This window comes from Arachis ipaensis, chromosome B3 (assembly GCF_059453495.1).
Source record: "Arachis ipaensis isolate K30076 ecotype BB chromosome B3, ASM5945349v1, whole genome shotgun sequence".
Lineage (NCBI taxonomy): Eukaryota > Viridiplantae > Streptophyta > Magnoliopsida > Fabales > Fabaceae > Arachis > Arachis ipaensis.
In genome coordinates this window covers 94,642,338-94,786,516 of record NC_142438.1, presented here as the reverse complement: position 1 = coordinate 94,786,516, position 144,179 = coordinate 94,642,338, and the positions used below count along the sequence as shown (strand labels likewise).

The 144,179-nt window shown below is 38.7% G+C and overlaps 7 non-coding genes across 7 annotated transcripts; 3 read left to right on the top strand and 4 right to left on the bottom strand.

Moving 5' to 3' along the window:
* Positions 1 to 18,726: 18,726 nt before the first annotated feature.
* Positions 18,727 to 18,834, bottom strand: LOC148571633 (small nucleolar RNA R71). Its single transcript, XR_015908845.1, has one exon. It is a non-coding gene; the product is annotated as a small nucleolar RNA R71 (small nucleolar RNA).
* A 15,623-nt stretch (positions 18,835 to 34,457) lies between these two features.
* Positions 34,458 to 34,565, bottom strand: LOC148571632 (small nucleolar RNA R71). Its single transcript, XR_015907790.1, has one exon. It is a non-coding gene; the product is annotated as a small nucleolar RNA R71 (small nucleolar RNA).
* A 7,784-nt stretch (positions 34,566 to 42,349) lies between these two features.
* Positions 42,350 to 42,457, top strand: LOC148571631 (small nucleolar RNA R71). Its single transcript, XR_015908603.1, has one exon. It is a non-coding gene; the product is annotated as a small nucleolar RNA R71 (small nucleolar RNA).
* A 9,444-nt stretch (positions 42,458 to 51,901) lies between these two features.
* Positions 51,902 to 52,005, bottom strand: LOC148571630 (small nucleolar RNA R71). The gene has a single exon (XR_015880275.1). It is a non-coding gene; the product is annotated as a small nucleolar RNA R71 (small nucleolar RNA).
* A 24,598-nt stretch (positions 52,006 to 76,603) lies between these two features.
* Positions 76,604 to 76,710, top strand: LOC148571629 (small nucleolar RNA R71). The gene has a single exon (XR_015908287.1). It is a non-coding gene; the product is annotated as a small nucleolar RNA R71 (small nucleolar RNA).
* A 6,064-nt stretch (positions 76,711 to 82,774) lies between these two features.
* LOC148571628 (small nucleolar RNA R71) lies at positions 82,775 to 82,882 on the bottom strand. The gene has a single exon (XR_015908338.1). It is a non-coding gene; the product is annotated as a small nucleolar RNA R71 (small nucleolar RNA).
* A 23,674-nt stretch (positions 82,883 to 106,556) lies between these two features.
* On the top strand, positions 106,557 to 106,660 carry LOC148571627 (small nucleolar RNA R71). The gene has a single exon (XR_015908401.1). It is a non-coding gene; the product is annotated as a small nucleolar RNA R71 (small nucleolar RNA).
* The last annotated feature ends 37,519 nt before the right edge of the window (positions 106,661 to 144,179 follow it).

Here is a 144,179-nt window from a genome sequence, read left to right as displayed (position 1 = left end):
TTATGTACTTCATCTAGGACTTCTTCCGTCTTAGAAGTCGGGACGCACTTCAGCAATGGTGTCGATATTCCCCTTCTATAGAGGATATTTTTCACCATTGTATAATTTTGTGCTTCCCTTTGGATCTTTTTGGCCTCTTTTTGCTCCTTAGGTAAGATGTCAAATTTTAAATATTCGACTAAGGGAGCCATCCATCCAAGGTCTAGGCTGGAAACTTCTAAGGCGTCTTGTCTAATTTTATTCTTCACAACTGAGGGCTCTTGGAGAGTTTCTTGAATCAGGATTTTATTGTTTCCTCCTGGCTTGGTACTTACTAACTTGGAAAGAGTGTTCTGCTCTGCTATTAAGCTCCCGAGGTATATGTCAGACCTCGGTTTTTGGGAAGCGCTTGAGATGTTCCTTAGTTTTTTCTAAGTACCTTTTCATATTTGGATCTTTAGCCTGATAGTCTCCATTGATTTGAGAAGTTACTACTTGAAAGTCACTGAAGACTACTACTTTGGTCGCGCCGACTTCTTCAACTAGCTTCAGCCCGGCAATTAAGGCTTCATATTCTGTATGATTATTGGAGGCTGAGAACTCAAACTTCAGAGAGACCTCTATTTGAGTTCCTTCCTGATTGGCCAATATGATTCCCGCACCACTTTCGACTTTATTGGATGAACCGTTGGTGCACGAAATTGTGATCATACTTTTCACAACTCTGCACAACTAACCAGCAAGTGCACTGGGTCGTCCAAGTAATACCTTACGTGAGTAAGGGTCGATCCCACGGAGATTGTCGGCTTGAAGCAAGCTATGGTCATCTTGTAAATCTTAGTCAGGCAGATTCAAATGGTTATGAGGTTTTGATAATTAAAAGATAAATAAAATATAAAATAAAATAAAGATACTTATGTAATTCATTGGTGGGAATTTCAGATAAGCGTTTGGAGATGCTTTGTTGCTTCTGAACCTCTGCTTTCCTATTGCCTTCTTCCAATCACACGTGCTCCCATCCATGGCAAGCTGTATGATCCTTTTGGATAAAAAATATCAGGTATGGTTTCTGCACGGCTAATCAACTGTCAGATTTCTCGTCTCGGATGAAAAATACCAGGTACAGCTACCGCACGGCTAATCATCTATCGATTCTCACTAGCGTCAGAATAAGATCTCTCTATCCTTTTGCACACTGTCACTGCGCCCAACATTCGCAAGTTTGAAGCTCATCATAGTCATTGATAAACAACTATTTTATGGTTTATCTTGTGTGTAAAACCTATGCACAATTACTCAAGAGGGGGGGTGAATTGAGTATTGCAACAACAATGAATCTTTTTGCGAAAGTTAAAGACAATATACAAAAGTGTTATTGTACTAGTATTTTTCCAAGAGCTTAACTCAATTGCTAAGCATTTATAAGGAGCTTTTACTTTCCAATAGACACCAACTCAATTAAATTGATCAAGCTTTTCACCAATCGGACTTAAGCTATTTCTTAAGTACTTACGAAGCTACTTTTCAATCACAATTTATTTGCTCAAAGGTAAAAGACAATAATATAGAAGAGATGAGTTTGGAGAGATGCAAACGCTATTTAGAGTGGTTCGGCACAATCCTTGTCCTACGTCCACTTTCTTTCTCAATCGCTATTGAGAAGTTCCACTATTGCCAAGCTTCAAGGTGCTCGCGCAAAACCTTTTACAATCCGAGTCCTTAGTTTCTAACACCTCACGGTATATGATCACCACTCGTATACTAACCCACTCCACTTAGAGACTCCTTCTCTAAGATTTGCCTTGAGTACTTAGTATACTTCTTTGGTATCCTCACCGACTATAGTGTTTATAACTCTTGACTCAACCTTGGAGATCACACTCCAATTTACAAAGTGTTACAAGAAAACAATTCTCAAAGACTTGTTGAGATGAAATGAGTACTCTCTAGAAGAGTGTATGATTACAAGTTTAGTACTATTGAACCAATTGATATTGCTCTCTCAAATTGTGTATTATAACACCTTAAAAATGTGTAGAATGAAAGAATATGAACAAGATAGTTTGCAAATACTCACTTGTGTGAAATAAGGCTTTAATCCATCTATTTATAGACTTCCCAAACCTTAGAAACGTTTGGGAGTTAATGGGATGGAGCCGTTTTGTTAAAACTAGCCGTTTTTTATGTTTTTGAATCATTTGCATCGATGCATAACACTTTGCATCGATGCAAATGTGTCTTTGAAGCTGAAATTTGAATTTTCAGCTAGGTTGCATCGATGCAAACATCTTTGCATCGATGCAACAAGTCGTTGCATGCTTTGCATCGATGCAAGATGAGTGTGCATCGATGCAAACCTTAAAGAATGGCTTAAAATCACTTCAAACTACTTAGGATTGATCTCAAACTTGTTGGAGTCAATTCCTATGCTTTTGTACCTTTGAAAACAAGTTTTTAAACCATTTGGCTAGCATCGAATTGCAAGATGTGCATCAAAACATTTTGTGAGTGTGTGTTGAGAGATTTAGCAATTGGTTCTTAACAAGAAGTTACCTAAGTCCTAAGACACTATACTTGTCTTCAAATGTTGTGGACTTGAGTTTCTTGTTGTTGTTGTGTTGCTTTCAACTCTTCATTCCTCAACGTTGAATGTTGGTTGATCTTTCAATATGCTTGTTCATTCAAGTTGTTTGTTGGTTTGTCTTTCATGTCGTTTGTTGGTTTGTCATTCATCAAAACCTATGAATACAAACTTCGCATACAAGCAACATGATTTACAATTTCCCCCTTTTTGATAATGATAAACCAATTTTGAGGATATGCATTTATAAATGATTTTGAAAGCAACAATAATGCACTTTGTTTTATAGAAAGCTTTGGAGAAGACTTCACAAAAAAATTTTTGCAGGAGTTCCCCCTAAATATGTGCATTTGTTCCCTTAATGGGCGTTTATCAAAGAAAACAATTTAGATATCAAAGTTTTTGCTTAGCGGAAGTCTTTTTGAAAACATTGTTTCGCAAACTTATTTCTTCTTTTCAAATCCTTAAACTTCTTCTTTTTCAAAAGTTTAAAATTTCAAATATCCTCAAACTTCTCTTCCCCCTTTTGACATTATCAAAAAGAAAGGATTTTGAAATGTGTCATAGAAGCATGCATAAAACAATGAAAATAGATATTTCCCCCTTTCAAAAAGAATTTGATTTCCTCTTTTTTATATATAAAACAAGCATGCATAATTCCCCCTAAATAAGTGAAATATATTAAAGCATGCTCATTAACTTAAAATAGGGGTACCAAGCCTATTTTGAGTTATTCACCAAATAAGCATACAAGCATTAATCATTAAACAAAATTATGAAGAGCATATCAAAATATTAAAACCATAATAGAAATCCTTAGCTTACTAGGAGTTAGTTTAACAATTCATATAATGAAATAAACATAAAGCAATAAAAAGTGACTTGATGAAGAGGAGACAATCAATCTTTGTCTTCATCATCATCAGTGTCCTCTTCATATGGTAGGTGGATCCCGAAATGCTCATATAAGTCATCAATACGACGATCCAAGCGACCCGTGCGACGATCTACACGAGACACACGACGATTAAGTGCTTCAAGTTGCCTACCATGCTCTACGTCAATCCTTTGGATGTTTTGGTTGATGGATTGTAATTCTCTCATTATATCAACCAAGGAGGGTGGTTCTTGAGCTTGAGGTGCTTGTGGAGGAGCTTCCTCTTGAGGACCTTGTTCATCAACATTTCTTCTTCCCATTTTGTTGAGAATATGAGTGTTGATACAAGATTGAGGTGGTACTTCCTTGGTAATCTCATTTGATACATCAATACCAACATAATCAAAGACTTTAGACCATAGGCAAAGGAATCCTAATCCACCATTCCTATCCTTCATCTTGAGCCTAACCATATGTTGTATTATAAAGTATGGCCAATTAATCTTAATTCCATTCATCATAGCCCACATGACAATCAAATCTTCATCATTTACATTCGCATGCCCGGATATTCTAGGTTGCAATACATAGGTGACTAGATATAACAAAGTTCTATGTTCCGCACTCATTGAATTGCAACTAATTTTGGAATGAGCTCCTTGTACAAGATTGAACAAATGCATGGCATTGTCCTTTGAATAACCCCATTCATCAATTGGGGTTTTACCACCTTGAAACAAGTCACCTTGATTTGGCAGCTCCCAAATGGTGGCTAACTCATCACCATCTAGCCTATAATCCTTTCTTCCTATCTTGAAGAATAATGTGAAACTTGATTCATCTTCCTCATCAATCTCAATCATGAGTGTACTATAGGCTATGGCAACTAAATCCGGATAAAATTTACTCTTAATTTGAACAAAATCCATGAGACCTTGATGAACTAGAATAGCCTTAAGAGTATCAAAGTTATGAATGACAAGAAGGGTCGGATCCAAATACCTCAGAGGAATTTCCTTTCTTCCGGCGAGCCTTGCCTCATAGAATTGAAGATCTTCATTAGAAGCAAAGTACCTTGCCAAAGGATGATTATTTGGAGGTGGAACCACACTTGAAGAACCTTTTGACTTCTTGACGGTTCTCTTGATTCTAGGCATTGTGGATGATTTTGTTTTATGGGTTTTGTAGAGGAGAATGTGGGGACTTCAAATATGTAATTTGTTTGTAGTGGGTATCTAAGTTTTGTGAGTTGTATGAAGCTATATGTGAGCTTGTTTTGGAGGTAATGGAGGTTTGGAGGTGGAGATATGAGTTGTGAGGTTGAAGATGATGAAAAAGTGGGGTTTTGTTGCACAAAAATGCCAAATTTACGTGTTTTTATGCAATTTGGTCTTGTTTGCATCGATGCAATGGGCTTTGCATCGATGCACATAGCACGTCGTGTGCTTTGCATCGATGCAAAGCTTGGTTGCATCGATGCAACATGCATCATTTTGCCCAAAATCACCAAATTTTCATCCTTTGGTGGTTCTTTCTTCAATCCTTTGAGTTCCATCATGTATATACTCATTTAAACTATTATAAACTTCAATTTGTTGATCCTCCATTGTTTATAATCTTCAAATTCTTTAATCTACCTCAAAATTAATCACTCATTCATCAACTCATAAACCTACAAAACAATGGCTAATTGGATATCTCCAATGCTTAAGTTAGTAAGAGATAAAATAGCAATATAAATACAATGAATTCAAACAAATCATATTAGATTAGAATCCAAGATACCAAGTTCATTTCGGATGTTAAAAAAACTTTCTTTACATAAAGGTTTAGTGAAGATGTCCGCTAGTTGTTTACTAGTTTCGACAAATTCAATAACCACATCACCCTTTTCAACATGGTCTCTTATGAAGTGATGTCTAATCTCAATATGCTTGGTTCTTGAATGTTGAACCGGATTCTTGGTTAAATTTATTGCACTAGTATTATCACATTTGATAGGAATGTGATCAAGCATGAGTCCATAGTCCACAAGTTGTTGTTTCATCCATAAAATTTGGGCGCAACAACTACCGGCGGCTACATACTCGGCTTCGGCGGTAGATAAGGCTACACTTACTTGTTTCTTGCTATGCCATGAAACAAGAGAGTTTCCTAGCAAGTGACAAGTGCCGCTAGTGCTTTTCCTATCCAATTTGCAACCGGCAAAATCGGAATCGGAATAACCAATCAAATCACAAGTGGATCCTTTCGGATACCACAATCCAACATTTAATGTTCCTAGGAGATACTTCATAATCCTTTTCACCGCACATAAGTGAGATTCCTTAGGATTAGTTTGGTATCTCGCACACATGCATACACTAAACATGATATCTGGCCTACTTGCCGTTAGATAAAGCAATGATCCTATCATGCCTCTATACTTCTTTACATCTATGTTTTTACCTTGTTCATCTTTGTCAAGGTAGCAAGTAATGCTCATTGGTGTGTCCATTGCCTTAGCATTGTCCATTCCAAATCTTTTGAGCAATTCCTTGCAATATTTGGTTTGGCCAACGAAAGTTCCTTCTTTTCCTTGTTTGATTTGAAGACCAAGGAAGAAGTTGAGTTCGCCCATCATGGACATTTCAAATTCACTTTGCATGAGGTTTGAGAAAAACTTGCAAAGTGATTCGTTAGTTGAACCAAATATTATGTCATCGACGTAAACTTGTACCAAAAGGATATTTTTGTTTTCAATCATGATAAATAAAGTTGTATCAACCTTCCCTCTTCTAAAACCCTTTTCTATTAAAAACTTGCTCAAACGTTCATACCAAGCTCTTGGAGCTTGTTTAAGACCATAAAGAGCTTTCTTGAGTTTAAAAACATGATTAGGATTTTCATAATCCTCAAAACCGGGAGGTTGTTCAACATATACTTCTTCTTGAATGAAACCATTAAGAAAGGCACTCTTAACATCCATTTGATAAAGTTTGAAGTTATAAGAGGATGCAAAAGCAAGTAACATCCTAATAGCTTCTAATCTAGCTACGGGAGCATAAGTTTCGTCATAATCAATGCCTTCCTCTTGATTATAACCTTTAGCTACTAATCTAGCTTTGTTTCTAACAATTGTACCATTTTCATCGAGTTTATTTCTAAAAACCCATTTTGTTCCGACAATTGTTTGATTACTTGGTTTAGGCACCAATTCCCAAACGTCATTTCGTTTGAATTGGTTAAGCTCCTCTTGCATTGCCATAACCCAATGTTCATCATCAATTGCGGACTCAATGGTAGATGGTTCAATTTGAGAAACAAAAGCACTATATGTAAATAAATTTCTAAAAGAGGATCGAGTTGTTACCCCTTTCGAAACATTACCAATGACGTTGTCTAGAGGATGATCCTTTGAAGTACGCCAGTCCTTTGGAAGTGCATTTATTTGTGCTTGTGATGGTACAATTTCTTCAACTTGAACATTATCCTTTGTTGTAGATGCTTTATTTAAATCTTTTTCTTTGTCTTCACCATTCAAATTTAGTGAATCAAAGTTTTCTACATTTTCATCAAAATCTTTTCTAGCATAACAACGGTTAGTTTCATCAAAAGCGACATGAATACTTTCTTCCATAGTCATGATGCGTTTATTATATACTCTAAAAGCTTTGCTAGTTAAAGAGTAGCCTAAGAAGATTCCTTCATCAGCCTTAGCATCAAATTTGCCTAAGTTATCTTTTCCATTATTTAGAATAAAGCATTTACAGCCAAAGACGTGAAGGTGGGAAATATTTGGCTTTCTTCCTTTGTACAATTCGTACGGTGTTTTCTTAAGAATAGGTCGAATGATAATCCTATTCATAACATAACACGCGGTACTAACCGCATCCGCCCAAAAGTACTTAGGAATATTAGCCTCATTGAGCATAGTTCTCGCCATTTCTTCTAAATGACGATTTTTCCTTTCAACCACACCATTTTGTTGTGGTGTTCTAGGAGAGGAAAAATTATGCTCAATGCCATTTTCTTCACAAAAAGTTTCAAAAAGATTGTTTTCAAATTCTCCACCATGATCACTTCTAATAGATGATATATGCAAATTCTTTTCATTTTGAATAACTTTGGCTAATCTTTTGAATGCTCGAAATGCATCACTCTTGTTTGCTAGAAACAAGGTCCATGTAAATCGAGAGTAATCATCAACAATAACTAAAGCATAGTAATTGCCACCAAAGCTCATAGTCCTGGAAGGACCAAATAAATCCATGTGCAAAAGTTGTAATGGCCTTGTTGTCGAAACAATGTTTTTAGATTTAAAAGAGGCCTTTACTTGTTTTCCCTTTTGACATGCGTCGCAAAGGATGTCTTTTTCAAAACGTAGCTTTGGTAAGCCAATTACTAACTCTTTAGAGACCAACTTGCTAAGATGGTCCATGTTAGCATGAGCTACTCTACGATGCCATAACCAAGTTTCATCATTTTTACTAACAAGGCATTTCACATCATTTGAGGAAACTTCATCTATATTAATCATGTATACATTGTCAACACGGTGTCCAATTAGCACAATTTCATTAGTGTCTTGCCTTTTTATCAAACAACATTTTGAGTCAAAGGTAACTAAGTTTCCTTTTCTCACAAAGTTGGCTAACACTAATGAGATTATGTTTGAGACCTTTGACAAGTATAACATTATCTATGGAGGTAGAAGAGTTTTTACCAACTTTTCCAACGCCGATTACTTTGCCGGTGTTGTTGTCTCCATAGATCACATTTCCTCCGTTTGTAGGCTCTATTGCGGTGAACTTTGATTCATCGCCGGTCATGTGTTTGGAGCATCCACTATCAACATACCAATTTGTATCCTTAGCTCCAACACGTACCTACAAAACAATTAAAATTGGGATTTAGGTACCCAAGTGAATTTGGGTCCTTGATGGTTAGTATGAGCATAATGCCCATAAGGTGCCCATCTCGTATCTTGACTACGAAAGTTTATATGTTTAATTCTAGTAAAGCATACGGGTGCTATATGACCTACTTTATTGCAATAATGACATATGACATTTGGATTATGCATCCTATGCATGTTTCTAAATGGTTGCCTAGGTTGTTTCCTAAATGCAACATCTTTTGATCTATATGCATTGTGATTATAATTTCTAAATGAAGCATGTTGAGGAGGATGTTTAAAGGCTTCATTCCTTTTAGGCATGCTTGCCTTTTGGGCTTGCGGTTGCCTAATAGGAGTTTTAGTATTTTTAAATTTTCCTTTTTCAAAACCTAAACCTTCCTTATTATGAACATGCTTTTGATTTTTCAACATTTTATCTAAGTTCTTTGAAGATTCATTGAACTTAGCTAAAGTGTTCTTAAGATTTGTAATTTCATTTTCATGCATTTTACAAGATTTGTATGGATCACTACTTGTGCTACACTTATCTTTTCCAAGATTGATATTCTCATTTTTCAACATCTCATTTTGTTTTAAAAGATCCATATTCTTTTTCTTTAGGAGAGAATAATCTTGGGTAAGTTTTGTGTACACCTCAAGTAAGGCATCATATTCATCTTGTAAATTAAAAGAAGTGGAGTTGTCATTACTAACCTTTTCTTCGCTTGCCATTAAGCAAAGATTTGCAACCTCGTCGTCATCGGAGTCAGATTCATCCTCGTTCTCCCATGATATGTATGCTTTCTCCTTCTTCTTAAATTTCTTGTTTTTGTCCTCCTTTTGAAGTTTTGGACAATTGGGTTTAATGTGTCCAACTTCTCCACACTCATAGCATTTTGGTACCTTTGTTTTGCTCTTGAAGTTTTTCTTCATTGCAAACTTATTGAATCTTTTTAATAAGAGTGCAAATTCTTCATCTCCTTCTTCTTCATTATCATCACTCTCTTCTTGTAGTGATGTTGTTTTAAGGGCGAGACTTTTCTTCTTGCTTTCTTCACCTTTTTGTCTATTTAGCATAGTCATCTCATAGGTGAGAAGATTACCTCGTAGTTGATCAAATGTAAGTTGATCATAGAGCCTTCCTTCCACAATGGCGTTCACTTTGGAGTTCCATTTTGGTGTAAGGCTTGTAAGCACCTTGGTCACAATTTGTTTATCATTGTATTTTGTGCCAAGCATGCTTAGGTTGTTGAAGATCTTGGAGAGTCTTTCAAGAGCTTCTTCAATGCTCTCTTCATCTTTCATTTTAAAATTTTCCCATTCATGAACCAACATAAATACCTTTGATTCTTTAACGTGGTCGGTTCCTTCGTAAGTGATTTGGAGTTTATCCCAAATCTCTTTAGCGGTTTCACATGTAGAGATCTTCATATAATCATGCTCGTTAAGTGCACAATGAATGAAGTTGATGGCTTTATCATTCATTGCCACTTTCTTCCAATCATCGTCATTATATTCACTTTCTCCTTTCGGTACTTGCTTTAAGACGGAGACTTCTCCTTCTTTAGCGCTTGTTGTCTTTGTTGGAATGTGATTTCCATTCTCAATCACTTTCCAAATTCTCACATCTTGAGAACGGATCCAAATTCTCATCTTATTTTTCCAATAAGAGTAATTTGTTCCGCTAAAAAGAGGAGGTCTAGCGGTTGAGTTACCTTCACTAGTGTTGTTGTTGTTAAAGCTTGTGCTTGCCATGATCTTTTCCCTTAAACGGTTAAGTCTTTCAAAGGGTTAAGCTCTGATGCCACTTGTAAAACCTATGCACAATTACTCAAGAGGGGGGGTGAATTGAGTATTGCAACAACAATGAATCTTTTTGCGAAAGTTAAAGACAATATACAAAAGTGTTATTGTACTAGTATTTTTCCAAGAGCTTAACTCAATTGCTAAGCATTTATAAGGAGCTTTTACTTTCCAATAGACACCAACTCAATTAAATTGATCAAGCTTTTCACCAATCGGACTTAAGCTATTTCTTAAGTACTTACGAAGCTACTTTTCAATCACAATTTATTTGCTCAAAGGTAAAAGACAATAATATAGAAGAGATGAGTTTGGAGAGATGCAAACGCTATTTAGAGTGGTTCGGCACAATCCTTGTCCTACGTCCACTTTCTTTCTCAATCGCTATTGAGAAGTTCCACTATTGCCAAGCTTCAAGGTGCTCGCGCAAAACCTTTTACAATTCGAGTCCTTAGTTTCTAACACCTCACGGTATATGATCACCACTCGTATACTAACCCACTCCACTTAGAGACTCCTTCTCTAAGATTTGCCTTGAGTACTTAGTATACTTCTTTGGTATCCTCACCGACTATAGTGTTTATAACTCTTGACTCAACCTTGGAGATCACACTCCAATTTACAAAGTGTTACAAGAAAACAATTCTCAAAGAATTGTTGAGATGAAATGAGTACTCTCTAGAAGAGTGTATGATTACAAGTTTAGTACTATTGAACCAATTGATATTGCTCTCTCAAATTGTGTATTATAACACCTTAAAAATGTGTAGAATGAAAGAATATGAACAAGATAGTTTGCAAATACTCACTTGTGTGAAATAAGGCTTTAATCCATCTATTTATAGACTTCCCAAACCTTAGAAACGTTTGGGAGTTAATGGGATGGAGCCGTTTTGTTAAAACTAGCCGTTTTTTATGTTTTTGAATCATTTGCATCGATGCATAACACTTTGCATCGATGCAAATGTGTCTTTGAAGCTGAAATTTGAATTTTCAGCTAGGTTGCATCGATGCAAACATCTTTGCATCGATGCAACAAGTCGTTGCATGCTTTGCATCGATGCAAGATGAGTGTGCATCGATGCAAACCTTAAAGAATGGCTTAAAATCACTTCAAACTACTTAGGATTGATCTCAAACTTGTTGGAGTCAATTCCTATGCTTTTGTACCTTTGAAAACAAGTTTTTAAACCATTTGGCTAGCATCGAATTGCAAGATGTGCATCAAAACATTTTGTGAGTGTGTGTTGAGAGATTTAGCAATTGGTTCTTAACAAGAAGTTACCTAAGTCCTAAGACACTATACTTGTCTTCAAATGTTGTGGACTTGAGTTTCTTGTTGTTGTTGTGTTGCTTTCAACTCTTCATTCCTCAACGTTGAATGTTGGTTGATCTTTCAATATGCTTGTTCATTCAAGTTGTTTGTTGGTTTGTCTTTCATGTCGTTTGTTGGTTTGTCATTCATCAAAACCTATGAATACAAACTTCGCATACAAGCAACATGATTTACATTGTGCTCAATTGAGTGGTTTTTATCAATTCTTTACCCACTTATTCATATGATTTGCATGATTTTATGTTTTCCTTCCTGATTTTGTGTTATGATTGAAAACATGCTTCTTTGGCCTTATATTTGCTAATATTAATCCTCTCTTATTATCATTCGATGCCGTGATATGTGCGTTAAGTGATTTCAGGGATTACAGGATAGGAATGGCTTAGAGGATGGAAAGGAAGCATGCAAAAGTGGAAGGAATACAAGAAGCTGAAGGAACTGCAAAAGCTGTCCAACCTGACCTCCTAATACTAAATTGACCATAACTTGAGCTACAGAGGTCCAAATGAGGCGGTTCCAGTTGCGTTGGAAAGCTAACATCTAGGGCTTTGCAAAGATATATAATTTTTCATAGCTTCCCTGAAGATAGGCGACTTGCACGCATAGATCACACGGATGCGTGACCTGGAAAAAATGCAATCCGCGCGAACGCGTGGACGACGCGTACGTGTGGCTCTGCAGCGACCTGTACGTACCAGAAATCGATGGGGAAAATTTATGGGCTGTTTTTGACCCAGCTTTTGGCCCAGAAAACACATATTAGAGGCTATAAAGTGGGAAAATGCATTCATTCATTACACACAACATTCATTATTCACAATTTTAGGTTTTAGATGTAGTTTTAGAGATAGAGAGGCTCTCTCCTCTCTCTTAGGATTTAGGATTAGGATTTCTCTTAGATTTTAGGATTAGGATTCCTTCGTTTTCTCCAATTCTAGGTTCAATGTTCCTTTAATTTATGTTTCTCTTCTACTTTTATTTACTCTAATGCTTTTACTTGTTAATTACTTATGTTGCCAAATTGGCTTATGAACCTTCCCATGTTAGATTTGAATTTATGTTTAAATGCAATTTGAGGTATTTCAGATTTATGATTGCTTTCTTCTATTTATTATATAAATAATTTAGATTTTCCCCCTTTGCTTTGGTTGAGTAATTGGTGACACTTGAGCTATCAAACTCAGCTGTTGATTGAAAATTGGAATTTGCTGATTGATTTGGATTCCTCTAAAGCTAGTCTTTCCATAGGAGTTGACTAGGACTTGAGGAATCAAATTGATTAGTCCACTTGACTTTCCTTTATTTAGTAAAGGTTAACTAAGTGGGAGCAATAAACAATTCTCATCACACCTGATAAGGATAACTAGGATGGGATTTTCAGTTCTCATACCTTGCCAAGAGTTTTCTTAACTATTAATTTATTTTTCTTGTCATTTAATTTACTTGTTCTTTAACTCAAAAACCCCCCCAAAAATATACTTTTTCTCATAACCTATAATAAATCATACTTCCCTGCAATTCCTTGAGAGACGACCCGAGGTTTAAATACTTCGGTAATAAATTTTATTGTGTTTTGTTACTTATGACAACCAAACTTTTGTGCAAAAGGATTCTTTGTTGGTTTAGAAACTATACTTACAACGCGATTATTTTTATAAAATTCTTTACTAGCAAGAATCCAATCGTCAAAATGGCACCGTTGCCGGGGAATTGCAAACGTGTGCCTTATTATTGGTTACTATAAATATTTTATTTTGCTTGTTTATTTATTTTTATTTTTGTTTTTAATTTTTATTAGTTACTATGAGTTATCACCCCCGTCACTTTGAGTTTGGTTCTAATGTTGTTGAAAGGAATGGAAGCTATAACAGGAACATGCATCAATGTCGAAACAATCAAAGATGGAAGGAGCCACGAGGATCTGATCAACCCTTTTGGCAACAACACCTTCCAAGGTACCATGGACAACGACCATCTTACAATGCATGCCAAGACAATAGTTATGGTGGACCTTTTCGTGACAACCAACCTCCACCAATTTACTATGGTCAAGAGCCATTCCAAGGTGCGTACCAAGATGATAGATATGGTGGCCCCCTTGTAGTTACCAGCAAGCTCCATCATATGCCAATGAACCACCTCCTCAACATAGCTTTGAACCACCATACTCACAAGCCACCTATAACCATTCACCACCATATGACCCTAACCCTTATCCACCTCAATTCCAATCCAATTACCCCCAAGAACCACCACTTCCATATGCACCATGTCCATATCCATCGACCCAAGAATCACAGGCTCGCCTCAAGGAAACAGTTGATCAATTTCATGCAACCCTTCATCAACTGGAATAAGCAATAAATCAATTAGCTTCCCGACGTTCAGACACTCAAGGAACCCCCATGGCTTCATGTGGAGAATCTAATGAAGAATGTAGCATGAAGGAGACACTAGAAATTCCGGTGGATAGTAAGGAGCATGACTTTGTAGTGGAACAAGTGGAGGAAGCCGAAATTATTGAAGAGGAAGAAGTGGTCAAAGACTTAGGAGATGCGGAACGTCCATGAGAAAGCCCAGTCATAGAACCCCCTTCTAAGGAGTTTGAATTTGATGTTGAGGAGGGTGTACAACCTCCAAGGCATATCATGGTTGAAGACTTTGAAGGGGATGATCAAGAGATTGATTCAATCATTGATGAATTCTTATCTACATTTGAATCCTCTCCCATTGGACTTGACATGGAGATTAAAGAAGAAGAAGCACAACCTCCCATGCCCTTGGTGAACAATGAAAAAGAGATCGAATTGGAAGAAAGCTACCAAGAAGAAGAGGTTGAAATTGAAGAAGCTTGCAAGGAGATGGAAGTTGTCAAGGAAGAGCTCAAGGGAATGGAGCTAGAAATCACCTTGCCAAGGTTGTTGGAGACCTCTCCCCCAAAGCCATCACTATCCATCCCTACATTAAAATGGGTAAATCTCTCATCTCTAAGCTTAATTAGCTCACTTGAATATGCTTTGCTTGAGACAGATGGGCAACTTAGAGCTCTTTGTGGCTATAAGAGTAAGAGGGAGATAGTTAGTGGTAAGAATTGTCATGCAAGGTTGATGAGCAGATAATTTATACGCTTTTTGGCATTGTTTTTACATAGTTTTTAGTATGATTTAGTTAGTTTTTAATATATTTTTATTAGTTTTTAAATAAAAATCACATTTCTAGACTTTACTATGAGTTTGTAAGTTTTTCTGTGATTTCAGGTAATTTCTGGCTGAAATTAAGGGACTTGAGCAAAAATCTTATTCAGAGGCTGAAGAAGGACTACAGATGCTGTTGGATTCTGACCTCCATGCACTCGAAGTGGATTTTTTGGAGCTACAGAAACCCAATTGGCGCGTTCTCAATTGCGTTGGAAAGTAGACATCAAGGTCTTTCCAGAAATATATAATAGTCCATACTTTGCCTGAGTTTAGATGACTCAAACTGGCGTTTAACGCCAGCTTTCTGCCCTATTCTGGCGTTAAACGCCAGAAACAAGTTGCAAAGCAGAGTTAAATGCCAGAAACAAGTTACAAACTGGTGTTTAACTCCAAGGAAGACCTCTACACGTGAAAGCTTCAATGCTCAGCCCAAGCACACACCAAGTGGGCCCAGAAGTGGATTTCTGCATCATTTACTTATCTCTGTAAACTCTAGTAACTAGTTTAGTATAAATAGGACCTTTTACTATTGTATTTACATCTTTGGATCATCTTTTGATCTTTTGATCATCCTTTAGAGAGCTTCATTTCATATTTGGGGAGGTTGGCCATTCGGCCATGCCTAGACCTTCATCGCTTATGTATTTTCAACGGTAGAGTTTCTACACACTATAGATTAAGGTGTGGAGCTCTGCTGTTCCTCATGAATTAATGCAAAGTACTATTGTTTTTCTATTCAACTCAAGCCTATTTCTTCTCTAAGATATTCATTCATAAACAAGAACATGATGAATGTGATGATTATGTGACGCTCATCACCATTCTCACCTAAGAACGCGTGCCTAACAACCACTTCCGTTCTACATGCAAACAAGCTTGAATGTGTATCTCTTGGGTTTCTAATCTAAGATTAAGAACTTCGTGGTATAGGCTAGAATTATTGGTGGCCATTCTTGAGATCCGGAAAGTTTAAACCTTGTCTGTGGTATTCCGAGTATGATCTGGGAAGGGATGACTGTGACGAGCTTCAAACTCGCGAGTGTTGGGCGTAGTGACAGACGCAAAAGGATCACTGGATCCTATTCCAACATGATCGAGAACCGACAGATGATTAGCCGTGCGGTGACAGTGCATTTGGACCATTTTTACTGAGAGGACGGAAAGTAGCCATTGACAACGGTGATGCCTAGCATACAGCTTGCCATAGAAAGGAGTATGAATGATTGGATGAAAGCAGTAGTAAAGCAGAGGTTCAGAAGGAACAAAAGCAACTCCATACGCTTGTCTGAAATTCTCACCAATGAATTACATAAGTATTTCTATCCTATTTTATATTTTAATTATCAAATCTCCATAACCATTTGAATCCACCTGACTGAGTTTTCCAAGGTGACCATAGCTTGCTTCAAGCCGACAATCTCCGTGGGATCGACCCTTACTCACGTAAGGTTTATTACTTGGACGACCCAGTGCACTTGCTGGTTAGTTGTATCAAAATTGTGAAAAAGAATTTAAGATTGCAAACGTGCGTGCTAAGTTTTTGGCGCCATTGATGGGGAATGAACAATCACGATTTCGTGCACCAATTTTTTGGCGCCGTTGCCGGGGATTGTTCCAGTTTGGACAACTGACAGTTCATCTTGTTGCTCAGATTAGGTAATTTTATTTTAATTTTTGTTTTTATTATTTTTATTTTTGAAAAAAAAATTATTCGATTTTCTTCAGAATTTTTAAGAATGAATTCTAGAGTTTCATGAGATATGTTGAATCCTGGCTGGCTGTTAAGCCATGTCTAATCTTTTGGACCGAGGTTTCAACTATCCTGAGAAGAGCTTCTTTGTCTTTCTCAGCAATTTAGCTATTGTATGTAATGATCTGCTAAAGCTTGGCTGGCCATTGGCCATGTCTAGTGTTTTGGACCGGAGCTTTCACTGAAAGCTTGGCTGGCTAGTAAGCCATGTCTAATTCCTGGACCGGAGTTTTAGACTAACATTGCATGATTCCTGGAATTTTCATTAAGAATTTTGAAATCCTTATTTTTCTTTTTCAAAATAATTTTCGAAAAGTACAAAAAAAATTTTTACAAAATCATAAGAACCAAAAATATTTTGTGTTTCTTGTTTGAGTCTAGCATCAAGTTTTAAGTTTGGTGTCCATTGCATGTTTGTAATTTTTTCTTAATTTTCGAAAATTCATCATATGTTCTTCATGATCTTCAAGTTGTTGTTGATGATCTTCTTTGTTTGATCTTTGCATTTTCTTGTTGTGCATCTTTTCTTGTTTTTCATATGCATTTTCAATTTGTTAGTGTCTAAACATTGAAAATTTCTAAGTTTGGTGTCTTGCATGTGTTTCTTTTCTTAAAAATTTTTAAAAACATGTTCTTGATGTTCATCTTGACATTCAAAGTGTTCTTGGTGTTCATCTTGACGTTCAAAGTGTTCTTGCATGCATTTATTGTTTTGATCTTAAATTTTTATGTTTTGTTTCATTTTTGCTGTTTAAAGAGAAAAACAACAAAATGATATATTTTTTTCTCTCTCTTCATAAAAATTCAAAAATAAAAAAAATATCTTTCCCTTATTCTTCTCATAAATTTCAAAAATTTTGAATTGATTTAGTCAAAAAGTTTTAAAATTTAGTTGTTTCTTATTAGTCAAGTCAAAATTTTCAATTTAAAAATCCTATCTTTTCAAAACTTTTTAAAAAAATCAAATCTTTTTCAATTTTCTTCTTAATATTTTCGAAAATTTCAAAATGATTTTCAAAAATCTTTTTCTTATTTTTGTTTCATATTTTCGAATTCATTGCTAACTTTTAATATTTTGATTCAAAAATCTCAAGTTGTTACTTGCCTATTAAGAAAGGTTCATTCTTTAAATTTTAAAATCCTATCTTTTAGTTTCTTGTTAGTCAAGTAATCAACTTTAATTTTCAAAAATAAAATCTTTTTAATTTCTGTTTTAAATCTTTTTCAAATTAAATTTCAATCATATCTTTTTCAATTTCAATCATATCTTTTTCAAAATCAATTTCAAAATCTTTTCTAACTTCTTACCCTTTCAAATTTGATTTTCAAATCTTTTTCAATTAACCACTTAACTTTTTGTTTGATTTTAAAAGTTTACTATTTCAATCATATCTTTTTCAAAACCACCTAACTACTTTTCTCTCTCTTATTTTCGAAAATCACTAACCTCTTTTTCAAAAAATTTCTTTTCATTAACTAATTGTTTTAAATTTTAATTTAATTTTATTTTCCTCCTTAAATTTCGAATTCTAATTAATAGTCAAAATAAAAATAATAAATCTTTTTATTTTATTTTATTTTTAATTTTCGAATTCTTCCCCCTCTCATCTCTTTCTATTTATTTATTTATCTACTAACACTTCTCTTCTACTCATAATTCGAACCCCCTCTTCTCCCCTGTGTTCGAATTTTTTTTCTCTTCTCTTCTTCTACTCACAAAAGGGAATCTCTATACCGTGACATAGAGGATTCCATATTTTCTTTTCTGTTCTCTTCTTTTTCATATGAGCAGGAACAAGGATAAGAACATTCTTGTTGAAGCTAAGCCTGAACCTGAAAGGACTCTGAAGAGGAAGCTAAGGGAAGTTAAAGCACAACTCTCTGGAGAAAGCCTGACAGAAATTTTCGAAAAAGAAGGAGACATGGCCGAAAATAATAACAATGGTGGAGATGCAAGGAAGATGCTTGGTGACTTTATTGCACCATCTTCTAACTTCTATGGAAGAAGCATCTCACTTCCTGTGATTGGAGCAAACAATTTTGAGCTTAAGCCTCAATTAGTTTCTCTAATGCAGCAGAATTGCAAGTTTCATGGACTTCCAATGGAAGATCCTCATCAGTTTTTAGCTGAATTCTTGCAAATTTGTGACACTGTGAAGACCAATGAAGTTGATCCCGAGGTCTACAGGCTGATGCTTTTCCCTTTTGATGTAAGAGACAGAGCTAGAACATGGTTGGATTCACAACCTAAGGATAGCCTAAACTCTTGGGATAAGCTGGTCAGTGCTTTCCTGGCCAAATTCTTTCCTCCTCAAAAGATGAGCAAGCTTAGAGTGGAAATCCAAACCTTCAGACAGAAGGAAGGAGAATCCCTCTATGAAGCTTGGGAAAGATATAAGCAACTGATCAAAAGGTGTCCTACTGACATGCTTCCAGAATGGAGCATCATAAGTATATTCTATGATGGTCTATCTGAGTTGTCAAAAATGTCATTGGACCATTCTGCAGGAGGATCTCTTCACGTGAAAACCCCTGTAGAAGCTCAGGAACTCATTGAAATGGTTGCAAATAACCAGTTCATATACACCTCTGAGAGGAATCCTGTGAACAATGGGACGCCTCAGAAGAAGGGATTTCTTGAAATTGATACTCTGAATGCCATATTAGCTCAGAACAAAATATTGACTCAGTAAGTCAATATGATTTCTCAGAGCTGAATGGATTGCAAGCTGCATCTAACAGTACTAAAGAAGCATCTTCTGAAGAAGAAGCTTATGATCCTGAGAACTCTGTAATGGCAGAGGTGAATTACATGGGAGAACCCTATGGAAACACCTATAATCCTTCATGGAGAAATCATCCAAATTTCTCATGGAAGGACCAATAGAAGCCTCAACAAGGCTTCAATAATAATGGTGGAAGAAATAGGTTTAGCAATAGCAAGCCTTTTCCATCATCTTCTTAGAAACAAACAGAGAATTCTGAACAGAGCCATTCTGGCCTGGCAACCATAGTCTCTGATCTATCCAATACCACACTAAGTTTCATGAATGAAACAAGGTCCTCCATTAGAAATTTGGAGGCACAGGTGGGTCAGCTGAGTAAGAAGATTACTGAAACTCCTCCCAGTACTCTCCCAAGCAATACAGAAGAAAATCCCGAGAGTGCAAGGCCATAACCTTACTTGGCGTGGCCGAATGCCCAGAGGAGGAGGAGGACGTGAATCCCAGTGAGGAAGACCTCTTGGGACGTCCTCTGAATAGAAAGGAATTCCCATTTGAGTAACCAAAGGAATCTGAGGCTTATACAGAGACCATAGAGATTCCATTGAACTTCCTTCTGCCATTCATGAGCTCTGATGAATATTCTTCCTCTGAAGAGGATGAAGACATCACTGAAGAGCAAGTTGCTAAATATCTAGGAGCAATCATGAAGTTGAATGCCAGTTTATTTGGTAATGAGACTTGGGAGGATGAACCCCCCCTTGTTCACCAATGAACTGAGTACATTAATGAGGCAAACTTTACCTCAGAAGAAATCGGATCCCGAAAAGTTCTTCATACCTTGTACCATAGGCACCATGACCTTTGAGAAGGCTCTATGTGACCTTGGGTCAGGGATAAATCTCATGCCACTCTCTGTAATGGAGAAACTGGGAATCTTTGAGGTACAAGCTGCAAGAATCTCATTAGAGATGGCAGACAAATCAATGAAAAAGGCTTATGAACTAGTAGAGGACGTGCTAGTGAAGGTTGAAGGCCTTTACATCCCTGCTGATTTCATAATCCTAGACACTGAGAAGGATGAGGATGAATCCATCATCCTTGGCAGACCCTGCCTAGCCACAAAAAAAGCTGTGATTGATGTTGACAGAGGAGAGTTGGTCCTTCAGTTGAATGAGGACTACCTTGTATTTAAGACTCAAGGTTCTCCTTCTGTAACCATGGAGAGAAAGCATGAGAAGCTTCTCTCAATACAGAGTCAAACAAAATCCCCACATTCAAACTCTAAGTTTGGTGTTGGGAGGCCACAACCAAACTCTAAGTTTGGTGTTGAGAGGCCACAACCAAACTCTAAGTTTGGTGTTGAGGGGCCCCAACATTGCTCTGATTTTCTATGAGGCTCAATGAGAGCTCACTGTCAAGCTATTGACATTAAAGAAGTGCTTATTGGGAGGCAACCCAATGTTATTTAATTATATCTATTTATTTTCCATTGCTATTTTATGTTTTCTTTAGGTTGATGATCATGTGAAGTCACAAAAACTACTGAAAAATCAAAAACATAATGAAAAATAGCATTAAAAATAGCTCACCCTGGAGGAAGAGCTTACTGGCATTTAAACGCTAGTAAGAAGCATCAAAGTGGCGTTAAACGCCAGAAACAAGTACCAGACTGGTGTTTAACGCCAGAACAGAGCATGGAATTGGCGTTTAACGCCAAAAATGGGAGAAAAGCTGGCGTTAAACGCCAGAAACAAGCAGCAAGCTGGCGTTTAATGCCAGACATGCATTCTAAGGGCATTTTACACGCCTAAATAGAGCAGGGATGCTAAGTCCTTGACCCCTCTGGATCTGTGGACCCCACAGGATCCCCACCTCTTCTTCTCTCCTCTTCACATCTTTTCATAACACTCTTCCCCAAATACCCTTCACCAATCACCTCCATACCTCTTCCCCATAAACCCCACCTACCTCCAAAATTCAAATTCTTTTCCCTCCCAAACCCAACCCTAATGGCCGAAACCTACCCTTCCCCCCACCCCTATATAAACCCCTCAACACCACTCCACTTTCACACATTACATCCACCACTTCTCCCCCTTGGCCGGATACACCTTCTCCCTCCATCTCCTCTATTTTCTTCCTCTTCTACTACTTTCTTTCTTCTTTTGCTCGGGAACGAGCAAACCTTTTAAGTTTGGTGTGGTAAAAGCATTGCTTTTTATTTTTCCATAACCATTAATGGCACCTAAGGCCAGAGAAACCTCAAGAGAGAGGAAAGGGAAGGCAATTGCTTCCACCTCTGAGTCATGGGAGATGGAGAGATTCATCTCAAAGGTCCATCAAGACCACTTCTATGAAGTTGTGGCCAAGAAAAAGGTGATCCCTGAGGTTCCTTTTAAGCTCAAAAAGAGCGAGTATCCGGAGATCCGACAAGAGATTAGAAGAAAAAGATGGGAAGTACTCTCCAATCCTATTCAACAAGTCGGAATCTTAATGGTTCAAGAGTTCTATGCAAACGCATGGATCACTAGGAACCATGATCAAAGTATGAACCCGAATCCAAAGAATTGGCTTACAATGGTTCAGGGAAAATACTTAGATTTCAGTCCGGAAAATGTAAGGTTGGCATTCAACTTGCCAATGATGCAAGAAAACGCACGCCCCTACACTAGAAGGGTCAACTTTGATCAAAGGTTGGACCAAGTCCTCATGGACATATGTATAGAAGGAGCTCAATGAAAAGTTGACTCAAGAGGCAAACCGGTTCAATTGAGAAGACCGCACCTTAAGCCTATAGCTAGAGGATGGTTGGAGTTCATCCAACGCTCTATCATTTCTACTAGCAACCGATCCAAAGTAACTGTGGATCGGGCCATCATGATCCATAGTATCATGATTGGGGAGGAAGTGGAAGTTCATGAGATTATACCTCAAGAACTTTACAAAGTGGCTGACAAGTCCTCCACTTTAGCAAGGTTAGCCTTTCCTCACCTCATTTGCCACCTCTGTAATTTGGCTGGGATTGACATAGAGGGAGATATCCTCATTGATGAGGACAAGCCCATCACTAAGAAAAGGATGGAGCAAACAAGAGATCATGGACCTCAACAAGAGCATGAGGAAATTCCTCACCATGAAATCCCTGAGATACCTCAAGGGATGCACTTTCCTCCACAGAACTATTGGGAGCAAATCAACACCTCCCTAAGAGAATTAAGTTCCAACATGGGACAACTAAGGATGGAACACCAAGAGCACTCTATCATTCTCCATGAGATTAAAGAAGATCAAAGAGCTATGAGGGAGGAGCAACAATGACAAGGAAGAGACATAGAGGAGCTCAAGAACACCATTGGTTCTTCAAGAGGAAGAAGACGCCACCCTCACTAAGGTGGACCCGTTCCTTAAACTCCTTGTTCTTAGTTTTCTGTTTTTCATTTACTATGCTCTATGTTTATTTATGTTTATGTCTTTATTACATGATCACTAGTGTCTAAGTGTCTATGTCTTAAAGCTTTGAATGTCCTATGAATCCATCACCTTTCTTAAATGAAAAATGTTTTAATTACAAAAGAACAAGAAGTACATGAATTTTGAATTCATCCTTGAAATTAGTTTAATTATTTTTGATGTGGTGACAATACTTTTTGTTTTCTGAATGAATGCTTGAACAGTACATATGTCTTTTGAATTTGTTGTTTATGAATGTTAAAATTGTTGGCTCTTTAAGAATAATGAAAAAGGAGAAATATTATTTGATAATCTGAAAAATCATATAATTGATCCTTGAAGAAAGAAAAAGCAGTGAATAACAAGGCTTGCGAAAAAAAAAAGAAAGAAAGAAAGAAAAAAAAGAAAAGCAAGCAGAAAAAGCAAATAGCCCTTAAAACCAAAAGGCAAGGGTAATAAAAAGGATCCAAGGCTTTGAGCATTAATGGATAGGAGGGCCCAAAGGAATAAAGTCCTGGCCTAAGCGGCTAAACCAAGCTGTCCCTAACCATGTGCTTGTGGCGTGAAGGTGTCAAGCCAAAAGCTTGAGACTGAGCGGTTAAAGTCGAGGTCCAAAGCAAAAAAAAAAAAAGAGTGTGCTTAAGAACCTTGGACACCTCTAATTGGGGACTCTAGCAAAGCTGAGTCACAATCTGAAAAGGTTCACCCAGTTATGTGTCTGTGGCATTTATGTATCCGGTGGTAATGCTGGAAAACAAAGTGCTTAGGGCCACGGCCAAGACTCATAAAGTAGTTGCGTTCAAGAATCAACATACTGAACTAGGAGAATCAATAACACTATCTGAATTCTGAGTTCCTATAGATGCTAATCATTCTGAACTTCAAGGGATAAAGTGAGATGCCAAAACTGTTCAGAGGCAAAAAGCTACTAGTCCCGCTCATTTAATTGGAGCTAAGTTTCATTGATATTTTGGAGTTTATAGTATATTCTCTTATTTTTATCCTATTTGATTTTCAGTTGCTTGGGGACAAGCAACAATTTAAGTTTGGTGTTGTGATGAGCGGATAATTTATACGCTTTTTGGCATTATTTTTACATAGTTTTTAGTATGATTTAGTTAGTTTTTAATATATTTTTATTAGTTTTTAAATAAAAATCACATTTCTGGACTTTACTATGAGTTTGTGTATTTTTCTGTGATTTCAGGTAATTTCTGGCTGAAATTGAGGGACTTGAGCAAAAATCTGATTCAGTGGTTGAAGAAGGACTGCAGATGCTGTTGGATTCTGACCTCCCTGCACTCGAAGTGGATTTTTTGGAGCTACAGAAACCCAATTGGCACGCTCTTAATTGCGTTGGAAAGTAGACATCCAGGACTTTCCAGAAATATATAATAGTCTATACTTTGCCCGAGTTTAGACGATGCAAACTGGCGTTTAATGCCAGCTTTCTGCCCTATTCTGGCGTTAAATGCCAGAAACAAGTTGCAAAGCAGAGTTAAATGCCAGAAACAAGTTACAAACTGACGTTTAACTCCAAGGAAGACCTCTACACGTGAAAGCTTCAATTCTCAGCCCAAGCACACACCAAGTGGGCCCGGAAGTGGATTTCAGCATCATTTACTTATCTCTGTAAACCCTAGTAACTAGTTTAGTATAAATAGGACTTTTTACTATTGTATTTACATCTTTGGATCATCTTTTGATCTTTTAATCATCCTTTAGAGAGCTTCATTTCATATTTTGGGAGGCTGGCCATTCGGCCATGCCTAGACCTTCATCACTTATGTATTTTCAACGGTAGAGTTTCTACACACCATATATTAAGGTGTGGAGCTCTGCTGTTCCTCATGAATTAATGCAAAGTACTATTGTTTTTCTATTCAACTCAAGCCTATTTCTTCTCTAAGATATTCATTCTCACACAAGAACATGATGAATGTGATGATTATGTGACGCTCATCACCATTCTCACCTATGAACGCGTGCCTGACAACCACTTCCGTTCTACATGCAAACAAGCTTGAATGTGTATCTCTTGGGTTTCTAATCTAAGATTAAAACCTTCGTGGTATAGGCTAGAATTATTGGCGGCCATTCTTGAGATCCGGAAAGTCTAAACCTTGTCTGTGGTATTCCGAGTAGGATCTGGGAAGGGATGACTGTGATGAGCTTCAAACTCGTGAGTGTTGGGCGTAGTGACAGACGCAAAAGGATCACTAGATCCTATTCCAACGTGATCGAAAATCGACAGATGATTAGCCATGCGGTGGCAGCGCATTTGAACCATTTTCACTGAGAGGATGGGAAGTAGCCATTGACAACGGTGATGCCCAGCATACAGGTTGCCATGGAAAGGAGTATGAATGATTGGATGAAAGCAGTAGGAAAGCAGAGGTTCAGAAGGAACAAAAGCAACTCCATACGCTTGTCTGAAATTCTCACCAATGAATTACATAAGTATTTCTATCCTATTTTATATTTTAATTATATTTTAATTATCAAATCACTATAACCATTTGAATCCGCCTGACTGAGATTTACAAGGTGACCATAGCTTACTTCAAGCCGACAATCTCCGTGGGATCGACCCTTACTCACGTAAGGTTTATTACTTGGACGACCCAGTGCAGTTGCTGGTTAGTTGTATCGAAATTGTGAAAAAGAATTTAAGATTGCAAACGTGCGTGCTAAGTTTTTGGCGCCGTTGATGGGGAATTAACAATCACGATTTCGTGCACCAAAGGTTCAATATGGTTGCATGCTCCAAATTGAAGTATAAGGGTTGGTATAATTCTCAATTGAATGGGTCTACGAAATTGTTTGGATGTCTCGGTAAGAATTCCGACTGTTAACCACCCAAGTAGAAAAATGATGATCAACAAGAAGACGGGTGCAAAAGCAAGGTTTGGGACCCCGGAATTCATTCTGGCAATCAACACTCTTGGGGCCTTGTCACTTGCTTAATCTTGCTTGAAGGCTCTTTGCGCCTAGTTTGGGATCCCGGAGGCCATTGGAATTACAAACATTGGTGGGAATTCCTGGATGAGTCCAAGCACAAACCACCATAACAAGGGATTCACCAAATGTCCAACTTAAGGACTTTAAGTAAAAGTGCTAGGTGGGAGACAACCCACCATGGTATATTCTTTCCTTTTTGTTCTTAGTTTTATTTTATTTTATTTTCATTCATTTTCATTCATAATTTCTGCATAGTCATCTGCATACTGCATAAAAAAAAAATTTCACACGCGACGCGCAAGCGTCGCTGATGCGTCTGCGTCAAAGGTGCTTTCGAAACTTGAAGAAAAGAAGCAGAGAGTCACACGAAAGCATGGCTGGAGGTGTGCCTTAGGCACAAGCATGCCCACGCGTAAGCGTCAATGACACATCCGCGTCATTTGAAAAATAGCCTCCCACGTGTGCGCATCGCCCATGCGCACGCGTGACCCTGCGAATTCAACGTAAATGGGTATATGGCAGAGAGTTATGATGGAGTGGGGCTGGAATGGTGCTGGAAGCACAAGCCCTATCACGTGACCGCATGCCCCATGCGTCCGCCTCATTTTTCAAAAGATGGCCATTCACGCAACCGCGTCACCCATGCGAACGCGTCACCCTAAATTTTGGCATTATGCAAACGAAACAGAAAGTTGTGCGTACGCGAGGCTGATCTCGCGCCAATGGCACAGTTCATTTTACGCGAACGCGTGACCCACGCGTCCGCGTCACTTAAAAATCGCGCCACCCAGGCGAACGCACGCTCCACGCATCTAGGTCGCCTACGCCGCACAGTTTATCCAGATTAGTGCCAGATATCTTATCTTTTCTTCCCCAATCCTAATTTTACTTCTCCCTTCTTATTTCTTTCTTCTTCCTTCTTTCTTCTTTATTCTTTCTCAATTTTTTTTTTACTTTCTCCCCCCTTCTTTTTCACATTCATTAGCAAGGTTCTTTTATTTTCTTCTTCCTTTTTTTTTACCTCTTCATTATTATTTTTATTTATGTTTTCCTCTTCTTTTTCTTTTTACTTTCATTATCTATGTTTTCTTTTTCTTTCTTTTTCTTTTTACATTATTTTACTTGGTGTTAGAAATCTAATTGGGTGATTATTTTCTTCTATAATTGCTAGTGGATTATTAAGGAGTTGTTTGACAATTATCAATAATTATTTTTGGGTTGTTTGCATGTTCAACTTTAATACTTTCCCTAACATATTTTACATGCATACCAAGTGTTTGTGAAAAGCCCGTATGGCACTCCAAACTCTTAACTTTTCTATTCTTCTACACTATTGCCTGTTTTTCACAAAACTATTCCAATATTTTATTAATTAAATATAATTTTCAATACAAAAATTATTACTAGTTTGTTACGAGTGATAATATATTTTAGCTTTTAATGCTTGATCTATGCTACTCATGCCTTTGCCAGCATGCCAATAAACATCTTGCATTTAATTGCCTCAATTTATCATGCTATATTTCCATTGATGTCCTAATTGCATGGAGTCGTGACCATGTGTTAACGACATTCTTCTTTACCTTGGCATGATTATCACTCGTACTGCCCTCTTCCTTGCTCTATCCCTTTGAATTCATGTCCCTTTCTCTTCTCCCTTTTCAGGATGGCCACCAGGAAAGGTGCAGAGAGAGCCTCTGACAAGACACCAGCAAGGAGAGGAACCAAGAGACCTCCAGCTAAGGCGCCTCCATCTACAAGCGTCAGTTGGAGCAACCCATCCACCTACACATCTTAGCATGCACCGAGGACGGTGCAATCTTTAAGTGTGGGGAGGTCGATACCGACTTCCAGGGGTTAGTTACTTCCTTTTTCAAACACCAATGTTAATTTGTTAATTGTTGCATTTGCATATTTGTTTGCATGTTTGATTAATTTTGTGCATATTCTACCACTGCTTGGTTGAAGTAACGAATTTTTTTTTTCAAGAAACTTTTTATAGTATTTCACTAATTTAAATTAAAATTTTTGTGTTAAAACTTGTTTGAAGATTGTAAATTGGAACATAGTTTATACCTAAGAACACACAAACTGTGAGACTTGAGCTTAATTACATGGTTACATTATTTAACCATAATATTTTATTCTTGTGTGTTTTCTTCTCTATAATTGCAGACTTTACTTTGTTCTATTCTATATGTCTACTATTTAGTGTATTTACATGCATATGATTGAGGCCATTAATTGATTATTAACTCACTTATCCCAAATAGCCTACCCTTCAACTTACCTTTGTTAGCCACTTTGAGCTTTTTAAATCCCATTGTTCTATATTTTACCACATTACTAGCCTTAAGCAGAAAAACAAGTAATACCCCAAATTGAATCTTTGGTTAGTTTAAGATAGAAATTGTATATCAATTAAGTATGGGAAACTGTGGGAACATTGGATTAATAAGGGAATGTGTCATGATAAAATGTTGGAAATTTGGGCACCTACTTATGTGAAACTAAGAAAAATTATAAATCTATGTACATTGATAAGCTATGTTTATTTTTACTGCATAAAAAAAATCCAAAAATATTCAAATAAATAAGTAATTAAATAAGGAGACAAAATTACCCCAATGTTAAGTTAATGAAAAACCAATGCATATGTGATAAAATTAAAAGAAAGGTTGATGCATGAGTATGGGATGCAAAAAAAGTGAGAATTTTGGGTAGCTAGGCATGATTTTAGAAGTACATAGAGTGTGGGTATAGGTGAAGAGCTTAGGTTAATTAAAGATTCATACTATAGCTCACTTAGCCATATATATATACCCTCACCTTTACCTTAGCCCCATTACAACCTTGAAAAGACCTTATGATGTTTGCATTGGTATACTAAATTTTTGTTGATTGGTTAGATGAAAAACAAAGTTTAGAAAGCCTGACTAGAGAAGAGTAGAGTGATCAACCCAAGACACTTGAGCGATTAGAGTGCATATACACTACCAGTGAGGGTTCAATGCTTGATTCTATGTTCCCTGCTTTCATGAGCTGTCTTCTTACAAGTTTACTTGTCTTTTATTGTATAATTTGAATTAGTGGAATTTGATTTATGCTTGTCTTGAAGAGCTTATTTACTTTTAACCAAGTAGGTAGAAACATCTTAGCATGTAGCTGCACTCATATAGATAGGTTGCATTTCATACATTCTACCATTCCTCTTCACTCCTTTATAGCTTCTCTTAAGCTTAGCATGAGGACATGCTAATGTTTAAGTGTGGGGATGTTGATAAACCACTATTTTATGGTTTATCTTGTGCTCAATTGAGTGGTTTTTATCAATTCTTTACACACTTATTCATATGATTTGCATGATTTTACGTTTTCCTTCCTGATTTTGGGCTATGATTGAAAACATGCTTCTTTGGCCTTATATTTGCTAATATTAATCCTCTCTTATTACCATTCGATGCCGTGATATGTGCGTTAAGTGATTTCAGGGATTACAGGGCAGGAATGGCTTAGAGGATGGAAAGGAAGCATGCAAAAGTGAAAGAAATACAAGAAACTGAAGGAACTGTGTCCAACCTGACCTCCTGGTACTAAATTGACCATAACTTGAGCTAAAAAGATCCAAATGAGGCGGTTCCAATTGCGTTGGAAAGATAACATCTAGGGCTTTGCAACGATATATAATTTTTCATAGCTTCTCCAAAGATAGGTGACTCGCATGCATGGATCATGCGGACGCATGACCTGGAAAAAATGCAATCCGCGCGTACGCGTGGCTCTGCAACGACCTGTACATACCAAAAATCGATGGGGGCGATTTCTGGGCTATTTTTGACCCAGCTTTTGGCCCAAAAAACACATATTAGAGGCTACAAAGTGGGGAAATGCATTCATTCATTACACACAACATTCATTATTCACAATTTTAGGTTTTAGATGTAGTTTTAGAGAGAGAGAGAGAGGCTCTCTCCTCTCTCTTAGGATTTAGGATTAGGATTTCTCTTATAGTTTAGGATTAGGATTCCTTTGTTTTCTCCAATTCCAGGTTCAATGTTCCTTTAATTTATGTTTCTCTTCTACTTTTATTTACTCTAATGCTTTTACTTGTTAATTACTTATGTTGCCAAATTGGCTTATGAACCTTCCCATGTTAGATTTGAATTTATGTTTAAATGCAATTTGAGGTATTTCAGATTTATGATTGCTTTCTTCTATTTATAATATAAATAATTTAGATTTTTCCCCCTTTGCTTTGGTCGAGTAATTGGTGACACTTGAGTTATCAAACTCAGCTATTGATTGAAAATTAGAATTTGCTGATTGATTTGGATTCCTCTAAAGCTAGTCTTTCCATAGAAGTTGACTAGGACTTGAGGAATCAAATTGATTAGTCCACTTGACTTTCCTTTATTTAGTAAGGGTTAACTAAGTGGGAGCAATAAACAATTCTCATCACACCTGATAAGGATAACTAGGATGGGATTTCTAGTTCTCATACCTTGCCAAGAGTTTTCTTAACTATTAATTTATTTTTCTTGTCATTTAATTTACTTGTTCTTTAATTCAAAAACCCCCCAAAAATACACTTTTTCTCATTACCAATAATAAATCATACCTCCCTGTAATTCCTTGAGAGACGACCCGAGGTTTAAATACTTCAGTTATAAATTTTATTGGGTTTTGTTACTTGTGACAACCAAACTTTTGTACGAAAGAATTCTCTGTTGGTTTAGAAACTATACTTACAATGCAATTATTTTTATAAAATTCTTTACTAGCAAGAATCCAATCCTCAGTCATCCCTTCCCAGATCCTACTCGGAATACCACAGACAAGGTTTAGACTTTTCGGATCTCGGGAATGCTGCCAATTGGTTCTAGCCTATACCACGAAGATCCTAATCTCACGGACTCGGTCCGTGGATTAGAGACCTGATGAGCGGATAATTTATACGCTTTTTAGCATTGTTTTTAGTATGTTTTTAGTATATTTTAGTTAGTTTTTATTATGTTTTTATTAGTTTTTAAATAAAAATCACATTTCTGGACTTTACTATGAGTTTGTGTATTTTTCTGTGATTTCAGATATTTTCTGGCTGAAATTGAGGGACCTGAGCAAAAATCTAATTCAGAGCCTGAAAAAGGACTACAGATGATGTTGGATTCTGACCTCCTTGCACTCGAAGTGGATTTTCTGGAGCTATAGAAGCCCAATTGGCACGCTCTTAATTGTGTTGGAAAGTAGACATCCTGGGCTTTCCAGAAATATATAATAGTTTACACTTTGCCTGAGATTTGATGGCCCAAACCGGCGTTCCAATTCAGCATAGAAATTTTGGCGTCAAAATGCCAGAACTGGCATAAAAGCTGGAGTTAAACACCCAAACAGGCATAAAAGCTGGCGTTTAACTCCAAGAAAAGTCTCTACACATGAAATCTGCAATGCTCAACCCAAGCACACACCAAGTGGGCCCGGAAGTGGATTTCTGCATTAATTACTTATTTTTGTAACCCTAGGCTACTAGTTATCTATAAATAGGACCTTTTACTATTGTATTTTCACTTTTGGACGTTTAGTCCTTAGACCTTTGAGGCTGGCCATTCGGCCATGCTTAGACTATTTTCACTTATGTATTTTCAATGGTGGAGTTTCTACACACCATAGATTAAGGTGTGGAGCTCTGCTGTTCCTCATGAATTAATGCAAAGTACTATTATTTTTCTATTCAATTCAAGCCTATTTCTGTTCTAAGATATACACTCATTCTTCAACTTGATGAATGTGATGATCCGTGACACTCATCATCATTTTCACCTATGAACGCGTGCCTGACAACCACTTCGTTCTACATGCAAACAAGCTTGAATGTGTATCTCTTGGGGTTCTAATCTAAGATTAAAACCTTCGTGGTATAGGCTAGAATCAATTGGCGGCCATTCCTGAGATCTGGAAAGTCTAAACCTTGTCTGTGGTATTCCGAGTAGGATCAGAGAAGGGATGACTGTGACGAGCTTCAAACTTGCGAGTGTTGGGGTAGTGACAGACGCAAAAGGATCAATGGATCCTATTCCAACATGATCGAGAACCAACAGCTGATTAGCCGTGCGGTGACAGCGCATTTGGAACATTTTCACTGAGAGGATGGGAGGTAGCCATTGACAACGGAGAAACCCAACATACAGCTTGCCATGGAAAGGAGTATGAATGATTGGAAGAAGGCAATAGGAAAGCAGAGGTTCAGAAGGAGCAAAGCATCTCCATACGCTTATCTAAAATTCCTACCAATGAATTGCATAAATATCTCTATCTTTATTTTATGTTTTATTCATATTTTAATTATCAATTCTCCATAACCATTTGAATCCGCCTGACTGAGATTTACAAGATGACCATAGCTTGCTTCAAGCTGACAATCTCCGTGGGATCGACCCTTACTCACGTAAAGTTTATTACTTGGATGACCCAGTGCACTTGCTGGTTACTTGTGTGGAGTTTTGACAAAGAGCTTAGATTACAATTGTGTGTACCAAGATGTTGGCGCCATTGATGATCACAATTTCGTGCACCAAGTTTTTGGCGCCGTTGCCAGGGATTGTTTGAGTTTGGACAACTGACGGTTCATCTTATTGCTCAGATTAGGTAATTTTAATTTATGTTTAAGCTTTCTACTTTTTTAATTTTCGAAAAAAAATTTCAAAAATAAAAAAATATTTCTATTCTGTTCTTCAGAGTTTTTAAGAATGAATTCTAGAGTTTCATGATGATCTGTTGAAGTTTGGCTGGCTGAAAAGCCATGTCTAATCTTTTAGACTGAGGTTTCAACTTGTCATCACAAGGGCTTGTTGATTTCTATCAATCTTGCTATTGAACGTAACGATTTGCTAAAGCTTGGCTGGCCATTGGCCATGTCTAGTGTTTTGGACCGAAGCTTTCACTGAAAGCTTGGCTGGCTAGTAGGCCATGTCTAATTCCTGGACCGGAGTTTTAGACTAACATTGCATGATTCCTGGAATTCTCATTAAAAATTTTGAATTCCTTACTTTCTCTTCTTCCAATTAATTTTCGAAAAAAATTACAAAAAAATTTTTAAAATCTTAAAATCAAAAATATTTTATGTTTCTTGTTTGAGTTTAGCATCTAATTTTAAGTTTGGTGTCAATTGCATGTCTTCATTCTTTTAATTTTTGAAAATTACATGCATTATGTTCTTCATTGATCTTCAAGTTGTTCTTGATGATTTCCTTGCTCTGATCTTTAAATTCTCTTGTTTTGTGTCTTTTGTTGTTTCTCATATGCATTTTTCAAATTGTTATAGTCCTTAGTATACAAACTTCTAAGTTTGGTGTCTTACATGCATTGTTGATTTAATCTTAGTTTTTCATGATTAGTTGCATTCTGATTATTTCTCATCATTAAAAATTCAAAAAAAAATTTTAAATTTGTGTCTTTTCAAGTCAATAATACAGAGAATTGAAGATTCAGAACATGCAGCAGAGGAATTACAGAGAAAAAGCTGGGCGTTCAAAACGCCGAGTGAAGAAGGAAAACTGGCGTTTAAACGCCAGCCAGGGTGCCTGGCTGGGCATTAAACGCCCAAAAAGGTAGCATTTTGGGCGTTAAACGCCAGAATAGATGCCATTCTGGGCGTTTAACGCCAGGAGGACACACTAAAGGGAAGATTTTGTTTTTAATTCAAATCTTTTTCAAATATTCATAATTTTTCAAAATCAAATCTTTTTCAAATCATATCTCCTCAATCATATCTTTTCAAAATCAATTTCTTTCCATTTTTAAATTATTATTATTTTCGAAAATCCTTGCTACAATTAATGATTTAATTCAAAATTTTCAAGTTGTTACTTGCCTATTAAGAAAGGATCAAATTTTAATTCTAGAATCATATCTTTTAATTTCCTGTTAGTCAAGTAATCAACTTTAATTTTAAAAATTTCTCTTTTTAATTTGATTCTCAATCATATCTTCTCAATCATATCTTTTCAATCACATCTTTTTTCAAAATTAATTTTCAATTATCTCTTTTTGATTTCTAATTTCAAAATCTTTTCCAAAAATCACTTAATTTCTTTCCCAATCTTAGTTTTCAAAAATCATTTACCAAATTGTCAAAAGTTCTTTCAATTATTTCAAAATCTTTTTATTTTAATTTCGAAAATTCTTTCCCTCTTCCCAAATCCTTCTATTTAAAGGAGTAACACTTATCCATTATCAGCAATTCAAACTCTGTCCCTCTTGATAAGTTCGAATTCTCTCTTGTCTACCTCATCCTTCTATTTTTATTTTCCTCTGACACCTCAAGGAATCTCTATACTGTGACATAGAGGATTCTATATTTTCTCCTCCTCTTTTTTCATATGAGCAGGAGCAAGGACAAGGGCATTCTTGTTGAAGTTGATCTTGAACCTGAAAGGACCTTGAAGAGAAAACTAAAAGAAGCTAAAGTACAACTCTCTATAGAGGACCTAACAGAAACTTTCAAACAAGAAGAAGTCATGGCAGCCGAAAACAACAACAATGTCAACAACGCAAGGAAGGTGCTTGGTGACTTTACTGCACCTACTCCCGACTTCTATGGGAGAAGCATCTCAATCCCTGCCATTGGAGCAAACAACTTTGAGCTTAAGCCTCAATTAGTTTCTCTGATGCAACAGAATTACAAGTTTCATGGACTTCCATTGGAAGATCCTCATCAGTTCTTAGCTGAGTTCTTGCAAATCTGTGACACTGTCAAGACCAATGGGGTTGATCCCGAGGTCTACAAGCTTATGCTCTTTCTCTTTGCTGTAAGAGACAGAGCTAGAACATGGTTGGATTCACAACCTAAAGAAAGCCTGAACTCTTAGGAAAAGCTAGTCAATGCCTTCTTGGCAAAGTTCTTTCCACCTCAAAAATTGAGCAAGCTTAGAGTGGAAGTCCAAACCTTCAGACAGAAGGAAGGTGAATCCCTCTATGAAGCTTGGGAAAGATACAAGCAATTAATCAGAAGGTGTCCTTCTGATATGCTTTCAGAATGGAGCATCATAGGTATCTTCTATGATGGTCTGTCTGAACTGTCCAAGATGTCATTGGACAACTCTGCTGGAGAATCTCTTCATCTGAAGAAGACGCCTGCAGAAGCTCAGAAACTCATTGAAATGGTTGCAAATAACCAATTCATGTACACCTCTGAAAGGAATCCTGTGAATAATGGGACAAGTCAGAAGAAAGGAGTTCTTGAGATTGATACTCTGAATGCCATATTGGCTCAGAACAAAATATTGACTCAGCAAGTCAATATGATTTCTCAGAGTCTGTCTGGAATGCAAGCAGCAATAGTCAGTACCAAAGAAGCTTCATCTGAAGAAGAAGCTTATGATCCTGAGAACCCAGCAATGGAAGAGGTGAATTACATGGGAGAATCCTATGGAAACACCTAAAATCCTTCATGGAGAAATCATCCAAACCTCTCATGGAAGGATCAACAGAGGCTTCAACAAGGCTTCAACAACAATAATGGTGGAAGAAATAGGTTTAGCAATGGCAAACCTTTTCCATCATCTTCTCAGCAACAAACAGAGAATTCTAAGCAGAACCACTCTGAATTAGCAACTGTAGTCTCTGATTTAATTAAAACCACTCAAAGTTTCATGACTGAAACAAGGTCCTCCATTAGAAATTTGGAGAAACAAGTGGTTCAGCTAAGTAAGAAAGTTACTGAACTCCCTCCTAGTACTCTTCCAAGCAATACAGAAGAGAATCCAAAAGGAGAGTGCAAGGCCATCAACATAACCCACACGGCCAAACCTGGAGAGGAGGAAGAGGCAGTGATCTCCACTGAGGAAGACCTCAATAGACGTCCATTGGCCTCCAAGGAGTTCCCTAATGAGGAACCATGGGAATCTGAGGCTCACACTGAGACCATAGAGATTCCATTGAATTTACTTTTGCCATTCATGAGTTCTGATGAGTATTCTTCCTCTGAAGAGGATGAAGATGTTACTGAAGAACAAGTTGCTAAGTACCTTGGAGCAATCATGAAGCTAAATGCCAAGCTATTTGGTAATGAGACTTGGGAGGATGAACCCCCTTTGCTCACCAAAGAACTGGATGACTTGATGGTGCAAGAAATTGTGATCATCAATGGCGCCATCAACATGGTACGCTCAATTGTAATCTCAACTTTTTATCACAACTTCGCACAACTAACCAGCAAATGCACTGGGTCATCCAAGTAATAAACCTTACGCGAGTAAGGGTCGATCCCACGGAGATTGTTGGTATGAAGCAAGCTATGGTCATCTTGTAAACCTCAGTCGGGCGGATATAGAATGGTTATGGAGTTTTCGAATATTAATAATAAAATAGGGATAGAAATACTTATGTAAATCCTTGGTGAGAATTTCGGATAAATGCATGGAGATGCTTTCGTCCCTCTAAACCTCTGCTTTTCCTGCTGTCTTCATCCAATCAGTCTTACTCCTTTCTATGGCTGGCTTTATGTAAGGACATCACCGTTGTCAATGGCTACTTTTGATCCTCTCTGGAAAATGGTCCGATGCACTGTCACTGCATGGCTAATCGTCTGGAGGCGTCACCCTTGCCAATGGCTGCATCCTATCCTCTTGTGAAAATAGTCCAAATGCTCTGTCACAGCACGGCTAATCATCTGAGGTTCTCAATCATACTGGAATAGGATTCACTCTCCTTTTGCGTCTGTCACTACGCCCAGTACTCGCGAGTTTGAAGCTCGTCACAGTCATTCAATCCCAAAGTCCTACTCGGAATACCACAGACAAGGTTTAGACTTTCCGGACTCTCATGAATGCCACCATCAATCTAGCTTACACCACGAAGATTCTGATTAAGAGATCCAAGAGATACTCATTCAATCTGAGGTAGAACGGAAGTGGTTGTCAGGCACGCGTTCATAGGGAATGATGATGATTGTCACGTTCATCACATTCAGGTTGAAGTGCGAATGAATATCTTAGAAGCGGAACAAGTTGAATTGAATAGAAAACAGTAGTACTTTGCATTAATCTTTGAGGAACAGCAGAGCTCCACACCTTAATCTATGGAGTGCAGAAACTCTACCGTTGAAAATACATAAGTGAAAGGTCCAGGCATGGCGGAATGGCCACCCCCCAAACGTGATCCATAGGATCAAAATATAATCCAAAGATGATCCAAAGATGTCTAATACAATAGTAAAAAGTCCTATTTATAATAAACTAGCTACTAGGGTTTACAGAAGTAAGTAATTGATGCATAAATCCACTTCCGGGGCCCACTTGGTGTGTGCTTGGGCTGAGCTTGAATGTTACACGTGCAGAGGCTCTTTCTGGAGTTGAACGCCAGGTTGTAACGTATTTCTGGCGTTCAACTCTGGTTTGTGACTTGTTTCTGGCGTTTAACTCCAGACAGCAGCGTAGAACTGGCGTTCAACACCCTTTTACGTCATCTAAACTCGTTCAAAGTATGGAATATTATACATTTCTGGAAAGCCCTGGATGTATACTTTCAAACGCAATTGGAAGCGCGCCATTTTGAGTTCTGTAGCTCCAGAAAATCAACTTTGAGTGCAGGGAGGTCAGAATCCAACAGCATCAGCAGTCCTTCTTCAACCTCTGAATCTGATTTTTGCTCAAGTCCCTCAATTTTAGCCAGAAAATACCTGAAATCATAGAAAAACACACAAAATCATAGTAAAGTCCAGAAATGTGAATTTAGCATAAAAACTAACAAAAACATCCCTAAAAGTAACTAGATTCTACTAAAAACATACTAAAAACAATGCCAAAAAGTGTATAAATTATCCGCTCATCACAACACCAAACTTAAATTGTTGCTTGTCCCCAAGCAACTGAAAATCAAATAGGATAAAAAGAAGAGAATATACTATAAATTCCAAACTATTAATGAAACATAGCTCCAATCAGATGAGCGGGACTTGTAGCTTTTTGCCTCTTGAATAGTTTTGGCATCTCACTTTATCCATTGAAGTTCAGAATGATTGGCTTCTATAGGAACTCAGAGTTCAGATAGTGTTATTGATTCTCCTAGTTCAGTATGATGATTCTTGAACACAGCTATTTTATGAGTCTTGGCCGTGGCCCTAAGCACTTTGTTTTCCAGTATTACCACCGGATACATAAATGTCACAGACACATAATTTGGTGAAACTTTTCAGATTGTGACTCAGCTTTGCTAAAGTCCCTAATTAGAGGTGTCCAGGGTTCTTAAGCACACTCTTCTTTTGCTTTGGACCTTGACTTTAACCGCTTAGTCTCAAGTTTTCACTTGACACCTTCACGCCACAAGCACATAGTTAGGGACAGCTTGGTTTAGCCGCTTAGACCAGGATTTTATTCCTTTAGACCCTCCTATCCACTTATGCTCAAAGCCTTGGGATCCTTTTTATTTGCCCTTGCCTTTTGGTTTTAAGGGTTATTGGCTTTTTGCTCTTGCCTCTTGGTTTTAAGAGCTTTTGGCTTTTTCTACTTGCTTTTTCTTTTTCTTTCTATTTTTTTTCACCTATTTTTTTTTCTGCAAGCTTTGTTCTTTGCTACTTTTTCTTGCTTCAAGAATCATTTTTTATGATTTTTCAGATTATCAAATAACATGTCTCCTTATCATCATTCTTTCAAGAGCCAACATATTTAACATTCTTTAAACAACAACTTCAAAAGACATATGCACTATTCAAGCATTCATTCAGAAGACAAGAAGCATTGTTACCACATCAATATAATTAAACTAAGTTCAAGGATAAATTCGAAACTCATGTACTTCTTGTTCTTTTGAATTAAAACAGTTTTCATTTAAGAGAGGTGATGGATTCATAGGACATTCATAACTTTAAGACAAAGTTACTAAATACTAATGATCATGTAATGAAGACACAAACATGGATAAGCACTTAACATAGAGAAAATGAAAAATAGAGAAAGTAAGAACAAGGAATGAGTCCACCTTAGTGATGGTGGCGTTTCCTTCTTGAGGAACCAATGATATCCTTGAGCTCTTCTATGTCTCTTCCTTGTCTTTGTTGCTCCTCCCTCATTGCTTTTTGATCTTCTCTTATTTCATGAAGGATGATGGAGTGCTCTTGATGTTCCACCCTTAATTGTCCCATGTTGGAACTTAATTCTCCTAGGGAGGTGTTGATTTGCTCCCAATAGTTTTGTGGAGGAAAATGCATTTGAGGCATCTCCGGGATCTCATGGTGATGAGCTTCCTGCACCTCTTGAGCTCCATGAATGGGCTCTCTTGCTTGCTCCATCCTTTTCTTAGTGATGGGCTTCTCTTCCTCAATGGGAATGTCTCCTTCTATGAAAGCTCCAGCTGAGTAACATAGATGGCAAATAAGATGAGGAAAAGCTATCCTTGCCATGGGGGAGGACTTTTCGGCTATTTTGTAGAGTTCAAGGGAGATGACTTCATGAACTTCTACTTCCTCTCCAATCATGATGCTATGAATCATGATGGCCCGATCCACAGTAACTTCGGATCGGTTGCTAGTGGGGATGATGGAGCGTTGTATGAACTCTAACCATCCTCTAGCTACAGGCTTGAGGTCCAGTCTTCTTAGTTGAACCGGCTTGCCTTTGGAGTCAATCTTCCATTGAGCTCCTTCCACACATATGTCCATGAGAACTTGGTCCAACCTTTGATTAAAGTTGACCCTTCTAGTTTAGGGGCGTGCATCTCCTTGCATCATAGGCAAGTTAAACGCCAACCTCACATTTTCCGGGCTAAAATCTAAGTATTTCCCCCGAACCATGGTGAGATAATTCTTTGGGTCTGGGTTCTTACTTTGATCATGGTTCCTAGTGATCCATGCATTGGCATAGAACTCTTGAACCATTAGGATGCCGACTTGTTGGATGGGTTTTGTTAGAACTTCCCAACCTCTTCTTTGGATTTCATGTCGGATCTCCGGATACTCATTCTTCTTGAGCTTGAAAGGGACCTCGGGGATCACCTTCTTCTTGGCCACAACATCATAGAAGTGGTCTTGATGAGCTTTGGAGATGAATCTTTCCATCTCCCATGACTCGGAGGTGGAAGCTTTTGTCTTCCCTTTCCCTTTTCTAGAGGATTCTCCGGTCTTGGGTGCCATCAATAGTAATGGAAAAACAAAAAGCTTATGCTTTTACCACACCAAACTTAGAAAATTGCTTGCCCTCGAGCAAGAAAAGAAAGAGTAGATGAAGAAGAAGAAGAAATAGAGGAGAGGGAGAAGGGGTTGTGTTTCGGCCAAGAAGAGAAGAGACTGTTGTGTTGTGTGAAAATGAAAAAGCATGGAGGGCTTTATATAGGGAAGGGAGGGAGGGTAAGGTTCGGCCATAAGGGTGGGTTTTGGGTGGGAAATTGATTTTGAATTTTGAAAGTAGGTGGAGTTTATGAGGTAGGTTTATGGGGAAGAGTGGATGGATGTGAGTGGTGAAGTGGTGATAGGGAAGAGAGATTGAGGTGATTGGTGAAGAGTTTTGGGGAAGAGTGTTTATGGGATTATGTGAAAGAGGGGTGAGAAGAAGTGAGTGGAGGTAGGTGGGGATCCTGTGGGGTCCACAGATCCTGAGGTGATCCTGTGGGGTCCACAGATCCTGAGGTGTTCAAGGATTTACAACCTTGCACCAAATTAGGCATGCAAAATGCCCTTGCACAAAACTCTGGGCGTTCAGCGCTAGATTGGTGCTTGTTTTGGGCGTTAAACGCCCATTTGTTGCCCATTTCTGGCGTTGAACGCCAGAACCATGCTTGTTCTGGGCGTTCAGCGCCAGCTCTTCTCCAGGGTGCAATTCTGGCGTTCAAACGCCCAGATGCTGCCCATTTTGGGCGTTCAGCGCCAGAACCATGCTCTGTTCTGGCGTTGAACGCCAGCCAGATGCTTCTTACTGGCGTTTAAACACCAGTAAAGTCTTCCTCCAGGGTGTGATTTTTCTTCTGCTGTTTTTGATTCCATTTTCAATTTTTATATTTATTTTGTGACTCCACATGATCATGAACCTAATAAAACATGAAAGAACAAGAAAAATAGAATTAGATAAAAATTGGGTTGCCTCCCAACAAGCACTTCTTTAATGTCAATAGCTTGACAGTGGGCTCTCATGGAGCCTCACAGATGTTCAGAGCATTGTTGAGACTCCCCAAAACCAAACTTAGAGTTTGGATATGGGAGTTTAACACCAAACTTAGAGTTTGGTTATGGCCTCCCAACACCAAACTTAAAGTTTGACTGTGGGGGCTCTGGTTGACTCTGCAGTGAGAGAAGCTTTTTATGCTTCCTCTCCATTGGTACAGAGAGAGATCCTTGGGTTTTAAACACAAGGTTATCCTCATTTAATTGAAGGATCAATTCTCCTCTGTCCACATCAATCACAGCTCTTGCTGTGGCTAGTAAGGGTCTTCCAAGGATGATGAATTCATCCTCATCCTTCCCGGTATCTAGGACTATGAAATCAGCAGGGATGTAAAGGCCTTCAACCTTTACTAACACGTCCTCTACTTGTCCATAAGCCTGTTTTCTTGAATTGTCTGCCATCTCTAATGAGATTTTAGTGGCTTGAACCCCATAGATTCCCAGTTTCTCTATTACAGAGAGGGGCATGAGGTTTATCCCTGAACCAAGGTCACACAGAGCCTTCTCAAAGGTCATGGTGCCTATGGTACAAGGTATTAAGAACTTTCCAGGATCCTATTTCTTCTGAGGCAGTTTCAGTTGATCCAGATCACTTAGTTCATTGGTGAACAAGTGAGGTTCATGTTCCCAAGTCTCAATACCAAATAATTTGGCATTCAGCTTCATGATTGCACCAAGAAACTTGGCAGCTTGCTCTTCAGTAACATCCTCATTCTCTTCAGAAGAGAAATACTCATCAGAGCTCATGAATGGCATAAGGAGGTTTAATGGAATCTCTATGGTCTCTAGATGAGTCTCAGATTCCTTTGGTTCCTCAAAGGGAAGCTCCTTATTGATCACTGGACGTCCTAGGAGGTCTTCCTCCTTGGGATTCACGTCCTCTCCTTCCTTCACAGGTTCGGCCATGGTGATTAATTCAATGGCCTTGCACTCTCCTTTTGGATTTTCTTCTGTATTGCTTGGGAGAGTACTAGGAGGGATTTCAGTGATCCTTTTACTCAGCTGGCCCACTTGTGCCTCCAAATTTCTAATGGATGACCTTGTTTCATTCATGAAACTCACAGTGGCCTTAGATAGATCAGAGACTAAGTTTTCTAAATTAGAGGTATTTTGTTCGGAGTTCTCTGTCTGTTGCTGAGTGGATGATGGAAAAGGTTTACTATTGTTAAACCTATTTCTTCCACCATTATTAAAGCCTTGTTGAGGCTTTTGATCCTTCCATGAGAAATTTGGATGATTTCTCCATGATGGGTTATAGGTGTTTCCATAAGGTTCATCCATATAATTTACCTCTGCTATTGTAGGGTTTTCAGGATCATAAGCTTCTTCTTCAGAAGATGCCTCTTGAGTACTGTTGGATGCGGCTTGCATTCCATTCAGACTCTGAGAAATCATATTGACTTGCTGAGTCAAAATTTTGTTCTGAGCCAATATGGCATTCAGAGTATCAATTTCAAGAACTCCCTTCTTCATAGGCGTCCCATTACTCACAGGATTCCTCTCAGAAGTGTACATGAACTGGTTATTAACAACCATGTCAATGAGTTCTTGAGCTTTTACAGGCATTTTCTTTAGGTGAATGGATCCACCTGCAGAAGTATCCAATGACATCTTAGCCAATTCAGATAGACCATCATAGAATATATCCAGGATGGTCCATTCTGAAAGCATGTCAGAAGGACACTTTTTGGTCAGTTGCTTGTATCTTTCCCAAGCTTCATAGAGGGATTCACCTTCTTTCTGTCTGAAGGTTTGAACATCCACTCTAAGCTTGCTCAGATTTTGAGGAGGAAAGAACTTGGCTAAGAAAGCCATGACCAGCTTGTCCCAAGAGTTCAGGCTATCTCTGGGTTGAGAGTCCAACCACACTCTAGCTCTGTCTCTTACAGGAAAAGGGAAAAGCATGAGCCTGTAGACTTCAGGATCTACTCCATTAGTCTTAACAGTATCACATATCTGCAAGAATTCAGTTAAGAACTGAAAAGGATCTTCAGATGAAAGTCCATGAAACTTGCAGTTCTACTTCATCAGAGAAACTAATTGAGGTTTCAGCTCAAAGTTGTTTGCTCAAATGGCAGGAATGGAGATGCTTCTTCCATGTAAATTGGAATTAGGTGCAGTAAAGTCACCAAGCATTCTCCTTGCATTATTGTTGTTGGGTTCGGCTGCCATCTCCTTTACTTGTTCGAAATTTTCAATAAGGTTGTCTCTGGATTGTTGTAATTTAGCTTCTCTTAGTTTCCTCTTCAGAGTCCTTTCAGGTTCTGAATTAGCTTCAATAAGAATGCCTTTTTCTTTGTTCCTGCTCATAAGAAAGAGAAGATAACAAGAAAAGAAGAGGAATCCTCTATGTCACAGTAAAGAGGTTCCTTATTGTTAGTAGAAGAAGAAAAGGAATAGGGGTGAAGAAGAATGAAGAATCCAAACACAAGGGTAAGGATAGGAGCAGTGATGTGAGATGAAGAGAAGTGTTAGTAGATGAATAAATAATTAGAAGGAGTTGAGGAAGAAGGATTTTCGAAAATTATTTTTGAAAAAGGGTTAGTGATTTTCGAAAATAGTTTTTTTGAAAAAAGGTTAGTTTTTGAAAATTAAAATCAAAAATTAAAATACTTAGTTAATTAAAAAGAAATTTTGAAAAAGAGGGAAGATATTTTCGAAAATTAGAGAGAGAGAGTTAGTTAGGTAGTTTTGAAAAAGATAAGAAACAAACAAAAAGTTAGTTAGTTAGTTGAAACAAATTTTGAAAAGATAAGAAGTTAGGAAGTTAGAAAAGATATTTTGAAATCAAATTTTTGAAAAAGATAAGATAAGCGGATATTTTTGAAAAGATATGATTGAAATTAGTTTTGAAAAAGATTTGTTTTTTAAGATCACAATTAATGACTTGATTCACAAGAAATCACAGGATATGATTCTAGAACTTAAAGTTTGAATCTTTCTTAACAAGCAAGTAACAAACTTGAAATTTTTGAATCAAAATATTAATTGGTGATATTATTTTCGAAAATTAAGAGATAAAGATAAGAAAAAGGTTTTTGAAAAAATATTTTTATAATTTTCGAAAATAAATAAGAAAAAAATGAAAAAGACTTGATTTTTGAAAAAGATTTTTAAAAAAAGATGAGATTTTTAAATTGAAAATTTGATTTGACTCATAAAAACAACTAGATTTTAAAAATTTTTGAAAAAGTCAAATCTAATTTTCGAATTTATGAGAGAGAAAAAGGGAAAGATATTTTTTTTTTGAATTTTTTTATGATGAGAGAGAGAAACAAGAAAAATGATGCAATGCATGAAAGTTATGGATCAAAACAATGAACGCATGCAAGAATGCTATGAATGTCAAGATGAACACCAAGAACACTATGAAGATCATGATGAACATCAAGAACATATTTTTGAAAATTTTTATATGCAAAGAAAACATGCAAGACACCAAACTTAGAAATCTTTCATGTTTAGACACTATGAATGCAAAAATGCACATGAAAAACATGAAAAGATGCAAAATAAGAAAACATCAAGATCAAACAAGAAGACTTACCAAGAACAACTTGAAGATCATGAAGAACACCATGAATGCATGAATTTTTCAAAAAATGCAAGATGAACATCCAATTGACACCAAACTTTAAATCTGACTCAAGACTCAAACAAGAAATACAAAATTTTTTTTTATTTTTATGATTTTATGATTTTTTTTTTGTATTTTCTTTTAATTTTTCGAAAATCATTTTGAAAAAGAAAAATAAGGATTCCAAAATTTTTAATATGAAATCCAGGAATCTTATGCTCTTTAGTCTAAAGCTCCAATCAAAGGGTCAGGCATGGCTTAATAGCCAGCCAAGCTTTAGTATGTAACTCAGACATGACATGCCTGACATTCCCTACCCAGAAGGATTAGACATGGCTTTACAGCCAGCCAGGCTTCAACATGCTTCATGAAACACTAGAATTCATTCTTAAAAATTCTGAAGAAAAATATATTTTTGAAAACATTTTTATTTTAAAATTTTTTTCGAAAACAAAGGAGAAATTTTTGAAAGATATTTTTTTAAAAAAAAATTTGAAAATAAAACAAAAAGAAAATTACCTAATCTGAGCAACAATATGAACCGTCAGTTGTCCAAACTCGAACAATCCCCGACAACAGCGCCAAAAACTTGGTGCAAGAAATTGTGATCATCAATGGCGCCATCAACATGGTACGCTCAATTATAATCTCAACTTTTTATCACAACTTCGCACAACTAACCAGCAAGTGCACTGGGTCGTCCAAGTAATAAACCTTACGCGAGTAAGGGTCGATCCCACAGAGATTGCTGGTATGAAGCAAGCTATAGTCATCTTGTAAATCTCAGTCAGGCGGATATAGAATGGTTATGGAGTTTTCGAATATTAATAATAAAATAGGGATAGAAATACTTATGTAAATCCTTGGTGAGAATTTCGGATAAATGCATGGAGATGCTTTCGTCCCTCTAAACCTCTGCTTTTCCTGCTGTCTTCATCCAATCAGTCTTACTCCTTTCTATGGCTGGCTTTATGTAAGGACATCACCGTTGTCAATGGCTACTTTTGATCCTCTCTGGAAAATGGTCCGATGCGCTGTCACTGCATGGCTAATCGTCTGGAGGCGTCACCCTTGCCAATGGCTGCATCCTATCCTCTTGTGAAAATGGTCCAAATGCTCTATCACAGCACGACTAATCATCTGAGGTTCTCGATCATACTGGAACAGGATTCACCCTCCTTTTGCGTCTGTCACTACGCCCAGTACTCGCGAGTTTGAAGCTCGTCACAGTCATTCAATCCCAGAGTCCTACTCGGAATACCACAGACAAGGTATAGACTTTCCAGACTCTCATGAATGCCGCCATCAATCTAGCTTACACCACGAAGATTCTGATTAAGAGATCCAAGAGATACTCATTCAATCTGAGGTAGAACGGAAGTGGTTGTCAAGCACGTGTTCATAGGGAATGATGATGATTGTCACATTCATCACATTCAGGTTGAAGTGCGAATGAATATCTTAGAAGCGGAACAAGTTGAATTGAATAGAAAACAGTAGTACTTTGCATTAATCTTTGAGGAACAGTAGAGCTCCACACCTTAATCTATGGAGTGCAGAAACTCTACCGTTGAAAATACATAAGTCAAAAGGTCCAGGCATGGCCGAATGGCCACCCCCCAAACGTGATCAATAGGATCAAAATATAATCCAAAGATGATCCAAAGATGTCTAATACAATAGTAAAAAGTCCTATTTATAATAAACTAGCTACTAGGGTTTACAGAAGTAAGTAATTGATGCATAAATCCACTTCTGGGGCCCACTTGGTGTGTGCTTGGGCTGAGCTTGAATGTTACACGTGCAGAGGCTCTTTCTGGAGTTGAACGCCAGGTTGTAACCTATTTCTGGCGTTCAACTCTGGTTTGTGACTTGTTTCTGGCGTTTAACTCCAGATAGCAGCGTAGAACTGGCGTTCAACGCCCTTTTACGTCGTCTAAACTCGTTCAAAGTATTGACTATTATATATTGCTGGAAAGCCCTGGATGTCTACTTTCCAACGCAATTGAAAGCGCGCCATTTTGAGTTCTGTAGCTCCAGAAAATCAACTTTGAGTGCAGGGAGGTCAGAATCCAACAGCATCAGCAGTCCTTCTTCAACCTCTGAATCTGATTTTTGCTCAAGTCCCTCAATTTCAGCCAGAAAATACCTGAAATCATAGAAAAATACACAAACTCATAGTAAAGTCCAGAAATGTGAATTTAGCATAAAAACTAATAAAAACATCCCTAAAAGTAACTAGATTCTACTAAAAACATACTAAAAACAATGCCAAAAGCGTATAAATTATCCGCTCATCTCTTGACTAGGCAGAAATTACCTCTGAAGAGACAAGATCCTGGAAAGTTCTCAATACCTTATACCATAGGCACCATAACCTTTGAGAAGGCTCTGTGTGACCTTGGGTCAAGCATAAACCTCATGCCTCTCTCTGTAATGGAGAAGCTAGGGATCCTTGAGGTACAAGCTGCAAGAATCTCACTAGAGATGGCAGACAATTCAAGGAAACAGGCTTATGGACTTGTAGAGGATGTCTTGGTAAAGGTTGAAGACCACTACATCCCTGCTGATTTCATAATCCTAGATACTGGGAAGTGTATGGATGAATTCATCATCCTTGGTAGACCCTTCCTAGCCACAGTAAAAGCTGTGATTGATGATGACAGAGGAGAATTGGTCCTTCAAGTAAATGAGGACTCCCTTGTGTTTAAAGCTCAAGGATCTCCCTCTATAACCATGGAGAAGAAGCATAAAAAGCTTCTCTCAATATAGAGTCAAACAAAATCTCCACATTCAAACTCTAATTTTGGTATTGGGAGGCCACAACCAAACTCTAAGTTTGGTGTTAAGAGGCCATCATCATGCTCTGAGTATCTGTGAGGCTCCATGAGAGCCCACTGTCAAGCTACTGACATTAAAGAAGCGCTTGTTGGGAGGCAACCCAATTTTACTTATCTATGTTAAATTTCTATTTTCCATTGTTATTTTATGTTTTCTGTAGGTTGATGATCATGTGAAGTCATAAAAACAATTAAAAAAGCAAAAAACAAACTGAAAAACAGAATGAAAAATAGCACACCCTGGAGGAGAAGCCTACTGGCGTTTAAACGCCAGTAAGGGCAGCAGAATGGGCGTTAAACGCCCAGTCTGGCACCATTCTGGGCGTTTAACGCCAGAAATGGGCACCAAACTGGCGTTTAACGCCAGAAAAAGGTAAGAAGCTGGCGTTAAAAGCCAGAAATGGGCAGCAACCTGACATTTAATGCCAGGATTGGCAGCAAAGGGCGTTTTGCAAGCCTAATTGGTGCAGGGATGAGAAATCCTTGACACCTCAGGATCTGTGGACCCCACAGGATCCCCACCAACCTCAACTCACTCTCTCTCTTCTTCACATCTTTTCATAATACTCTTCCCCAAATACCCTTCACCAATCACCTCAATACCTCTTCCCCCAAAACCCCTCACCTATCAAATCCTACCCTTTTCTCCATAAACCCTTTACCAATCCACATCCATCCATCATAAACCCCACCTACCTCACCATTCAAATTCAAACCACTTTCCCTCCCAAACTCACCCATACATGGCCGAACCTTACCCTCTCCCCACTCATATATAAAATGGTGCACGAATTGTGAATCACACTTTTCACAACACGTACCACTTACCAGCAAGTGCACTGGGTCGTCCAAGTAATACCTTACGTGAGTAAGGGTCGAATCCCACGGAGATTGTTGGTTTGAAGCAATCTATGGTTATCTTGTAAATCTTAGTCAGGAAGTCAGTTATGTTTATCAGTTGAATTGCGAATAACCAAGAGAGCATAAATTAAAGGTTACTTGTTATGCAGTAATGGAGAATATGTTGGAGTTTTGGAGATGCTTTGTCTTCTGAATCTCTGCTTTCCTCTGTCTTCTGATTCACGCATGCACGTCCTCCCATGGCAAGCTGTATGTAGGGGGTCACCATCGTCAATGGCTACATCCCATCCTCTCAGTGAAGAATATGCTCACATGCTCTGTCACAGCACGACTAATCATCTGTCGGTTCTCGATCATACTGGAATAGGATTCTTCATCCTTTTGCGTCTGTCACTAACGCCCAGCACTCACGAGTTTGAAGCTCGTCACAGTCATTCGATCATTGAATCCTACTCGGAATACCACAGACAAGGTTTAGACTTTCCGGATTCTCATGAATGCTGCCATCAGTTCTAGCTTATACCACGAAGATTCTAATTAAGAGATCTAAGAGATACTCATTCAATCGGATATAGAACGGAGGTGGTTGTCAGGCACACGTTCATGGGTTGAGGAAGGTGATGAGTGTCACGGATCATCACCTTCATCACAGTTAAGTGCGAATGAACATCTTAGGTAGGAACAAGCGTGTTTGAATGAAAAACAGAAATACTTGCATTAATTCATTGAGACACAGCAGAGCCCCTTGATGCCAAGGCATCTTAGGCTAGTTTCACTAGCATTTTTTTGATAGTTTTAGTTGTTTTATGCATTTTCTTGAGCTTAAAGTAACCAAGAATGGTTAAAAGAATAACAAAGCAATGAACCATCCAAACAGTATGATTTTGATGCAAATTCCATGAGTTTTAGTTATATTACTTGAATGCTATGAATGGAAGATTTCTCATGAAATTTTGCAAGACTTTGATGCAATTGTTTGGATGATTTCAGGGAAGAAGAGGCTAGGCAAGGAAGCAACAAAGTCAATAAAGGAAGCTTGAATATCACATGTGGAGTTTAAGTTCCAGTTTAAGCCTAAACTGGAGCTTAAACGCCAGAATCATGAAGGCTAAGAAATGCTGAAACTGAAGTTTAACCTCCAGTTTAACCTTAAACTGGAGGTTAAACGCCAGAATGAGAATGCCACTCAGGAAGCATTTCCACGTTTAACCTCCAGTTTAACCTTAAACTGGAGGTTAAACGCCAGAAATGGGAAGTGCACCAGGGAGCCATTTCCACGTTTAAGCTCCAATTTAACCTTAAACTGGAGCTTAAACGTGTTCGACCAAGTTTTCTCCTCCAGGGTTGCTTTCTCCATTTCCACGTTTAAGCTCCAGTTTAACCTTAAACTGGAGCTTAAACGTGTTCGACACCTCCAGGGCTACCTTTCTCAGCTTCCACGTTTAAGCTCCAGTTTAACCTTAAACTGGAGCTTAAACGTGTTCGACCTCCAGGATGGCTTTCTCTATTTCCACGTTTAAGCTCCAGTTTAACCTTAAACTGGAGCTTAAACGTGTTCGACCTCCAGGGCTGCCTTTTCTATCTCCACGTTTAAGCTTCAGTTTAACCTTAAACTGAAGCTTAAACGTGTTCGACTAAGTTACCCTCCAGGGCTGCCTTCTTCCATTTCCACGTTTAAGCTTCAGTTTAACCTTAAACTGAAGCTTAAACGTGCTTCCACAAAAGGCATCACTGGAAGTGTCTGGCGTTTAAGCTACAGTTTAAGCTTAAACTGCAACTTAAACGCCACTCTTGGAAAAGGTTTCTGGGCCAAAAATATTGCGGTTTAAGTTAGTATTTGAGCACAAACATTAACTTAAACTTACTCTGGTATGAAACCCAATTGAATATCATGGTTTATGGGATTGGGCCTGAAGGATTGATGAGTCTGAAATTTCAATTTATTGAGTCATGTGTCATTATTTGATTATCACTAAGTTGGCTCAATGAATGTTACAGAATTTGGATCAACAGCCTCATCAAGATTATGGATCATAAACCCAAGGCAAAAGGAAAGCAGGGAGAGGCCTCAAAGCCCAAGAAACACAACAGAAGCTCAATATAGAAAGTGTATAAATAGGATAGAATTAAGTTAGAGAGGACTTTTACCTTTTCTTTTGGCTAGTTTTCATATCTTTGTAATTGAATTCAGAGCTATGACTCACTAAACCCCCTTTCATTGGGTTAGGGAGCTCTATTGTAATTCAATGAATCAATAATAGTTTATCTTCTTCTTCAATCTTTTCTCTTGAATTTTGTTAGAAAGCTTCTCGATCTAATTCCATTGGGTAGTTGTCTTGGGAAAGAAACTACCCATAATTGGAATCCTTCGGAACCTTGGGAAAGGAATGGAGGATTCATGCTAGAGAAGCTTTCTCACAGTGAATTGGATTGGGGTTTGGATGGATATTGTGACATGTAATCCTACCAAATTGTGGTTCATGAAACTGTGTGGTATAATCAGTGATCGAGCATCATCTCTTCTTATGAACATTTAAACCAAGGGATTGGGAATTTGTTCGTTTTTAGAGAGAATTGGTGAGCCAAGGGATTGGGATCCAATCATATAAGATTGCCAAGCAAAATTCAATGAACGCATTGGTTGAGGAAGAGATAAACATGTTTTGATTCGGAGATCTCAATATCTCCTATAACCCAATGAATTCCCCATTTCTGATTTCCACTTTCTCTTTACATTCTGCAATTAAATTCATGCAATCACCCCCATTCCCTTTTAATTTCAGCAATTTAGCTTCTGCTCTTTACTTCATGCAATTTAAGATTCCGCCATTTAAATTTCTTGTCATTTACGTTTCCCGCCAATTTTACATTCCGCAATTCTCATCTAAATCTTGATTCCGCTCAACTAGAACACACTTCTAATCCGAATTGCTCACTCAACCAATCCTTGTGGGATTCGACCTCACTCTATTGTGAGTTTTTACTTGACGATAACCGGTGCACTTGCCGGAAGGAATTTTGCCGATCGTGCAATTTCCTAAATCGTAGCATAACTAGTTTATGCGCATCAAGTTTATGGCGCCGTTGCCGGGGAATTGGTTTTCGATTGACAATTCTCAAATTGGAAGTTAACTAGATTGAGCATTTTTTTTGTTTTGATTAATTCAGTACACGTTACTTGTTGAATTTTAATTTCTGCACTCTGTTACATGCTTTCTTTCTTTATGCCTTTAAATTCAAGCAACTAACTCACTGACTCACTAACTGTTTGAATTAATTCCTCAACTGCTCTAACCATACTCTTCCATTAACCAAGAGTATTTCACTTGTTTGTTGCCTGTGCTGTGTTCTTGTATGACAGGTAGGAGAGGAGAGACATCAACTCCTCCATATACCGAACCAGAGAGGACCCTTCATAGACTGAGAAGGGAAGCAAGAGGGAAGAGAGTACTGGGAGAAGAGGAATCTGAAGGAGAATCTGAGGACAATTTTGAGGAAGCTTTAGATCTCAACATGGATAGAGAAGTTCACAACCATGAGAGAGCTGATGGAAACAATGCCATTCCTGAGAGGAGGGTTCTTAGTTCATACATAAACCCAACCTCTGGGAATTGTGGTAGCAGCATCCAGAAACCACCCATTCAGGCCAACAATTTTGAGCTCAAACCACAGCTAATATCACTTGTGGAGAATCATTGTTCATTTGGTGGAAGTGCTAATGAAGACCCAAACCAACATCTCACAAAATTTCTGAGAATTTGCGACACTGTGAAGTCCAATGGAGTCTAGGAAGATGCATATAAACTGCTTTTGTTCCCATTTTCACTTAGGGACAAGGCAGCTAAGTGGCTGGAATCATTCCCAAGGGGGAGCCTAACAACCTGGGATGAGGTGGAAAGCAAGTTTCTGGCACGTTTCTACCCCCCACAAAAGGTCAATAGGCTTCGATCTGAGGTTCAGACGTTTAGACAACAAGATGGTGAAACTCTCTACGAGGCATGGGAGAGATTCAAGGATTTGACAAGGAAATGCCCACCAGACATGTTCCATGACTGGGTACAATTGCATATTTTCTATGATGGACTGTCTTATGAATCAAGGAAGGCTGTAGACCATTCATCAGGAGGTTCATTGAACAGGAAAAAGACTGTGGAAGAAGCCATTGAAGTGATTGAGACAGTGGCTGAGAATGAGTACTACTATGCATCAGAGAGACACAACACTAAGGGAGTCATGGAGCTGAACCATGTTGATACAATTCTAGCCCAAAACAAGGTGTTTGCCAAGCAACTAGCAGAGCTCACCAGGAAATTAGAAACAAAACAAGTGGCTGCAATACACACACAAGAGCAAGAGGAAGAAAGCACTGAAGGAGGTGATTGGGAAGAGGCCAATTATGTAGGAAATCAACAAAGGCAACCATATGATCCACATTCCAACACTTACAACCCAGGCTGGAAAAACCACCCAAACTTTGGGTGGGGAAACCAGCAAAACCAACATAACGAGTCCACATACCAAAACTCCAACCAAAGATCATACCAAGCCACACAAAACACTTACTCTCAACCACCATATCATAGCCAAAATAATCAACCTGCTCAACCTAATCCGAACCAACAATTTCAAGATCAATTAAACAGGATAGAAGGAATGCTTGCAACCATGAGTCAACACATAACCGAATTGAAAGCTTTTAAGGAAGAAGTGAATTCTAACCTGCAAAACCAAGGAGCTGCCATCCAGAAGCTAGAAAATCAAATTGCGTATTTGTCTAAGCAAACCCCTGGGACAAGCGGTTCTCATGCTGCCAAGGCTATTGCAAGGGAAGAATGTAAGGCCATAACCCTCAGAAGCGGAAAGAATCTAAAGGAGATCTCAAAGGAAACCACAGAGGATGAAGCAAAGGAAAATGTGAGAGATAAGGAACAAGGACAATCTTTTACATCGTCTGCAACAAAAGAAAAAGAAAAAGAGGTCCTGAAGCCTTATACACCTAAAGCACCATATCCTCAACGTTTGATGAAAAGTGAAAAGGATGGCCAATTCTCCAGGTTCTTGGAGATTTTCAAGAAGCTTCAAATCAACATTCTGTTTGCTGAGGCAATAGAGCAAATGCCACTCTATGCAAAATTCTTAAAGGAATTAATGACCAAGAAAAGAAGCTGGAGAAACGAGGAAACTGTGTTGTTAACTGAAGAATGCAGTGCCATCATCCAGCACAAATTGCCTCAGAAATTGAAGGATCCAGGCAGTTTCCAAATCCCCTGCATCATAGGAGAAGTCATGGTGGAGAAGGCCTTGTGTGACTTAGGGGCCAGTATCAATTTGATGTCTCTAACAATGATGAGAAGAATGAAGATTGAGGAAGCCAAACCAACAAGAATGGCCCTCCAATTGGCAGATCGAACTTTTAAATTCCCTCATGGGATAGTTGAGGATTTGTTGGTGAAGGTGGGAGATTTTATATTTCCTGCTGATTTTGTGGTGTTAGATATGGAGGAAGAAGCCAAAGCTTCAATAATTCTGGGAAGACCCTTCCTGGCTACTGCTGGAGCCATCATAGATGTACAAAAGGGTGAACTCACTCTTAGACTACATGATGAGAAATTGGTGTTTAACGTATTCAAGGCAATGAGCTATCCATCAGAATCACTAAGGGAATGCATGAGGGTGGATGTAGTGGACATTGCAGTACAAGAAACCTTTGAGGAAACAACAAAGGAAGTGGCAGAGGAGGAGTTCACCAAGGACATAGAAGTTAGTGACATCAAGGCTGCTGAAACAACCATGCCAAACATGCTAGAGATAGTGAAAGAAGAGAAGGAAGCACCAAAACCTGAGCTCAAAGCATTGCCCCCTAATCTCAAGTATGCATACTTGGGTAGTGATGAGAGTCATCCTGTTATCATTAGCTCTGCCCTGAGTCAAGAACAGGAAGAAGAATTGATCAAGGTGCTACAAACTCATCAAGATGCCATTGGATGGACCCTAGCTGATTTGAAGGGGATAAGTTCATCCATATGCATGCATAAAATCTTGTTAGAAGAGGATGCTAGACCCTCCATCCAAGCTCAGAGAAGATTGAATCCCGTCATGAAAGAAGTGGTACAAAAGGAGGTCATGAAGTTATGGCAGGCAGGGGTAATCTACCCCATTTCTGATAGCCCATGGGTTAGTCCCATCCATGTAGTTCCCAAGAAAGGTGGCATAACTGTGGTGCCAAATGAGAGGAACGAACTCATACCCACAAGAACTGTCACTGGGTGGAGGATGTGCATAGACTACAGGAAGCTCAATGAAGCCACCAGAAAGGATCATTTCCCACTCCCATTCATGGATCAGATGCTTGAAAGGCTTGCAGGACATGCTTACTATTGCTTTTTGGATGGATACTCAGGCTATAATCAGATAGTAGTTGATCCTAGAGATCAAGAGAAAACATCATTTGTTTGTCCATATGGAGTTTTTGCTTATAGACGCATGCCCTTTGGATTGTGCAATGCACCTGCCACTTTCCAAAGATGCATGCTGTCCATCTTTTCGGACATGATTGAAAAATTTATTGAGGTCTTCATGGATGATTTTTCTGTGTTTGGAGATTCTTTTCCTAGCTGCCTACACCACCTTGCCTTGGTGCTTAAGAGGTGCCAAGAGACTAACCTAGTATTAAACTGGGAAAAATGTCATTTCATGGTTACAGAAGGAATAGTCCTTGGCCACAAAATCTCTAATAGAGGCATTGAGGTGGACAGAGCTAAGGTGGAAATCATTGAAAAACTACCTCCACCAAGTAATGTCAAGGCAGTTAGGAGTTTTTTGGGACACGCTGGTTTTTACAGAAGGTTTATTAGAGACTTTTCCAAAATAGCCAAACCTTTGAGTAACTTGCTTGTCTCTGATACACCCTTTGTATTTGATAAAAATTGCATGCTAGCCTATGAACTTTTAAAGCAAAAACTTTCCTCTGCACCTATCATTGCCCCACCTGATTGGAACTTACCTTTTGAACTGATGTGTGATGCATCAGACCTTGCTATTGGGGCAGTGTTAGGACAAAGGAAAGACAATTTGGTACATGTGATTTATTATGCCAGTAAAGTCTTGAATGCTAACCAAAGGAATTACACAACCACTGAAAAAGAACTCTTGGCAATAGTCTTTGCATTTGACAAATTTAGATCCTATCTCATTGGATCTAAAGTCATTGTCTTCACCGATCATTCAGCTTTAAAATACTTACTTGCTAAACAAGAATCCAAACCAAGACTTATTAGATGGGTTCTTTTGTTGCAGGAATTTGACATTGAAATCAAAGACAAGAAGGGTGTAGAGAACAAGGTGGCAGACCATTTATCAAGGATACCATGTGAAGAAGGAAGCGCAAAAAGCACACATATAAATGAGTGCTTTCCTGATGAACAACTCATGGTAATTCACAAAGCACCCTGGTTTGCAGACATAGCAAACTTCAAGGCCACTGGGAGTTTGCCGTTGCAATTTAACAAGCATCAAAGGAAGAAATTGGTAAATGATGCCAAATACTTCATCTGGGACGAACCATACTTGTTCAAAAAATGTTCCGATGGCATACTCAGAAGATGCATATCAGAGGAAGAAGGAAAGGAAGTCTTATGGGACTGCCATGGCTCCACTTATGGAGGACATTTTGCAGGAGAAAGAACAGCAGCTAAGGTGTTGCAGTGTGGTTTTTATTGGCCCACTATCTTCAAAGATGCAAAGGAACTAGTGAAGCACTGCCATGAATGCCAGAAAGCGGGGAACCTGCCAAGAAGAAATGAAATGCCACAAAAATTCATTCTGGAACTTGAATTGTTTGATGTATGGGGGATAGATTTCATGGGACCCTTTCCCTCCTAATACTCAAATAATTACATTCTTGTGGCAGTAGACTATGTCTCCAAATGGGTTGAAGCAATAGCAACTCCAACCAATGATAATAAGGTAGTCATGAACTTCCTCAGAAAACACATTTTTTGCCGTTTTGGGGTTCCAAGAGCAATCATCAGTGATGGAGGAAGCCACTTCTGCAACAAACCATTAGAGGCATTGCTTCTAAAATATGGAGTCAAACACAAGGTAGCCACACCATACCATCCACAAACAAGTGGGCAAGCCGAAATATCTAACAGAGAACTCAAAAGGATCCTGGAAAAGACTGTGGGAACTTCAAGGAAGGACTGGTCGATTAAGCTAGATGATGCTCTTTGGGCATATAGGACAGCTTTCAAAACACCAATTGGAATGTCTCCTTACCAACTAGTATACGGAAAAGCTTGCCATTTGCCACTGGAGTTGGAGCACAAGGCATACTGGGCCTTGAAACTTTTGAACTTGGACAGCAAAGCTGCTGGAGAAAGAAGGATGTTGCAAATTCAAGAGTTGGAAGAGTTCAGAGCTGAAGCTTATGAGAATGCCAAAATTTACAAAGAAAGAGCAAAGAAGAAGCATGACAGCAACATAGCCCCAAGGAAATTTGAAGAAGGACAAAAAGTATTGCTCTACAATTCTAGGCTGAAGCTATTTCCAGGGAAGCTAAAATCAAGGTGGTCTGGACCATTCCTTGTCACCAAGGTCTCCAAATATGGACAAGTAGAAATCATGGAAGAAAAGTCACAACGAACCTTCATTGTGAACGGTCAAAGACTTACCCTTTTGCTGTTTCTTTTATTTGTTTCAATAAAAAGGGTGAAGTAGTTTCTGTGCATTGCAAAGAATTAAGTTTGGTGTTTCACACCAAACAATGAATTCGTGGATCAATAATTCAAAGGGGAATGTGTGACTCTAAGTTTGGTGTTCCACCATAAAGATCAACTGAACACAACAACCTTTGAATTATATGAAAGGAACAACCATTCTAAGCAGTCACAGAAATGCTTAAAACCCTTAGCAGCAACTTCATTCCAAAGAGAACTCAAGGATTCAAAGAACAGAGAAGTAAGTGGGAGACTAAGTTTGGTGTTCACACACCAACTTAAGACTCAGATACTTACCCACACATAGTTGAGCTAACCACTCAAGTGCTTGAGAAGCAAGCAACTTCATCACTCTTTGCAGGAAAGGAAACAAGGATCTTAAAACATGAAGCAACAATTAGGAGAAGAAGGAGAAATCAAAGTGTTTCCTGGCAACAAAGAGAAAACAAGGAATTTCACAAGGTGGTATTGTTCCTTGATGATTCTTTAAAAAGGGCAAACAAAAGCATGCTTGTTCTGGTTTAAACTGTAAATGTTGAATCTTTCTGGAATGTGAAGTTTTTAGTATATTTGTCTGTTTATTGCTTTGAATAAAGTGAATGCCTAGATGTTTGGATATAACTTCACCTTCTTAAACAAGTGCTTGCCATGCTTGTTCTGTTTCCAAAAATAAAAGAAAAGTTTGAACAAAAGTAACTTGGCTCAATTAGTGACAAATCAAGTAGAATTAAGTGGTGGTATGCATGCTTGATTGTTTAGTCAGATCACTGGAAATAGAGTGTAGAATTATCATTTTTTATGTAGAAATTGAAAACTGTCTATGGATCTTGATGAATAAATGTCTTTGGCCATGAAAAAGAAAGAAAAAGAAGAAGAAAAAGCCACTGAAAAAGGGCAACCAAAAAGCAAAAAAAAAAATTGAGAAAATAAGCTAGGCACCAATGGTTTGAACTTCTGAGACAAATGCCTGTGGTGTTTATGTATTAAGGATATGCTTGGATGAATAGGTTCTGAGGAGTGTTTCAACACTTGGTAACTTGGGTTAACTAACCCGGGATTATCAACCAAAAGTCCATTATCAAGAGCAACCTAAATACAAAACATTTAGTCACACAAAGAGGTGCTGGGCACCAATGTCTCAAGAAGAAATGTGAACTAAAATGCCTGAAGTGGATATGTGTAGTGCACTGATAAGAAAAAGAAAATGCCAAAGGCTGGTGCAACACATGACACTAAGCAAACAAGGAGCAAAGAAGCTCTAAGAAAAAGAAAAGAAAAACAAAGAAGAGAAAAGTGCCAAGGACATAAGAGTAACAAGAGGCCATAGCAGTGTTTGATGGATGCAATGAAAAAGTGATAATCTTACCTGATAAGAATGAAAAAGTGATGCTGCAACTTTCTGCATAAAACCCTTCTGATGAACTTAAAATGCTTGCTAATATAGCCAATGTAATTGCTTTCTGTTTCATACTTTCTTCTCAAATAACTCAGGACTTGCTTAGGGACAAGCAAGTATTAAGTTTGGTGTTGTGATGCCAAGGCATCTTAGGCTAGTTTCACTAGCATTTTTTTGATAGTTTTAGTTGTTTTATGCATTTTCTTGAGCTTAAAGTAACCAAGAATGGTTAAAAGAATAACAAAGCAATGAACCATCCAAACAGTATGATTTTGATGCAAATTCCATGAGTTTTAGTTATATTACTTGAATGCTATGAATGGAAGATTTCTCATGAAATTTTGCAAGACTTTGATGCAATTGTTTGGATGATTTCAGGGAAGAAGAGGCTAGGCAAGGAAGCAACAAAGTCAATAAAGGAAGCTTGAATATCACATGTGGAGTTTAAGTTCCAGTTTAAGCCTAAACTGGAGCTTAAACGCCAGAATCATGAAGGCTAAGAAATGCTGAAACTGAAGTTTAACCTCCAGTTTAACCTTAAACTGGAGGTTAAACGCCAGAATGAGAATGCCACTCAGGAAGCATTTCCACGTTTAACCTCCAGTTTAACCTTAAACTGGAGGTTAAACGCCAGAAATAGGAAGTGCACCAGGGAGCCATTTCCACGTTTAAGCTCCAGTTTAACCTTAAACTGGAGCTTAAACGTGTTCGACCAAGTTTTCTCCTCCAGGGTTGCTTTCTCCATTTCCACGTTTAAGCTCCAGTTTAACCTTAAACTGGAGCTTAAACGTGTTCGACACCTCCAGGGCTACCTTTCTCAGCTTCCACGTTTAAGCTCCAGTTTAACCTTAAACTGGAGCTTAAACGTGTTCGACCTCCAGGATGGCTTTCTCTATTTCCACGTTTAAGCTCCAGTTTAACCTTAAACTGGAGCTTAAACGTGTTCGACCTCCAGGGCTGCCTTTTCTATCTCCACGTTTAAGCTTCAGTTTAACCTTAAACTAAAGCTTAAACGTGTTCGACTAAGTTACCCTCCAGGGCTGCCTTCTTCCATTTCCACGTTTAAGCTTCAGTTTAACCTTAAACTGAAGCTTAAACGTGCTTCCACAAAAGGCATCACTGGAAGTGTCTGGCGTTTAAGCTACAGTTTAAGCTTAAACTGCAACTTAAATGCCACTCTTGGAAAAGGTTTCTGGGCCAAAAATATTGCGGTTTAAGTTAGTATTTGAGCACAAACATTAACTTAAACTTACTCTGGTATGAAACCCAATTGAATATCATGGTTTATGGGATTGGGCCTGAAGGATTGATGAGTCTGAAATTTCAATTTATTGAGTCATGTGTCATTATTTGATTATCACTAAGTTGGCTCAATGAATGTTACAGAATTTGGATCAACAGCCTCATCAAGATTATGGATCATAAACCCAAGGCAAAAGGAAAGCAGGGAGAGGCCTCAAAGCCCAAGAAACACAACAGAAGCTCAATATAGAAAGTGTATAAATAGGATAGAATTAAGTTAGAGAGGACTTTTACCTTTTCTTTTGGCTAGTTTTCATATCTTTGTAATTGAATTCAGAGCTATGACTCACTAAACCCCCTTTCATTGGGTTAGGGAGCTCTATTGTAATTCAATGAATCAATAATAGTTTATCTTCTTCTTCAATCTTTTCTCTTGAATTTTGTTAGAAAGCTTCTCGATCTAATTCCATTGGGTAGTTGTCTTGGGAAAGAAACTACCCATAATTGGAATCCTTCAGAACCTTGGGAAAGGAATGGAGGATTCATGCTAGAGAAGCTTTCTCACAGTGAATTGGATTGGGGTTTGGATGGATATTGTGACATGTAATCCTACCAAATTGTGGTTCATGAAACTGTGTGGTATAATCAGTGATCGAGCATCATCTCTTCTTATGAACATTTAAACCAAGGGATTGGGAATTTGTTCGTTTTTAGAGAGAATTGGTGAGCCAAGGGATTGGGATCCAATCATATAAGATTGCCAAGCAAAATTCAATGAACGCATTGGTTGAGGAAGAGATAAACATGTTTTGATTCGGAGATCTCAATATCTCCTATAACCCAATGAATTCCCCATTTCTGATTTCCACTTTCTCTTTACATTCTGCAATTAAATTCATGCAATCACCCCCATTCCCTTTTAATTTCAGCAATTTAGCTTCTGCTCTTTACTTCATGCAATTTAAGATTCTGCCATTTAAATTTCTTGTCATTTACGTTTCCCGCCAATTTTACATTCCGCAATTCTCATCTAAATCTTGATTCCGCTCAACTAGAACACACTTCTAATCCGAATTGCTCACTCAACCAATCCTTGTGGGATTCGACCTCACTCTATTGTGAGTTTTTACTTGACGATAACCGGTGCACTTGCCGGAAGGAATTTTGCCGATCGTGCAATTTCCTAAATCGTAGCATAACTAGTTTATGCGCATCACCCCTCACCCCCAACAATGGAGTTTAGAGTCTCATGCCGTCAAAGAGTACAAAGTTCAGATCTAAAAATGTCATGAGATCCAAAATAAGTCTCTAAAAGTTGTTTAAATACTAAACTAGTAGCCTAGGTTTACAGAAAATGAGTAAACTATAGCAGATGGTATAGAGATCCACTTCTGGGGCCCACTTGGTGTGTTCTGGGGCTGAGATTTAAGTAATTCACGTGCATAAGGCCATTTTGGGCGTTCAACGCCAGGTTTGGATCCATTTCTGGCGTTGAACTCCAACTTTTAATCCTTTTCTGGCGCTGGACGCCAGAATTGGGCAGAGAACTGGCATTGAACGCCAGTTTACGTCATCTATCCTTGAGCAAAGTATGGAATATTATATATTTCTGGAAAGCCCTGGATGTCTACTTTCCAACGCAATTGGAAGCACGCCATTTCGAGTTCTGTAGCTCCAGAAAATCCACTTTGAGTTCAGGGAGGTCAGAATCCAACAGCATCAGCAGTCCTTTTTCAGCCTGAATCAGATTTTTGCTCAGCTCCCTCAATTTCAGCCAGAAAAATACCTGAAATTACAGAAAAACACACAACTCATAGTAAAGTCCAGAAATATGAATTTTTCCTAAAAACTAATGAAAATAAACTAAAAACTAACTAAAATATACTAAAAACTATATGAAATTAACCCCAAAAAGCGTATAAAATATCTGCTCATCATAAACCCATCTTCACCCCTTCATTTTCACACATCTTAAACACTACTTCTCCCCCTTGGACGAAACACTAACCCCATTCCATCTCCTCTATTTCCTCTTCCTCTACTCTCTTCCTTCTTCTTTTGCTCGAGGACGAGCAAACCTTCTAAGCTTGGTGTGGTAAAAGTGTTGCTTTTTGTTTTTCCATAACCATTTATGGCACCTAAGGCCGGAGAAACCTCTAGAAAGAGGAAAGGGAAGGCAAAAGCTTCCAACTCCGAGTCATGAGAGATGGAGAGATTCATCTCAAGGGTGCATCAAGACCACTTCTATGAAGTTGTGGCCAAGAGGATGGTGATCCCCGAGGTCCCTTTCAAGCTCAAAAAGGGTGAATACCCGGAGATCCGACATGAGATTCGAAGAAGAGGTTGGGAAGTTCTCACCAACCCCATTCAACAAGTCAGAATCTTAATGGTTCAAGAGTTCCATGCCAATGCATGGATCACCAAGAACCATGATCAAAGTGTGAACCCGGACCCAAAGAATTGGCTTACAATGGTTCGGGAGAAATACTTAGATTTCAGTCCGAAAAATGTAAGGTTGGCATTCAACTTGCCCATGATGCAAGGAGATGCACGCCCCTACACTAGAAGGGTCAACTTTGATCAAAGGTTGGACCAAGTCCTCATAAACATTTGTGAAGAGGACGCTCAATAGAAGAAAGATTCAAGAGGGAAACTGGTTCAACTAAGAAGGCATGACCTCAAGCCCGTGGCTAGGGGATGGTTGGAGTTCATCCAACACTCAATCATTCCCACTAGCAACCGGTCTGAAGTTACTATAGACCAGGCTATCATGATCCATAGCATCATGATTGGAGAGGAAGTAGAAGTTCATGAGGTTATATCCCTAGAACTCTACAAGGTGGCAGACAATTCCTCTACTTTGTCAAGGTTAGCCTTCCCTCATCTCATTTGTCACCTTTGCAATTCAGCTGGAATTGGCATAGAGGAAGACATCCTCATTGATGAGGACAAGCCCATCACTAAGAAAAGGATGGAGCAAACAAGAGATCCCACTCATGGACAAGAGCATGAGAAAATTCCTCATCATGAAATCCCTGAGATGCCTCAAGTGATGCATTTTCCTCCACAAAATTATTGGGAGCAATTTAACACCTCCCTAGGAGAATTAAGTTCCAATATGGGACAACTAAGGGTGGAGCACCAAGAGCATTCTATCCTCCTTCATGAAATTAGAGAAGATCAAAGAATCATGAGAGAGGAGAAACAAAGGCAAGGAAGAGACATTGAGGAGCTCAAGCACTCCATAAGATCTTCAAGAGGAAGAACAAGCCGCCATCACTAAGGTGGACCCATTCTTTAATTTCCTTGTTCTCTATTTTTCTGTTTTTCGAAAATTATGCTTTAGGGTTATCTATTTTTGTGTCTTTATTACATGATCATTAGTGTCTTAGTGTCTATGTCTTAAAGTTATGAATGTCCTATGAATCCATCACCTTTCTTAAATGAAAAATGTTTTTAATTGCAAAAGAACAAGAAGCACATGAATTTTGAATTTTAAAACAGTTTAATTATTTTGATGTGGTGGCAATAAATTTTGTTTTCTGAATGAATGCTTGAATAGTGCATATTTTTGAATTTGTTGTTTATGAATGTTAAAATTGTTGGCTCTTGAAATAATGATGAAAAAGGAGAAATGTTATTGATGATCTGAAAAATCATAAAATTGATTCTTGAAGCAAGAAAAAGTAGTGAAAAGCTTGCAAAAAAAAAATAAATGTGAAAAAAAAGAAAGAAAAAGAAAAAAGCAAGCAGAAAAAGCCAATAGCCCTTTAAACCAAAAGGCAAGGGTGAAATAAAAAGGATCCAAGGCTTTGAGCATCAGTGGATAGGAGGGCCCACAGGAATAAAATCCTGGCCTAAGCGGCTGAACCAAGCTGTCCCAAACCATGTGCTTGTGGCGTAAAGCTGTCAAGTGAAAACTTGAGATTGAGCGGTTAAAGTCATGGTCCAAAGCAAAAAGAGTGTGCTTAAGAGCTCTAGACACTTCTAATTGGGGACTCTAGCAAAGCTGAGTAACAATCTAAAAAGGTTCACCCAGTTATGTGTCTGTGGCATTTATGTATCCGGTGGTAATACTGGAAAACAAAATGCTTAGGGTGACAGCCAAGACTCATAAATTAACTGTGTTCAAAAATCAACATACTGAACTAGGAGAATCAATGGCACTATCTGAATTCTGAGTTCCTATAGAAGCCAATCACTCTGAACTTCAAGGGATAAAGTGAGATGCCAAAACTGTTCAGAAGCAAAAAGCTAATAGCCTGCTCATATAATCAAGACTGATCTTCATAGATATTTTTGAAATTCATTGTATATTCTATTTTTTTTATCCTATTTGATTTTTAGTTGCTTAGGGACAAGCAACAATTTAAGTTTGGTGTTGTGATGAGCGAATAATTTATACGCTTTTTGGCATTATTTTTAGTATGTTTTTAGTATATTTTAGTTAGTTTTTATTATGTTTTTATTAGTTTTTAAATAAAAATCATATTTCTGGACTTTACTATGAGTTTGTGTGTTTTTCTGTGATTTCAGGTATTTTTTGGCTGAAATTGAGGGACCTGAGCAAAAATCTAATTCAGAGGCTGAAAAAAGACTGCAGATGCTGTTGGATTCTGACTTCCCTGCACTCGAAGTGAATTTTCTGGAGCTACAGAAGCTCAATTGGTGCAATCTCAATTGCGTTGGAAAGTAGACATCCTGTGCTTTCCAGCAATATATAATAGTCCATACTTTGTCCGAGATTTGATGGTCCAAATCGGCGTTCCAAGTCAGCATAGAAATTCTAACGTCAAAACGCCAGAACTGGCATAAAAGCTGGGTTTAACGCCCAAACTGGCATAAAAGCTGGAGTTTCACTCCAAGAAAAGTCTCTACACATGAAAGCTGCAATGCTCATCCCAAGAACACATCAAGTGGGTCCGGAAGTGGATTTCTGCATTAATTACTTATTTCTGTAACCCTAGGCTACTATTTATTTATAAATAGGACCTTTTACTATTGTATTTTCACTTTTGGACGTTTAGTCCTTAGACCTTTGAGGCTGGCCATTCGGCCATGCTTAGACTATTTTCACTTATGTATTTTCAACAGTGGAGTTTCTACACACCATAGATTAAGGTGTGGAGCTCTGCTGTTCCTCATGAATTAATGCAAAGTACTATTGTTTTTCTATTCAATTCAAGCCTATTTCTGTTCTAAGATATACACTCGTTCTTCAACTTGATGAATGTGATGATCCGTGACACTCATCATCATTCTCACCTATGAACGCGTGCCTGACAATCACTTCGTTCTACATGCAAACAAGCTTGAATGTGTATCTCTTGGGTTTTTAATCTAAGATTAAAACCTTCGTGGTATAGGCTAGAATCAATTGGCGGCCATTCCTGAGATCCAGAAAGTCTAAACCTTATCTGTGGTATTCTGAGTAGGATCAGGGAAGGGATGACTGTGACGAGCTTCAAACTCGCGAGTGTTGGGCGTAGTGATAGACGCAAAAAGGATCAATGGATCCTATTCCAACATGATTGAGAACCAACAGCTGATTAGCCGTGCGGTGACAGCACATTTGGAACATTTTCACTGAGAGAACGGGAGGTAGCCATTGACAACGGTGAAACCTAACATACAGCTTGCCATGGAAAGGAGTATGAATGATTGGAAGAAGGCAATAGGAAAGCAGAGGTTCAGAAGGAACAAAGCATCTCCATACGCTTATCTGAAATTCCTACCAATGAATTGCATAAGTATCTCTATCTTTATTTTATATTTTATTCATATTTTAATTATCAATTCTCCATAACCATTTGAATCTGCCTGACTGAGATTTACAAGATGACCATAGCTTGCTTCAAGCCGACAATCTCCGTGGGATCAACCCTTACTTACGTAAGGTTTATTACTTGGACGACCCAGTGCACTTGCTGGTTAGTTGTGCGGAGTTGTGACAAAGAGCTGAGATTACAATTGTGCGTACCAAGATGTTGGCGCCATTGATGATCACAATTTCGTGCACCAAGACCCAAGAGAATATACTCCGGCTGTCATCCAATGACTACGTTGAACATCATGTAGATTGCTTTGTGGTTGTCAGGCACGCGGATCTTGGCTAAGCGAGTAACGAAGATAGTGGGTGATTGTCACGGGTCACCCCTTCATTCTGACTTAACTGAATTAAGTACGAGAGTATATCTTGGAGAAGAAGTAAGCGTGAATTGAAAGAGAAACAATAGTACTTGCATTAACTCATGAAGAACAGCAGAGCTCCGCACCTTAATATATGAGGTGTAGAAACTCCACCATAGAAAATACATAAGAGAAAAAGGTCTAGGCATGGCCGAATGGCCAGCCTCTCCAAATGTGAAAAATGTCATAAGCCCTCATCAAGTATGCGAATACAATAGTAATAAGTGCTATTTATACTAAACTAGTTACTAGGGATTACCAAAAATAAGTAACTAAGTGCAGATAGTGCAGAAATCTACTTCCGGGGCCCACTTGGTGTGTGCTTGGTCTGAGCTTTGAAGCTTTCACGTGCATAGGCCATTCTTGGAGTTAAACGCCAGCTTGGGTGCCAGTTTGGGCGTTTAACTCCAGTTCTGGTGCCAGTTCCGGCATTTTACTCCAGAAAAGGGGTCTCTAGGCGTTTGGACGCCAGTTTGGGCCATCAAATCTCGGGCAAAGTATTGACTCTTATATATTGCTGGAAAGCCCAAGATGTCTAATTTCCAACACAATTGAGAGCTCTTCAATTGGGCTTTTGTAGCTCCAGAAAATCCACTTCGAGTGTAGGAGGGTCAGAATCCAACAGCATCTGTAGTCCTTTCTCAGCCTCTGAATCAGACTTTTGCTTAGATCCCTCAATTTCAGCCAGAAAATACCTGAAATTACAGAAAAACACACAAACTCATAGTAAAGTCCAAAAATGTGATTTTTGCATAAAAACTAATAAAAATATATAAAAAGTAACTAAAACATACTAAAAACTATGTAAAAACAATGCCAAAAAAGGTATAAATTATTCGCTCATCACAACACCAAACTTAAATTGTTGCTTGTCCCCAAGCAACTAAAAACAAAATAGGATAAAAAGAAGAGAAAATACAATAAATTCCAAAATTATCAATGAAGATTAGTTTTGATTAGATGAGCGGGGCTAGTAGCTTTTTGCCTGTGAACAGTTTTGGCATCTCACTTTATCCTTTGAATGATTGGCATCGATAGGAACTCAAAATTCAGATAGTGTTATTGATTTTCTTAGTTCAGTATGTTGATTCTTGAACACAACTACTTTATGAGTCTTGATCGTGACCCTAAGCATTTTGTTTTCCAGTATTACCACCGGATACATAAATGCCACAGACACATAACTAGGTGAACCTTTTCAGATTGTGACTCAGCTTTGCTAGAGTCCCCAGTTAGAGGTGTCCAGAGCTCTTAAGCACACTCTTTTTGCTTTGGACCACGATTTTAACCGCTCAGTCTCAAGCTTTTCACTTGACACCTTCACGCCACAAGCACATGGTTATGGACAGCTTGATTTAGCCGCTTAGGCCAGGATTTTATTCCTTTGGGCCCTCCTATCCATTAATGCTCAAAACCTTGGATCCTTTTTAGCCTTGCCTTTTGGTTTAAAGGGTTATTGGCTTTTTCTTGCTTGCTTTTTCTTTTTTCTTTCTTTTTTTTTTATTTTTCGCCTTTTCTTTTCGCAAGCTTTGTATTTTTCACTGCTTTTTCTTGCTTCCAGAATCAATCTTATGATTTTTCAGATTATGAATAACATTTCTCTTTTTTCATTATTCTTTCAAGAGCCAACAATTTTAACATTCATAAACTTCACTATAAAAAATATGCACTGTTTAAGCATTCATTTAGAAAACAAAAAGTATTGCCACCACATCAAAATAATTAAACTATTTTCAAGATAGAATTCAAAATTCATGTACTTCTTTTTCTTTTTTCAGAAAATATTTTTCATTTAAGAAAGGTGAAGGATTCATAGGACATTCATAGCTTTAAGACATATAGACTAGACACTAATGATCATGTAATAAAGACACAAACATAGACAAAACATAAAGCATAGAAACCGAAAAACAGAAAAATAAGAACAAGAAAATTAAAGAACGGGTCCACCTTAGTGACGGCGGCTAGTTCTTCCTCTTGAAGATCCTATGGAGTGCTTGAGCTCCTCTATGTCTCTTCCTTGCCTTTGTTGCTCCTCTCTCATGGCTTTTTGGTCCTCTCTGATTTCATTGAGGATAATGGAGTGCTCTTGGTGCTCCATCCTTAGTTGCCCCATGTTGGAACTCAATTCTCCTAAAGAAGTGTTGAGTTGCTCCCAATAGTTATGTGGAGGAAAATACATCCCTTGAGGTATCTCAGAGATTTCATGATGAGGAACTTCCTCATGCTCTTGTTGAGGTCTATGAGTGGGCTCTCTTGTTTGCTCCATCCTCTTTTTAGTGATGGGTTTGTCCTCTTCAATGAGGATGTCTTCCTCTATGACAATTCCAGCCGAATTGCATAGGTTACAGATGAGATGAGGGAAGGCTAACCTTGCCAAAGTGGAGGGCTTGTCTGCTACCTTGTAGGGTTCTAGAGGTATGATCTCATGAACTTCTACTTCCTCTCCATTCATGATACTATGGATCATGATAGCCCGGTCTATTGTAACTTCAGACTGGTTGCTAGTAGGAATGATAGAGCGTTGGATGAACTCCAACTATCCTCTAGCCACAGGCTTGAGGTCAAGCCTTCTTAGTTGAACCGGCTTGCCTTTGGAATCTCTCTTCCATTGAGCTCCTTCCACACAGATGTCCATGAGGACTTGGTCCAACCTTTGATCAAAGTTGACCCTTCTAGTGAAAGGGTGAGGATCTCCTTACATTATTGGCAAGTTGAATACCAACCTCACATTTTTCAGACTAAAATCTAAGTAATTCCCCCGAACCATTGTGAGCCAATTCTTTGGGTTCGGGTTCATACTTTGATCATGGTTCTTAGTGATCCATGCATTAGCATAGAACTCTTGAACCATTAATATTCTGACTTGTTGGATGGGGTTAGTGAGAGCTTCCCAACCTCTTCTTTGAACCTCACGTCGGATCTCCAGATATTCACTCTTTTTGAGCATGAAGGGGACCTCGGGGATCACCTTTTTCTTGGCCACAACTTCATAGAAGTGGTCTTGATGGACCTTTGAGATGAATCTCTCCATCTCCCATGACTCGGAGGTGGAAACAATTCCCTTCCCTTTCCTCTTTCTAGAGGTTTCTCCGGCCTTAGGTTCCATTAATGGTTATGGAAAAACAAAAAGAAGAGATTTTTCCTACACCAAACTTAAAAGGTTTGCTCGTCCTCGAGCAAAAGAAGAAAGAAAGGAGGAGAAGAAGAAGAAGAAATGAAGGAGATGGAGGGGAGTAGTGGATTCGGCCAAGGGGGGTTGAAGTGTTTATAATGTGTGAAATTGAAGGTGGTAAGGAGGGGTATTTATCGGGTAAGAGAGAGAGGGAAGTCGTGTATGAAGGGGTTGGGTTTGAGAGGAAAATGTTTTTAATTTAAATGGTGAGGTAGTGGGGTTTTATGATGGATGGATGGATGTGAGTGGTGAAGAGATTATGGAGAAGAGGGTAAGATTTGATAGGTGAATGATATTTGGGGAAGAGGTATTGATGTGATTGGTCAAGGGTTGATAAACCATTATTTTATGGTTTATATTGTGTTTAATTGTGTGGTTTTATCAAATCTTTACCCACTTATTCATATGATTAGCATGTATTTACAACTTCTTCCCAAAATTACTCCATGGTTGAAAACTTGCTTCCTAGAGACTTTTAATTATGTATTTTAATTCTCCTTTATTCCATTCGATGCTGTGATCCCTGTGTTAAGTGTTTTAGGCTTTATAGGGCATGAATGACTTGGAAATTGGAGAGGAGGCATGCAAAAATGGAAGGAACACAAGAAATTAAGGGGATGACCAGCGAGAAGCGACGCGGACGCATGGCTCACGCGACCGCGTGGAATGGAGAAATCGTAGTGACGCGCTCGCGTGCCTGACGTGAACGCATGGATTGGAAACTGCACGAGTGACGCGAATGCGTGAATGACGCGCACGCGTGACAAGGCAAAACGCTGGATGATGCGAACGCGTGGATGACGCGATCGCGTGATGTGTGCGATCTGCAGAATTTGCAGAATTCGCTGGGGGCGATTTTAGGTCATGTTTTGACCCAGTTTTTGGCCCAAAAAAGCATATTAGAGCCAGGGAACATGCAGAGACCAGGGAGGAGATTCATTCCGCATAATTTTTAGTTTTAGATCTGACTTTACTCCTCCTCTAGGTTTTCTCTCTACACATTCATAGTTCTTAGGATTTTGTTTTTATTGCTTTTTGGATTGGGATATTGAGAAGAGTTATTACCTCCGCCAAGACTTCATCATTCTAGTTTATTTTTCTTACTTGTCACTTACTCTTTTATATCCTTAATTTATTCAGAATTACTATTGGATTATTTTTTGAATTTAATAATACAAGAACTATTTTTATTTTTTTATTAGTCTTTTTGATTATTATTTATCATGTCTTCCTTTATTTCCCTTTCTTATTTTGTGAAGTTTACATTTATAATGAGCAAATAGTTTTCTAACTTGATTCGGAGTTGATTGAAAGGAGAACCTTGAGTTGGAATGCTCAAGAGTGAAATTGTAATTGGGTTTATTGTTGGATGGCTCTCTAGTCACTGACACTAATTCTTTCCAAGGGAGAGGTTTAGAACTTGTGAATAGAAGTAGATGGTATGCAAAATCGTGATCGTTCATTCCTTGGTAACGGCGCTAAAAACTTAATACGCACGTTCATAATCTTAATTCTTTATCAAAACTTCGCACAACTAACCAGCATGTGCACTGGGTCGTCCAAGTAATAAACCTTACGTGAGTAAGGGTCGATCCCACGGAGATTGTCGGCTTGAAGCAAGCTATGGTCACCTTGTAAATCTCAGTCAGGCGGATTCAAATGGTTATAGAGTTTTAATAATTAAAAGATAAATAAAACGTAAAATAAAGATAGAGATACTTATGTAATTCATTGGTGAGAATTTCAGATAAGCGTATGGAGATGCTCTTGTTCCTTCTGAACCTCTGCTTTCCTACTGCTTTCATCTAATCCTTCATACTCCTTTCTATGGCAAGCTTTATGTAGGGCATCACCGTTATCAATGGCTACGTCCCGTCCTCTCAGTGAAAATGGTCCAAAATGCGCTGTCACCGTACGGCTAATCATCTGTTGGTTCTCGATCCTGCTGGAATAGGATTCAGTAATCCTTTTGCGTCTGTCACTACGCCCAGCACTCGCGAGTTTAAAGCTCGTCACAGCTATCCCTTCCCAGATCCTACTCGGAATACCACAGACAAGGTTTAGACTTTCTGGACCTCAAGAATGGCCGCCAATAATTCTAGCCTATACCACGAAGACTCTGATCTCACGATCAGAAGGCTAAGAGATACACATTCAAGCTTGTTTTCATGTAGAACGGAAGTGTTTGTCAGGCACGCATTCATAAGTGAGAATGATGATGAGCGTCACATAATCATCACATTCATTATGTTCTTGTGTGCGAATGAATATCTTAGAGAAGAAATAGGCTTGAATTGAATAGAAAAACAATATTACTTTGCATTAATTCATGAGGAATAACAGAGCTCCACACCATAATCTATGGTGTGTAAAAACTCTACCGTTGAAAATACATAAGTGATAATGGTCCAGGCATGGCCGAATGGCCAGCCCCCATAAAGGTCTAAGATAGCATAAGACTCCTCAAAGATATAGTAAAAAGTCCTATTTATACTAAACTAATTACTAGGGTTTATAGAAATGAGTAAATGATGCAGAAATCCACTTCCGGGCCCACTTGGTGTGTGCTTGGGCTGAGCATTGAAGCTTTCACGTGTAGAGGTCTTCTTTGGAGTTAAACGCCAGTTTGTAACCTGTTTCTGGCGTTTAACTCTGCTTTACAACTTGTTTCTGGCGTTTAACTCCAGAATAGGGCAGAAAGCTGGCGTTGAACGCCAGTTTCCGTCGTCTAAACTCAGACAAAGTATGGACTATTATATATTGCTGGAAAGTCCTGGATGTCTACTTTCCAACGCAATTAAGAGCGAGCCATTTGGACTTTTGTAGCTCCAGAAAATTCACTTTGAATGTAGGGAGGTCAGAATCCAACAGCATCTGCAGTCCTTCTTTTTCCTCTGAATCTGATTTTTGCTCAAGTCCCTCAATTTCACCCAGAAAATACTTGAAATCACAGAAAAATACACAAACTCATAGTTTAGTCCAGAAATGTGAATTTTATTTAAAAACTAATAAAAATATACTAAAAACTAACTAAATCATACTAAAAACTATGTAAAAACAATGCCAAAAGGCGTATAAATTATCTGCTCATCACAACACCAAACTTAAATTGTTGCTTGTCCCCAAGCAACTGAAAATCAAATAGGATAAAAAGAAGAGAATATACTATAAATTCCAAAATATCAATGAAACTTAGCTCCAATCAGATGAGCGGGACTAGTAGCTTTTTGCCTCTTGAATAGTTTTGGCATCTCACTTTATCCATTGAAGTTCAGAATGATTGGCATCTATAGGAACTTAGATTTTAGATAGTGTTATTGATTCTCCTAGTTCAGTATGTTGATTCTTGAACACAGCTACTTTATGAGTTTTGGCCGTGGCCCTAAGCACTTTGTTTTCCAGTATTACCACCGGATACATAAATGCCACAGACACATAACTGGGTGAACCTTTTCAGATTGTGACTCAGCTTTGTTAAAGTCCCCAATTAGAGGTGTCCAGGGTTCTTAATCACACTCTTTTTTTTTTTGCTTTGGACCTTGACTTTAACCACTCAGTCTCAAGTTTTCACTTGACACCTTCACGCCACAAGCACATGGTTAGGGACAGCTTGGTTTAGCCGCTTAGGCCAGGATTTTATTCCTTTAGGCCCTCCTATCCACTGATGTTCAAAGCCTTGGATCCTTTTTATTACCCTTGCCTTTTAGTTTTAAGGGCTATTGGCTTTTTGCTCTTGCCTTTTGGTTTAAAGAGCTTTTGGCTTTTTCTGCTAGCTTTTTCTCTTTTTTTTTCTCTTTTTTTCGCCATTTTTCTTTTCTTCTTCTTTTTTTTCTCTGAAAGCTTTGTTCTTCACTCCTTTTTCTTGCTTCAAGAATCAATTATATGATTTTTTAGATTATCAATAATATTTCTCCTTTTTCATCATTCTTTCAAGAGCCAACATATTTAACATTCATAAACCACAATATCAAAAGACATATGCACTGTTCAAGCATTCATTCATAAAACAAAAAGTATTGTCACCACATCTAAATAATTAAACTAGTTTCAAGGATGAATTCGAAACCATGTACTTCTTGTTCTTTTGTTTTTAGAATAGTTTTCAATTAAGAGAGGTGATGGATTCATAGGACATTCATAGCTTCAAGACATAGACACTTAAACACTAATGATCATGTAATAAAGACACAAACATAAATAAACATGAAGCATAGTAAACGAAAAACGGGAAAATAAGGACAAGGAGATTAAGGAACGGGTCCACCTTAGTGAGGGTGGCGTCTTCCTCTTCTTGAAGAACCAATGGTGCTCTTGAGCTCTTCTATGTCTCTTCCTTGTCTTTGTTGCTCCTCCCTCATAGCTATTTGATCTTCTCTAATCTCATGGAGAATGATGGAGTGCTCTTGGTGTTCCATCCTTAGTTGTCCCATGTTGGAACTTAATTCTCCTAGAGAGGTGTTGATTTGCTCCCAATAGTTTTGTGGAGGGAAGTGCATCCCTTGAGGCATCTCAGGGATTTCATGGTGAGGAATTTCCTCATGCTCTTGTTGAGGTCCATGATCTCTTGTTTGCTCCATCCTTTTCTTAGTGATGGGCTTGTCCTCATCAATGAGGATATCTCCCTCTATGTCAATTCCAGCCGAATTGCAGAGGTGGCAAATGAGGTGAGGAAAGGCTAACCTTGCCAAAGTAGAGGACTTGTCAACCACCTTGTAGAGTTCTTGAGGTATAATCTCATGTACTTCCACTTCCTCCCCAATCATGATACTATGGATCATGATGGCCCGGTCTATAGTAACTTCAGACCGGTTGCTAGTAGGAATAATTGAGCGTTGAATGAACTCCAACCATCCTCTAGCTACAGGCTTAAGGTCCAGTCTTCTCAATTGAACCGGCTTGCCTCTTGAGTCAACTTTCCATTGAGCTCCTTCCACACATATGTTCATGAGGACTTGGTCCAACCTTTGATCAAAGTTGACCCTTCTAGTGTAGGGGCGTGCGTTTTCTTGCATCATTGGCAAGTTGAACGCCAACCTTACATTTTCTGGACTGAAATCTAAGTAATTCCCCCGAACCATTGTAAGCTAATTCTTTGGATTCGGGTTCACACTTTGATCATGGTTCCTAGTGATCCATGCGTTTGCATAGAACTCTTGAACCATTAAGATCCCGACTTGTTGAATGGGGTTGGTGAGAACTTTCCAACCTCTTCTTCGGATCTCATGTCAGATCTCTGGATACTCATTCTTTTTGAGCTTGAAAGGAACCTCAGGGATCACTTTCTTCTTGGCCACAACTTCATAGAAGTGGTCTTGATGGATCTTTGAGATGAATCTCTCCATCTCCCATGACTCAGAGGTGGAAGCAATTGCCTTTCCTTTCTTCTTTCTTGTGGTTTCTCTGGCCTTAGATGCCATTAATGGTTATGGAAAAACAAAAAGCAATGCTTTTACCACACCAAACTTAAAATGTTTTCTCGTCCCCGAGCAAAAGAAGAAAGAAAGAAGGAGAGGAAGAAGAAAAATGGAGGAGAGGGAGAGAGGTTTGTATTCGGCCAAGGGGAAGAAGAGAGGGTTGTGTTGTGTGAAAATGAAGAAGAAATGAGGGGTTTATATAGGAGTGGGGGGGGTTAAGGGTTCGGCCATTAGGGTTGGGTTTGGAAGGGAAAAGAATTTGAATTTTGGAGGTAGGTGGGGTTTATGGGGAAGAGTGGAGGGATGTGAGTGGTTAAGAGGTGATAGAGAAGAGTGATTGAGGTGATTGGTGAAGGGTATTTGGGGAAGAGGGGAGAAGAGGAGAGAAGAAGAGGTGGGGTAGGTGAGGATCCTGTGGGGTCAAGGACTTAACATCCCTGCTCCAATTAGGCGTGCAAAACGCCAGACTGCTGCCTATTTTTGGCGTTAAACGCCCAAATATAGCCTGTTTCTGGCGTTTAACACCACTTCCATGCTCTGTTCTGGCGTTAAACGCCAGTCTGGTGCTTGTTTCTGGCGTTTAATGCCAGTTTGATGCTTCTTACTGGCATTTAAATGCCAGTAAGCTCTTCTTCCAGGGTGAGCTATTTTTAATGCTGTTTTTCATTCTATTTTTGATTTTTTAGTAGTTTTTGTGACTCTACATGATCATCAACCTAAAAAAACATAAAATAATAATAGAAAATAAATAGATATAATTAAATAATATTGGGTTGCCTCCGAACAAGCGCTTCTTTATTGTCAATAGCTTGACAGTGAGTTCTCATGGAGCCTCACAGATGTTCAGAGCATTGTTGGAACCTCCCAACACCAAACTTAGAGTTTGAATGTGGGGGTTCAACACCAAACTTAGAGTTTGGTTGTGGCCTACCAACACCAAACTTAAAGTTTGACTGTGGGGGCTTTGGTTGACTCTGCAGTGAGAGAAGCTTTTCATGCTTCCTCTCCATGGTTACAGAAGGAGATCCTTGAGTTTTAAACATAAGGTTGTCCTTATTCAGTTGAAGGACCAATTCTCCTCTGTCCACATCAATCACAGCTCTTGCTGTGGCTAGGAAGGGTCTTTCAAGGATGATGGATTCATCCTCTTCCTTCCCAGTGTCTAGGATTATGAAGTCAGCAGGGATGTAAAGGCATTCAACCTTTACTAGCACGTCCTCTACTAGTCCATAAGCCTATTTTCTTGAGTTGTCTGCCATCTCTAATGAGATTCTGGCAGCTTGCACCTCAAAGATCCCAATTTTTTCCATTACAGAGAGTGGCATTAAGTTTATTCCTGACCCCAGGTCACACAGAGCCTTCTCAAAGGTCATGGTGCCTATGTTGCAGGGAATTAGGAATTTACCAGGATCCTGTTTCTTTTGAGGTAATTTATGCCTATCCAATGCATTTAGTTCATTGGTGAGCAAGGGAGGTTCATCTTCCCAAGTCTCATTACCAACTAATTTGGCATTCAGCTTCATGATTGCATCAAGGTATTTAGCAACTTGCTCTTCAGTAATGTCTTCATCCTCTTCAGAGGAGGAATACTCATCAGAGCTCATGAAGGGCAAAAGGAGGTTCAATGGAATCTCTATGGTCTCTAGATAAGCCTCAGATTCCTTTGGTTACTCAAAGGGAAACTCCTTATTGGTCACTGAGCATCCCAGGAGGTCTTCCTCACTAGGATTCATGCCCTCCTCCTCCTCTTTGGGTTCGGCCACACCAAGCAAGGTAATGGCCTTGCACTCTCTTTTTGTATTCTCTTTTGTATTGCTTGGGAGAGTACTAGGAGGGGTTTCAATGACTCTTTTACTCAGCTGGTCCACTTGTGCCTCCAAATTTCTAATGGAGGACTTTGTTTCATTCATGAAACTTAAAGTGGCCTTAGATAGATCAGAGGCTATATTTGCTAAGCTAGATGGATTCTGCTCAGAATTCTCTGTCTGTTGCTGAGTGGATGATGGAAAAGGCTTGCTATTGCTAAACCTGTTTCTTCCACCATTATTAAAGCCTTGTTGGGGCTTTTTTTGATCCTTCCATGAGAAATTTGGATGATTTCTCCATGAAGGATTATAGGTATTTCCATAGGGTTCTCCCGTGTAATTCACCTCTGCTATTGCAGGGTTCTCAGGATCATAAGCTTCTTCTTCAGAAGATGCCTCTTAAGTATTGTTGGATGTAGTTTGCAATCCTTTCAGACTCTGAGAAATCAATATTTTATTCTGAGCCAATATGGTATTCAGAGTATCAATTTCAAGAACTCCCTTCCACTTAGGCGTCCCATTACTCACAGGATTCCTTTCAGAAGTGTACATGAACTGGTTATTTGTAACCATGTCAATGAGTTCTTGATCTTCTGCAGGCGTTTTCTTTAGGTGAATGGATCCACCTGCAGAATGGTCCAATGACATCTTAGATAGTTCAGACAGACCATCATAGAATATATCCAGGATGGTCCATTCTGAAAGCATGTCAGAAGGACACTTTTTGGTCAGTTGCTTGTATCTCTCCCAAGCTTCATAGAGGGATTCACCTTCTTTCTGTTTGAAGGTTTGAACATCCACTCTAATCTTGCTAAGCTTTTGAGGAGGAAATAACTTGGCTAAGAAAGCTGTGACCAGCTTATCCCAAGAGTTCAGGCTATCCTTAGGTTGAGAGTCCAACCATATTCTAGCTCTGTCTCTTACAGCAAACGGGAAAAGCATAAGCCTGTAGACCTCGGAGTCAACCCCATTGGTCTTAACAGTATCACATATCTGCAAGAATTCAGTTAAGAACTGAAAGGATCTTCTGATGGAAGTCCATGAAACTTGCAAATCTGTTGCATCAGAGAAACTAATTGAGGCTTTAGCTCAAAATTGTTTGCTCCAATCGCAGGAAGTGAGATGCTTCTTCCATAGAAGTTAGAAGATGGTGCAATAAAGTCACCAAGCATCTTCTTTGCATCTCCACCATTGTTATTATTTTCGGCCATGTCTCCTTCTTTTTCGAAAATTTCTATCAGGTTTTCTCCAGAGAGTTGTGCTTTAGCTTCCCTTACCTTCCTCTTCAGAGTCCTTTCAAGTTCAGGGTCAGCTTCAACAAGAATGTTCTTATCCTTGTTCCTGCTCATATGAAAAAGAAGAGAACAGAAAAGAAAATATGGAATCTTCTATGTCACAGTATAGAGATTCCTTTATGTGAGTAGAAAAAGAGGAGAATAGAAGAAGGAAAAGAGAAAGATTCGAAAATTAATTAAAATAAAATAAAAAATATTTTTGTTTTTATTTTAAATATTAATTAGAATTTAAAAATTAAAAAAAGAAAAATAAAATTAGATTAAAATTTCAAACAATTAGTTAATTAAAAAAATTTTGAAAAAGGGAGAAGTTAGAAAAGATTTTGAAAATGGATTTTTGAAAAAGATATGATTGAAATGATTGAAATTATTTTGAAAAAGATTTGATTGAGAAGATATGATTGCAATTTATTTAAAAAAAAGATATGATTGAAAAGATATGATTGAGGAAGAAATTAAAAATATTTGATTTTGAAAAAGATTTTGAAATTAGCAATAAAAAAGATATGATTGAAAATTAAAAAGATATGATTTTGAAAATTAAAGTTGATTACTTGACTAACAAGAAACAAAAAGATATGATTTTAAAATTTAAAGATTGAACCTTTCTTAATAGGCAAGTAACAACTTGAAATTTTTGAATCTAAAAATTAAATGTTAGTGAGATTTTCGAAAATATGAAGTAAGAATAGGAAAAAGATTTTGAAAATCAATTTTTTTTAATTTCAAAAATATATAAAAATAAAATAAATAAAAAATATTTGATTTTTGAAAGAGATTTGAAAAGATAGAATTTTGAAATTGAAATTTATGAGTAAAACAAGGAAAGATATATTTTTTATTTTTGAATTTTTAATGATGAGAGAGAAAAATACTAAATTGAAACAAAACATAAAAATTATGAATCAAAACAACTAATGCATGCAAGAACACTTTGAATGTCAAGATGAACACCAAAAACACTTTGAAGATCAAGATAAACATCAAGACTTATTTTTTAAAATTTTTAAGAAAAGAAAAACATGAAAGACATCAAACTTAGAAATTTTCAAACTTTAGACACTAACAAATTGAAAATACATATGAAAAACAAGAAAAGACACAAAACAAGAAAAATTAAAGATCAAACATAGAAAATCATCAAGAACAACTTGAAGATCATGAAGAACACATGCATGAATTTTCAAAAACTTTTAAGAAAAATTAAAAAGATGCAATTGACACCAAACTTACAAATTGACACTAGACTCAAACAAGAAACATAAAATTTTTGGTTTTTATGATTTTATAAGAATTTTTTTTTTCGAAAATTATTTTGGGAAAAACAAAAAAGAAGAAAAAAAATTTTGTATTATTTTCGAAAATAAGAAATAAAAAGCTTAAAAATAAAATAAAATTACCTAATCTGAGCAACAAGATGAACCGTCAGTTGTCCAAACTCGAACAATCTCCGACAACGGCGCCAAAAACTTGGTATGGAAAATCGTGATCGTTCATTCCTTGGTAACGACGCTAAAAACTTAATACGCACGTCCATAATCTTAATTCTTTGTCACAACTTCACACAACTAACCAGCAAGTGCACTGGGTCGTCCAAGTAATAAACCTTACGTGAGTAAGGGTCGATCCCACGGAGATTGACAACTTGAAGCAAGCTATGGTCACCTTGTAAATCTCAGTCAGGAGGATTCAAATGGTTATAGAGTTTTAATAATTAAAAGATAAATAAAACGTAAAATAAAGATAGAGATACTTATGTAATTCATTGGTGAGAATTTCAGATAAGCGTATGGAGATGCTCTTGTTCCTTCTGAACCTCTGCTTTTCTACTGCTTTCATCCAATCCTTCATACTCCTTTCTATGGCAAGCTTTATGTAGGGCATCACCATTATCAATGGCTACGTCCCGTCCTCTCAATGAAAATGGTCCAAAATGCGCTGTCACTGCACGGCTAATCATCTGTCGGTTCTCGATCCTGCTGGAATAGGATTCAGTAATCCTTTTGCGTCTGTCACTACGCCTAGCACTCGCGAGTTTGAAGCTCGTCACAGCCATCCCTTCCCAGATCCTACTCGGAATACCACAGACAAGGTTTAGACTTTCCGGACCTCAAGAATGGCTGCCAATAATTCTAGCCTATACCACGAAGACTCTGATCTCACGATCAGAAGGCTAAGAGATACACATTCAAGCTTGTTTTCATATAGAACGGAAGTGTTTGTCAGGCACGCGTTCATAAGTGAGAATGATGATGAGTGTCACATAATCATCACATTCATCATGTTCTTGTGTGTGAATGAATATCTTAGAGAAGAAATAGGCTTGAATTGAATAGAAAAACAATAGTACTTTGCATTAATTCATGAGGAACAGCAGAGCTCCACACCTTAATCTATAGTGTGTAGAAACTCTACCGTTGAAAATACATAAGTGATAATGGTCCAGTCATGGCCGAATGGCCAGCCCCCATAAAGGTCTAAGATAGCATAAGACTCCTCAAAGATATAGTAAAAAGTCCTATTTATACTAAACTAATTACTAGGGTTTACATAAATGAGTAAATGATGCAGAAATCCACTTCCGGGCCAACTTGGTGTGTGCTTGGGCTGAGCATTGAAGCTTTCACATGTAGAGGTCTTCTTTGGAGTTAAACACCAGTTTATAACCTGTTTCTGGCGTTTAACTCTGCTTTGCAACCTGTTTCTGGCGTTTAACTCCAAAATAGGGCAGAAAGCTGGCATTGAACGCTAGTTTGCGTCATCTAAACTCGAGCAAAGTATGGACTATTATATATTTCTGGAAAGCTCTGAATGTCTACTTTCCAACGTAATTGAGATCGAGCCATTTGGACTCTTGTAGCTCCAGAAAATCTACTTTGAGTGCAGGGAGGTTAGAATCCAACAGCATCTGCAGTCCTTCTTTTTCCTCTGAATTTGATTTTTGCTCAAGTCCCTTGATGCCAAGGCATCTTAGACTAGTTTCACTAGCATTTTTATGTTAGTTTTAGTTGTTTTATGCATTTTCTTGAGCTTAAAGTAACCAAGAATGGTTAAATGAATAACAAAGCAATGAACCATCCAAACAGTATGATTTTGATGCAAATTCCATGAGTTTTTAGTTATATTACTTGAACGCTATGAATGGAAGATTTCTCATGAAATTTTGCAAGACTTTGATGCAGTTGTTTGGATGATTTCAGGGAAGAAGAGGCTAGGCAAGGAAGCAACAAAATCAATAAAGGAAGCTTGAATATCACATGTGGAGTTTAAGTTCCAGTTTAAGCTTAAACTGGAACTCAAGCTACCAAGCCATATAATGCTGGGAACTATCAGTGGCGTTTAAGCTCCAGTTTAAGCTTAAACTGGAGCTTAAACGCCAAAATCATGAAAGCTGAGGAAAAGCTGAAAGTGGCGTTTAACCTCCAGTTTAACCTTAAACTGGAAGTTAAACGCCAGAAATGAGAAATGCACCAGGGAGCCATTTCCACGTTTAAGCTCCAGTTTAAGCTTAAACTGGAGCTTAAACGTGTTCGACCATTCTCTTCCAGGGTTGCTTTCTTCCATTTCCACGTTTAAGCTTCAGTTTAACCTTAAACTGAAGCTTAAACGTGTTCGACAACTCCACACTCCAGACTTGCCTTCTTCCATTTCCACGTTTAAGCTTCAGTTTAACCTTAAACTGAAGCTTAAACGTGCTTGAATTATACCACCTCCAGGAGTGTCCAACGTTTAAGTTGCAGTTTAAGCTTAAACTGCAACTTAAACGCCACTAATTGAAAAGGTTTCTGGGCACTCCTAGAGCTTAAACGTGGAAATGGCTCCCTGGTGCATTTCTCATTTCTGGCGTTTAACTTCCAGTTTAAGGTTAAACTGGAGGTTAAACGCCACTTTCAGCTTTTCCTCAGCTTTCATGATTTTGGGGTTTAAGCTCCAGTTTAAGCTTAAACTGGAGCTTAAACGCCACTGATAGTTCCCAGCATTATATGGCTTGGTAGCTTGAGTTCCAGTTTAAGCTTAAACTGGAACTTAAACTCCACATGTGATATTCAAGCTTCCTTTATTGATTTTGTTGCTTCCTTGCCTAGCCTCTTCTTCCCTGAAATCATCCAAACAACTGCATCAAAGTCTTGCAAAATTTCATGAGAAATCTTCCATTCATAGCGTTCAAGTAATATAATTAAAAACTCATGGAATTTGCATCAAAATCATACTGTTTGGATGGTTCATTGCTTTGTTATTCATTTAACCATTCTTGGTTACTTTAAGCTCAAGAAAATGCATAAAACAACTAAAACTAACAGAAAAATGCTAGTGAAACTAGCCTAAGATGCCTTGGCATCATCCCTCAATTTCAGCCAGAAAATACCTGAAATCACAGAAAAACACACAAACTCATAGTAAAGTCCAGAAATGTGAATTTTATTTAAAAACTAATAAAAATATACTAAAAACTAACAAAATCATACTAAAAACTATGTAAAAACAATGCCAAAAAGCGTATAAATTATCCGCTCATCAGTAGACTTCCAACTTGCTTGACTTTCCTCTACCTAGTAAAGGATAACTGAGCAGAACAATCTTCAATTATCAATTAATCTTGGGAGAACTCCAACAAGGATAGAACTTCCGATTAATCTACTCCCGGTCAAGATTCTTATTTAAATTACATTAATTCTCTGATTTAATTTCCTGTTTATCAAACTCAAAACCATTTTTGAAAACATCTGATTCATAAAATAGCACATTTTCTGTAACTCGTTGGGAGACGACCTGGGATTCATACTCCCAGTATTTTAATTCTAATTTTGTGACAAACCTTCTAAATTGATAAGCGGATTTTTTGTTGGTTAAGAACTATACTTGCGACGTATCTCTTATATTAATTTCTTAATCCGCCAATTTCTGCCACTTCAATTTTTGGCACCGTTGCCGGGGAGTTACAATAGAGTGCTAAGTTATTGATTGGAATTTATTTATTTGCATTTTATTTTATTTTTCTACTATGAGCTGCATGTTTCTTTCATTGAATGACGCGTTCACTTCCTGATCCAAGCTTGCCAGTATTTGATCCTGAGATTGAAAGAACTATTTCACGTATAAGGCAAGCTCGGCGTCGGTTAGCCCTCTCCGAGGACGAATCTGAAACGTCACTTAAGGAAGAAACAAGCTCCCTTTCTACTGATTCGGTTGATTTACGTGCAGGTGACATGGCAGCACCTAGGAGAGTTACTATCCAGGAAGCTGGAGCCCCTGATTTTACACTGCAACCGTATCAAGCGCATCACCCAGCGGTGGCTGTAGATTTTGAACTAAAGACTGCACTACTCAACTTGATGCCTAAGTTTCATGGCTTACCTGCTCAAGAGCCTATCAAGCACCTTAAGGATTTCCAGGCAGCCTGTTCTACTGTCAGGCGTGATGGTGCAGATGAAACTTCTATTTTGTTAAAAGCCTTCCCATTCTCTCTTGAGGGAAAGGCGAGAGAGTGGTACTACACCCAACCTGGAGCAACTGTTTCTAACTGGAATATGCTTAGAAGAGAATTTTTGGAAAAATTCTTTCCAGCTGAAGTTACTGATAAACTGAGGAAAGACATTTCCAGGATTGTTCAGGACGAATTCGAAACCCTCTACGAATATTGGGAGCGCTTCAACAATCTTCTGGAAGCATGTCCCCACCATATGATTGACAAGATAGTGTTGCTTGGCTACGTCACACAGGGCATGAAGCCTCAAGACAAGACTACATTGGAAAGTGCTAGCAATGGGTCCATGAAAAAGTACAAGACCACTGATGAGGCATGGCAATTGATCAGCGACTTAGCTGAATCTACTCGGAATCACAGGCAGAAATAAAGCCGGTCAAAAGCTGTTGCAGAGGTATCTTCTAGCAAAGAGACTACTGCTCAAACTCAGAGTATATGTGAAATGACCAACTTACTGAAGCAGATGCAGTTGAGTCAACAACAAGCTCAGCAAGCTCAACCTTCTCCACCACAGCAAAGCCAACAGTTAGTCCCACAGAGAGTGTGCAGAATCTGTGCTGATTATAGTCATTATACTGATGAATGTCCACAGCTCCAACAGGAAGACAATACTGTAGCAGCCACTCATAACTTTTATGACCGCCCAAATCAAGGATACAATCAACAAGGAGGCAACTACAACCAAAGTGGGAACTATAACCAGAGCTGGCAAGACAATTCCAACCATGGCTGGAGAGACAACAATAACAGAAGAGGTAGAGACAATCAGGGAAATCAGAGGTGGAATAATAACAACAACGGGCAGCAGAACCAGAACCAGCCTTACAGAGCACCTCACCTGAGGCAATCCCAAGGACCACAGCACAACCAACAACAAGTTCCTCAGATCACTTATTCTAATTCCTCTCCAAATGACGAGATGCTTCAACCCCTTGCGCAAAGACAAAAGAACATGGAAAGTTCACTTAACGGTCTAACATCCGCTATACAAGCTCTCATCTTTCAGATGGGATCATCCAATACTTCAAACACTCAACATGCAAGCTCCAGTGGAATTCCTTCTCAACCCTTACCCAATCCAAAGGGTGGCATCAATGCCATCACCCTAAGGTCCGGAACCACACTACAAGAAAGGAATTAGGAGGAGCCAAACCCACCAGAACATGCCCCAGCTGAAGAGGTGGTGGAGGTAGAAGATGCTGAAGAGGAAGAGGACATACAAGACATGGTTGAAGAAGAAGAAGCTCAACCACAGAAAGAAGCACCAAAGGATACAGACGCTGTAGAAAACGCCCTTCCTATTCCATTTCCACAAATTGCAAGGAAGCCCAGAAAGCCGATGGAACTTGATCCCAAAGTGGTAGAAATATTCAAAAAGGTTGAGGTAACTGTTCCCCTTTTTGATGTTATTCAGCAAGTACCTAAATATGCAAAGTTTCTAAAAGATTTATGTATGCATAAAGACAAAATTAATGAATTAGAAACTATTCCTTTAGGTAGTTCTATATCTGCTTTAATGGGAGGTATACCTGAAAAGTGTAGTGATCCAGGTCCATGTATGGTTAACTGTACCATTGGAGGTGTGATATTTTCTGACTGCATGTGTGATTTAGGAGCGTGTGTTAGTATAATGTCTTTGTCTATATATAATGCTTTAAGGCTCCCTCCCTTAAAAAGGTCGGCAGCTCGTTTTGTGTTGGCAGATAAAAGTATTATTACAGTGATTGGAGTTGCTGAAGATGTATTAGTGAGCATCAAGGAGCTCACATTTCCCATTGATTTCTATATCCTGAAAATACCCCCTAATGACTCCGGGAGGCCATCATCAATCCTGCTCGAAAGACCATTCCTGAAGACTTTAAAGTTCAAGCTGGACGCATTTTCAGGAACTTATTCTTTTGAAATAGATGGCAGAATAGTGAAATTCAGTCTAAATGAAGCTATGAAGCACCCTCCGGAAGATCATTCTATCTTCTAGTGCAATATTATTGATGAAACTATAGCTGAAGTTCACCAGGAAGAATTAGAAGAGAAGTACATAGGGCAAGGTCCAAGTGTGGGGACACTTTCTAATGACAATGAGAGCACTTTGCCATTATCACCAGCCCCAGATGATCCAGAGCCTGGCCATGAGCAGAAATTAGAATTAAAACCTCTCCCTCCACACCTCAAGTATGCTTACCTTGAGGACAAGCAGAAGTTTCCAGTTATCATTGCAAGGGAACTCACTTCTCAACAAGAAGAACAGCTACTTAGTGTACTGAGAAAACATAAGAAAGCGATTGGATGGAGCCTAGCGGATATAGTAGGCATCAACCCTCAGGTTTGTGAGCACAGAATATTCCTAGAAGAGGAAGCAAAGCCTGTCCGTCAACCTCAAAGAAGATTAAATCCCACCATCTTAGAAGTTGTCAAGAAGGAAGTGACCAGGCTACTTGAAGCAGATATCATTTACCCCATCTCAGATAGCGAATGGGTCAGTCCAGTACAAGTGGTGCCCAAGAAGTCTGGAGTCACAACAGTGAGAAATGAGCAAGGAGAGCTTCTGACAACTAGAGTGTAGAATTCATGGAGAGTTTGCATTGACTATAGGCGTCTCAACCAAGCCACTCGCAAGGATCATTACCCCTTGCCATTCATTGATCAGATGCTTGATCGCCTGTCAAGTAAATCCCATTATTGCTTTTTAGATGGTTATACAGGCTATTTTCAAATTCACATAGCTCCTGAAGATCAGGAAAAGACTACTTTTACATGTCCTTTTGGAACTTATGCTTATAAGAGAATGCCCTTTGGCTTATGCAATGCACCAGCTACTTTCCAAAGGTGCATGATGAGTCTTTTCTCTGACCTTATTGAGAGCTGTATGGAGGTTTTTATGGATGATTTTAGTGTTTATGGTGATTCATTTAGCCTTTGCTTAGATAGTTTATCTAGAGTATTAGATAGATGTGTTAGTACGAACCTTGTATTGAATTTTGAAAAATGCCACTTTATGGTAAAACAAGGGATTGTACTAGGACATGTTGTGTCTAATACTGGCATTTCTGTAGATCTAGCAAAGGTGGATGTTATTTCTAGTTTACCTTACCCCTCCTCTGTGAGGGAAGTCCGTTCGTTTCTTGGCCATGCAGGTTTTTACCAGAGATTCATTAAGGACTTCAGTAAGATAGCACTACCCTTATCCAGACTACTGCAGAAAGATATTGAGTTCGAGTTCAGTGAGGATTGCAAACAAGCATTTGATAAGCTGAAGACCGCCATGACTCAAGCTCCAATTACCAGACTGGAGCCAGCCATTTAAAATCATGTGGGATGCTTCTAATCATGCAGTAGGAGCGGTGATGAGCGGATATTTTATACGCTTTTTGGGGTTAATTTCATGTAGTTTTTAGGATGTTTTAGTTAAGTTTTTAGTATATTTTCATTAGTTTCTAGGAAAATTTTATATTTCTGGACTTTACTATGAGTTTGTGTGCTTTTTTGTAATTTTAGGTATTTTCTGACTGAAATTGAGGGAGCTGAGCAACAATCTGATTCGGGCTGAAAAAGGATTGCTGATGCTGTTGTATTCTGACCTCTCTGCACTCGGAATGGATTTTCTGGAGCTACAAGAGTCCAATTGGCGCACTTCCAATTGCGTTGGAAAGTAGACATCCAGGGCTTTCCAGCAATATATAATAGTCCATACTTTGCTCAAGGATAAACGACGTAAAGTGGCATTCAACGCCAGTTCCATGTTGCAGTCTGGCGTCCAGCGCCAGAAACAGGTTACAAGTTGGAGTTCAAAGCCAGAAACAGGTTACAACCTGGCTTTGAATGCCCAAAACAGCCCAGGCACGTGAGAAGCTTAAGTCTTAGCCCCAGCACACACCAAGTGGGCCCCAGAAGTGGATTTCTGCACTATCTATCATAGTTTACTCATTTTCTGTAAACCTAGGTCACTAGTTTAGTATTTAAACAACTTTTAGAGATTTATTTTGTATCTCATAACATTTTAGATCTGAAATTTGTACCTTTTGGTAGCATGAGTCTCTAAACCCCATTGTTGGGGGTGAGGAGCTCTGCATCGTCTCGATGAATTAAGGCAAGTACTTCTATTTTCCATTCAAACATGCGTGTTCCTATCTAAGATATTCATTCGCGCTTAATTATGGAGAAAGTGATGATCCGTGACACTCATCACCTTCCTCAACCCATGAACGTGTGCATGATAACCACCTCCATTCTATATTAGATTGAATGAGTATCTCTTAGATTCCATAATCAGAATCTTCGTGGTATAAGCTAGAATTGATGGCGTCATTCAGGAGAATCCGAAAAGTCTAAACCTTGTCTGTGGTATTCCGAGTAGGATTCTGGGATTGGATGACTGTAACGGGCTACAAACTCGCGAGTGTTGGGCGTAGTGATAGACGCAAAAGGATAGTAAATCCTATTCCAGAAAGCTTGATCGAGAACCTCTAGATGATTAGCCGTGCTGTGACAGAGCATTTGGACCATTTTCACTGAGGAGATGGGAAGTAGCCATTGACAACGGTGACACCTTACATAGAGCTTGCCATGGAAGGAACTTTGCACTTTTGCATGCATGAGGAAAGAGGAATACAAGAGAAAAACTGAAATTCAGAAGACAAAGCATCTCCAAAATCCCAACATATTCTCCATTACTGCATAATAAGTATTTATTTCATACTCTCTTATTTTTCGTAATTCAATTTGATAAGTGAATTGTTTTCTTGACTAAGAGTTACAAGATAACCATAGATTGCTTCAAGCCAACAATCTCCGTGGGATTCGACCCTTACTCACGTAAGGTATTACTTGGACGACCCAGTGCACTTGCTGGTTAGTTGTGCGGAATTACATAGTGTGAAGTAATTTTCGTGCACCAAGTTTTTGGCGCCGTTGCTGGGGATTGTTCGAGTTTGGACAACTGACGGTTTATTTTGTTGCTTAGATTAGGAAAAATTTTTCTTTTTGGTTTAGAGTCTTCTATTATTGTTTTTCGTTGAAATAATTTTTTTTTTAAATCCTTATTTTCTCTTTTTTTTTAATTTTTCGAAATTTTTTTTAGTTATTAAAAATACTTCTTCAAAACAAGTGTTACATTTATTGCCCAAATTGGCTAGAGCGTTGGTCTATGTTCTTGGTAATTGGGTATCTTCTTGTTAAAATCTTTTTTTTTCTTAAAATAATTTTTCTTTGATTAAATCTTGTGCCAAATTTTAAGTTTGGTGTTTTCTTGTTAATCTTTCTATAATTTTCGAAAATTTTAGTTTGGTTTGCTAAAAGTTTTAAGTTTGGTGTTCTACCTTCATGTTCTTGTGGTTCTTGTGATTCTTCAAAGTGTTCTTGAGTTTTCCTTGTGTCTTGATCTTAAAATTTTTAAGTTTGGTGTTCCTTGCTGTTTTTCCTCCAAAATTTTCGAAAACAAGGAGCATTAGATCTAAAAATTTTAAATCTTGTGCTATTTTATTGTTTTTCTCTTTCCTTATTAAATTCAAAAAAAATATCTTTTCTAACTATTTTTAAGCTAATATTTCAAAATTCTTCATAAAAATTCAGATTTCAATTTCAAAAATTTTATCCTATCAATCTTAGTTGTCAAGTTTTTTTTTAAAAAAAAATCATATCTTTTTCAAAACCTCCTAACCACTTATTCTCTCTCTTCATTTTTTTTCGAAAATCCTCTTAAAATATTTTCAATTTTTTTTATTTTATTATAGTTTTATTATTTCAAAAATTTTTTTATAATAAAATAAATAAAATAAAGCCACATCATCTCCCTTTCTGCATCATGGATCTAAGTGGAAATGAACAGTCCAGAAGCACTCTGGGGTCATATGCTAACCCCACTACTGCTTCATATGGGAGTGGTATCTGTATACCCTCCATCAGAGTCAGTAGCTTTGAGTTGAATCCTCAGCTCATTATCATGGTGCAGCAAAGTTGCCAGTATTCTGGTCTTTCACAGGAAGAACCTACAGAGTTTCTGGCACAGTTTTTACAGATTGCTGACACAGTACATGATAAGGAAGTAGATCAGGATGTCTACAGATTATTACTGTTTCCATTCGCTGTAAAAGACCAAGCTAAGAGGTGGTTAAATAACCAACCTAAGGCTAGCATAAAGACATGGAAACAGCTGACAGAAAAATTTCTGAATCAATACTTTTCTCCAAAACGGATGACACAGCTAAGGCTGGACATCCAAGGCTTTAAACAAGGAGATAATGAATCTCTTTATGATGCCTGGGAGAGATACAGAGAGATGCTAAAAAAATGCCCCTCTGAGATGTTTTCAGAGTGGGTTCAGCTAGACATCTTCTATTATGGGCTTACAGAAAGAGCTCAGATGTCTCTAGACTACTCAGCTGGTGGATCTATCCACATGAGGAAGACAATTGAAGAAGCTCAAGAGCTCATTGATACAGTTCCCAGAAATCAGCATCTGTACTTAAGTAGCGAACCTTCCATGAAAGAAGAGGCTAAAACAGTGACTACTGAACTCAGTCCTGCTGAACAAGCTACTGAATTCAATCAGCAATTGGATTTTCTAACAAAACAGTTAGCCGAATTGAAGGAGAGACTACAAGAGACAACGATGGCTAATATAAATATGGAAGAAAAATTAAAGCAAACAAAGCAGCAGCTGTCAAAACAAATAACAGAAGAATGCCAAGCAGTTCAATTAAGAAGTGGGAAAATATTAAATATCCCACCTCAAGGCAGCAGGAAGCCAAGAAATGAGCAAACTACCCAAATTCTATCTGAGGACAGTAAGAGCCCGGGGAAAAATAATTCTGGCGCTAAAACGCCAGAAATTGGGTGGAAGGCTGGCGCTGAACGCCCAAACCATGCTCAGGACTGGCGTTCAACGCCAGAAACAAGCAAGGAACTGGCATTGAACGCCCAAAGGAAGCATAGTTCTGGCGTTCAGACGCCAGGAACAGATGAGGAGTTGGCGTCTGACGTCACTCCAGCTTCCAAGCCTGGCACTCAATTGCCAGTGAGGGATCAGACACACACAAGTGCTGATGACAACCCCTCTAAAAGGGCTTCTTCAACCACTTCTGTAGGAAATAAACCTGCAGCAACCAAAGTTGAGGAATATAAAGCCAAGATACCTTATCCTCAAAAACTACGCCAAGAAGAGCAGGATAATCAATTTGCTCGCTTTGCAGATTATCTCAGGACTCTTGAAGTAAAGATTCCGTTTGCAGAAGCACTTGAGCAAATACCTTCTTATGCCAAGTTCATGAAAGAGATCTTAAGTCATAAGAAGGATTGGAGAGAAACTAAAAAAGTTCTCCTCACTGAAGAATGCAGTGAAGTCATTCTAAAAAGCTTCCCTGAAAAGCTTAAAGATCCCGGAAGCTTTCTGATACCATGCATATTAGAGGGTAATTGCACCAAGACAGCCTTATGTGATCTTAGGGCAAGCATCAACCTAATACCTGCATCCACTATCAGAAAGCTTGGTTTAACTGAAGAAGTTAAACCAACCTGGATATGTCTCCAACTTGCTGATGGCTCCATTAAATACCCATCAGGCGTGATTGAGGACATGATTGTCAGGGTTGGGCCATTCGCCTTTCCCATTGACTTCGTAGTGCTGGAGATGGAGGAGCACAAGAGTGCTACTTCCATTCTAGGAAGACCTTTCCTAGCAACTGGACGAACTCTCATTGATGTTCAAAAGGGGGAAGTCACCCTGAGAGTCAATGAGGATGAGTTTAAGTTGAATGCTGTCAATGCCATGCAGCATCCAGACACACCAAAAGACTGTATGAAAATTGATCTTATTGACTCTTTGGTGGAGGAGATCAACATGGCTGAGAGTCTCGAATCAGAGCTGGAAAACATCTTTAAAGATGTTCCGCCTGATCTAGAGGATTCAGAGGAATTGAAAGAGTCTCTGAAATTTCCTCAAGAAGAGGAAAAACCTCCTAAACCCGAGCTCAAACCATTACCACCATCCCTGAAATATGCATTTCTGGGAGAAGGTGATACTTTTCCAGTGATCATAAGCTCTGCTTTAAATCCACAGGAAGAGGAAGCACTAATTCAAGTGCTAAAGACAAACAAGACAGCTCTTGGGTGGTCCATAAGTGACCTTAAGGGCATAAGCCCAGCTAGATGCATGCACAATATCTTATTGGAGGACAACGCTAAGCCAGTGGTTCAACCACAGAGGCGGCTAAATCCTGCAATGAAGGAAGTGGTGCAGAAAGAGGTCACCAAATTACTGGAGGCTGGGATTATTTATCCTATTTCTGATAGCCCCTGGGTGAGCCCTGTTCAAGTTGTCCCCAAAAAGGGAGGCATGACAGTGGTTCATAATGAAAAAATGAACTGGTTCCTACAAGAACAGTTACAGGGTGGCGCATGTGTATTGACTACAGAAGGCTCAATACAGCCACCAGGAAGGATCATTTTCCTTTACCATTCATAGACCAGATGCTAGAGAGACTAGCAGGTCATGATTATTACTACTTTTTGGACGGCTATTCAGGCTACAACCAAATTGCAGTAGATCCCCAAGATCAAGAGAAAACAGCATTCACATGTCCATCTGGAGTATTTGCTTACAGAAGGATGCCATTTGGGCTGTGTAATGCACCTGCAACCTTTCAGAGATGCATGCTCTCTATTTTCTCTGATATGGTGGAAAATTTTCTGGAAGTCTTCATGGATGACTTCTCAGTATATGGAGACTCATTCAGCTCATGTCTTGATCACCTGACACTGGTTTTGAAAAGATGCCAAGAGACCAACCTGGTTTTAAACTGGGAAAAATGTCACTTTATGGTGACTGAAGGGATTGTCCTTGGGCATAAAATATCAAACAAGGGAATAGAGGTGGATCAAGCTAAAATAGAGGTAATTGAAAAATTACCACCACCTGCCAATGTTAAGGCAATCAGAAGCTTTCTGGGGCATGCAGGATTCTATAGGAGGTTTATAAAGGATTTTTCAAAATTGCAAAACCTCTAAGCAACCTGCTAGCTGCTGACATGCCATTTTTGTTTGACACAAAGTGCCGGTAGGCGTTTGAAACTCTGAAAGCTAAGCTGGTCACAGCACCAGACTAGACATTACCATTCGAATTAATGTGTGATGCCAGTGATCACGCCATTGGTGCAGTACTGGGGCAGAGGCATGACAAACTTCTGCATGTCATTTATTATGCTAGCTGTGTTTTAAATGATGCCCAAAAAAATTACACAACCACAGAAAAGGAATTGCTTGCAGTGGTCTATGCCATTGACAAGTTTAGATCATACTTAGTAGGATCAAAAGTGATTGTGTACACTGACCATGCTGCTCTTAAATATCTACTTACAAAGCAGGATTCAAAACCCAGGCTTATAAGATGGGTATTGCTTCTGCAAGAGTTTGATATAGAAATAAGAGACAGAAAAGGGACAGAAAACCAAGTGGCGAATCATCTGTCCCGAATAGAGCCAGTAGAAGGGGCGCCCTCTCCCTCTATTGAGATCTCTGAAACCTTTCCGGATGAGTATTTGTTCGCCATTCAGGAAACACCATGGTTTGTAGACATTGCAAACTATAAAGCTGCAAGGTTCATACCCAAGGCGTACAGCAGGCAACAAAAGAAAAAATTAATTTCTGATGCAAAGTACTACTTGTGGGATGAACCCTATCTCTTTAAGAGATGTGCAGACGGAATAATCCGTAGGTGTGTGCCTAGAGAAGAAGCACAGAGCATCTTATGGCATTGCCATGGGTCACAATATGGAGGTCATTTCGGAGGTGAGCGAACAGCCACCAAGGTCCTCCAATGTGGTTTCTACTGGCCTACACTCTACAGAGATTCCCGAGAGTTTGTACGTAACTGTGACAGTTGCCAGAGAGCTGATAATTTGCCTCATAGTTACGCCATGCCTCAACAAAGAATCTTGGAGATTGAGTTGTTTGATGTATGGGGAATTGATTTCATGGGGCCTTTTCCACCATCATACTCAAACACTTATATTCTGGTGGCAGTTGACTATGTATCAAAATGGGTAGAGGCCATTGCCACACCCACCAATGATACTAAAACAGTGCTGAAGTTCCTCCAGAAATATATATTCAGCAGGTTTGGTGTCCCTAGGGTACTAATCAGTGATGGAGGCACTCACTTCTGCAACAAACAGCTTTACTCTGCCATGGTACGGTATGGGATTCGCCAAAAGGTGGCGACTCCATATCATCCACAGACAAATGGGCAAGCTGAAGTTTCTAACAGAGAACTGAAAAGAATCCTGGAACGGACTGTAAATACCCGTAGAAAGGATTGGGCACGAAGCTTGGATGATGCTCTGTGGGCTTACAGAACAGCATTCAAGACTCCTATAGGGACCTCTCCGTACTAACTTGTGTATGGTAAGGCTTGTCACCTGTCCGTGGAACTGGAACATAAGGCCTACTGGCCAACCAGATTCCTAAACTTTGATGCCAAATTAGCTGGAGAAAAAATATTGCTCCAGCTGAATGAGCTAGAGGAATTCAGATTCACTGCTTTCGAAAATGCCAAGCTTTATAAAGAGAAATCTAAAAGGTGGCATGACAGACAGCTGTCATCTAGAATCTTTGAACCAGAACAAAAGGATCTGTTGTTTAACTCTAGGCTTAGGCTATTCCCAGGAAAACTGAAATCCCGGTGGAGGGGACCATATATGATTACAAGTGTATCACCATATGGTTATGTGGAGCTTCAAGACATTAATTCTGATAAGAAGTTCATTGTTAATGGACAGAGAATCAAGCACTATCTTGAAGGCAATGTTGAGCAAGAGTGCTCAAGGCTAAAGCTAGATTAAAAGCTCAGCAAGGTCCAGCTAAAGACAATAAAGAAGCGCTTGCTGGGAGGTAACCCAGCCATTGGGAAAACTTTTTCTGTTATTTTTCCCTATTCTTGATTTTATTTGTTTATATAAAGTTCATTGCTACTAAGGTAAAGAGTCAATTGTATAAGTTCACAGGGTTACAGAAGGATTCAGCACACAAAACAGAGAAAGAGAGCTCACTGGCAAGAAAATGCCAGTAAAAGTCTGTTTTGGGCGTTCAACGCCCAAAAGAAGCATCCACTGGGCGTTGAACGCCAGTAAGGATAGCTATCTGGGCGTTAAACGCCAGAAAGAAGCATCTTCTGGGCGTTGAACGCCAGAAAGAAGCTTCTTCTGGGCGTTTAACGCCAGATTTACAGCGTCCTGGGCGTTCAGAAAAACGCCCAGTGACAAAGGAGTTCCCGGCGTTCAACGCCAGAAAGAAGCAACAGCTGGGCGTTGAACGCCCAGGAGAAGCAGCAATTGGGCGTTAAACGCCCAAAACATGCAGCGTTTGGGCGTTTAACGCCAGGATGGTGGGGAGGAGGTAAATTCGTTTTTACTTCATATTTTTCATTTTAATTTTAATTTTCATGTTTCAATTCATGATTTCTTGCATAAACATGTTACAAACCCTAATTTCTAAAATCCCTAATTTCTAAAAACCCTACTTTAAAAATATCAAATGTATCTTAATCCATAAACACAAATTCTTTTTCAATCCAATCCAACTCTTTTTCAAAAATTTCCAAAACAAATCTATCTCTTTTCCTTTTAAAATCCTTTCAACTCATCCATATCTTTTTCAAATCTCCACATTATCTTTTTCAAAATCCAAATTTATCTTTTTCAAATATCTTTCATATCTTTTCAATTTTAAATCACATCTTTTCATATCATACTTATTTTTTATAAATCATATCTTCTATCTTATCTTTTTTAAAAAAATTTTCGAAAACCCACCCCCTCCCTTTTAAATCCACATTCGGCCTCCCTCCTCTCATCCACCATTCGACACTAGCTCTCCTTCTATCCCTCTCCTTTCTTTTCTTTTGCTTGAGGACAAGCAAACCTCTAAGTTTGGTGTGTTTATCTGTGATCACTAAATTATACCCACTAAGATCATGGCTCCTAAAGGAAAACAAACCACTCCAAGAGGCAAGAAAGAGAGTATTCCAAAACCACTTTGGAATCAAGGGAAGTTCTTAACCAAAGAACATTCAGACCATTACTACAAAATAATGGGTCTAAGATCAGTGATCCCGGAAGTCAAGTTCGATCTGAAGGAAGATGAATATCCGGAGATCCAAGAGCAGATTCGAAACAGGAACTGGGAAGTCCTAGCTAATCCTGAAACAAAAGTGGAAAGGAATATGGTTCAGGAGTTCTACGTTAATCTGTGGCAAACATACAGACAGAGAATATCTGGAACTGCCCTCTATGACTATCGGACTATGGTCAGAGAAAAGATTGTTCACATCCACTCTGACAAAATCAGGGAGATCTTTAAGCTACCTCAGCTGAAAGATGATCCAGACTCCTTCAATAGGAGAATGATGAGAACAAACAAGGGCCTGGATAAGATTCTAGAGGATATATGCATCCCTGGAGCCAGGTGGACCACCAGCAGCAAGGGTGTCCCAAATCAACTCAAGAGAGAAGATCTCAAACCAGTCGCCAGAGGATGGCTGGACTTCATTGGGCGTTCTATATTGCTCACTAGCAACGGTTCTGAAGTCACCGTCAAAAGAGCAGTGATGATCCATTGCATTATGTTGGGAAAAGAAGTGGAAGTTCATCAACTGATTCCATCTGAATTTTACATACTTGCAAACAAGAACTCCAAAGATGCCAGGTTGGCTTATCCAAGCCTAATCTCTATGCTCTGCAAAGATGCTAGAGTAAGGATGGGAATAATGGAGTACATCTCAGTGGAGCAACCAATCACTAAAACCACAATGAAAAAACAACAAATACAGGATGACCCCATCAAGAGGAGGGCGCAAGAATTCCTCCCGGAAGTCCCTCAATTTGAATATAGGGAACAGCTTGAAGCATCTGTCACCAAGTTGCAAGAATCTATGGACCAAATAAAGGAAGAACAGCAAAATCAAAACAGTATGCTCTGCAAACTGCTCAGGGAACAAGAAGAGCAAGGGCGTGACTTAAAGGAACTGAAGCGTCAGAAGTTATCTCTTGAAGGACCAAGCACTCCGCAGACTAGAGGAACATCCACATCCCAAACTCAAGGTTGTTGAGCTCTAATATTAACCCTAACTCTGTGATAATTGTTCTTATTTTTAGTTTTACCTTAGAAGTTATAGTAGTAATTAGTAGTTATTTTATCTCCAATTAAGCTATAATTTATTTTTCTCATCATCATTAAACACGAATAAAATAGAAGATTTTCTTTAGAATAAGGAGGCAATATTTTTCGAATTTTTAATAAAACAAATTCTAATTGTTTACATGTGGTGGCAATGCTTTCTGCCTTCTGAATGAATGCCTGAATAGAGCATATGTCTTTGGAATTTGATGTTCTTGAATGTTAAATATGTTGGCTCTTGAAAGAATAATGAACATGAGACATGTTATTGATAATCTGAAAAATCATAAAAATGATTCTTGAAGCAAGAAAAAGCAGTGAATACAAAGCTTGCAAAAAAAAAAGCAAGCAGAAAAAGCCAATAGCCCTTAAAACCAAAAGGCAAGGGTAGTAAAAAGGATCCAAGGCTTTGAGCATCAGTGGATAGGAGGGCCTAAGGGAATCAAATCCTGGTCTAAGCGGCTAAACCAAGCTGTCCCTAACCATGTGCTTGTGGTGTGAAGGTGTCAACTGAAAACTTGAGACTGAGCGGTTAAAGTCAAGGTCCAAAGCAAAAAGAAGAGTGTGCTTAAGAACCTTGGACACCTCTAATTGGGGACTTTAGCAAATCTGAGTCACAATCTGAAAAGGTTCACCCAATTATGTGTCTGTGGCATTTATGTATCCGGTGGTAATACTGGAAAACAAAGTGCTTAGGGCCACGACCAAGACTCATAAAAGTAGCTGTGTTCAAGAATCAACATACTGAACTAGGAGAATCAATAACACTATCTGAATTCTAAGTTCCTATAGATGCCAATCATTCTGAGCTTCAATGGATAAAGTGAGATGCCAAAACTGTTCGGAAGCAAAAAAAAGCTACTAGTCCCGCTCATTTAATTAGAATCTGAGCTTCACTCAAAAACTCTGAGATATTATTGCTTCGTGACTTATTTGTATTCTATTTTATTTGTCTAGTTGCTTGGGGACAAGCAACAGTTTAAGTTTGGTGTTGTGATGAGCAGATATTTTATACGCTTTTTGGGGTTAATTTCATGTAGTTTTTAGGATGTTTTAGTTAAGTTTTTAGTATATTTTCATTAGTTTCTAGGAAAAATTCATATTTCTGGACTTTACTATGAGTTTGTGTGCTTTTCTGTAATTTCAGGTATTTTCTGACTGAAATTGAGGGAGCTGAGCAAAAATCTGATTCGGGCAGAAAAAGGATTGCTGATGCTGTTGGATTCTGACCTCTCTGCACTCGGAATGGATTTTCTGGAGCTACAGGAGTCCAATTGGCGCGCTTCTAATTGCGTTGGAAAGTAGACATCCAGAGCTTTCCAGAAATATATAATAGTCCATACTTTTCTCAAGGATAGATGACGTAAACTGGTGTTCAATTCCAGTTCCATGTTGCAGTCTGGCGTCCAGCGCCAGAAACAAGTTACAAGTTGGAGTTCAACGCCAGAAACAGGTTACAACCTGGCGTTGAACGCCCAAAACAGCCCAGGTACGTGAGAAGCTTAAGTCTTAGCCCCGCACACATCAAGTGGGCCCCAGAAGTGGATTTCTGCACTATCTATCATAGTTTACTCATTTTCTGTAAACCTAGGTTACTAGTTTAGTATTTAAACAACTTTTAGAGATTTATTTGTATCTCATGACATTTTAGATCTGAAATTTGTACCTTTTGGCAGCATGAGTCTCTAAACCCCATTGTTGGAGGTGAAGAGCTCTGCAGCGTCTCGATGAATTAATGCAAGTACTTCTATTTTCCATTCAAATATGCGTGTTCCTATCTAAGATATTCATTCGCGCTTAATTATGGAGAAAGTGATGATCCGTGACACTCATCACCTTCCTCAACCCATGAATGTGTGCATGACAACCACCTCATTTCTATATTAGATTGAATGAGTATCTCTTAGATTCCATAATCAGAATCTTCGTGGTATAAGCTAGAATTGATGGCGTCATTCAGGAGAATCCGGAAAGTCTAAACCTTGTTTGTGGTATTCCGAGTAGGATTCTGGGATTGGATGACTGTGACAGGCTTCAAACTCGCGAGTGCTGGGCGTAGTGACAGACGTAAAAGGATAGTAAATCCTATTCCAGAAAGCTTGATCGAGAACCTCTAGATGATTAGCCGTGCTGTGACAGAGCATTTGGACCATTTTCACTGAGGAGATGGGAAGTAGCCATTGACAACGGTGACACCTTACATAGAGCTTGCCATGGAAGGAACTTTGCACTTTTGCATGCATGAGGGAAGAAGAATACAAGAGAAAAACTGAAATTCAGAAGACAAAGCATCTCCAAAACCCCAACATATTCTCCATTACTGCATAATAAGTATTTATTTCATACTCTCTTATTTTTCGTAATTCAATTTGATAAGTGAATTGTTTTCCTGACTAAGAGTTACAAGATAACCATAGATTGCTTCAAGCCAACAATCTCCGTGGGATTTGACCCTTACTCACGTAAGGTATTACTTGGACGACCCAGTGCACTTGCTGGTTAGTTGTGCGGAATTACATAGTGTGAAGTAATTTTCGTGCACCAAGCGGCGCTGGCTCAGCGTGAAGGTAAGGATCCTTTTGTAATTGCTTATGCGTCTAAGACTTTAGACGCCGCTCAGTCTAATTACACTACTACTGAGAAAGAGCTTCTTGCTATTGTTTTTGCTCTGCATAAATTCCGAGCCTATTTACTTGGTGCTAAAGTAGTAGTGTACTCAGACCACGCAGCTCTAAAGTATCTATTAGCTAAAAAAGAATCCAAACCAAGGCTTATACGTTGGATACTGCTACTACAAGAATTTGATTTAGAAATTAAGGATAGAAGTGGTAACCAGAATCTAGTGGCAGACCACTTGAGTCACCTTGAGCACATTACGGATGCCTCCACTCCTATAAATGATAATTTCCCATTCGACAACTTACAAGCAGTATCTGAAGTAGTCCCTTGGTATGCGCCTATAGCTAATTATCTAGTCAACCGCACTTTTCCTCCAGACTTTACTAAGCATCAAAGAGACAAGCTGAAAAGCGAGTCCAAATATTATATATGGGATGACCCATATTTATGGCGGTGTGGTGCTGACCAGGTAATTAGACGATGTGTGCCTCAATCAGAACTCCAATCCATTTTAGAGGCCTGCCACTCATCTGAGAGTGGAGGACATTTTGGTCCTCAGAGAACAGCTAGAAAAATTTTAAACTGTGGATTCTGGTGGCCTACTCTTTTTAAAGACGCTGCTGAATTTTGCAAATCTTGTTCCCCATGCCAAAGATTTGGTAATATATCCAAGAGGGATGAGATGCCTCAACAGATTATTCTTTTTTGTGAAATTTTTTATGTTTGGGGCATTGACTTCATGGGTCCATTTCCAAATTCTAATGGTTACTTTTATATATTGTTAGCTGTGGATTACGTTTCTAAATGGGTGGAAGCAATTCCTACCCGTACTGATGATGCTAACACTGTTGTTCTTTTGTTAGAAACCATATCATCTGTCACTTTGGATCACCACGAGCTATCATGAGCGATTAAGGCACCCATTTTTGTAACAGGAGACTAACAGGATTACTGAAGAAGCATGGGATAATTCATAAAGTGGCAACAGCCTACCATCCCCAGACTAATGGGCAAGCCGAGGTGTCTAACAGAGAAATAAAGCGTATATTGCAGAAGATAGTCAAACCTCATAGAAGAGACTGGAGCACCAGACTACAAGATGCACTCTGGATATACAGAACGGCATACAAGACACCCATTGGGATGAGTCCCTTCCGCTTAGTTTATGGAAAAGCTTGTCACCTCCCAGTTGAAGTAGAGCACAAAGCCTTTTGGGCAGTGAAGGAGTAATAAAAAGTAACTAAAACATACTAAAAACTATGTAAAAATAATGCCAAAAAGGGTATAAATTATCCGCTCATCAATCGTCTACATACAACTCCCAATATGTAGATGCTTTCTCTTGGTCTCCTGCGTATTCTGCCGTGAAGTCGGTGAGGCGTTGAGCTTTAATTATTGTCCGAGTTTCATACCTCAGGTCGAACTCTAACAACTCTATAGCCCATTGAACCATTCTCCCTGCAATATCTGTCTTTTGAAGGACTTGCTTAATGGGTTGGTTCGTTCGTACTTTTATGGTATGCGCTTGGAAATTAGGCCGAAGCCTTCTGGACGCCACTATTAAGGCATATTCAAACTTCTCGAGTTTTTGATACCTTAACTCGGGGCCTTGTAGAACTTTACTGGTAAAGTAAACAGGATGCTGCCCGTCACAGCCACAGCCTTCTTGGCGACAGCCAAATACAAGACAAGTTCTTCTCCGATTTTAGGTTGGGTAAGAACAGGAGGTTGGCCTAAAAACCTCTTGAACTCCTGAAAGGCTTCTTCGCATTCGGGAGTCCATTCGAACTGGCATCCTTTCCTTAGTAGAGAAAAAAGTGGGAGGGATCTCAACGCTGATCCCGCTAGGAATCTAGACAAAGCTGCAAGTCGGCCATTCAGCTGCTGGTTCCTTTAAAGAAGTCGGGCTTTTCATTTCTAGGATCGCTCTACACTTATCGGGATTAGCCTCTATCCCCCTTTGTGTCCCAGGAATATTCTAGCCTCTACTGCAAAGGTGCACTTTGCGGGATTCAATCTCATCCCATACTCTCTTATGGTGCTGAAGACTTGTGAGAGGTCAGTCAACAGGTTGGCCTCATCCTTGGTTTTCATTAACATGTAGTCTACATATACTTCCATTAAACTCCCAAAGTGAGGTGTAAACACCTTGTTCATCAACCTTTGGTATGTGGCTCCTGCATTTTTTAACCCGAATGGCATGACCATATAGCAGTAATTTGCCCTAGATGTGATGAAAGATGTTTTCTCCTTATCCATCTTGTACATCGGGATTTGATTATAACCCGAGTACGCATCCATGAATGACAAGTATTGATACCCTGAGTTGGAATCTACTAGGGTATCAATATTCGGAAGAGGATATAGGTTTTTTGGGCATGCTTTGTTGAGGTCGGTATAATCGACACACATCCTCCATGATAATGCGAAATTGTTACTCTGAGGTTGTAAAATTGTTGTTCGTTCTCTCCTTGGCAATGGCTCCAAAAACGGGTGCACAACACCATGGTCCAGACATAACTTCACAACTTTGCACAACTAACCAGCAAGTGCACTGGGTCATCCAAGTAATAAAACCTTACGTGAGTAAGGGTCGATCCCACGGAGATTGTTGGTATGAAGCAAGCTATGGTCATCTTGTAGATCTCAGTCAGGCGGATATCAAATAGTTATGGAGTTTTTGAATAATAATAAATAAACAGAAAGTAAAGATAGAAATACTTATGTAATTCATTGGTTAGAATTTCAGATAAGCGTATAGAGATGCTTTCGTTCCTCTGAACCTCTGCTTTCCTGCTGTCTTCATCCAATCAATCCTACTCCTTTCCATGGCTGGCTTTATGTAAGGGCATCACCGTTGTCAATGGCTACTTTTCATCCTCTCTGTAAAAATGGTCTGATGCGCTGTCACTGCATGGCTAATCATCTGGAGGCATCACCGTTGTCAATGGCTGCATCCCATCCTCTCTGTCAAAATGGTCCGATGCGCTGTCACTGCATGGCTAATCATCTAGAGGTTCTCGATCATACTGGAATAGGATTTACTATCCTTTTGCGTCTGTCACTACGCCCAGCACTCGCGAGTTTGAAGTTCGTCACAGTCATTCAATCCCTGAATCCTACTCGGAATACCACAAACAAGGTTTAGACTTTCCGGATTCTCATGAATGCCTCCATCAATCTAGCTTATACCACGAAGATTCTGATTAAGAGATCCAAGAGATACTCATTCAATCTAAGGAAGAACGGGAGTGGTTGTCAGGCACGCGTTCGTAGGGAATGATGATGATTGTCACGTTCATCACATTCAGGTTGAAGTGCGAATGAATATCTTAGAAGCGGAATAAGTTGAATTGAATAGAAAAACAATAGTACTTTCCATTAATCTTTGAGGAACAGCAGAGCTCCACACCTTAATCTATGGAGTACAGAAACTCTACCGTTTGAAAATACATAAGTGATAATGGTCCAGGCATGGCCGAATGGCCAGCCCCCATGCGTGATCAATATGATCCAAAGATGAACTAAAAATCATAAGATGTCTAATACAATAGTAAAAGGTCCTATTTATACTAAACTAGCTACTAGGGTTTACAGAAGTAAGTAATTGATGCATAAATCCACTTCCGGGGCCCACTTGGTGTGTTCTTGGGCTGAGCTTGAAGTTTACACATGGAGAGGTCATTCTTGGAGTTGAACGCCAGTTTGTAACGTGTTTCTGGCGTTCAACTCTGGCTTGTGACGTGTTTCTGGCGTTTAACTCCAGACTGCAGCGTAGAACTGGCGTTCAACGCCCTTTTGCATCGTCTAAACTCGGCCAAAGTATGGACTATTATATATTGATGGAAAGCCCTGGATGTCTACTTTCCAACACAATTAGAAGCGCATCATTTTGAGTTCTGTAGCTCCAAAAAATCCATTTTGAGTGCAGGGAGGTCAGAATCCAACAGCATCAGCAGTCCTTCTTCAACCTCTGAATCTGATTTTTGCTCAAGTCCCTCAATTTCAGCCAGAAAATACCTAAAATCACAGAAAAACACATAAAATCATAGTAAAGTCCAGAAATGTGAATTTAACATAAAAACTAATAAAAACATCCCTAAAAGTAACTAGATCCTACTAAAAACAATGCCAAAAAGCGTATAAATTATCCGCTCATCACAACACCAAACTTAAATTGTTGCTTGTCCCCAAGCAACTAAAAATCAAATAGGATAAAAAAAAAGAGAATATACTATAAATTCCGAACTATCAATGAAACATAGCTCTAATCAGATGAGCGGGACTTGTAGCTTTTTGCCTCTTGAATAGTTTTGGCATCTTACTTTATCCATTGAGGTTCAGAATGATTGGCATCTATAGGAACTCAGAGTTTAGATAGTGTTATTGATTCTCCTAGTTCAGTATGTTGATTCTTGAACACAACTATTTTATGAGTCTTGGCCGTGGCCCTAAGCACTTTGTTTTCCAGTATTACCACCGGATACATAAATGCCACATACACATAATTGGGTGAACCTTTTCAGATTGTGACTCAGCTTTGCTAAAGTCCCCAATTAGAGGTGTCCAGGGTTCTTAAGCACACTTTGCTTTTGCTTTGGACCTTGACTTTAACCACTCAGTCTCAAGTTTTCACTTGACACCTTCACGCCACAAGCACATGGTTAGGGACAGCTTAGTTTAGCCGCTTAGGCCAGGATTTTATTCCTTTAGGCCCTCCTATCCACTGATGCTCAAAGCCTTGGGATCCTTTTTATTTACCCTTGCCTTTTGGTTTTAAAGGTTATTGGCTTTTTGCTCTTGCCTTTTGGTTTTAAGAGCTTTTGGCTTTTTCTGCTTGCTTTTTCTTTTTCTTTCTATTATTTTTTTTTCCGCCATTTCTCTTTTTTTTCGTAAGCTTTCTGTATTCACTGCTTTTTCTTGCTTCAAGAATCATTTTTATGATTTTTCAGATTATCAAATAACATGTCTCCTTTTCATCATTCTTTCAAGAGCCAACATATTTAACATTCATAAACAACGACTTCAAAAGACATATGCACTGTTCAAGCATTCATTCAGAAAACAAAAAGTGTTGCCACCACATCAAAATAATTAAACTAGTTTCAAGGATGAATTCGAAACCATGTACTTCTTGTTCTTTTATTTTTAAAACATTTTTCATTTAAGAGAGGTGATGGATTCATATTCACTACTTTAAGGCATAGACACTTGAATACTAATGATCATGTAATAAGACACAAATATAGATAAATATTTAATATAAAAACGAAAAACAGAAAATTTAAGAACAAGGAATGAGTCCACCTTAGTGATGGTGGCGTTTTCTCCTTGAGGAACCAATGATGTCCTTGAGTTCTTCTATGTCTCTTCCTTGTCTTTCTTGCTCCTCCCTCATTGCTCTTTGATCTTCTCTAATTTCATGAAGGATGATGGAGTGCTCTTGATGTTCCACCCTTAGTTGCTCCCAATAATTGTGTGGAGGAAAGTGTATCCCCTGAGGTATCTCAGGGATCTATTGATTTGCAGTCAAATATTCTACCACTGAGCTATAGACCCTTGAGATGAATCTCTCCATCTCCTATGACTTAGAGGTGGAAGCTTTTGTCTTCCCTTTCCTCTTTTTAGAGGTTTCTCTGGCCTTAGGTGCCATCAATGGTTATGGAAAAACAACAAAGCTATGCTTTTACCACACCAAACTTAGAATGTTGCTCGCCCTCGAGTAAAAGAAGAAAGAATAGAAGAGGAAGAAGAAGAAGATATGGAGGAGATGGAGGGATGTGTGTATTCGGCTATATAGGTGGGCTTGGGTGGGAAAGAGATTTTGAATTTTGAAGGTAGGAGGGGTGTATGGATGTGAGTGGTGAATGGAAAACAGAAGGGATGGCTATGAATGGAGAGAGAGAGGGTGATATAGGATTATGAGGAGGTAAGGTGAGTGGAGGTATGTGGGGATCCTGTGGGGTCCACAGATCCTGAGGTGTCAAGGAATTGCATCCCTGCACCAATTAGGCATGTAAAATGCCTTTGCATGCAATTCTGGCGTTTAAACGCCGAATTGATGCTTGTTCTGGGCGTTCAGCGCCCAGATGCTTGTTTCTGGTGTTCAGCGCCAGCTCTTCCTCAGTGTGCATTTCTGGCGTTGAACGCCAGCCAAATGCTCCTTACTGGCATTTAAACGCCAGTCAGATCCTCCTCCAGGGTGTGATTTTTCTTCTGCTATTTTTGATTCCGTTTTCAATTTTTATATTTATTTTGTGACTCCACATGATCATGAACCTAATAAAACATGAAAGAACAATAAAAATAAAATAGAATTAGATAAATAAAAATTGGGTTGCCTCCCAACAAGCGCTTCTTTAATGTCAATAGCTTGACAGTGGGCTCTCATGGAGCCTCACAGATGTTCAGAGCATTGTTGAGACTCTCCAACACCAAACTTAGAGTTTGGATATGGGAGTTCAACACCAAACTTAGAGTTTGGTTGTGGCCTCCCAACACCAAACTTAGAGTTTGACTGTGGGGGCTTTGGTTGACTCTGTAGTGAGAGAAGCTTTTCATGCTTCCTCTCCATGGTTACAGAGAGAGATCCTTGAGTTTTAAACACAAGGTTATCCTCATTTAGTTGAAGGATTAATTCTCCTCTGTCCACATCAATCACAGCTCCTGTTGTGGCTAGGAAAGGTCTTCCAAGGATGATGCATTCATCCTCATCCTTCCCAGTATCTAGTATTATGAAATCATCAGGGATGTAAAGGTCTTCAACCTTTACTAACATGTCCTCTACTTGTCCATAAGCCTATTTTCTGGAATTGTCTGCCATCTCTAATGAGATTCTAGCAGCTTGTACCTCAAAGATTCCCAGTTTCTCCATTACAGAGAGTGGCATGAGGTTTATTCCTGACCCCAGGTCACATAGAGCCTTTTCAAAGGTCATGGTGCCTATGGTACAAGGTATTAGGAACTTTCCAGGATCTTGTTTCTTCTGAGGCAATCTCAGTTGATCCAATGTATTTAGTTCATTGGTGAACAGGGGAGGTTCATCTCCCCAAGTCTCATTACCAAATAATTTGGCATTCAGCTTCATGATAGCACCAAGGTACTTGGAAACTTGCTCTTTAGTAGCATCTTCATTCTCTTCAGAAGAAGAATACTCATCAGAGCTCATGAATGGCATAATGAGGTTTAATGGAATCTCTATGGGCTCTAGATGAGCCTCAGAGTCCTTTGGTTCCTCTGAGGGAAACTCCTTATTGATCACTGGACGTCCCAGGAGGTATTCCTTACTGGGATTCACGTCCTCCTCCTCTCTTGTGGGTTCGGCCATGATGGTCAATTCGATGGCCTTGCACTCTCCTTTTGGATTTTCTTCTGTATTGCTTGGGAGAGTACTAGGAGGGATTTCAGTGATTCTTTTACTCAGCTGGCCCACTTGTGCCTCTAAATTTCTAATGGAGGACCTTGTTTCATTCATGAAACTCAGAGTGGCCTTAGATAGATCAGAGACTAAGTTTGCTAAATTAGAGGTATTTTATTCAGAGTTCTCTGTCTGTTGCTGAGCGGATGATGGAAAAGGCTCGCTATTCCTAAACCTGTTTCTTCCACCATTATGAAAGCCTTGTTGAGGCTTTTGTTGATCCTTCCATGAGAGATTTGGGTGATTTCTCCATGAGGGATTATAAGTGTTCCCATAGGGTTCACCCATGTAATTTACCTCTGCTATTGCAGGGTTCTCAGGATCATAAGCCTCTTCTTCAGAAGATGCCTCTTAAGTACTGTTGGATGCAGCTTGCATTCCATTCAGACTCTGAGAAATCATATTGACTTGCTGAGTCAATATTTTTTTCTGAGCCAATATGGCATTCAGAGTATCAATTTCAAGAACTTCCTTCTTTTGAGGCATCCCATTACTCACAGGATTCCTCTCAGAAGTGTACATGAACTGGTTATTAGCAACCATGTCAATGAGTTTTTGAGCTTCTGCAGGCATTTTCTTTAGGTGAATGGATCCACCTGCAGAAGTATCCAATGACATCTTAGCTAATTCAGACAGACCATCATAGAATATATCCAGGATGGTCCATTCTAAAAGTATGTCAGAAGGACACTTTTTGGTCAGTTGCTTGTATCTCTCCCAAGCTTCATAGAGGGATTCACCTTCTTTCTGTCTGAAGGTTTGAACATCCACTCTAAGCTTACTCAGCTTTTGAGGAGGGAAGAACTTGGCTAAGAAAGCCATGACCAACTTATCCCAAGAGTTCAGGCTATCTTTGGGTTGAGAGTCCAACCACACTCTAGCTCTGTCTCTTACAGCAAACGGGAAAAGCATAAGCCTGTAGACCTCGGGATCAACCCCATTGGTCTTAACAGTATCACAGATCTGCAAGAAGTCAGTTAAGAACTAAAAAGGATCTTCAGATGGAAGTCCATGAAACTTGCAGTTCTGCTGCATCAGAGAAACTAATTGAGGTTTCAGCTCAAAATTGTTTGCTCCAATGGCAGGAATGGAGATGCTTCTTCCATGTAAATTGGAATTAGGTGCAGTAAAGTCACCAAGCATCCTCCTTGCATTATTGTTGTTAGGTTCGGCTGCCATCTCCTTTTCTTGTTTGAATTTTTCAGTAAGGTTGTCTCTGGATTGTTGTAATTTAGCTTCTCTTAGTTTCCTCTTCATAGTCCTTTCAGGTTCTAGATCAGCTTCAACAAGAATGCCCTTTTCCTTGTCCCTGCTCATAAGAAAGAGAAGAGAACAAGAAAAGAAGAGGAATCCTCTATGTCACAGTAAAGAGGTTCCTTGTTGTTAGTAGAAGGAGAAAGGGAATAGGAGTGGAGAAGGATGGATAATCCAAACACAAGGGTGAGGATAGGAGCGGTAATTTGAGATGAGGAGATGTGTTAGTGAATGAATTAAATAAATAGAAGAAGATGAGAGAGAGAAGTTTTCGAAAATAATTTTTGAAAAGGAGTTGATGATTTTCGAAAATTAAAGGGGAAATAAAATTAAAATTAAAATTTAAAATAATTAATTAATTAAAAAGAATTTTTGAAAAAGAGGGAGGTATTTTCGAAAATTAGAGAGGGGAGAGTAGTTAGGTGGTTTTGAAAAAGATAAGAAACAAACAAAAAGTCAATTAGTTAGTTGAAAAAGATTTGAAAATCAATTTTGAAAAGATAAGAAGATTAGAAGTTAGAAAAGATATTTTAAAATCAAATTTTTGAAAAAGATATGATTTAAAAAGATATGATAGAAAGATATGATTAAAATTAGTTTTGAAAAAGATTTGAATTTTAAAATCAAAATTAATGACTTGAATCACAAGTAATCACAAGATATGATTCTAGAACTTAAAGTTTGAATCTTTCTTAACAAGAAAGTAACAAACTTGAAATTTTTTAATCAAAACATTAATTGTTGATAATATTTTCAAAAATTATGAGATAAAATTAAGAAAAAGATTTTTGAAAAATTTTTGTAAAATTTTCGAAAATAAATAAGAAAAATGAAAAAGATTTGATTTTTGAAAAAGATTTTGAAAAGATAAGATTTTTAAATTGAAAATTTGATTTGACTCATAAGAAACAATTGAATTTTAAAAATTTTTGAAAAAGTCAATCCAAAACAAATGATGAAAGATATTTTTTTTATTTTTGAATTTTTAATGATGAAAGAGAAAAACATCAAAAAGACTCTATGCATGAAAATTTTGGATCAAAACAAATGATGCATGCAAGAACATTATGAATGTCAAGATGAACACCAAGAACACTTTGAAGATTATAATGAACATCAAGAACATATTTTTTTGAAAATTTTTATATGCAAAGAAAACATGCAAGACACCAAACTTAGAAATCTTTCATGTTTAGACACCATGAATACAAAAATGCACATGAAAAACAACAAAAGATACAAAACAAGAAAATTTAAAGATCAAACAAGAAGACTTACCAAGAACAACTTGAAGATCATGAAGAACACTATGAATGCATGTTTTTTCAAAAATTACATAAATTTTTAGAAAAATGCAATTGACACCAAACTTAAAAATTGACTCAAGACTCAAACAAGAAACACAAAAATATTTTTTTTTGAATTTTTTTATTTTATGAATTTTTTTGTTATTTTTCGAAATTTATTTGAAAAAGGAAAATAAGGATTCCAAAATTTTTAATATGAATTCCAGGAATCCTGCACTCTTAGTCTAAAGCTTCAGTCCAGGAATTAGACATTGCTCACTATCCATCCAAGCTTTCAGTGAAAGCTCTGGTCCAAAACACTAGACATGGCCAATGGCCAGCCAAGCTTCAGCAGATACCTATCAATCATACAACAGCTGATACTTCATCCAACTTCATATACTTATAAGTGGAAGCCTCAGTCCAAGAATTAGACATGGCTTTACAGCCAGCCAGGCTTCATCATGCTTCATGAAACTCTAGAATTCTTTCTTAAAAATTCTGAAGAACATAAATTAAAAAAAAATATTTTTTTGTTTTTTTTGTTTTTTTTTTTTAGAAACTTAAAAGAATAAAAACAAAAACTTAAAATTAAAATAAATTTACCTAATTTGAGCAACAAGATGAACCGTCAGTTGTCCAAACTCGAACAATCCCCGGCAACAGCGCCAAAAACTTAATAATGCGAAATTGTTACTCTGAGGTTGTAAAATTGTTGTTCGTTCTCTCCTTGGCAATGGCTCCAAAAACGGGTGCACAACACCATGGTCCAGACATAACTTCACAACTTCGCACAACTAACCAGCAAGTGCACTGGGTCGTCCAAGTAATAAAACCTTACGTGAGTAAGGGTCGATCCCACAGAGATTGTTGGTATGAAGCAAGCTATGGTCATCTTGTAGATCTCAGTCAGGCGGATATCAAATAGTTATGGAGTTTTTGAATAATAATAAATAAACAGAAAGTAAAGGTAGAAATACTTATGTAATTCATTGGTTAGAATTTCAGATAAGCGTATAGAGATGCTTTCGTTCCTCTGAACCTCTGCTTTCTTGCTGTCTTCATCCAATCAATCCTACTCCTTTCCATGGCTGGCTTTATGTAAGGGCATCACCGTTGTCAATGGCTACTTTTCATCCTCTCTGTGAAAATGGTCCGATGCGCTGTCACTGCATCGCTAATCATCTGGAGGCATCACCGTTGTCAATGGCTGCATCCCATCCTTTCTGTGAAAATGGTCGATGCGCTGTCACTGCATGGCTAATCAACTAGAGGTTCTCGATCATACTGGAATAGGATTTACTATCCTTTTGCGTCTGTCACTACGCCCAGCACTCGCGAGTTTGAAGTTCGTCACAGTCATTCAATCCCTGAATCCTACTCGGAATACCACAGACAAGCTTTAGACTTTTCGGATTCTCATGAATGCCGCCATCAATCTAGCTTATACCACGAAGATTCTGATTAAGAGATCCAAGAGATACTCATTCAATCTAAGGTAGAACGGGAGTGGTTGTCAGGCATGCGTTCGTAGGGAATGATGATGATTGTCACGTTCATCAAATTCAGGTTGAAGTGCGAATGAATATCTTAGAAGTGGAATAAGTTGAATTGAATAGAAAAATAGTAGTACTTTGCATTAATCTTTGAGGAACAGCAGAGCTCCACACCTTAATCTATGGAGTGCAGAAACTCTACCGTTTGAAAATACATAAGTGATAATGGTCCAGGCATAGCTGAATGGCCAGCCTCCATGCGTGATCAATATGATCCAAAGATGAATAAAAATCATAAGATGTCTAATACAATAGTAAAAGGTCCTATTTATACTAAACTAGCTACTAGGGTTTACAGAAGTAAGTAATTGATGCATAAATCCACTTCCGGGGCCCACTTGGTGTGTTCTTGGGCTGAGCTTGAAGTTTGCACGTGGAGAGGTCATTCTTGGAGTTGAACGCCAGTTTGTAACGTGTTTCTGGCGTTCAACTCTGGCTTGTGACGTGTTTCTGGCGTTTAACTCCAGACTGCAGTGTAGAACTGGCGTTCAACGCCCTTTTGTGTCGTCTAAACTCGGCCAAAGTATGGACTATTATATATTGCTGGAAAGCCCTGGATGTCTACTTTCCAACGCAATTAGAAGCGCGCCATTTTGAGTTCTGTAGCTCCAAAAAATCCACTTTGAGTGCAGGGAGGTCAGAATCTAACAGCATCAGCAGTCCTTCTTCAACCTCTGAATCTGATTTTTGCTCAAGTCCCTCAATTTCAGCTAGAAAATATCTGAAGTCACAGAAAAACATACAAACTCATAGTAAAGTCCAGAAATGTGAATTTAACATAAAAACTAATAAAAACATCCCTAAAAGTAACTAGATCCTACTAAAAACAATGCCAAAAAGCGTATAAATTATCCGCTCATCACTCCACTTACCATTTTGTTTCTTGACTAGCACCACATTCACCAGCCAGGCTGGATACTTGACTTCCTTGATGAAACCTGCCTCTAGGAGGGCTTGCACTTGTTCTTCGACCACTTGAGCCCGTTCGGGACCAATTTTCTGTCTTCTTTGCTGGACAGGTTGGGCTCCCGGGTAAATAGCCAATTTATGCGATATGAGTTCGAGGTCTATCCCTGGCATGTCTAAAGCTTTCCAGGCGAAGAGGTCCGAATTTTCTTGTAGGAGCTTTGTCAGCTTCTGCTTCAAATCTTCTGCTAAGTTGGCTCCTATGTTGGTGTTTTTCCCATCTTCTTGCCCTATCTGAACTTCCTCGGTCTTCCCTCCGGGCTGTGGTCACAATTCTTCTTTAGCTCGAACTCCCCCGAGTTCAATAGCGTTAACTTCTTTGCCTTTACCTCTCAGGTTCAGGCTTTCGTTGTAACACTTTCTCGCCAGCTTCTAATCTCCTCTGATGGTGGTGATCCCTTCTGGTGTTGGAAACTTCATGAAAAGATGGGGGTTAGAAACCACTGCCCCGAGCTGATTTAGGGTTGTCCTGCCTATCAGGGCATTATAGGCGGAGCCCACATCGACGACTATAAAGTCGATACTTAGAATCTTGGATCTCCTTCCCCTTCTAAAAGTTGTATGTAGGGGGATGATGCCTAGTGGTTTGATTGGGGTATCCCCTAATCCGAAGAGAGTATCCGAGTAAGCCCTTAATTCCTTCTCGTCCAATCCCAGCTTGTCAAACGCTGATTTGAACAGGATGTCTGCCGAGCTCCCTTGGTCCACCAAAGTTCTATGTAGATGAGCGTTGGCGAGAATCATTGTGATTACTACTGGGTCGTCATGCCCAGGCGCAATACCTTCTCCGTCTTCCTTGGTGAATGAAATAGTGGGTAGGTCAGGACCTTGATTCCCGACCTGGTAAACTTCTTTCAAATGCCTTTTCCGAGATGACTTCGTCACTCCTCCTCCTGCAAAGCCTCCCGATATCATATGAATGTGTCGTTCAGGGGTTTGCGTGAGCGGACTTCCTTGTCTATAACTTTCGTCATCTTTTTTTCTTTTTCCACGATTGTCCGACCTTTTCATGAGATATCTGTCCAACCGACCTTCCCTGGCCAGCTTTTCTACCACATTTTTTAGGTTGTAACAATCATTGGTGGAGTGACCATACAGCTTATGGTATATACAGTATTCGCTACGACTTCCCCCCTTTTTGTTCTTGATGGTCGAGGGGAAGGTAGCTTTTCGATGTAGCAAATTTCTCTGTATACGTTGACTAGAAAAACTCACAAAGGAGTATATGAATGATATCTCCTGGCATTTCAGGTCCGACTTCTTCTTTTTTCTTGGGCTCCCTCTCCTTTTCCTTTGATGGGTAAGAGTGCCCCGATCGCCAGCTTGGTTCCCATAGTCTGGCGTTTTCCTCCATGTTGATGTACTTTTCAACTCTTTCTTGTACATACATCTCTCAGAGAGGACGGGTGCCTCTTAGAGATAGGCTAAGAGAAAGGTCCTTCTCGAAGCCCATTTACGAGGCCTATTATCACTGTCTCAGTGGGCAGGTCTTGAATTTCTAAGCATGCCTTGTTGAACCTTTCCATGTAGTCTCCCAGGGGTTCTCCAACCTTCTGTTTTACTCCTAGTAGGCTAGGTGCATGCTTGACTTTGTCTTTCTGAATTGAAAAGCGCGTAAAACACTTACACGAGAGGTTATCAAAGCTAGTTACCGACCTGGGGGGAGACTATTGATAAACCATTATTTTATGGTTTATCTTGTGCTAAATTGAGTAGTTTTTATCAATTCTTTGCACACTTATTCATACAATTTGCATGGTTTTACAAATCTTTCCCAATTTTGTTCTATGATTAAAAACTTGCTTCTTAAGCCTTTAAATTGTCAATTTTTAATGTCCTCTTATACCATTCGATGCCGTGATCTGTGTGTTAAGTGTTTTCAGGCTATATAGGGCAGGAATGGCTTAGAGGATGGAGAGGAAGCTTGCAAAAATGGAAGGAACACAAGAAACAAAGGAGATGACCAGCGAAGATCGACACGCACACATGGCTCACGTGTGCGCGTGACTTGAAGCTTTTCACAGCGACGCGTACGCATGCCTGACGCGTACGCGTGACAAGCAAAGTTACACAGCGACGCGTACGCGTGACGTATACGTACGCGTGACGTGCGCCACGTGCAGAAATTGCAGAAGACGCTGGGGGCAATTTTGGGCTGGTTTTGGACCCAGTTTTTGGCCCAGAAACACAGACTAGAGCCAGGTGACAAGCAGAGACTCAACACACATTCACTTTTACACAATTTTAGTTTTAGCTTTGAATCTTAGAGAGAAAACTACTACTTTCTCTAGGGTTCTTCATATTCATAGTTTTCTAGTTTTATGTTTTTGATTGGGATATTGAGAAGAGTTACTACCTCCGTTTGAAGTCTTTGCCATTACAGTTTGCTTTCTTATTTCCTTGCTCTTTTACTTTTCATTCACTTTGTTCAGAGTTACATATGGATATCTTCTATTTTGGAAAGGATTAATGCAAAGAATTATTTTTACCTTTAATTAATTTTCTGTTATTACTTTATTTGAATTTCCATGTCTTCTTTTCATTCCCTTTATATGTTTATGAAAATGGCATTCATGTCAATGGAGTAGACTCCCAACTTGACTTGGGAGTTGATTAATAGGAGACCCTTGAGTTGGAATACTCAAGTGCTAATTGGTAACTGGAAGTTGTTGGCTGACTCTCTAGTCACTAACGCTAATCCTTCCATAGGAGAGGATTAGGACCTGTGAATCAGAGTTGGTTCAGTTACTTGACTTTCCTTTATTCGGTAAGGGATAACTAAGTAGAAATAACAACCTCTTACCATTACACTTGAGAAAATTCAACAAGGATAGAACTTCCAATTAATCTTCTCCCAGTCAAGGCTTTTTATTTTAAATATATAAAACCTCTTGCAATTTTCATTGCTTTAATTAATAATCATTTTATTCTTCCGTTCTCCAACCCTAAAATTTCTCAGAAAATTCCTGACCAATAACTTGCATTCTTTTGTCAAGTCGTTGGGAGACGACCTGGGAATTCTACTCCCAATATTTTATTCTTAAATTGTGACAACTCTTTTTAAATTGATAAGCGAAGTTTTCGTCGGTTAAGAACTGTACTTGCCACGCTATTTTCATTATAAATTCTTAGTCAGCAATTTTCCGCCCGTCAACTGTCAAACCACTTCATCGCCGCCTTTGTTAAAGTAGTCGGAAAGGCTTTGTAGCGAGTAACATCTAAGGCGTCGGCTAAGTACATCCGACTTTTGAAGTTGCTGAGGTGGTGTTTTGACAGATCCATGTCAGGGCTTTTAAAGTTTCTGGGAACCTTAGCCCTTATAATATCTTCACTGAATGGATCTTCTCCCCCAATGGGGTGTCTTCTCGATCAGCGCGAGAATTCTTATCTCGAAGGTTGGATTCTAGTCTTAAGAGCTTTTCTTCGAGTTCTCTTCGTCGCTCGACTTCTCTCCTTAGGTTTTTCTCCACTTCACACTATCGTTCTAGCTCTTGTTTCAGCTGTTCTAGCCGTCCTTGGAGGCCGTGTAGCAGCCCCATGAGATCAGCAGAGTGGGGTTGTCCCTCCTTCTCTGGTTCATGCACCTCAGAGGAGATTCTTCTTGAGTCTTTAATGCCTGAGGGACCTTCTCTATGTTGTCTGTCTGCTCCTTGCAGAGATATTATTGCTCTGTCATTGTTGACCACATCTTGATGCTCTTGCTCAGACTCCGATGCAGTGCGTCCATATTTTTGTTGGTCGTCTACCATCGCTGGTTGATCTTCCAAGTCCCCGACAACAGCGCCAATGTTCCGGAGCTTACCTAGAACCGGAGGGTTGGGCTCGAATGAGAGGCCCAAATACTGGAGGGAAGTGGTCTCCGACTTGCTTTACGTCTAGGAACCGGCGTCCTAATCGTGTACGTGAAAGGCTGGGGGGGTGGTACCTGCAAAGACACTCCGATGACTAAGTTAGAAAGGGGGCAAGCAAGTTTAAAACGTATTGGAACCTAGGTTTACCTGAGTGAAATAATGTATTTATAGAAAGGATCCAATAACCACCGTTAAAGTAGTTCCACTTCTGATGGTGGATAACTGTCCCTTTATCTTAGGGTTGTTGGGATCTCTCTTCTAGAAGTGGGTGAGAGCACTACAAGAAAAATACCCATTCAGCCACACTTTTTTTAAGCTACATTTAAAAAGCGTAGCTTATTCTATGAATAGGCTACGCTTTTCTCCGTGTTGCCTTTTTATATGAGAAAAGGATACACAATTGTGGCATCATTTAAAAAGTGTAGCCTTAGGTATTTTAGAAATCACTTATAAAGTGTAGCCGTAGGTTGATATCTACAGGTTCACTTTTTGTATCAAAGAGGACGCTTTTAGAGAGTAGCCTATTTATTAAGTTTTGGGTGCATTTTAAAAGTGATGCCTAATGTGTCTAGAGCAAAAAATTTTACACTTAGTGAATTTTTTCCCTCTTTTACCTGAAAGCAAAGTCACATACACTTAGTAAAATTTTTATCATTCCCTCCAAATCTCACTGATCACCTACTCCAAAGAACGCACCTTCATTCATCCCCTTTCGTAAACCCTCGCAACCCTACCTCCAAACCTCACCGTTGATCGTCGCCCCCCACTCACTCTCTTCACTCTCGCCATTGACCCTCTCCCTCCAAATCTCACTGATCACCTCCAAAGCACGCACCTTCATCCCCTTTCGTAAACCCTCGCAACCCTGCTGAAGAACGAATGATTGACGGTTTAGAATTCAGAATAAATTCTCGTTGCAAGTATAGTTTCTAAACCAAGCAATCAACCTTTCTTACAAACGTTTGGTTGTCACAAGTAACAAATCCCTTTGAAATTGATAACCGAAGTATTTAACCTCGGGTCATCTTCTCAAGGAACTGCAGGGAGATGTTCTTATTATTGGTTATGAGTTTTGTAAATTGGGGGTTTTTGAAATAAGAAGCAAGTAATTTAAATGACAAGAAAAATAAGTTAATAATAAAAACAGAAAAGAACTCTTGGCAAGGTATGAAAATTCAGAAGTCCTATCCTAGTTACTCTTATGAGAATTGAAGTTAATCCCACTTAGTTAACCTTTACGAAAGCAAGGGAAAGTCAAGTGAACTAATTAGTTAGATTCCCAAGTCCTAGCCAACTCCTAAGGAAAGACTAGAGTTAGTGGAATTCAATTCAATTAGTAGACATAACAATCAATCACGATAAGTTTGATAACTCAAGAGCCTCCAGTTAATCAATTAAAGCCAAGAATATAAAAAGCTAAAGATAAATCTGAAATACCTCAATTGCATTAATAAAAGGAAATTAATCTAAACATAAAGAGTTCATAAGCTAAATTGATAAAATAAATAAAAAGGACATTGAACCTGAGAAGAAGTTGAAATCCTAAATCTTTTAAGAGGAATCCTAATCCTAAAACCTAAGAGAGAGAAGAGAACCTCTCTCTCTAAAAACTACATCTAAAAACCTAAAATTGTGAATAATGGAAGGCATCTTTATGAATGGATGCATTCCCCACTTTATAGCCTCTAATCTGTGTTTTCTAGGCCAACAACTGGGTGAAAAATAGTCCAGAAATCGCCCCCAGCGTATTCTGGTACGTACAGGTCGCGGGAAAGTGACGCGGAAGCGTCGTCCACGCGTTCGCGTAGATTGCGTTTCTGCCAGGTCACGCGTCCGTGTGATCCACGCGTTTGCGTCACCTGGCTTCGGGGCAGCTATAGCAAATTGTATATCAAATCGAAACCCCAGACGTTAGCTTTCCAACACAACTGAAACCGCGTCATTTGGACCTCGGTAGCTCAAGTTATGGTCATTTGAGTGCCAGGAGGTCAGGCTGGACAGCTTTAGCAGTTCCTTCAGTTTCTTGTATTCCTTCCATTTTGCATGCTTCCTTTCCATCCTCCAAGCCATTCCTGCCCTGTAATCTCTGAAATCACTTAACGCACATATCAAGGCATCGAATGGTAATAAGATAGGGTTAAACATATCAAAATTAAGACCAAAGAAGCATGTTTTCAATCATAGCAAAAAATCAGGAAGGAAAATGTAAACTCATGCAAATCATATGAATAAGTGTATGAAAGATTGATAAAATCTACTCAAATGAGCACAAGATAAACCATAAAATAGTGGTTTATCAACCTCCCCACACTTAAACATTAGCATGTCCTCATGCTAAACTCAAGAGAAGCTATAAAGGAGTGAAGAGGAATGGTAGAATGTATGCAATGCAACCTATCTATGTGAATGCAACTACATGCAAACTGTTTCTACCTACTTGGTTAAAAGTAAACAAATCTTTTAAGAACAAATATGAACTGGATTTCACTAATTCAAATCACAAAATAAAGTACAAGTAAACTTACAAAAGAAAATAGCTCGTGAAAGTCGGGAACAAAGATTCGAGCATCGAACCCTCACTGGAAGTGTATGCACTCTAATCGCTCAGGTGTTTAAGGTTCGATTCTCTCAATTCTCTACTAACCTTGCTTTCTAAGGCTTGCTTTTCTTCTACCAATAAAAAAAATAACGCATAAATACACATATCAAGAGGTCTTTCAAGGGTTGTAATGGGGTTAGGGTCAAGGTAGGATTGTATTTGGCCAAGTGCACTAAAATTTGAATCCTTAATTAACTTAAACTTTCCACCTAACTTTATACAATCCATGTAATCATAGTACCACATCTAACTATCCATTAACCATGTTTTCCACATATTCATGCATTCTAATTTCAAGTACAGTACATATGCATTGCTTTCACCATTTACTTTGGGGCGTTTTGTCCCCTTTTTGCTTAATTGCTCTTCTTTTTTTTTTTGTATTTTATATATATTTTTTTTTTCTTTTCTTTTATTTTTCTCAATGCATATGATTAAATTATTGGATGCATGAATCATGTCCTAAACATTTCTTTCACATTTTCAAAAAGATATACAATACCCAATTCTTTAAACCAAACGTTTCCAAACCCACTTTTCCCACACTTAAATCATAAGCACTCTCACTAGTCTAAGCTAACCAAGGATTCAAATTAAGGACATTATTGTTTTCCACTTAGAGTTAGTGATGAGCTAAAGTAAAGAACAAAGGGGTAAAATAGGTTCAAAATTAGTTTGCAATGGATAATGAAAAGGTTAAGGCCATATGGGTATGTAAGCTCAGTGAAACAAAGGCCTCAATCATGTAAGTGTATGCATACATCAAATAATGGAAATATAGAATTAAGCAAGACAAAGATCACAATTTTAGAGAGAACAATACATTAAACAAAATTTTGGTTGATAAAATGCAACCAATTCAAATAGGCTTAAAATCTCACAGGTTTTGTGTGTTCGAGCTCTAAACCATGTTCCAAAATAATATTTCTTCAAACAAGTTTTTCAAAAAGTTTTAATTCAAATTAGTGAAATGCTATAAAAAGTTTCTTGAAAAAGAAAATATTTCTTCAACCAAGTGGTAAAATATGCACAAAATCAACTACACATGCAATCTATTATGCAATGCAACAATGAACTAATGAAGAAAAATAAGACATTGGTGTTGAGAAGAGAATAACTAACCCATGGAGATCGGTATCGACCTTCCCACACTTAAAGGTTGCACCGTCTTCGGTGCATGCTAAGATGTACAAGTGGATGGGTGGCTCCAACTGATACTTTTCTCTGAAGATTTTGCAGATGGACTTGTCTGTCTCCCCATGTAAACGTCTTCCGGTTCCCTTCCGGGTGGCCATCCTGAAAGAAAAAGGGAAGAAGAGTAACCCAGAAATAAAGATAAGAAAATAAATAAAGTATGGGTGGGTTAATGCCAAATGATAAGGGTCTCAATTATATGGTAGCTACAACATGCAAGTGAGAAAACAATAGAAGTACATGGCATATCAATAGTGCAAACATTGCAACAAAGGGGAAGAGACAAGAGATAATGAAGGACAATATAAATATAAATGCATGTCAATACAAAAAGGAACACAGATATCATAAAAGATTGGCGTTGACAGAAAAATATCTGATGACAAGTCATCTAAGCCTAGCTTCACTAGCCTTTTTCTTTGTTTTTATTAGGTTTTATACACTTTCTTGCATTCTAAGTAAGTAATTTGGAATGAAAATGCATGACTTCTTTGAATCAAACAACCACCAATTATTTGATGCAAAATCATGAGGTTTAAGCTAAATTTAATTGATAGTTAATTGATTTATAAACCTTGTGAAATTAGTGATACTTTGATTGGTTATTTTGATTTCTTGTAGGTGAAGAAAGAAGAAAAGAAGAAAAGCGTGGCTTAAGGAGCGTGCCCAAAGGAAATAAGAAACGTTTCCAAGGGAAGCAAGAAGCGTGTCCAAAAGAAAGAGAAAGCGTGTCAAAAGGAAAGAAAAAGCATGATCACATTGAGGAAGAAAGGAAAGCTAAGTTAAGAAAGCAAACTGAGCTTCACAAGGAATGGAAGGAGAAGGAAGCTACAAAGCTAAGTTCAAATAGTTAACTGAGCACTAAAGAAAGCAAGGAAATGGTGCAAAGCTAAGTTAACTAAGTTAACTTTATCGGGACCTCTCCATATTAATTCAAGAAGAAATTCCAAGGGATGAAGCCAACAAGATTTGAACCAAGGACCAAGGAGAAGCAAGGAACTCACCTTGCAAGGAAATTCAAGAAGAAATAGCCAAAATGCATCCTCCATGGTTCGAACTTGGAACCACACGCTACTCCTTGCAAGGGAATTTGAGAATAAATAGCTAGAATGCTTCCTCCAGGACTTGAACTTGGGTATTCTTTGAAACATAAGGAAGGAGTACCATCAAGCTTGCAAGGAAAATCAAGGAAAAATAGCTTAATTGCTTCCTCCAAGTTTTGAACTTGGGAACTCTTGGAAACACAAGGGAGGAACACCCACTCAACCAAGGAAATTAGCTCCAAGGCTTCCTCCACCAAGTGTTGAACCTGGGACCTTGAAGTCTCAAGCCAAGCGCTACAAGGAAGCTCAGTTGGTTTTTCCAACTGAGCATTGTCTCTCCCCCAAGCCTCCACAATGTGACACGGTCATGACACCAAGGAGCAAGCAATTTTGGCGCAACAAAGGGCCTTGAGTGCGCATCATGACACGGCCTAAAGCTAAGTTGGATTTTCCAACTGAGCTCTAGTGTCAAGCACTCAACCAAGGCTGGGACACGCACGACACTTGACACGGGCAGCACACTTGAGTGCTCAGTTGGTTTTTCCAACTGAGCTTACCCCTGGGAGGTGCATTTGGGCTAAAAGTTGAATTAAAAATCCAACTTAATTCATTTCTTCACCAAATCAAAAGCCCATCCAAATTCCAAAATCCAAGAATAGAAAGTGTATAAATAGGAGTTAGTTTGATGTAATTAGGACCTTTTTTGACACTTTTAGATTTTACTTTGAATTTTCCTTTTAATTGTCATTTTTCATTTTTGAGCTCTTTACTTTGAATTTGAATTTCTGAGAACTTGGAAGGAGAGTTGAGCTCTCTTCTTCTTGGTTCTTGCTTGAGCACTCTTTTATTTTCTTGCTTTGGATCTTGGGTGGAGAATTGAAGAACTTCTGTTTCAATCTCACCTTGAGATCTTGTTTAATTTTCCTGCATAATTGAATTCCAATTTCCATTTGCTGCTTCATCTTCTACTCTTTCTGCAATTTACTTTTCAGTTTCTTTTGCAATTATTCTTGTTGGATCAAGGAAGGATTTGAGATCTAGACTTGTTATCTAGTCTCTTCCACCCTGAGATCTTCAACCTCTTTTACATTGCTGCAAATTAAGCACTGCCTTTCTGTCTTTACAATTCTCAAAGCATTTTTACTCTTCTGTTTGAGATCCATTCCAATTTAATTCATCTTTTACTTTGCTGATTGATGCAATTTAATTCTGCTTGTTTAAATTCTGCAATCCCAATTCCCAAATCCTTTTATGATTCAAGCAATTTACATTACTTGCACTTTAAGATTCAGTCATTTACATTTCTTGCAATCTAAGTTTCTGCAATTTACATTACTTGTTCTTTAAGATTCAGCACTTTTACTTTCCCGCTCTTTAATTTACTGCAATTTCCCCTTCCCCTTTTACATTTCATGCAATTTAGTTTCTGCAAAGCACAAATCACTCAACCAATACTTGATTCGCTTGACTAAATCAACCACTAAACTAAAATTGCTCAATCCTTCAATCCCTGTGGGATCGACCTCACTCATGTGAGTTATTATTACTTGATGCGACCCGGTACACTTGCCGGTGAGTTTTGTGTTGGATCGTTTTCCACACATCAAGTTTTTGGCGCCGTTTCCGGGGATTGATTAGATTGACAATGATTAAGTGAAGTGGAGATCTAGATCAAGCACTTTTTATTTTTCTGTTTTTGACTAACACACTAACTGTTTGAATTTTTTCTTAAGCCAATTAACATTTCACTTCAGCCATGGATTGAAGTGTTGTTGCTTTCTGGTGTTGTGATTTTTATGTTTTGGTTGTATGTCAGGTACAAGGAGAATTACACCCACTTTTTGTGAACAAGACGAAAGAACCCTCAGAAGATTAAGAAGAGCTGAAAGAGGGAAAAACATTATTGGAGAAGAGGAGTCAGAAGAAGAATTCCAAGATATGGAGGAACACTTAACAAACCCACCAAATGGGGCTGAAGGAGCAGCCAATAACAACAATAATCCACCACAGAGAAGAGTTTTAGCTTCCTACACAAGTGCAGATCCTAGACATTGTGGGAGTAGCATTCTTACCCCAAATGTTAATGCAAATAATTTTGAACTAAAGCCACAACTCATCACCTTGGTTCAAAATAATTGTTCTTATGGAGGAGGACCACTTGAAGACCCTAACCAACACTTGTCCACCTTCTTGAGGATTTGTGACACTGTCAAAACCAATGGTGTGCACCCTGACAGTTACAAGCTAATGCTATTTCCATTTTCTCTCAGAGACAAAGCCACTCAATGGTTGGAATCCTTCCCAAGAGGCAGCATCAATAATTGGGATGATCTAGTAACCAAGTTCCTTGCCAAGTTTTACCCACCTCAAAGAGTTATTAGATTGAAGACTGAAGTGCAAACATTCACACAAATAGATGCTGAACCCTTGTATGAGGCATGGGAACGATACAAAGCTCTAATCAGGAAATGTCCACCAGGAATGTTCAGTGAGTGGGACAGATTGCAGAATTTCTATGAAGGCTTGACACTGAAATCTCAAGAAGCTTTGGGTTATTCAGCAGGAGGTTCTTTACAATTGATGAAAACAGCAAAAGAAGCCCAAAATCTCATTGATATGGTGGCCAACAACCAATATTTCTTTGCTCACCAAAGGCAACGCCAACCATCACAAAGGAAATGAGTGATGGAGTTGGAAGGAGTGGACTCAATCCTAGCTCAAAACAAAATGATGCAGCAGCAAATTCAACAACAATTTGAGCAAATGGCCAAGAGGATTGATAGCCTCCAAGTTGTAGCAGTTAATACAAGCTAACCATCATCCACATGGGGGCAAAATGAAGAGACTCAAGAAGAGCAGCAGCAAGAACAAGTCCAGTACATGCACAACCAAAATTCTAGGCCAAATGAAGTCTATGGTGATACTTATAACCCTTCTTGGAAGAACCACCCAAATCTTAGGTAGGGAGACAATCACAACCAGAATCAACAACCATGGCAGAGAAACTCAAATCAAAACACTTCAAGAAACAACCAAAACCACAACCAGCAGCAAACTAACCAAAACTCCTACAGAAAACCCCAAAATAACTACCCCAACTCCAACCATTACCCATCCAATAACCAAACCTCAAATCAAAACACTTACCCTCAACCCTCAACACCCCACAATCAACCAATCTCACAAGAATCTCAAAGGATTAACAACTTAGAGCTTCTAATGGAAAAAATGATGAAAACTCAAGAGATGACATTGAGGAACCAAGAAGCCTCCATGAAAAATATGGAAAGGCAAATTAGACAAATCTCCAAGCAAATCACCATTGAAAGGTCATCAAACTCACTGCCAAGTGACACCATTCCTAATCCTAAAGAGGAGTGCAAGGCAATTCAACTGAGGAGTGGAAAAGTCCTGGTAAAAAATGAAGAAGCAACCAAGAAGCCAAAGGAAAGTGACAAGAAACAAGCTGAAAAAGAGAAGGCCAATGATGAAGATGTAACAGCAAGCAAAAAAACTCAGAATCAAGCTCAAGAAAAAGAAGATCAGCCACAAAAATTAAGAAAGGGAAAGGAAGTAATTGAAGGGCCAACTAAGGACCAAAGGCAGGGAATGAACTTCACACCACCTTTACCATATCCTCAAAGGTTCAACAAGGAGAATAAGGACCAACACTTCCCAAAATTTCTTGAAATCTTCAAGAAGTTGGAGATCAATATTCCCTTAGCTGAAGCACTTGAGCAAATGCCCCTGTACGCAAAGTTCTTGAAGGAACTTATCAACAAGAAGAGGAGTTGGCAAGTTAATGAAACCGTACTGCTCACTGAGGAATGCAGAGCACTAATCCAGAAGGGACTTCCTCCCAAACTCGAGGACCCTGAGAGTTTCTTTCTACCCTGCGCCATTGGCAATATGACCATCAAGAAGGCGATGTGTGACTTGGGAGCTAGTATCAATCTAATGCCTGCCTCTCTAGTGAAAAAGCTAGGCATAAAAGAGGTGAAACCAGTACAGATGTCTCTAGAATTGGTGGACAAATCAGTGATATGCCCCAGGGGTATAATTGAGAACCTTCTAGTCAAGGTAGACAGATTCATCTTCCCTGCAGATTTTGTGATCCTGGATTCGAATCAGGATGAGGGCGACTCCATTATACTGGGAAGACCGTTCTTGGCCACTGCTAGGGCCATCATAGACATAGAGCAAGGAGAATTAACCCTCAGGATGCATAATGAAAGTATCACTCTGAGTGTACTACCAGAAACACAGAGCAGTAATGTAAAGAAGGATGGTAAAGAAACAGACAAGAAGAATCTGCAGTGGAAAGAGGAAATCAACAAGACAAACAACAACTGCCCTCCCAAGCAAGAGATAGATGATACAGCAGGCCAAAAAGAGAAAGAGACTGTGCAAAGTAATAAAGAAGCTCAAGGGAACATTGTAGTATTGGCAACTAAGAAAAGGAATTTCAAAAGGGAACCTGTTTTCAAAGAAGAAGAGTCAATAAAAGGAAGGAAGAAAAACAAAAACAGAATCAAAAAGGGTTGGAAGAACAAAAAAATTCCAACAGAAGGGCTCTCCAAAGGTGACAAAGTGCAGTTAGTCTATCAACAACTGGGAACAGACCAACAGACTAACGATTACTATACTGTGAGCAAAATATTATCACTAGAACATGCTGAGATAGAGCACCAAGGAACAAAGAAGAAGCTCACGATCAGAGGGGACAAGTTGAGGCACTACAGTCATCAACCGCCATAAAAGAGGGAGTCAATGTCAAGCTAATGACAATAAACGAGCGCTTCATGGGAGGCAACCCATGATTTATGATTCCTGCTTGCTTTTAAATTCAATAAAAGTATGATCACTTTAGCATGATTTTGAACTTGTCAAGACATCCTTGACAGATACATACACTGCTTTGAAATACATGCCAGACTTCTAAGTTTGGTGTGCTTGACAGCACACAAAAAGTTAACATTTCAAGCATTCTTAGATCATATGCTTAGTCATTTTGGTGAAGTATATGACCAAACATTAAGTTTGGTGTCTGCATATGTACAAATTTTGAGAAAAATATAACTTTTGTTCAGAAAATCAAAATCATGCAAAGATGGATCATACATTGTTTAGTTTTAGAAATTTATGCTAAGAAATAAATTGGCACTTAGGGTAAAAGTATCAATTGTAACAAGCGTTTATTCAAATCACTGAGCAAGAGACAAGTTTGGTGTTCACCAAACTTTGGTTCAGGGACACAATTGATCTTTCACAAATAAGGACCATTATATAAAATATAAGCATATGCCATTCGACCACCATGCTTTAAATGAGTTCTGAAGCATTTTGTTTTGATTTAATTAGGAAAAAAAGGGGCTTGAAGAAAAGACAAGAGGAAGGAACGGCTATGACAAGCCAAGAAGAGAATCACATGTGCCTAGAGAGGTGTGCCAATCTTGGAAAGCAAAATCTACATGCATGCACCATTGGACACCGAAAAAGCAAGCAAACAATAGGAAGAGAATCCTTGTCAAGCTTCAACAATACATGCAGGCCATTCATTTCATGAATATCTATACTATTCAACTTAATCCCCACCATTCATCATCATAACCGAATGCAATACTCTTTTGTGATCTTGTTGGAAAATTTGAAAACCTTTTCCATAAATAGCCCCCAACACATTATAAAGAACACTTTCATACAGACCATTCTCACTCAAAGCACACAATTTCCTTCTTCTCTTCACAACAAAACCAAACATCACTCCAAACACAACCCCCAACTATCTCTTATTCACACACATATTCAATGGCCTCCTCAAGATCAAGGAGAAGACCAGGAAAGGAACCAATGGTGACAGAGCCTCCATCCTATGACACAAAAAGATTCAAATCCCAATTTCATGAAGCAAGATACAATAGACTCATGAAAACAAAGATTGTCATTCCTGAAATGGGGTTCGAACTAAAGGAGGGAGAATACCCCATTATGCGACAAATCACCAAGGAAAGAAGATGGGATCTTCTGTGCCGTCCTCTCACTGATATTAGTGCTGTGATGATAAGGGAATTCTACGCCAATGCAATTAAGGAGAACAAAAATAGCCCATCGTACAAAAGTTATATCAGAGGTGTTGAAGTGGACTTTAGCCCACCATCAATCACAAGAGCTCTAAAGTTGAGAACCATAACTTATGATGAGCTTAGTTATGAAGACAGACTGCATGGTGACAATGATCCTGATGAAATATTGGAGGGATTATGCATTGAAGGAAGAGACTGGAAAAGAGACTCACAGGGAGCCCCGAGTTGTCTGAAGAGACTTGATCTCAGACCTGAGGCAAAAGGGTGGTATGAGGTGGTAAGGGTATCAATACTCCCCACTGCAAATACCTCATCAGTCATAATCAAGAGAGCTCTCCTGACATACTGCATCCTACATGGTGGGGAAATCAACCTTGCCCAACTCATAGCAGATAGCATTCAGGAGATGGCTGAAGACACAACTAAATTGGGTAGGCTTGGACACCCAAGCACAATCCTGAGATTGTGTAACAGGGCTGGAGTGCTCTTCGAGGATGAAGATACAGAGAAGGTGAAAGGAACCAGAGGAATTACAAAGAAAAAAATGGAAGGCCTTAATGAAGAAGAGGAGGAAGATCAAGAAGAAGAAAGAACTCACAGAAGAAGAAGGTCACATAGGAGGGACGAACAAGCTCAGGGTGTCATAGATATGAGTCAATTGCAGGAAGTTCTTGATGAAATATCACAGCAAAATGCGAAAGCGCAAGAACAGTATTCAAGGCAACAGGAACTCTATCTGCAACAACAAGAGCAATATCTAGAGCACCGAGAACAATATTCGAAGGACAGGGAGCAAAATGAAGCCTGGCAACACAGAATGGAGGAAAGATTGGATAGCTGGCAGCAACAATCAATGGCCCAACAACAAGAACTTCAAGCTAAAGTTCTTGAGGGACAAAGGGAACTAACAACAGGACTTCAAGAGTCATATGATAAGAGGTTCCTAACCCAAGCTAAGTATGGGGAATATACTCACAACTTGTATCAGTGGAAGAATGTTCATCATACCATCGGAGAAACTAGACAAGTGCAGCAAATAGAGCATTATGAGGATACACAAGCAAAGTTGGAGTATTTAATCCGCTGCATGCCAGGACTAAATTCACGAATCAAACCATTTGAGCAGTGCCAAGACCTAAGAGACCAACAGAAGGCAAGAACCCAGCATTATACGGACAGGATGTATCAAAGATTGGAGGCAGTTGGACTTTCAAGCCTCATAGATTCCGTCTGGGACAGAAGGTGTCCGAGTGAAGAAATTCAGGACTATACCAAGCTCTGGACGAGAAAGAAGAAGAGGGGAGAATCCAGCAATAACCAGGAACAAGACAACTAGAAGGTGGTAAAGTTCTTTCATAATTTCTAAGTAAATAAGGAAGATGTATACCTGAAACATGATATACCTCCAATTGTTTTTTGTGTAGCATACATCCCTTTTTGCTTAAAAAGTCATTTGCATAATAATTGTTGTCACTTACTGCCTTGAAAAAAACTTTGCATTGTTCCCTGCTTGCTTGAATAAAAGAAAGATGTTTGATTTAGAAAAGTAATTATTCAATGTTGCAAAAGTTAGAATGAAAGATTAGTGGTGGTGTGTGTTTGATTCAACTATTAGCTCATGAAATAAATGTTGTAGAATGACTTGTTTCTTGAAGTGTAAGCTAGTTTGCTGCTATGATCTTTCAATTAATAAAATTCCCTTGAAAATAAACCAAAACAGAAAGAAAAAGAAAGAAGAAAAGCCAAAAGTTGGCAAAGAAACAAACAATAAGGCTAGACACCAATAGCTTGGACCCTAGGACAAATGCCTGTGGTGTTTATGTACTAGGATATGCTTGGACAAGTAGGTTCTAAGGAGTATCTTAAAACTTGGCAACTTAGATCAACTGATTTGGGATTGTCAACTGAAAGTCCACAATAAAGAGCAACCTAGCTACAAAACATTTAGTAATCCAAAGAGATGCTGGGCATCAATGATCCTAGGAAGAAAAAGGTGAGCCATGTGTCTGTGGTGAAAAAAAATGTTGAGTGAAAATAAGCCAAAGGCTACTGCAACATTTGACACCAAGCCTCTAAGAGATAATAAGCTCTGAAATGCAAAAGAAAGCAGAAAAAGCTAACAAGGGGATTAAGCAAAAGGGTAAGGAACCATAGCAGCAATCTTGGTGAACCCCTTTTTTGACAGCAAGTAATAAATGAGCTATTTTTGATCTGCATAAAACCCCATAAACAAAATTCAACTAAGTGCCTAATAAGGACATGCATGCTTATCTACTTCATTCTATCTTCTCTTATGTTTAAGTGCTTGCTTGGGGACAAGCAAGTTTTAAGTTTGGTGTTGTGATGACAAGTCATCTAAGCCTAGCTTCACTAGCCTTTTTCTTTGTTTTTATTAGGTTTTATACACTTTCTTGCATTCTAAGTAAGTAATTTGGAATGAAAATGCATGACTTCTTTGAATCAAACAACCACCAATTATTTGATGCAAAATCATGAGGTTTAAGCTAAATTTAATTGATAGTTAATTGATTTATAAACCTTGTGAAATTAGTGATACTTTGATTGGTTGTTTTGATTTCTTGTAGGTGAAGAAAGAAGAAAAGAAGAAAAGCGTGGCTTAAGGAGCGTGCCCAAAGGAAATAAGAAACGTTTCCAAGGGAAGCAAGAAGCGTGTCCAAAAGAAAGAGAAAGCGTGTCAAAAGGAAAGAAAAAGCATGATCACATTGAGGAAGAAAGGAAAGCTAAGTTAAGAAAGCAAACTGAGCTTCACAAGGAATGGAAGGAGAAGGAAGCTACAAAGCTAAGTTCAAATAGTTAACTGAGCACTAAAGAAAGCAAGGAAATGGTGCAAAGCTAAGTTAACTAAGTTAACTTTATCGGGACCTCTCCATATTAATTCAAGAAGAAATTCCAAGGGATGAAGCCAACAAGATTCGAACCAAGGACCAAGGAGAAGCAAGGAACTCACCTTGCAAGGAAATTCAAGAAGAAATAGCCAAAATGCATCCTCCATGGTTCGAACTTGGAACCACACGCTACTCCTTCCAAGGGAATTTGAGAATAAATAGCTAGAATGCTTCCTCCAGGACTTGAACTTGGGTATTCTTTGAAACATAAGGAAGGAGTACCATCAAGCTTGCAAGGAAAATCAAGGAAAAATAGCTTAATTGCTTCCTCCAAGTTTCGAATTTGGGAACTCTTGGAAACACAAGGGAGGAACACCCACTCAACCAAGGAAATTAGCTCCAAGGCTTCCTCCACCAAGTGTTGAACCTGGGACCTTGAAGTCTCAAGCCAAGCGCTACAAGGAAGCTCAGTTGGTTTTTCCAACTGAGCATTGTCTCTCCCCCAAGCCTCCACAATGTGACACGGTCATGACACCAAGGAGCAAGCAATTTTGGCGCAACAAAGGGCCTTGAGTGCGCATCATGACACGGCCTAAAGCTAAGTTGGATTTTCCAACTGAGCTCTAGTGTCAAGCACTCAACCAAGGCTGGGACGCGCACCACACTTGACACGGGCAGCACACTTGAGTGCTCAGTTGGTTTTTCCAACTGAGCTTACCCCTGGGAGGTGCATTTGGGCTAAAAGTTGAATTAAAAATCCAACTTAATTCATTTCTTCACCAAATCAAAAGCCCATCCAAATTCCAAAATCCAAGAATAGAAAGTGTATAAATAGGATTTAGTTTGATGTAATTAGGACCTTTTTTGACACTTTTAGATTTTACTTTGAATTTTCCTTTTAATTGTCATTTTTCATTTTTGAGCTCTTTACTTTGAATTTGAATTTCTAAGAACTTGGAAGGAGAATTGAACTCTCTTCTTCTTGGTTCTTGCTTGAGCACTCTTTTATTTTCTTGCTTTGGATCTTGGGTGGAGAATTGAAGAACTTCTGTTTCAATCTCACCTTGAGATCTTGTTTAATTTTCCTGCATAATTGAATTCCAATTTCCATTTGCTGCTTCATCTTCTACTCTTTCTGCAATTTACTTTTCAGTTTCTTTTGCAATTATTCTTGTTGGATCAAGGAAGGATTTGAGATCTAGACTTGTTATCTAGTCTCTTCCACCCTGAGATCTTCAACCTCTTTTACTTTGCTGCAAATTAAGCACTGCCTTTCTGTCTTTACAATTCTCAAAGCATTTTTACTCTTCTGTTTGAGATCCATTCCAATTTAATTCATCTTTTACTTTGCTGTTTGATGCAATTTAATTTTGCTTGTTTAAATTCTGCAATCCCAATTCCCAAATCCTTTTATGATTCAAGAAATTTACATTACTTGTACTTTAAGATTCAGTCATTTACATTTCTTGCAATCTAAGTTTCTGCAATTTACATTACTTGTTCTTTAAGATTCAGCACTTTTACTTTCCCGCTCTTTAATTTACTGCAATTTCCCCTTTCCCTTTTACATTTCATGCAATTTAGTTTCTGCAAAGCACAAACCACTCAACCAATACTTGATTCGCTTGACTAAATCAACCACTAAACTAAAATTGCTCAATCCTTCAATCCCTGTGGGATCGACCTCACTCATGTGAGTTATTATTACTTGATGCGACCTGGTACACTTGCCGGTGAGTTTTGTGTTGGATCGTTTTCCACACATCAATATCATCCAACAGTGTAAAACAAGTCACTAAGTACCAAATAATACTAGAAAAGATATAACAGCTGAATAAGAACATTTAACACCAATAGAAAAATAAATTTATAAAAGCAAATAAAAATATGCACAAAATTAAAATATAATGAGTGAAAGTAGGCAAATAAATTAAATAAAATAGAATGGAAGTGAAGAAGGATGATGAAGAAAAAGAAAGTAGGAAAGAAAGAAGAAAGAAGAAAAGATAGAAGAAATTAGGATTTGAGAAGAAAAGATAAGATAATTGGCACTAATCTAGATAGGTTGTGCGACGCTAGTGACGCGGACGCGCGGGGTACGCGTTCGCGCGAATTGCGCTTATAGGAATCGACGCAGACGCATCGGTCACGTGGATGCGTGACTCGTTCTGTGCTACGGGCGCGAGGGCAACCTCGCGCCCGCACAACTCTCTGTTCAAAACTCATTGTTGCCAATTTTCGAGGTGACGCGTTCGCATGGTGGACGCGATCGCGTGAATGGCCCAGATTGGAGGATGACGCGGACGCATGGGGCGTGCGTTCGCGTGGTAAGGCTTGTGCGTCTAGCGCTAGTCTAGCCCTACTCCAGCACAACTTTCGGCAATGCACCCCTTTTACGTCGATTTGTTGGAGCGCGCGTTCGCGTGGGTGACACGGACGCGTGGGAGGATATTTTTCCAAATGATGCGGCCGCGTGGGTCACGCGGACGCGTGGGCATGTTTGTGCCTAAAGCACGCCTCCAGCCACGCTTTCGCGTGACTTTCTGTTTACTTTCTTTTCTTCACAACGCACTGGTGACGCGGACGCGTCAGCAATGCTGCCGCGTCGTGTGCGTGTTTTTTTTTTTTAATAATGCAGTATGCAGAATGCAATGCTAATATGAATGTTATGCAAAACTCCAGGTTCAATACAATAAAATAAAATAAAACTCGAAAACAAATAAAACTAAATAAAAAATGAAAAAGGAAGGATCATACCATGTTGAGTTGTCTCCCACCTAGCACTTTTAGTTAAAGTCCTTAAGTTGGACATTTGGTGAGTTCCTTGTCATGGTGGCTTGTGCTTGTTTTGATCCTTGAATCCCCACCAATGTTTATACTTCCAGTGCCCTCCAGGATCCCAAACTAGGTGCATAAATCCTTCAAGCAGGTTAAAGCAAGTGACAAGGCTCCAAGAGTGTTGATTTCTAGACTGAATTCCGGGGTCCCAAATCTTGCTTTTGCACCCGTCTTCTTGTTGATCATTAGTGTTCCAACCGGGTGGCAGGCAATCTAAATTCTCACTAAAGCAGCCATGGGAGTACTTTGAGTGCTCAGATGTCGGGAAGCTATTATATTTACTACCTCGGTTAAGGCAGTAGTGAGTTCCAGTATTTTCCTTTGCATCTTCACTTGTCCTTGAAGAATAACACGAAGTTTGTCATCCATTGGAGATTGGGGTGGATATGATGGTTCATTATTTTGGAGAAAGGGTTCATTATTTTGGAGAAAGGGTTCATAATAGGAAGGTGGTTCTTCTTGATAAGGATATGGAGATGGTGAATATTGAGGTGGTGGTTCTGGGCGTGGTTCATATGGTGGTTGGTATGGTGGATACAGGTCAGGGTCATATGGTGGTGTTTGGTGGTAAAGGGCTTGTGAGTATGGTGGTTCAAAGTTGTGTTGAGGAGATGGTTCATAAGCATATGGTGGGGCTTGTTAGTAACTACAAGGGGGTCCACCATAGTCATCATCTTGGTACGCATCACAGAATGGTTGTTGGATATAGTGCATTGGAGGGGGTTGTTGCCAAGAGGGTTGATCAAATCCTTGTGGCTCCTCCCATCTTTGATTGTTCCAACCTTGATGCCTGTTCTCATTATAATCTCCTCTTCCTACAATATAATTGTAACCAGACTCATAGCCAAAGGGGTGAGAGTTCATAGTAACAAATAAAAATTAAAAACAAAAATAAAAACAATTTTAAATTAAAAGGTTATTGAAATTTAAGTTTTGAATTTTGAATTTTAAATTTTGAAATTTAAAATTTTGAAATTTGAAATTTGAATTTTTAAATTTTGAATTTTGATTTTTGAATTTTAAATTTTGAAATTTGAATTTTGTAAAAGTCAACAATATAAGATAAAGTTTTGAAAAAGATTTAAATTTTGAAAAGGTTTGATTTTTAAAATTTTAAATTGGAATTTTGAAATTTGAATTTTCGAATTTAAATATTAAAATTTGAAATTTGATTTTGAAATAAGATAAGATATGATTTTTGAAAAACATTTGAATTTTGAAATTTAAAACTAAGATAAGATAAGATAAAAATTTTAAAATCAAAATCTGAAAAAAAAAATTTATGCAAATTTCGAAAATTCAATTAAAATAAAGAGAAAAGATATTTTTGAATTAAATAAGGAAAGAGAAAAACAACAAAATGACACCAAACTTAAAATTTTTAGATCAAAACGAAGAGAACAACTAAGAACAACCTGAAGGTCAAGATGAACACGAAGAACAAATTTTTGAAAATTTTTTTTTAATAACTAAATAAAAACCAATAACCTCTTAATTTATGAAAAAGAAAAAATAAGAACAAAAATAAAAACAAATAAACAAGCATAAAGCAAATATTTACAATAACCAATAATATAAGGCACACGTTTGCAATTCCCCGGCAATGGCACCATTTTGAAGAATGAATGATTGACGGTTTAGAATTCAGAATAAATTCTCGTTGCAAGTATAGTTTCTAAACCAAGCAATCAACCTTTCTTACAAACGTTTGGTTGTCACAAGTAACAAACCCCTTTGAAATTGATAACCGAAGTATTTAACCTCGGGTCGTCTTCTCAAGGAACTGCAGGGAGATGTTCTTATTATTGGTTATGAGTTTTGTAAATTGGGGGCTTTTGAAATAAGAAGCAAGTAATTTAAATGACAAAAAAAATAAGTTAATAATAATAACAGAAAAGAACTCTTGGCAAGGTATAAAAATTCGGAAGTCCTAACCTAGTTACTCTTATGAGAAATGAAGTTAATCCCACTTAGTTAACCTTTACGAAAGCAAGGGAAAGTCAAGTGAACTAATTAGTTAGATTCCCAAGTCCTAGCCAACTCCTAAGGAAAGACTAGAGTTAGTGGAATTCAATTCAATTAGCAGACATAACAATCAATCACGATAAGTTTGATAACTCAAGAGCCTCCAGTTAATCAATTAAAGCCAAGAATATAAAAAGCTAAAGATAAATCTGAAATACCTCAATTGCATTAATAAAAGGAAATTAATCCAAACATAAAGAGTTCATAAGCTAAATTGATAAAATAAATAAAAAGGACATTGAACCTGAGAAGCAGTTGAAATCCTAAATCCTTTAAGAGGAATCCTAATCCTAAAATCTAAGAGAGAGGAGAGAACCTCTCTCTCTAAAAACTACATCTAAAAACCTAAAATTGTGAATAATGGAAGGCATCTTTATGAATGGATGCATTCTCCAACTTTATAGCCTCTAATCTGTGTTTTCTGGGCCAAAAACTGGGTCAAAAACAGCCCAGAAATTGCCCTCAGCGTATTCTGGTACGTACAGGTCGCAGGAAAGTGACGCGGAAGCGTCGTCCACGCGTTTGCGTGGATTGCGTTTCTGCCAGGTCACGCGTCCGCGTGATCCACGCATTTGCGTCACCTGGCTTCGGGGCAGCTATAGCAAATTATATATCAAATCGAAGCCCCGGATGTTAGCTTTCCAAAACAACTGAAACCGCATCATTTGGACCTCTGTAGCTCAAGTTATGGTTGTTTGAGTGCCAGAAGGTCAGGCTAGACAGCTTTAGCAGTTCCTTCAGTTTCTTGTATTCCTTCCACTTTTGCATGCTTCCTTTCCATCCTCCAAGCCATTCCTGCCCTGTAATCTCTGAAATCACTTAACGCACATATCAAGGCATCGAATGATAATAAGAGATGGTTAAACATATCAAAATTAAGACCAAAGAAGCATGTTTTCAATCATAGCACAAAATCAGGAAGGAAAATATAAACTCATGCAAATCATATGAATAAGTGTATGAAAGATTGATAAAATTCACTCAATTGAGCACAAGATAAATCATAAAATAGTGGTTTATCACTTGCCTCCAAAGCTCACCGTTGATCGTCGTCCCCCACTCACTCTCTTCACTCTCGCCATTGACCCTCTCACTGTCGCTCTCGCCATTGACCCTCTCACTCTCACCTTTGACCCTCTCACTACAAGGAGAAACCCTCTCAATCTCACCAATGACCGTCGTCGCCCCCCACTCACCATTCTCCACATTGCTGCACCACTGACCGTCGCTCCTCTTTGCCATGTTGCACTGATCGTCACTGCGCCGCCCTCACCATCGTCGCTGCTGCCGCTCTCACCATCGTCATCTCCGTGCTTCTCATCATCGTCTTCTCTGTGCTCACATCATTGAATAGGTATGTAGCGATTTCTATTTGGTTCTGAAATTTCAGAGGCTTAGGGTTCCGATTTTAGGGGTTTTAATTTGGGGATTTCAATCTGTGAAATATGGGTTTGTGAACTGTAATTTGATAACATGCATACTGTTGTTGATGAAGATGTGTGGTATTTTAGGGTTTGTGAACTGTGATTTAATATACAGCTTGTATATTTTCTCTGTATTTTTGTTTGTGAGACTGAATCCAAATGCAGCGTTAATAATTTTCTCAATGAATAAGTTGGCTTCTGTTTCTCTGTTTTCAGCTTCCGTTTCTTCTAGAAAATAGACCTATCTTTATATGTATGTGATTTCTCTCAACATTGCCTTATTGTTGATGAATATAAGGGCATGACAATCTATGAATAATACCTTCTAATAGTAAAAATGCAGTAAAAACTTGAGAAGTAAATTCCCCACCATGATCAGATTGTAGAGCTAAAATGGAGTGTTCTGTTTACTTCTCCATCCTCAATTTGTATTATTTAAAGACTTTAAAAGCTTCTGATTTATTGACCAAAAGAAAGATAATACTATATTTGCTAAATGCATCAACAAAACTAATATAAAAATGAAAACCATTTCTTGAATTTACTGGTGATGGTCCCATATGTCTGCATACCTTAATTGCAAAGGTTTAGTACAAATAGATGTAGAAAGATTAAATGGCAATTGATGCATTTTTTGCCATTGAAAAAAAGTCACATATATATAGGTAATAAAGAACTAGAATAAAGGAATATTGCATTTATTGAGAATAGTTTGAACAATTTTTAGAGCTAGATATCTCAGTCTCTTATGCCATGGAGCAATTATATCAACATCTATTTTTTTGAAGTGAGTGTTGTTTTATTAACATTGCTAGAAACAGAAGTATGTATGTTTCTTGGTACATCGAGGTTAAAAAATTCATTTATTCCATGTTTAGCTAAGCCTTGAAGGAGATAATCCCTGATAACCAGATCACACACATAATAATGATTAGGCCAAAAGTAAAAAAAAAAAAACACAATTATCAACAACAAATTGTGACATACTTAAAAAGTTTTGAGAAATTTAAGGCACATGTAAAAATTTGTTTAGTTTAAAACAAATAGTGGTTGTTTCAAAAGAGAAGAGTCAGAAGAGAGAATTTTTATACCTTCATCATTACTTATGTATAGCTGATATGAACCAGTTTGAGACTGAGCTACAGTGAAAAGATTATTAGCATCTGTAGTGACATAGTGACTTGAACCAGAATCAGGAAACTATGATGATTCACTTCCTAAAGATTGGCTCTGTACAGTGATGAGTATAGTTATTGGTCCGAACTCCTTGATCATACCAGTTTACATCTTTCTAATTACTTCATAGCTCTAGGACTGAACCAGTTGATATCACAGTAGTTAAGTGTAGGGTTTGGTACATCTTTACAATTGTGAAAAAACTGAACAGGTGCTCCAATGTATTATAAATAGATCTTTCATGCTTGCTTTTGGGTATTGTTCATGAGCAATTTTTTTTTTGAACACTTTGAAATTGGGGGCTTATATATTGTCGCTTCATGGATAAATTGTACTAAATAGTTTGTATAACCAGATGTAGAGTTAGGTTCATTGTTTTTGAATAATATTTAACGAGTGAATGTGACATTTTTCAGTGCTTTAGCTTAATAATGCAGCTTTGCTAGTAGATTTGTCTAACTCATTATGATGCACGTGTTAGTAACTATATGCTAACTTTTTATTCACTTCCAATTAATAAGTCAAAGAACAAGCAACACAAGGAAAAACAGAAGTTTCCACATCGCATGGGACCAATCAATTTCGGAAGAGTATGAGTGGCTATGGTAAATAGTAGATTTATATTTATTAGAATTTATATTTGCATAAATTGAAGGAGGAAACCGAAGTATGATCTTGTTTTGCAGCGAGCAACAAAGGAAACAAACGAGGAACCAAAAAGGTTTGAGATGTTCATTGCTACCCGAACAAGTCGGAAGAGGAAAGAAGTGGATGAGGAAACACAAACTGCTATTATAAGAGTTCATTGAATCATTCATAATTACATTTCAAATTTAGGATACAGTAACTAACTCAATTTTAAATGTTTCTTCTATGCAGGAAGACTTCCAACACCGCCAAGCTGCTGGTGAAACAGAAGAGGAAGCATTTGAGGCCTTATTCGGGAAAGAACAACCAGGTCGGGTGGTATGCGAAATCGCTACTCAGGTTGTGAATTGTTGTTCGAAATTGATTCCCTGGCAATGGCACCAAAAATGGATGCACAGAACCATGGTCTAAACATATCTTCACAACTTCGCATAACTAACCAGCAAGTGCACTGGGTCGTCCAAGTAATAAACCTTACGTGAGTAAGGGTCGATCCCACGGAGATTGTTGGTATGAAGCAAGCTATGGTCACCTTGTAAATCTCAGTCAGGTGGATATAAAATAGTTATGGAGTTTTCGAAATTAATTAATAAGTAAACATAGAATAGGGATAGAAATACTTATGTAGATCATTGGTGAGAATTTCAGATAAGCGTGTAGAGATGCTTTCGTTCCTCTGAATCTCTGCTTTCCTACTGTCTTCATCCAATCAGTCTTACTCCTTTCCATTGCTGGCTTTATGCAAGGGCATCACCGTTGTCAGTGGCTACATCCCCTCCTCTTGTGAAAATGGTCCAAGATGCCCTGTCACGGCACGGCTAATCATCTGAGGTTCCCGATCATGCTGGAATAGGATTCACCCTCCTTTTGCGTCTGTCACTACGCCCAGCACTCGCGAGTTTGAAGCTCGTCACAGTCATTCAATCATTGAATCCTACTCGGAATACCACAGACAAGGTTTAGACTTTTCGGATTCTCTTGAATGCCGCCATCAATCTAGCTTACACCACGAAGATTCCGATTAAGAGATCTAAGAGATACTCATTCAATCTAAGGTAGAACGGAAGTGGTTGTCAGGCACGCATTCATGGGGAATGATGATGATTGTCACGTTCATCACATTCAGGTTAAAGTGCGAATGAATATCTTAGAAGCAGAATAAGTTTAATTGAATAGAAAAACAGTAGTACTTTGTATTAATCTTTGAGGAACAGCAGAGCTCCACACCTTAATCTATGGAGTGTAGAAACTCTACCGTTGAAAATACATAAGTGAAGAAGGTTCAGGCATGGCCAAGAGGCCAGCCCTCAAACGTGATCTAAGATAGCATACAACTGATCAAAGATGTCTAATACAATAGTAAAAAGTCCTATTTAAAATAAACTAGCTACTAGGGTTTACAGAAGTAAGTAATTGATGCATAAATCCACTTCTAGGGCCCACTTGGTGTGTGCTTGGGCTGAGCTTGAATGTTACACGTGCAGAGGCTCTTTCTGGAGTTGAACGCCAGGTTGTAACGTATTTCTGGCGTTCAACTCTGGTTTGTGACTTGTTTCTGGCGTTTAACTCCAGACAGCAGCATCGAACTGGCGTTCAACGCCCTTTTACATCATCTAAACTCGGCCAAAGTATGGACTATTATATATTGCTGCAAAGCCCTGGATGTCTACTTTCCAACGCAATTAGAAGCGCGCCATTTTGAGTTCTGTAGCTCCAGAAAATCCACTTTGAGTGCAGGGAGGTCAGAATCCAACAGCATCAGTAGTCCTTCTTCAACCTCTGAATCTGATTTTTGCTCAAGTCCCTCAATTTCAGCCAGAAAATACCTGAAATCACAGAAAAACACACAAACTCATTATAAAGTCCAGAAATATGAATTTAACATAAAAACTAATGAAAACATCCCTAAAAGTAACTAGATTCTACTAAAAACATACTAAAAACAATGCCAAAAAGCGTATAAATTATCCGCTCATCACAACACCAAACTTAAATTGTTGCTTGTCCCCAAGAAACTGAAAATCAAATAGGATAAAAAGAAGAGAATATACTATAAATTTCAAACTATCAATGAAATATAGCTTCAATCATATGAGCGGGACTTATAGCTTTTTGCCTCTTGAATAGTTTTGGCATCTCACTTTATCCATTGAGGTTCAGAATGATTGGCATCTATAGGAACTCAGAGTTCAGATAGTGTTATTGACTCTCCTAGTTCAGTATGATGATTCTTGAACACAGCTATTTTATGAGTCTTGGCCGTGGCCCTAAGCACTTTGTTTTCCAGTATTACCACCGGATACATAAATGCCACAGACACATAATTGGGTGAACCTTTTCAGATTATGACTCAGCTTTGCTAAAGTCCCCAATTAGAGGTGTCCAGGGTTCTTAAGCACACTCTTCTTTTGATTTGGACCTTGACTTTAACCGCTCAGTCTCAAGTTTTCACTTGACACCTTCACGCCACAAGCACATGGTTAGGGACAGCTTGGTTTAGCCGCTTAGACCAGGATTTTATTCCTTTAGGCCCTCCTATCCACTGATGCTCAAAGCTTTGGGATCCTTTTTATTTGCCCTTGCCTTTTGGTTTTAAGGGTTATTGGCTTTTTGCTCTTGCCTCTTGGTTTTAAGAGCTTTTGGCTTTTTCTGCTTGCTTTTTTTTTTCTAATTTTTTTTCGCCTATTTTTTTTCTTTTTTTTTCTGCAAGCTTTGTTCTTTGCTGCTTTTTCTTGCTTCAAGAATCAGTTTTATGATTTTTTAGATTATCAAATAACATGTTTCCTAGTCATCATTCTTTCAAGAGCCAACATATTTAACATTCTTAAACAACAACTTCAAAAGATATATGCACTGTTCAAGCATACATTCAGAAAACAAGAAGCATTGTCACCACATCAATATAATTAAACTAAGTTCAAGGATAAATTCGAAACTCATGTACTTCTTGTTCTTTTGAATTAAAACAGTTTTTATTTAAGAGAGGTGATGGATTCATAGGACATTCATAACTTTAAGACATAGTTACTAACTACTAATGATCACGCAATAATACACAAACATAGATAAGCACATAACATAGAAAACGAAAAACAGAAGAAACAGGAACAAGGAATGAATCCACCTTAGTGATGGTGGCATTTCCTTCTTGAGGAACCAATGATGTCCTTGAGCTCTTCTATGTCTCTTCCTTGTCTTTATTGCTCCTCCCTCATTGCTTTTTGATCTTCTCTAATTTCATGAAGGATGATGGAGTGCTCTTGATGTTCCACCCTTAATTGTCCCATGTTGGAGCTTAGTTCTCCTAGGGAGGTGTTGATTTGCTCCCAATAGTTTTGTGGAGGAAAATGCATTTGAGGCATCTCCGGGATCTCATGGTGATGAGCTTCATGCGCCTCTTGAGCTCCATGAATGGGCTCTCTTGCTTGCTCCATCTTCTTCTTAGTGATGGGCTTGTCCTCTTTAATGAGGATATCTCCCTCTATGTCAATCCCAGCCGAATTGTATAGGTGGCAAATGAGGTGAGGAAAGGCTAACCTTGCAATAGTGGAGGACTTGTCAGCCACCTTGTAGAGTTCTTGAGGTATAATCTCATGAACTTCCACCTCTTCTCCAATCATGATGCTATGGATCATGATGGCCCGGTCTATAGTAACTTCAGACCGGTTGCTAGTGGGAATGATTGAGCATTGAATGAACTCCAACCATCCTCTAGCTACAGGCTTAAGGTCCAGTCTTCTTAGTTGAACCGGTTTGCCTTTTGAGTCAATCTTCCATTGAGCTCCTTCTACACATATGTCCATGAGGACTTGGTCCAACCTTTAATCAAAGTTGGCTCTCCTTGTGTAGGGGCGTGCGTTCTCTTCTATGTTTGGCAAGTTGAACGCCAACCTCACATTTTCCGGACTAAAATCTAAGTATTTTCCCCGAACCATGGTGAGATAATTCTTTGGGTTCGGGTTCTTACTTTGATCATGGTTCCTAGTCATCCATGCATTAGCATAGAACTCTTGAACTATTAGGATGCCGACTTGTTGGATGGGGTTTGTTAGAACTTCCCAACCTCTTCTTTGAATTTCATGTCGGATCTCCGGATACTCATTTCTTTTGAGTTTGAAAGGGACCTCGGGGATCACCTTCTTCTTGGCCACAACATCATAGAAGTGGTCTTGATGGGCTTTGGAGATGAACCTTTCCATCTCCCATGACTCGGAGGTGGAAGCTTTTGTCTTCCCTTTCCCTTTTCTAGAGGATTCTCCGGTCTTAGGTGCCATCAATGGTAATGGAAAAATAAAAAGCTTATGCTTTTACCACACCAAACTTAGAATTTTGCTCGCCCTCGAGCAAGAGAAGAAAGAATAGATGAAGAAGAAGAAGAAGTGGAGGAGAGGGAGAAGGGGTTGTGTTCCGGCCAAGAAGAGAAGAGAGGGTTGTGTTGTGTGAAAATGAGGAAGAATGGAGGGTTATATATAGGGATGGGAGGGGGGTGAAGGTTCGGCCATTTAGGGTGGGTTTGGGTGGGAAATTGATTTTGAATTTTGAAGGTAGGTGGAGTTTATGAGGTAGGTTTATGGGGAAGAGTGGATGGATGTGAGTGGTGAAGAGGTGATGGGGAAGAGAGATTGAGGTGATTGGTGAAGGGTTTTGGGGAAGAGTGTTTATGGGATTGTGTGAAAGAGGGGTGAGAAGAGGTGAGTGGAGGTAGGTGGGGATCCTGTGGGGTCCACAGATCCTGAGGTGATCCTGTGGGGTCCACAGATCCTGAGGTGTTCAAGGATTTACAACCTTGCACCAAATTAGGTATGTAAAATGCCCTTGCACACAACTCTGGGCGTTCAGCGCCAGGTTGGTGCTTGTTCTGGGCGTTGAACGCCCATTTGTAGCCTATTTCTGGCGTTGAACGCCAGAACCATGCTTGTTCTGGGCGTTCAGCGCCAGCTCTCCTCCAGGGTGCACTTCTGGCATTCAAACGCCCAGATGCTGCCCTTTTCTGGCGTTCAGCGCCAGAACCATGCTCTGTTCTGGCGTTGAATGCCCAAAACATGCTTCTTACTGGCGTTTAAACGCCAGTAAGGTCTTCCTCCAGGGTGTGATTTTTCTTCTGCTGTTTTTGATTCCGTTTTCAATTTTTATATTTATTTTGTGACTCCACATGATCATGAACCTAATAAAACATGAAAAACAAAAATAAAATTAGATAAATAAACATTGGGTTGCCTCCCAACAAGCGCTTCTTTAATGTCAATAGCTTGACAGTGGGCTCACATGGAGCCTCACAGATGTGCAGAGCTTTGTTGAGACCTCCCAACACCAAACTTAGAGTTTGGATATGGGGGTTTGACACCAAACTTAGAGTTTGGTTGTGGCCTCCCAACACCAAACTTAGAGTTTGACTGTGGGGGCTTTGTGTGACTCTGCTTTGAGAGAAGCTTTTTATGCTTCCTCTCCATGGATGCAGAGAGAGATCCTTGAGTTGTAAACACAAGGTTATCCTCATTTATTTGAAGAATCAATTCTCCTCTGTCCACATCAATCACAGCTCTTGCTGTGGCTAGGAAAGGTCTTCCTAGGATGATGGATTCATCCTCATCCTTTCCAGTATCTAGGACTATGAAATCAGTAGGGATGTAAAGGCCTTCAACCTTTACTAACACGTCCTCTACTTGTCCATGACCTGTTTTCTTGAATTGTCTGCCATCTCTAATGAGATTTTAGCAGCTTGCACCCCATAGATTCCCAGTTTCTCTATTACAGAGAGGGGCATGAGGTTTATCCCTGAACCAAGGTCACACAGAGCCTTAAAGATCATGGTGCCTATAGTACAAGGTATTATAAACTTTCCAGGATCCTGTCTCTTCTGAGGCAATGTCAGTTGATCCAGATCACTTTGTTCATTGGTGAACAAGGGAGGTTCATCTTCCCAAGTCTCAATACCAAATAATTTGGCATTTAGCTTCATGATTACACCAAGGAACTTGGCAGCTTGCTCTTCAGTAACATCCTCATTCTCTTCAGAAGATGAATACTCATCAGAGCTCATGAATGGTATAAGGAGGTTCAATGGAATCTCTATTGTCTCTAGATGAGCCTCAGAGTCCTTTGGTTCCTCAGAGGGAAGCTCCTTATTGATCACTGGACGTCCCAGGAGGTCTTCCTCCTTGGGATTCACGTCCTCTCCTTCCCTTACAGGTTCGGCCACGGTGCTTATGTCAATGGCCTTGCACTCTCCTTTTGGATTCTCTTCTGTATTGCTTGGGAGAGTACTAGGAGGGATTTCAGTGATCATTTTACTCAGCTGACCCACTTGTGCTTCCAAATTTCTAATGGAGGACCTTGTTTCATTCATAAAACTTACAGTAGCCTTAGATAGATCAGAGACTAAGTTTGCTAAATTGGAGGTATTTTGTTCAGAGTTCTCTGTCTATTGCTGAGTGGATGATGGAAAAGGTTTATTATTGTTAAACCTGTTTCTTCCACCATTATTAAAGCCTTGTTGAGGCCTTTGATCCTTCCATGAGAGATTTGAATGATTTCTCCATGATGGATTATAGGTGTTTCCATATGGTTCACCCATGTAATTCACCTCTGCTATTGCAGGGTTTTCAGGATCATAAGCTTCTTCTTCAGAAGATGCCTCTTGAGTACTGTTGGATGCAGCTTGCATTCCATTCATACTCTGAGAAATCATATTGACTTGCTGAGTCAATATTTTATTCTAAGCCAATATGGCATTCAGAGTATCAACTTCAAGAACTCCCTTCTTCTGAGGCGTCCTATTACTCACAGGATTCCTCTCAGAAGTGTACATGAACTGGTTATTAGCAACCATGTCAATGAGTTCTTGAGCTTCTGTAGGCGTTTTCTTTAGGTGAATGGATCCACCTGCAGAAGTATCCAATGACATCTTTGATAGCTCAGATAAACCATCATAGAATATATCCAGGATGGTCCATTCTGAAAGCATGTCAGAAGGACACTTTTTGGTCAGCTGTTTGTATCTTTCCCAAGCTTCATATAGGGATTCACCTTCTTTCTGTCTGAAGGTTTGAACATCCACTCTGAGCTTGCTCAGCTTTTGAGGAGGAAAGAACTTGGCTAAGAAAGCCGTGACAAGCTTATCCCAAGAGTTCAGGCTGTCTTTGGGTTGAGAGTCCAACCATATTCTAGCTCTGTCTCTTACAGCAAAAGGGAAAAGCATTAGCCTGTAGACTTCAAGATCTACTCCATTAGTCTTAATAGTATCACATATCTGCAAGAATTCAGTTAAGAACTGAAAAGGATCTTCAGATGGAAGTCCATAAAACTTGCAGTTCTGCTGCATCAGAGAAACTAGCTGAGGTTTTAGCTCAAAATTGTTTGCTCCAATGGTAGGAATGGAGATGCTTCTTCCATGTAAATTGGAATTTGGTGCAGTAAAGTCACCAAGCATCCTCCTTGCATTATTATTATTTTCGGCTGCCATCTCCTCTTCCTGTTCGAAAATTTCTGAAAGGTTATCTCTGGATTGTAA